At 36.9% G+C, this 130,557-nt stretch overlaps 2 protein-coding genes across 5 annotated transcripts; both read right to left on the bottom strand.

Annotated features, from left to right (window-relative positions):
* Positions 1–20,221: 20,221 nt before the first annotated feature.
* TAF2 (TATA-box binding protein associated factor 2) lies at positions 20,222–101,890 on the bottom strand. 4 transcript variants are annotated; one of them, XM_082858356.1, is made up of 27 exons: positions 101,744–101,890; positions 101,048–101,092; positions 92,375–92,535; positions 84,618–84,736; positions 83,145–83,286; positions 81,690–81,921; positions 80,314–80,498; positions 78,887–79,000; positions 77,190–77,289; positions 75,477–75,562; positions 72,200–72,335; positions 71,038–71,192; positions 70,269–70,383; positions 69,808–69,917; positions 67,876–67,941; positions 65,591–65,843; positions 64,006–64,146; positions 61,305–61,415; positions 57,006–57,199; positions 55,999–56,138; positions 53,092–53,161; positions 46,808–46,917; positions 37,184–37,413; positions 35,714–35,869; positions 35,117–35,222; positions 32,614–32,736; positions 20,222–21,634 (listed from the first exon to the last, which is right to left on the bottom strand). In XM_082858356.1, the coding sequence occupies exons 1-27, from the start codon at positions 101,855–101,857 to the stop codon at positions 21,372–21,374; spliced, it is 3,777 nt and encodes a 1,258-aa protein (XP_082714482.1). In that variant the 5' UTR covers positions 101,858–101,890; the 3' UTR covers positions 20,222–21,371. The 4 variants fall into 4 exon arrangements, with proteins under 4 accessions (XP_082714482.1, XP_082714483.1, XP_082714485.1 ...); XM_082858357.1 differs by having other exon boundaries at positions 101,048–101,101; positions 101,523–101,849; XM_082858359.1 differs by lacking the exon at positions 35,714–35,869 and having other exon boundaries at positions 101,048–101,101; positions 101,523–101,849.
* A 2,345-nt stretch (positions 101,891–104,235) lies between these two features.
* On the bottom strand, positions 104,236–121,025 carry DSCC1 (DNA replication and sister chromatid cohesion 1; the record flags this gene model as incomplete). The annotated part of the gene is made up of 9 exons (XM_082859152.1): positions 104,236–104,598; positions 107,781–107,929; positions 110,315–110,469; positions 110,661–110,713; positions 111,170–111,308; positions 113,381–113,471; positions 115,676–115,810; positions 118,206–118,374; positions 120,847–121,025. 9 exons carry the CDS (start codon positions 121,023–121,025, stop codon positions 104,490–104,492), a joined length of 1,179 nt encoding a protein of 392 aa, XP_082715278.1. The 3' UTR covers positions 104,236–104,489.
* Positions 121,026–130,557: the final 9,532 nt, after the last annotated feature.

Consider the following 130,557-nt stretch of genomic DNA (forward strand, 5'->3'; position numbering starts at 1 on the left):
ACTACTGTATGTAAAATAGATAACTAATAAGAACGTACTGTATATAGCACAGGGAACTCTAGTTCATACTCTGTAATGACCTATATGGGAATGGAATCTAAAAAAGAGTGGATATATGTATAACTGATTCACTTTGATGTACAGCAGAAACTAACAAAACATTGTAAATCAACTATACTCCAATAAAAATTAATTTAAAAAATAAAAATAAGATTTACAGTAAAAAAAAAAAAGAAAGAAAGAAATTCCTGACGGAACCATGCATCACTGGCATGATTTCTTTAAAAATTGTTTTAATATGTTACTTGCTATTTAATAAAGATTAATTTCTGATGTGAAAAGGAAAGTGTGTATGTTTCTGCCTCAAACACGTATTTTTGAAATTTTGCCTCCTTTGAAAATCTCCACCTGACCAAGCTGTCTTTTCCACTATCCCTGCCCACCTCTGCCTGCCTAGTGCCCTCATCTTTGTCACAGGGCACCCTGGCTGCCATCCAACATAATATTTCCCACATTGTATTGAAATTACTTGTTTCTAGGACAACCTGTCCCTTGAGATGAAAATTTCCTTGCAGAGAAGGGACTATTCTATCTCATTTACCTTCATATCTTCATACCTCCAGCACTTAACCTCACTACTTAGCATATAGTAATGATTATATTAAACCTGGTGTTGTAAATACATACCCACCATTTTTTTTTATCACCACCTCATGATGAAGGGTTTAAATTACTCTTGCATTTCCTTTGGAACATATCAGTCAAATATGGAAGTGGAAACTACAATACTAAAGTAATTAATTATAGCACAATCACTGTTTAGCTGACTCAATTAGAATAAAATTCTCAAAAATGGAATTGCTGAAAGGTTTTTAAAGCAAAATCATTCCCAAATAGCAGGCCAATGGCTTTACTTTTAAATACATCTTAACAAAGATCAAATCATAGGAATATACTTTGACAGACAAGGCTTAATTTATCATTATAAAATTCATATTGCATCAAAGGATTTTTTTTTAAATTTGGTTCATTTTTGCATGAAAATGGTTTGAGGTCAGTAATTTCCAGAAGTTTCTCTCCTTGAGATGAAAAGCAAGGTCTGGTGCAAACACACAGCCTAAGCAACCAATTATTCCAACTGGCTGTGTTTCAGCATCAAAAAATAAGTTTGCCTTCTGGGACATAAGTAGATATTAAATCAAATATAAATTTTTCCAGTTTGCAAAGAGAAAAACATGCAACTTAAAGCATTGCAAGCAGGTGCCATTTGCAAGTACTGTAGGAGAATATTTTCATTTCCTCAAATCCCTAACATCCATGATTCTCCCTCCCACTCTTCAACTCTTTGCATGCATACTTGTGAAATTTCCAATTCCAAGTCTCCTCTAACAAAAGCCTCCCACCCTGCATACTACTAACCTTCTTCCTCTCCTACTTTATGATCCCACGTATTGACAAAGCCTTCTCTAGCTCTTCCTTATAATTGTCTTTGCCATCTGACAGGCATGTTTCTCTTATCACCCCTCCTCTTTTAATAATGGCTTTATTGAAATATATTCATATATTTCACCCATTTAAAGAATAAGATTCAATAGTTTTTAGTATATTCAGAATTGTGCAACCAGCATCACCATCAGTTCTGAATATTTTCATCACTACAAAGGAAACCCTGCACCCATTAACAGTGACTCATCTCCCCCACTTCCCAACCCAGCCCTAGACAACCCCTAATCAACTTTCTTTATATATATAGATTTGCCTATTCTGGACATTTAATTTAAATGGCCTCTTTCATTTTGCATGATGTTTTCAATGTTCACAATCCTTTTCATTTCTGGAATCTTGGTAGTAATATCTCCTCTTTATATCTTATTTTAGTCATCTCAGTTTTTTCCCCCTTGGTCAATCTAGCTAAAGACTTGTTAAATTTGTTGATGTTTTCAAAGAACCAACTTTTAATTTTGTTGATTTTCTCTATTGTTTTTCTATTTTCCACTTCATTTATTGATGCTCCAGTCTTTACTATTCCTTCCTTATGCTTGATTTGGGTTTAGAAGGTGATTATTGATATGAGATCTTTCTTCTTTTTTTATGTAGACATTTACAGATATAAAGTTTCCCCTAAGCAATGTTTAGCTGTATCCCATAAGTTTTGGTATGTGAGCCTCCATTTTCATTCATCACACGGTATTTTCTGAATTTTGGTTATTTAGGAGTTTGTTAATTTCCACCTAATTGTGATTTTTCCAAATTTCTTTGTTTACTGATTTCTAATTTTACTTCACTGTGTTCAGAAAACATTGTATGAATTCCATCCCTACAAATTTACAGTGACTGTTTCATGGTTGAACATATGGTCTATCCTGGAAAATGTTCCATGTGCACTTGAGAAGAATATGTATTCTGCTTTTGTTGAGTGGAGTATTCCAAGGATGGCCATTAGATCTAGATGGTTTATAGCATTGTTCAAGTCTTTTTTTTAAATTTTATTTTGCGGTACGCGGGCCTCTCACTGTTGTGGCCTCTCCCGTTGCGGAGCACAGGCTCCATACGCCCAGGCTCAGCGGCCATGGCTCACGGTCCCAGCCACTCCGCGGCATGTGGGATCTTCCCGGACCGGGGCACGAACCCGTGTCCCCTGCATTGGCAGGAGGACTCTCAACCACTGCGCCTCCAGGGAAGCCCCTGTTCAAGTCTTTTATTTACTTCCTGATCTTTTGCCTAGTGGCTCCATGCATTATTGAGAGTGGATATTTACATCTCCAGCTATTACCATTGAATTGTCTGTTTCTCCCTTCAGTTCTCCATTTTTGCTTCATGTATCTTGGAGCTCTGTTGTTAGGTACATATATAGTTATAACTGTTATATCTTCCTGATGGATTAAGCCCTTTATCGTTATAAAATGTCCCTCTCTATCTCTAATAACAGACTTTTGTTTTAAAATCTTTTTTACCTAATATTTGTATAGCCACTCAGCTTTTTAAATTGACTACAGCTTTTTCATCCTTTGCAGGATATATTTTTATCCATCCTTTTACTTTCAACCCATTTCTATCTTTGAACCTAAACTGTGTCTCCTATAGGCAGTATACAGTTGGATCTTGTTTTTTATTTTTTAATCCAGTTTGACATCTCTGCCTTTTGATTGGATTGTTTAATGCATTCACATTTAGTTTTGTTATTGATATAGTTGGATGTACATCTGCCATTTTACTTTGTGTTTTCTATATGTCTCATGTCTTTTTTTTCCTTCTTTATTCCTCCTTTATGGCTTTCTTTTGCATTAAGTGTAACATTTTATTTCCTTTAATTGTTTTCTCTATATTTTTATGAGTTATTTTCTTAGTGGTTGCTCTAGGGTTTACCATATACACCTTAACTTATCAAAACCTAGGTTAGATTTATATTAACTTAATTTCAATGAGATATAGAAACATTACTCTTACACATATCTATTTCCTATTCCCCTTTTTTGTGCTATTGTTGTTATACATATTACATCTCTATATATTACAAAACCAACAATATATTGTTAAAAATGTGGCATAATACAATCTTATGTCTATTAAAGAAATTGAGAAATGAAAGAAAATATTATTTATAGAGTTTGATATAGTAACATTTTTATATACCACTTCTGGTTCTCTTCATTTTTCTCTTGTGGATTCAAATTATGATCTGGTGTCATTTCCTTACTTCAATACAGCTTTATTCTCACCTACTTTCATTGTGCTGTTATGTTAGATGTATTACATTTCTACATGTTTTAAGTCCAACAATTGCTTTTTAGATCAGTTAAGAGGAGAAGGAGGGGAACTATGCATTTATATTGTCTTTTATAATTACACAATTACTTTTACCAGTGTTGTTTTTTCATGAGGGTTTATATTACCATCTGCAGTCACTTGCTTTCAGCCTTAAGAACTCCCTTTATTATTTCTAGTAAGGTGGGTCTGCTAGCAACAAAATCTCTCAGCTTTTATCGAGAACTATCTTTATTTGTGAAATATAGCTTTGGTGAATGTAAGATTACTGGTTGATAGTTTTTCTCTTCAACACTCCAAATATGTCATTCCACTGCCTTCTTGCCTCCATTGTTTCTGAGAAGTCAGATATTAGTCTTAGAGGGATTCCTTTATATGTGATGAGTCCTTTTTCTCCTGCTGCTTTCAGAATTTTCTCTTTGTCTTTGTATTTCAACATTTTTACTGTGATGTGTCTCTTTGTGGATCTCTTTGTGTTTTTCCTGCTTACAATTTATTGAATTTCTGAGATATGTAGATTGACTTTCATCAAATTTGGGGTGTTGTTTCTAGCCATTATTTCTTGTGATGTTATTTTCTGTTCCCTTCTCTCCTCTTCTTCTGGTACTCCCATTATGTGCATGTTTATGCATAAAGGTGTTGCACATTTCTCTGAGGCTCTGTTCATTTTTCTTCATCCTTTTTGTTTTCTGTCCTTTGGATTGCAAAATCTCTATCCATCTAACTTCCACCTCACTGATTCTTTCAAACTTGTTGGTCCCTCTAGTGAATTTTTCATTTCAGTTATACTTTCAACTCCAGAGCTTCCATTTGCTTCTTTTTTATAATTTCTTTCTCTTTATTGATATTCTTTGTTTGATGAGATATTGTCATCATACCTTCACTCATTCCTTAAGTATAGTGTCTTTAGTTCTTTGAATATATTTATAATGGTTGCTCAGAAGGCTTTGTCTATTACATTTGAGATCTAGCCCCTCACAGTTTATATTGACTGCTTTTCTTGTATGTATGGGTCATACTTTCCTGTTTCTTTCCATGTCTTGTCTTTTTTTTTTTTTTTAATGGGACATTTTAGGTAACATATAGCAACAATTCTGGATACTGATTTTTCTCCTCTCCTTCTGGGGCTTCTTGTGTGTGCATGTGCATGCACTTGTTTATTTGTTTAGTGGCTTGGCTATACTGCTTTAATGAAATCTAATTCTCCTTTCCCACCCCCCATAATGTGAAGGCTTGGCATGAACACAGTCATCCTGGGATGACAATGGTTTTAGCAGGGCTCTCTTTGACCTTCTTTTCCTCTGATCTCTCTGTTTAGTTGTCTGTCTCTTTTGTACCACACTTGGCTGTTAGGCTCCACTAATTACATGAGATTGTCCTATTCTTTTTGACAATGCCCTGGGACATAAACTGCTCCTCAGTTTTATCTAATTAAATTCAGGCATGGGTAGTTTGAGGTGAGTCTTTGAGGCTTTTCTTCTCAGATCAGGAAGGCTCTTAGAAGCTGTCTCTTTTCCTGATTCTCTCTAACAAACTATGGTTTAACTTGGTTTAACTTGATGCTATGGTTTAACTTGATGCTCTCAGAGCTACCAGCCTCTCATAATTTCTTACCACCAAGCCTCCATTGTTTTAGAGAATGCCTTTAGGCTTGAACTTCCTCTCACTCTGTTTCAAATAAAGTCAACTCTTTTCAGGGACAGGCTCAGAGCTCTTTGTTCTTATTGGCTGCATCTTCCCCCCTGGGCAAAATCTCTGAACCACTGTTCCAGGTGCTGGACAGTGACTGGCCTGCTTCTCTTGGAGTGACACCTCTGCTTTATGAGCAGAGATCTGGGGAGGGGTAGTAGCCACTGGCCTTCTCAGCTTGCCTCTTCTGGCATGGAATCTTCATCCTATGAGTTAGCTGGGGTGGCAATAATTGGTGCTGCATTATTCTCCTACTGCCATGCTTAGGGTAAGCTTCCACCCTTTACTCTGTGGGGGAGGGAGTGGGGAGCAAAGGTTGGCAGACAGAGGTAGCCAAATTTGTGGATGCACTTACCAGGAACTTAGCCTCTGTGACGTGAAGTTGGATGGGATTAGAAATGTTGTTGGCCTGTTCCTTCTGGTAAAATACTGCATCCCTTGAATGGGAACTGAGGGAATGGGAATTCTGTCTTTTTGGCCACACCTGCCTAGACTAGAGTTTTCTTCAAGCTCAGCTAGTGGGGAGAGAGAGTGAGGGAGAGGGTTATGATTCAAGTGCCACTGATTCTCACTAGTCTTACATATTTGATAGATTTTGCCGAATAAATATTTCTCCATTTGCTACATGCTCCTAGGACAATTTCCAGAGACTTTAAAAAATAATAAATTTATTTATTTATTTTTGGCTGCATTGGATCTTCACTGCTGTGCACGAGCTTTCTCTAGTTGTGGCGAGCTGGGGCTACTCTTTGCTGCAGTGCGCAGGCTTCTCGTTGCGGTGGCTTCTCATTGCGGAGCGTGGGCTCTAGGCGCACGGGCCTCAGTAGTTGTGGCTCGCGGGGTCTAGAGCGCAGGCTCAGTAGTTGTGGCGCACGGGCTTAGTTGCTCCACGGCATGTGGGATCTTCCCAGACCAGGGCTCGAACCCGTGTACCCTGCATTGGCAGGCGGATTCTTAACCACTGTGCCACCAGGGAAGTCCCTCCAGAGACTTTAAATGGTTGTGTTTTTTTTATCATTTTCACCAGCTATGGTTGTTTCACTAAAGAATGGGTCTGTAGATCTCTTCATACCTTTCCAGAAGTTTTAGCCCCTTTTTAAAAATAGAATTCTGTAAGCTAACATTATAATTGTCAGTTTTTGTTGTCATTGTTGTTGACTGTTTCATTTTTAAGTTGTAATGATAATTGCTAGTAAGGTAGATGCTAGTTTTTCCTGATCAAGTTGACTTGACTCCTCTCAAATAAATTTATATGCAAATCTGAAAACAGAAATGGGGAGAGGGAACCAAGTGGGAATGACATTTTATAATTTGTCAAGTTAAGAGTACACTTTTTTTTTCTTTGTAGTGTTAAAAGGCAAATACCAAGACTTAAAGTGAATTTATATTTTACAAAAGAAAGCAAGCATGTAGGAACTGGCTACCAAGCTAAGACTCCCAAGTTTTTATTCTGATCCTATTATATTTGAATGTGGGTAAGTCACCATGAATCCACACTTAAATTTCTGCATCTACTACAGGAGAATCTTGTTTTCAACATGGCTTAATTAATTGGAGCCACTTTTAGCAGGGCACATATAGATTAATAAAAATAATTAATAGTTGTAAAAGCTAACATCTGTTGAGTGCATATACCAGGGCTTTACAAAAATTGTTTTAATTGTATTATTTCAATTAATGCTAACAACATTACTACGAGGCAATTTGGATTATTATTATCCCTTTCTTACAGATAAAGCAACTAAGGCACAGAGAGATTAAGTGATTTACCTAAGGTCACACAGCTCATCAGTCAGTGGTGGAGGCTGGATTTGAACCGAGACAGACTAGTTTCTAGAACTTTTACTGAACTTTTGTACTATACTGATACCAAAAATGTATACAGTAACCTCCTAAGCGTGGTACTTGAGAATTTTCTTAAAGAGAATTATTCATTCACTCATTCAACAAACTTACTGAGCATCTGCTATAGTCATGAAACTAGATTGTTCAGTTAAGCACAGAAACAAAATACTGACCTTGCAGGATAAAAGCTGACTCCTCTCTGAATGGAAAATAACTTCATCAAAATCTAAACCTGAGGATTATGTTGTTAAGCGTTAACAAGGAGCTGTGGTTTGGGGAAAGGTCTTAACACTTTAATGAGCATGTACTACAAGCTAGGCACCATGCTAAGCTAAAATGCTTTATATAAGTAATTTCATTTCATTCCTCCGCAAACCATAAGGTAAGTGGTTAAGAGCTCAGGCTCTAAATTCAGCCTTGTGGGGTCTGAATTCCAGTTCCATCAATGACTAGCTATGTAAAGCAGACAAATTATTCAACATATCTGGGCCTCAGTTTCCTCTGAGATAAGAATGGTACTTCCTGTAGCAGTTAGGAATGCATTCAACTTCAAGCAAAGGACTATATGAATATCATGGCTTAAACAAATAACGGTTTATTCTTCTACATAATTGACAATCTGGAATATGGTGAATGCAGATGTTGGATTAGCTTTTCAACAATGTCAGGGGGCTGGTATCTGTGACTCTTTCAGCCTTTTCTGCAGAAGCACATGATAGCTGCTGCAGTTCCAGACATCATGTCAATGTTTAAGGCAGAAAGAGAGCAGAAGAGGGTATGAGCCATAAGCGTCCTCTTTTTATCAGGAAAGCTGTGACAGAACCCCAGCAGATGGCCAGGGTTCTGTCATATAGGGCCCCTTGAGCTGAAGTGAAGCTTGAAAGGAAAATAAGTAGGAGACACATTTTCACGCACACAAAATTAAGGTTCTGTAAGCAAGAGGACAGAACGAATACGACTGGGTGGGCACCTAACCAGTGTTTTACATCACAGAGGCAAGATTCAAAGGCAGCCTTGTGGACTCCAAAGCCTAAGCAGTAACAATGTAAAGAGTCATTAGGACAACTGGGTAGAGGTCTTTAACCGGTTCCATTGCTCCTGAATTACTTTTTGTACTCTACTTAAGATTCACATTTTTTCCCCCTTATAGACATGCGAAGGCACGCCTCAGCTAGAGCCCCTGCAGGAATAATTGGAAAAAGAAGTGAAGAAGTAGGCAGCTCTTGCGTTAAGTCTTCTGAAACACCAGGCAATCACCTAAGATGCAACAGAAGGACATCTGTTTTAACAACAACAACAAAAAACCCTCTGTATTTAATAGAAAAACTGTCATGAAGCTCGATTGCTTGATTAAGCATGGAAACCAAATACTGACCTTTTAGGATAATAGTTGGCTCCTCCTGGAATGGAAAACAACTGCATGAGAATGAAAACCTGATGTGTGAAGTGTCCCCTCAAAGCAAGATATTCAAAAGATGTTAGAAGTTTTCGCCAGGAAAATAGACATCTCCATTTTTCAGTTAAAAAAAACCCTTACCATTACTAATTAAAACCACAATATTTAGAGAATGATGCCTCCCTACCGCATGAAAGGACTTGGTCCCATATTTGCAAGGTGTAAGGGACATGTGAGGTCTGGTGACCTCATATATAACTCTATGCATATAATGACTATGTACAGAGGTGTCTGGAGAGCAGATTTTTAATCAATGCCAGGACAAGCCTGTATTACATTAATAGAAAATGTAGAACACATGGTTCCAACTCTGTTTGTTCAACCATAAAATGAGCAGAGTATTACTGGCTTTACTTCCTCAGATAGGGTGAAAGAGCAGAAGATAAGTTCCATGGAGACATAAGCTAAGTCTGCATAGCACTGACAGCAGTGGTTACTACACTTGGGGAATTCAAGGATTATCAACTTTGACCTTGCCAAGTAGGAACATTAAAACGACAATCATAACAATCTACCAGCCAGCCAAACAAACCACCTACCACTGTCATCATTTCAGAAAAGGACTTTTTAACACAAACAACTAGGATGGACATACTTATCCTCCAAGTAAAAGGAATGAGTTTTATTAAAATTTCACTCCCTCATCCTATTTTTTTTACTTGATATGCACAGATTAACAGTGAAGAGTCATAGGATCTGTCCTGGCATTGTTCTCTCAGTCCTGGATAGACTTCCTAGACACTGGATTTCAAGGGTAAGAGGGCTCTCTGGTATAGAATTACAGGCAGGGCCCAAGAATTTTAGAAAGTATGCAATTAAAAATCTTCACCAGGAATTTTTAGAGCATATCTGTAATTGGAGAAGAGAACTTGGCAAGGCTTCCCCTACTCCCTTCATGGCCTGCCTTAAAGTACTGAAGGTCCCCAACTTTCAATGGTTCACTCTATGATTTTTTGACTTTATTATGGTGCACAAGTCATATGTGGTCAGTAGAAATCGTACTTCGATTTTTGAATTTTGACCTTTTCTCGGGCTAGTGATATGCAGTATGATACTCTTGTGATACTGGGCAGGAGTAGGGAGCCCCAGCTCAGCCATGTGACCACGAGGGTAAAGAACCCATACATTTACAACCATTCTGGACCCAAACATTCTGTTTTTCACTTTCAGTTCAGTATTTAATAAATTATATGAGCTATTCAATACTTTATTATAAAATAGGCTTGTGTTAAGATGATTTTGCCCAACGGTAGGCTAATGTAAGTGTTCTGAGCATGTTTAAGGTAGGCTGGGCTATGATGTTTTAGTAGGTTACATTCATTTTCTATCTACAATATTTTCAACTTAATGATGGGTTTATTGGGATATAGCCCATAACAAATTGAGGAAGGTCTATCTATATCTCAATAGTTGAAGCTTAGACTCCAGGTTCAAGTTCCTATTACTGCTACTTATGTATTGATTTTAACTCTACTACTAGAACCTAGCCACCTTGAAGGCAGGGGCTTTATATTCTCCATGGAATCTCTCACTCAATGATACTCTCATTCAATGACACCTACTGACTTGGTGTGGGTTTGATGACTGTGGAGTCTGTAAAAGTTCTAAAAACGAATCATAGCAGCTGATGAGCATCACTGGGAGCCGGTCTTGGGAAAAAGATGAGTCTCTCCAAAAAGACAAGAAAAAATAGTTTACAGTCATTTGAAAACTTTCATGTTCACATATCTAACTACAAAACGTCTTAGGCATATGCTCCTAGCATTTGCAGACAGTCTGAAGTGGAAATATAAGTCCTTTTTAGAAAGTTCAAATAAAACCCATCAAGGCTACCCATATTTAAAAATGGAAATAAGGACTCTACAACCTAGATTTCTTACCCAATGTGTAAATTTCCCTACGCATTTACTCTAGAGTGGTAACAGAATAATCACAGGATTTTGGAAACTTTGAGCCAATCTTATCCAGTCTTCTCATTTTTCAAGAAAACTGGCCCCAGTGAGGTTGGGTGATATATTTGAGGGCACAACACTAGATATTCCAGTTGGGACATAGAATCCAGGTTTCCTGTTTTCCAGAACCATGATCTCTCAATATTATTCAGAAGGTGATGAAATCACCTTCTGCTCTCATAGTCAATTCAATACAATCTGAGCCCATGTGAAGTTCCAACAGTGACTTGCAGTGATACTAGATGGTTAAGGGAGAATAAGCATCATAAACAGGATAGTGACATGACCTCTACCCTCAGTGACTCATAATCAAATGGGAAGGACTTCACATAGCCAAGGAACATGTTTTAGGGGTAAAAGTTTATGTTGAGAAATTAAAAAAATTTTTTAACCTTTCTGACCCATCCCGTTTGCCGAGTCCTTTCCTCTCTCTCTACTATATGCATAATAACTAATATGTGCATGTTACATAGAACATCTGATATAGGCAACTAGCTGAAAAAACAAAGCCCTCTAGAGCCTACTCCTCAATGTTTGAAAGTAAGAAAATGAAATAATATATTTTATGCAATTCTCCTTTGTACCAAACCCTGCACATCAGCCTATACACTGGCATACAAACTTGCAGCTATCATGCCAATCAAAATAAGAAAGTCACGTAAGTGAATGCCCATCAGTGTTACTCTAATCAATGTTCCAAACAAATGCCATCATAGTAAAGTACTGAAGGGCACACTAGTACCTAATAAACTATGCAGCACTATATGAGTTATACACACGATGAGAAAGGTGGGAGTGGAAAGACTAGTTCTGAGAGGTGTGATCTTTGAGGATAGGACTGTCTATCTTACTGACACTATGATCACAGTGTAGTGGGCATTCAAAAATACTCATATGCATGAGTGAAAGGAAGGAAGGAAGGACGGATGGAAGGGAGGGAGAGAGGCAGGTTGGTTGATGAGAACATGAAAAACCTATGGGTCAGAGGAGGTATTTTAGTGGAGTCTCAATACAAGGTACAACTTCCTTAGTCAGGAAAGCATTGTATAGGAAAGGGGAAGGTATCCCAGGCAGAGATGTCTCTTGCTCATTTACAGCCGTGCAGGCTGTACACTGCACTACCCTCAAGAGGGCTGTTCACATGGACCCCAGCAACCCTAAGGAGGAGAAAGAACGGAAAGCTTACTGCCGAGTGCTGTTTGTCACCTACATAGATTTACAGTTCATCAGTTACAATGACTCTGGCTGACTAAATTCTTCTTCAGGAAGACAACTGGGGTAGAGGTAGTGGTAGAAATAGGAGACAGTTTTAGAAATGACAGATCTGGGTTAAAATCTTCATGCTTCTTATTGAGCTGTGTAAACTCAGGGCAAGTTCACTGAGGGCAAAATGTGTCTATCTTGTTCATGAATTTATCTCAGTGCTTAGTACGTAGAATGTACTTAACAAATATTGGATGATAAATTTTAATCACATATTATGCATTTAATAATAGTTTCCTCATCCATCTGTCAAATGAGAATACTGCCGCTCATGTCACATGTTACAATGAGTATGAAACAAGAAGATGCACATAAGGTATGTAGCACAGTGCCAGGCTCATGGTAGATGCTTAATGAGTAAGAGCTATTGTTAGAAATTATAAGGCTTTGTTTTGTTTTGTTTTTTATGAATGGAAATTTTTATTCAATTTTAACTAGAGATTTTTCGTAATATTCTCTCCCTTAAGCTGAGAGACAGTAATGAGAGTCTGGAGAAAATACTGATAGCCAGACAGTCCACAACCCGAGCAGCACCCACTCCAGGGGAGGCATTTGAAGATAGGTAAGAAAGTTCTGACTGTTGCAATGACTGGGCCTGTTATCGGGCTGGGACCAGAGTGTTAAATGTCCAGTAACACGTAGGACAGTCCTTCACAAAATACCCCAGCTGCCTAATCGTGCTCCCATTGAGAAGCACAGTGTATTCTCAAGAGATAATTTAGTCTACTAGTTTCATGTCACCTTTCACTTTAAAACACTACGCAGACAACTGTTTGACAAGTATTGGCAAAGCTCAACTACTGAGCCCGCATGCTGCAACTACTGAAGCCGCACACCTAGAGCCCGTGTGCTGCAACAAGAGAAGCCACTGCAATGAGAAGCCCGTGCACCGCAACAAAGAGTACCCCCGCTCGTCGCAACTAGAGAAAGCCTGTGGGCAGCAACGAAGACCCAACACAGCCAAAAAAAAAAAAGTATTGGCAAAGGAATTACATTAATCCCAATTTTATTGTCTCATACACATTAAAAAAACAAATATCAGGCCCTATCAATTGTGAAATAAATTCAATTAAAATGTCATATTTTTTTATGATTGCATGGAGGAATTTCTAGTGAAATGGTAAATAAACAGAAAATGTGACACTAAGTTTAATACAAAGAAAGAAACAAGACTCAGACATAGAGAACAAATTGGTCATTATCAGCAGATAGAGGGAAGAGGGGACAGGCAACATAGAGGTAGGGGATTAAGAGGTACAAACTATTATGTATAAAAGTTACAAGGATATATTGTACAACACAGGGAAAATAGCCAATATTCTATAATAACTATAAATGGAGTATAACCTTTAAAAATTGTGAATCACTATATTGTACACCTGTAACATAAAATATTGTACATTAACTATACTTCAATTAAAAAGAAGTTCAAAAAAAATTATCCACCAAAAAAAAAAAAAAGAGTGGTGCTAAAAGAAGAAAATGTGTTTGCAAGAAATGTTAAGAAGAAAGGATTTTTATCTTGCCAAAGAAGCAACCACAATTTTTCTTAAAAGAATCAAAGAAAGCAACTTTGAAGAACTCTTATTTTTATCCTTTTATTTATTGTCTCCTTCTGGCCCTGTATCCCACATAGTAAACATCTGTGTCCTGTTAAGATTTCAGTTCCCCTGCTGAGCAAATCCTGCTGGTCTCAAGCCCTAAGGTTTGCTTATTCTTTTGCAAAGCACAGGCCAGAGGAACAATGATTTAAAAAGCGAGGCACTGAAGAAGGATAAACAGGTCAAAAGTGTAAGGTCAAAGATCTACAGTAGGGACCTTACAAGTAGGGTGCCTATGTACTACAAGGAGCATGCAAGAGATCTAAGAAGACTGTTTAGAACATCTGCTTATATGGATCTATCTACATACAAATGACATTGAGATTCTCACTTGAATCCTGTGTCAGACAATATGTGAGGTATTTCACAACAGCAAGGGGTTGGGGACAGTGGTATCCTCGCTCGTTCCTGTATTTTGACATATTGCAGTTTATATGTGCCCAGTTAAATGGACTTATGGGTTATATCCTCTAGGTTTAACTAAACCAAACACAACAAAGTAGACAACTGTCTTGCAAAGATTCCTATAAAAAAAAAAAAACACACTGGATTGAAGACAATACCAATCATATAAGCACAGACAAACAAATGAAAAAGAGCTACGCCCATGCTTGTTTCATAGCATGAGCTCTTTCAAAGCCACGCTGCAAGATAAAAACATGGTGACCGATCGTGTAAGTCAGTGCTGTCCAATACAACTTACTGCGATGATGGAAATGCTCTTGATGGGTGCTGTCCAACATGGTAGTCACTAACATATGGTTATTGAACAGTTGAAATGCAGCTAGTGCAACTGAGGAACATTTTTATTTTTCAAATATAATTTAAATTTAAATAGCCACACGTGGCTAGTGGCTACTACATGGACAGTGCTAGTGTAAGAGATAACAACTCTTAGGTTTGAGTCCAAATGCTTTCCCTCACAAGGTTTGACTTTTGGCTTAACGTTTCTACGCCTCAATTTCTTTATCATAATCACAACGCCTATCTCATATGGTTGTTGTTAAGATTAAATTAGTTAATGCATAAAAAGTACTTAGACTAGTGCATAGTACATAGAAAGTTTTTTTATTATCTCCTAATCAAATCAGAGAAGAAAAAAATAAATTATTAATTTGAAAGATGGAGGGACAAATACATGTTACTAATGAAACTTGAACAAAGTTTATACTGGGCTTTGAGATATTAAGTAGTTAGTACAAGGCTATCACAAATTGCAAGACATATACAAAAAATTTATTTCATCTTTATCTGATGCTTTCTTGTATACTTTTTTTTTTTTTTTTTAACGGTACGGGGGCCTCTCACTGTTGTGGCCTCTCCCGTTCTGGAGCACAGGCTCCGGACGCGCAGGCTCAGCGGCCATGGCTCACGAGCCCAGCCACTCCGTGGCATGTGGGATCCTCCTGCACCGGGGAACGAACCCTTGTCCCCTGCATCGGCAGGCGGACTCTCAACCACTGCGCCACCAGGGAAGCCCCTCTTGTATACTTTTTATAATGAATATGGTAGATATTAATACAGCTATAAACTATATAATTACTTTAAATGTGAATGATATGAATACACTATTGAAAAGACAAAGCTTGTCAGCATGGATTAAAGAAAAAAACCACCACCCAGACTGAACTGTTATGTATTACTACATACATATAAACAAATGTACGTACATCTGATATATGCACTTAATTTCTTTTTAAACTAATGGAGTGAATAACAAAAATATTTGGAGATCACTGGGCTAAACCAGAGGAAATACATTTATTTTAGCAAAAAAATAAATAAATGTGGTGTGTATAGTCATTCAATTATTGTGCTTAAGTGACATAGATAATTATTAAGTTAAAAAATTAAAAAAATAAGAATGAAATAATGCCATTTGCAGCAACATGGATGGACCTAGAGATTATCATACTAAGTGAAGTGAGCCAGACAGAGAAAGACAAAGATCATATTGTTATGTGGAATGTAAAAAAAAAAAGACACAAATGAACTTATTTCCAGAAAGAGACTCACAGACACAGAAAACAAACTTATGGTTACCAAAGAGGAAAGGGGGGTGGGAAATAAATTAGAAGGCTGGGCTTAACATATACACACTACTATGTATAAAATAGGTAACCAACAAGGACCTACTATAGAGCACAGGGACCTATACTCAACATTTTGTAACAACCTGAAGGGAAAAGAATCTGAAAAAATATATACTTATATATATGTATAACTGAATTGCTGTGCTGTGTACACCTGAAATTTATACAATATTGTAAATCAACTATACTTCAATAAAAATTTTTTTTAATAAAAAATAAAAAATATAGACCACTGTTTGCCAAGAAACTTTAAAAGTCACAGTACTCCACCAGTGTGATAAACAAAGAAGGATCTCAATAATTAGGTTTTGTTTTATTAAACAGTAAGGATATTTTTAAGTAAAGCCTGATTATTCAATGACAATAAATTTTCTAGAATAGTTGGTTGAGAAATCCCTATTTTGGTGATAAAATAGTCAAAACAGTATAAATATCAGGGTAACACTGAAAATCATACCTATGGAATAGAATTTTCCAAAATTCTAACAGGAAAAAGGTCCACAGTCCAGTAAGTTTGGGAAAATGTTGTGTTAAACATGTTTCTTTACTACAAGAATTCTTGGAACTGAGACTCAGAATCAGAAAGTCCTCATTTTCTTACAGCATCTTAATTGGAAACTTTAAAATTCTTTTTTTTTTTAAAGCTTCTCAGCCCTTTCTTCTCTTCTTTAGAAAAAATTATTTTTTTAATATTTCTCCTCCTAAGTTTCACAATTTTCTACCTTCGGGTCTTATCCTTTGACCTCTCTTCAAATATTCCTCCATTAAGTACATACATTTTCTTCTAAAATCATGAGGTGAGGAAAATGAATTTTTATATCTCTTCATGAAGTAAATAAGGTTACAGAAATGATCAAAATACACTCATAGCTTAGAAGGATTACAACTGCATTAGTAAATTTTCCCTCTTAGCAAGTATTCCTATCTATCCTTCATCCGGTTACCCCTATTGTTAGCATTCTACGTTACCACCAAACATTGGTCAAAGCTAAGAAATCATCATTGGTACATTAACAAAACTCCAGAATGTATTTAGATTTCACTAGCTTTTTCACTAATGTCCTTTTTCTGTTGCAGGATCCAATCCAGGAAAACCCATTATACTCTTGTCATACCTCCTTAGTCTTCTCTGATCTGTGACAGTCTCTCACATAATTGTTTTTCAGAACTCCAATCGTTCTGAGGAATAATAATCAGGTATTTTGTTGTGTGTCCCTCAGTTTGGGTTTGTCTGATTTTTTTCCCTCACGATTAGACTGGGTAGACTAGGATTGTGGGCTTTTATACCCACAGAGAAGTATATCTATAGAGGTACCCTTCTCATCACATCAGAACATGATGTGGACATGACTTATCACTGGTGATGTTTACCATGATCACTTGGTTAAGGCAGTGTCCTAACACCTTTCTTTGCTGTAAAGCTACTATTGTCCCCTTTCCATACTCTATTCTTTAGAAGTGAGTCAGTAAGTCCAGTCCAGTCCTCAAGCACTTGGGGCTTGGGCTGGAGCACATTTGACATGAAGAGTTGCATTTATTTACAGTAAGTTGGAAACAGAAGAAATGAGTCAGGAGAAGAGGATGGGAAAACTAAGAAGCTTTCCAGCTATTTACCAGACAAGGATTTCAATAATTTTTATCAAAATGTCTTTTTAAGGAGTTTACAAGGCTTGTGTAGTAAAGTAGCTTTTCCATTTCCTCCTTAAGAATCATCCAAAAGAAATAAGAACATGAAACAAAAATTGTAAACTTCGACTTCTAAGAAATTAGAAATGCAAACCCACAACACATGAGGAAGGGCTATCAAATGCAGAGTGAAGATGTTGAGGAAAGATGCCCATCCCTGCAGCTCTCAGGCAAACTTAGCAAGAAAAAGAAGTCAGACAAAAGAAGAAATCGGAAAATGAAATGCACAAACCTTAGAAAAGAGGTAATAAAATTACCCATCATTTCGGCTTCCCTGGTGGCGCAGTGGTTGAGAGTCCGCCTGCCGAGGCAGGGGACACGGGTTCATGCCCTGGTCCGGGAAGATCCCACATGCCGCGGAGTGGCTGGGCCCGTGAGCCATGGCCGCTGAGCCTGTGCATCCGGAGCCTGTGCTCTGCAACGGGAGAGGCCACAACAGTGAGAGGCCCGTGTACCGTAAAAAATAAATAAAAATTACCCATCATTTATAGATGTGATTATTTTCAAGTAAAACCCAAGAAACGCATTTAAAATATTGAGAATTTAGTAACGTGGCTGTGATGGTTAATTTTACATGTCAACTTGACTAGGTCAAGAGATGTGGGAATAGCTGGTTAAACATCATTTCTGGTTGTGTCTGGAGGGTGTTTCAGGAAGAGATTAGCATTTGAATTGCTGGACTAAGTAAAGCAGAAGGCCCTTCCCGACGTGGGTGAGCAATCGTCCAATCGCTGAGGGCCTGAACAGAACAAAAAGGTGGAGGAAGGTTAAATCCCTTCTCTGCCTGACTGTATGAAGGCTGGGACGCTGATCTTCCTCTGCCCTCGCAGTCTTGGTTCTTAGGCCTTCAGACTGGACTGGACTCTACACTGCGGACTCTGTTGCTCTCAGGCCTTTGGACTACACCACTAGCTTTCCTGGGTCTCTAGCTTGCAGGTAACAGATTGTAGAACTTCTCAGCCTCCATAATCATCTGAGTCAATACTTTTTAACAAATATATATTACGTTTCTCTGGAATTGATGAATACAGTAACAAAAGCACAAAATTAGCATAAAGGACTATATAACCTTATAATGAAAAGACATCATTTATAGAATACTAAATGAAAAAAAAATAAGCTACTTTATAAAAGAAATATTATATTAATAGTTATACTGACATCCCTAATAAGAATAATCAACACCAAGATATTAATTCTAAGTTAACTCCTGACTTAACACACAGCCAATATCAACCTACAGATACAATTTCAGGGAAAGGCTAGAAAGATTGATTCTAATATTAATATAGAAAGATAAATCCACAAAAAATGGCAAAATAACAGGAGTGGAAAATCAATTAGTGGAAGCCAGGGGTTGGGTGTTGGGGGAGTTGACTACAAAAGAGCAACATGAGGGAGTTTTGGAGTGATGGACTGTGCTGGTTGGATACACAAGTTCAAGAATTTGCCAAAATCCAGAGAAATGTACATCACAAAGAATAAGTTCTACTGTATATGAATAAGTGTGCCAGAAAAAGAATATAACCCACAAGAATAGTCAAAAAGTTCTGTAAGAGAAAAGTAACGAGGAGAAACTAGCTCTACCATATCAAAACATACCACAGTGCTAAAATAATCTAAACAGTGTGGTGCTGGCAGATGAGTAGGCAGATCCATGAAACCGACGACAAAGTCCAGAAATGAACCCAAATATATAAGGGAATTTAGTATAGAACACTTGCAGTCAAGAGAGAAAAGATGGAGTTTTAAACACATTAGGTAGCATCTTGGAAGGAAAAAAACGTTGGATCCTACCTTCTATCAAAATAAATTCCAGATGGATTCTAGTTAGATAAAGGATATAAATCTGAAACATAAAACTTTAAAACCAATAGAAAAAAAATGGCAGAATTATTTTACAATCATGGAATAAGAAAAACCTTTGTTGGTATGACACAAAATGTGGTAGTCAGAAATGACTATTAAAAAAACTACATAAAACTATACAAAAATTAAAAATTTCTGCAAGTATCATTTGTTAAAAAAATGCATACACTGTATAGATATAGGTATAGACTAGATCTAAACATGTAATACTGGCAACAGTGACTACCTCTGGGGGAGGAGACTGAGAAAACTAACACTAGAGCTTGTATTACTTATGTGTAGTTATCTACAAAAATATGAATATTTTTCGTTGTTTACTTCTATGCATCAACTTAAATAACTGAAAGCTCCCCATAAAAAAATGTTCCTCGTACGAAACATCCAATATAAATATCCAATTTAGAAATACCATGCATACCATACAGTTCCTAGTACAATGCTTGATATACAAGAGGTGCTTAAATTATGTAGGTAGCTATTACTCATCACTGTCTTCAGACAATACATAATTATTTTGAAATTTATCCTTACTATTTTCAAAGTTGAGAATTCTATAGATGGTATCACTAAACACTGTAATAAAAAATATTCCTTTTTCCAGAAATAATTTCAGTTGGCCAACACTCAGTTAATGGGAATATTTAAACAACTGCCATTTAGGCTCTTCAATGTCTGATCACACACCCTTTGCACTTACACTCTTGGCCAACTGCACTGCTTTACAATTCCTGACTATGTCCTTGCTTTCCTCCATACTTTTGAAAATACTGTTTCTTCTGCTGAGAGAATTTTACCCCATCTGCCTACTGAAATCACTCTTCCTAACAGGGCCAGCTCAAATCCTGCTTATCCACAAAGCTCTCCTCAAACTTTGTGAACAGGTGTATTACATACACACACAAAGAGAAAGGCAACAAAAGATATAAGAAAATACAAAGGCAGAATGATCAATTTAAAAAGTTATTTATTAAACAAGTATATTCAAAAGTCCAACTTTACTGGATCCCTTTGAAACATCTATTCTGGGAAGAAGTATTTTGTCCAACTTTCTAATGATAAGGGAAATGATAAAAATAGAACAGGTATGAATAACATTTTAAAACAAACAAACAATAAAGCACATGGTAAATTTAGAAATAAAAATAAAAACACACAAACATACAAACTATTGAAGTATGAAAGCAAAACATTTCGTATGTTTTTAAATGCTTCTGGTATACTCACATGAGAGCCAAACTGTCTGTGTCCAAGTTAATAAACAGTATACAAACACCTTTTTAAGGTACCATACTTAGAGAAATAATTTTAGAATATGTATTGGGCATTTAAATTGTCCACATTTGGCAAACATATTCTACATATGAATGTATTCACTCATACTTAGTGAAAAAAGGAACTTAAAATTTAAACATCTTGATTTGAGAACTGTGGATTTGATAGTTCTGTTAAATTCCAACATCATAATCACCAAATGTGCTATCAAAAAAGTGATTCAAATTTCTTTTTAAAGCTGCTTCTGAAAATTCCAGTATTTTAGAGCAAAAGAAAACATCATGTATTCTTGCTTATGAATTCTGATGCTTAGTTCCTATGGTTAACACGCAAAAAAATATGTAATAGAGAAGATTCCTATAGAAAAGCCTCTGTCTTTCAGTAGTTCCAAATGGTGTTATACAATATTTCACTGGAAATAGTGGTTTTACCACAGATTTGGCTGTAGCTTCTGTTTAAAACATAACTTTGCCCCATAACATCCATCAAAGGCTTTAAAACATAATTGACTTTGGCAGTACACATGGAGATCATGATGTGAATGGGGACTGCCAGTGGATATAAGGGCCTTATAAAAGGGTTTGCTGTGTGTGTGTGTGTGTGTGTGTGTGTGTGTGTGTGTGTGTGTGTGTGTGTGTGTGTGTGTGTGTGTGTGTGTATTTTAAGGAGGAAACAGGATGAAATGGTTTATTCAGAATTATAAAACACATTTTCCTAATTAGATTTCAATTGTATAAATAATGTAAATCAAATGTTTAGAACTTGAATCTCTATGGGAGGCAACTATTTTTTTTTCCTTTTATCATTCTTTATAGCTGACAAAGCTTTAGTTACATATATTCTTCTGAACACTGAGGAAAAGGTCTCCTTTGTCCCCTTCTCAGTCTGAAAGAGAAGGAGAACGAATAGACCTGCCACTGGCGGGGCTGGAAAAAGTGAAAGGCTCCTTGTCCTTTTCTTTGCTATCATGCTTATGCTTGTGCTTATGCTTATGTTTGTGCTTCTTCTTCTTTTTCTTGTGCTCATGGTGATGGTGGTGATGGTGGTCGCTGTGTTTGGAGGACGTAGATTCTTTAGTAAATACTGAGAGTGGAGCTGCTGCAACTGGATGCATACTCATCTCCAAAGGTGATTGTTCTTTACCTTCAAGATTAAAAACACCCAAATGAATTCCTGTTAATAACAAGGAAAGTGAAATGAAAGTAAGAGGGAGTTGGTGACAGTACAGAAAAGACAATGGATTCCCAAGCGTTTATATCACTTCCATGAAAAAAATCAGGAATGGGAGAAGTATCCAAGTAAGACATCCAATTAGTTACACAAAGGTAAGTTTTCAGCATTGTGAGCAGGAAGTGAGTATTTCAATTCCTTGTAGTCTATACAGATTATGATATATACCAGTGTGTTATCCAACCATCTTCTAAAAATTAATATTCAATATTTTAAAGTACTATGAAGTGACAATGACTAGATGTGTGTGTTAGAGATTAAGACTGACATTGGTCAATGAAAACATAGCTCCTTAACCACAGTTCTGCTCTATGGTATTCGGGTGGGGGGGAGATTAGCACTACAGGCATAGTTCGCTTCATTGCACTTTGCAGATACTGCGCTTCTTACAAATGAAGGTTTGTGGCAACCCTGCCTCGAGCAAATCTATTGGAACCATTTTGCCACCAGCATTTGCTCACCTCTAGTCACTCTGTCACATTTTGGTAATTTTTGCAATATTTCAAAATACTTCCACCAGCAAAAAGATTATGACTTGCTGAAGGTTCAGATGATGGTTAGCATTTTTAAACTGAGGTATGTACATTTTTTTAGACACAACACTATTGCACACTTAGTAGACTACAGTATAGTATAAATATAACTTAGATGCAATGTCAAACCAAAAACTTCAGCATGTATTTTATCTCACCTAGAAATGGATCAAATGTCTTTGAAGGTTCTTTCCATTTCCAATGTTCTATCAGCCTAGGAATCTATAATAGTGAGTAGTTCTCAGACTCTAGTGTACGGGAATTTCTTGCTTCCTCCATACCCTACAATTCTTGGGCCATACCCAGAGAATTCTCTCTCTGTATTACTCTAGGTTAATGACACTGCTTTACATGCAGCCAAGTAGGAAAAAAACTTAATCATCTCAGGTGCCCTCCCTTCCAGATCTAGCTGCTTACCAAATCTTGTTTATTCTTACTTACAAGAATCTCTTTAATCTGCCTCTCTATCCCGCCTGCAACTGTACTAATTCAGACCACCTCATCTCATTTGGATCACAGTACTAGTCTCCTATGAACTGGTTTCTTTGCCTGAAGTGTCTTACACTTGAATCCACACTTTACATAGCTTCACAGCAGCGGTACTCTAACAGGGGCAACTTTTCTCCCCAGGGGTTGTTTGACAATGTCTGGAGACGTTTTTGTTGTCACGATTAGGGTGGGATGGGGGGAGGAAGTGTTAGCCTGACTGTGCGTAGAGGCTAGAGATGCTGCCAAACATTCAAAACACAGGACAGCCTCCTAGAGCAAAGAATTCTCATGGCCAAAAATGTCAACAGTTTTGAAGTTCAGAGGCCCTGCTGCATAGTTATCTTCCTAAAAACAAAGCTATCATGATTACTTGTTTAAAAACTCAGGTAGTTCTACTGGCAGAACAAAATCCTTAGACTTCAGTGCAGCAATTTCTGAAAAAAATATATTCTTTATTCAGAGTAGTCAAAAAACCAAGCTTTTCACTAAAATGGACTTTAATGCAGTAGTTTCTTTCCTTTTTAAAACGTAAATTCTCAGTGCTGATTTTGATCCAATCCGGCCCCAAGCCATGTTTTTACCAAAACAAGCATCACCATAGAAGTTTTCTAAAAATCACTTTCACCACTAATTTTAAGGATAGTTTACAATCTCTCTTGAATTTATCTTATCTTCCACTATTCCTTTCTATATATTCCAGACTAGCCCTTTCGTAACTCTGTGTATTTGTAAATGCTATTCCTATGCTTGGAACGCCCTTCCCTTATTTCTTTTCTGACTTGCACATTCATTTACAAATATCAGGAACTACACGGGAACTGGAAAAACAGGGATAAACTGGACAGATCTCAGTTCTCCTGGAGCTTACAAAGTAGCAAAGAAGAACGAAATTGAATAAGTACTCCCGATTAATAAAAAGACAAAACACAGAGTGAAACATGAGCACAACAGGAGACTTAAATTAGTGGGGCAGTGGGAATCAAAGACAAACTTCTCCAAGGAAGTTATGTTTAAACTGTAACCTAAAGGAGGAGAAAGAAAAGAAAAAAACATTTTAGGTTCTTATTAATTTAAAACAGCTTAAATGTCATTTTTGAGGGAAGTTTTCCCCAAACTGCCCCAAAAAATTAGTTCCCACAACATAATACAGACGAGGAAATTAAGACACAGAGAAATTAAGTGACTTGCCCAAGGTGGTACTGGCAAATCTGAGCTACGAAACCGAAGAGCCTGGACTCCAGAGTCTGTGCCCGCGGCCACTCTGCTCATCTGCACATGGCGTGGTGCACACTGTCGCACATCTTTTTATCTTGGGGTCTCTTTCATTAGACTCATAGCTCCTTGAGGATAGGGCATCATCTCTGTATCCCAGTGTATTGCACAGCATCTAGCATCCTCATACCTCCACCTCCCCAAAACTTGCTAAATGAATAAATGAATATAACAGAATTATGCAACTGTTGTGTTTCTTTTTAAATAGGATGTCAGGTGAACTTAGTCAAACTAAATGCATTCTGAAGGTCACTGATTTTGAAGGGAGAGGAATAAAGTAGAGAAACTATTATAGACCATTCATTAAACTGGTATGGACTACTGTACCTTCTTTGTGTCGGGCACTGTTCCAATATTTTAGAACAAGCTAATGTGTTACAGTTCCTGTTCGCAAGAATTATTCACATTTTACTACCGCAAAATTACATTTTTTTTTTTTTTTTTTTTTGCGGTACGCAGGCCTCTCACTGTTGTGGCCTCTCCCGTTGCGGAGCACAGACTCCGGACGCGCAGGCTCAGCGGCCATGGCTCACGGGCCCAGCCGCTCCGCGGCATGTTGGATCCTCCCGGACCGGGGCACGAACCCGTGTCCCCTGCATCGGCAGGCGGACTCTCAACCACTGCGCCACCAGCAAAGCCCCAAATTACATTTTTTATATTCATGATTTTTTGGTAAAGCTAACACTAACAGTAATGTAAAAAAAAAGGGGGGGGGCTTCTCTGGTGGCGCAGTGGTTGAGAGTCCGCCTGCCGATGCAGGGGACACGGGTTCGTGCCCCGGTCCGGGAGGATCCAACATGCCGCGGAGCGGCTGGGCCCGTGAGCCATGGCCGCTGAGCCTGCGCGTCCGGAGTCTGTGCTCCGCAACGGGAGAGGCCACAACAGTGAGAGGCCCGCGTACGGCAAAAAAAAAAAAAAAGAGAGAGAGAGAGAGAGCTTATATATATAAGCTAGTTTGGGGACTCTATCTTTTGCAATAATTGGTGCCCAGATATTCTTCAGAAAAAGAAAAAATTTGAGAGATATCTGATTTATAGTTAAGTTAAATATGCCACTATATAATTTTAATTTATATTTTAAATGAACTATATATTCTCGATTCTATAAACATGGGAATATAGGTCCCTACCTAACAGAGTATAGCCAAGTGACAAGAAGGAGTAATAGAGCTTCATAAACAAATTCCTTTAACTCCTATCTCATTATTTAGTCAGTCTACATCAAGAGACTTTGCAGCTTTCCAATTGGCTGTCTGCACTACTGGGAGTCTGAGGTCCTTTTCTGCACTGAGAGAAGTTTCATCATCTAATCCTAAACACCTACTTGGACTGCAGAAAAGCCAACGATTATACTAGAAACTGTACTTCCCAGTAGAGGCAACTGCCAAGTATACAACTGAGTGTACTCTTTTCCAAGGAATACTAATAGCCACTTCAAAAGTAAATTCCATCTCTTGTCTAGCAATCTTACACTTTGCATTCAAGATATACTGATTAGAATTCTTGCATTTCTCTTGATTTGTATGAAGTCTATTAAGAAGACAATGGATTAGCTAGATCCAAGGATAAAGGTGTTAGAAACCAGGACTCCTAGGACAAATGGCTGATTCCAGGTCTGGCTAGAATATTTACAAGATGAGCCTGAAACACCTGGTATAATAATAGAAAGGAAGTTTAAAGCCTTCTCAAGAACTCAAGAGTCAAGAGTTCTCACCAATCGAAGCTGGGAAAATCTGAATATTGATAATATTCTGTAATTGATAATTGATAATTGATAATATTCTGTAATGGACTAGAACTAATTGATCACCATTGGAAGATGCTAGCCAAATTATTATTTTGAAAATTATTAAATACATAGAGAGAATCAAGTCTTTATCTTTCTTTTGCTATATGATCTATACCAATGGCTAACAGCAGGTGAGGGGCAAGTTAGCTTTATAGAAATAATCAGCTTATAATAAAAACAGAAAGATGAATTAGAATATCACCATCTTGTAACCCTTAATGAATTAATGGATCCAGGCCTTGAACACCTTAGTCGCTAACCTCACAAAAAATCAACCAGACATTGTATGCTTCCAGATGGAAGAACACACTACCATCTATAACCCTGAATCCAATTAAGTTTCTAGATATAATTACAAATTTAAAGGAAATACAGAGGACTCTAACATGTTAATTACACCACAGGTATACAATTAGCAAAATACAGACTTGAAAACTAGAGATCAAAACCCTGGAGTTTATAACACTGTAAAGGGGAAAAAACAATGGACTGGAAACTTTTAATTTTAAAAGATGTAAAGGATATATCAGCCAACTGCAATGTGTAGACCCTATGTGGACAGTGATCCAAACAAATAAATTGTTAAAAATTAAAATAATGGCATTTATGATTCAACTGAAATGTAAACAGTGACTGTATATTTAATGATATGAAAAAGTCATTTATTTTTGAAAGTACAAGAATATTATTGTGGTTATGACTTTTTAAAGTCCTTATCTTTTAGAGATACACACAAAATTACCTATGCATAAAATGATATGTGGGATTTGTTTCAAAATAATTCAGAAAGGTGGAAATGGGAAAGGGTATAGATAAAAAACAAAGCTGACCATGAGCTGATTGATCATTTCTGCATCTGAGTAATGGATACATGGGGGTTCATTATACTAGTCTGACTACTTCACAGTTTTCTATAATAAAAGTGTTTTTTAAAAAGGAGAAGTTAAGGCAAATTGGCACTATTCGTGAAAATGTTAAATGCTCATATTTTTTAAATTAGAAAGTTCATTTCTAGAAACATATCCCACAAACGTGCTCATGCATAAGTGCAAAGAAATATATACAGAAATATTCATTAGAATAGTGTTTCTAACAACAGAACATCTAATAAAACCTAATGTTACCCTAGCATCACCACTAACCTTTAGCTCGTAAGTTTTCATTTATTATAGACAATATATATTTTTTATTTGTTTAATTTCTTTCCTGAATAATTTTTACCAGGTCTAATTCAAGGTGATAAGAAAGTACAATTTCCCTCTCATGTGGACCTGTATAACAGTAAGATTTGGGACACATACGAGCTTACTTTCACACTAGCATAATGAGGTCAACTATAGAATCTCTATTGAGAAAAATGCATACATTACCATCCCTGTGACACAATGCATAATCCCACATATCATTTTAGGGGTTTACAAGATGCCTGGGAACTTGAGGCCCACCCAAGGTTAGGTGCCACTCATTTTAAGGCTAATGAAAGCCCTTTTATAATTAAACCGCTTTGCTGTACACCTGAAACTAACACCGTAAATCAACTAAACTCCAATATAAAACAAAATTTTAAAAAAATTAAAAATAAAACTAATGAAAGCACTTTTAGTGACACAAAATATATGTCTCTATTGCAGATAGGAGATATACCAAGAAAAGGAGATAAAAATAATTCACAATATTATGATTTGCCTATTTCATGTTACAGGGAAAGAAAAAAACATGTTCAGTTTTGTTGTTCTATCTAACATAAAATCTTTCCTAGAGACCTACTGAATTCACTATGGATAAGGGTTAGCTGCAGTCAATTTAACAAATGCAAAACAAACAGAAAGGGGTACTTAATACACACCTAAGGTAGAAGCTTTCGGGCCCATCTGATAAAAGTGCTGGTAACAGTGAGTAACCTGCTAATTCTATTAAATTTATCGCACTAGGTATACATTTAAATTTAACACAAAACCTGCAGTTTCTATTAGGAAATGTGTGAAGTCTGTTCTTCAGTTTCTTTAGATCAAAAAAGTAAAGTGTAGAATTATATCATTATAATTTAAAGAAAAATATCAAAGTCTTTTTCATATTAGACTTTCAAAAGAAAGAACTCTAGCTTTTTTTTTTTTTAAACGGATTTCTATACCAGAATAGTGCTTTTCTGACTTAGGCAAGAATTTGTCACATAGTACAGCAGCCCTGGCTAGGCAACTGCAGCAACTCTTCTTTTCTTCCCTACAGAAACCACCAGGGACTTCCCTCCGCTCCTCATCACTGCAATCCCCGCAGCAACCTGGGAGACAGACCAGCGGCCTCAGGCGCTGCAGCGGTGGGAGAGGAGAGGACGTGGTATGCTCAACCCATCACACCATGCGACCCATGCAGCCCTTTCCCCGGATTCCCTTCCTTAACTCAGGAGAAGGAGAAAGTTAAGCAATGAAGGAAAACATCCCTGCCGCTTCTCCTTTCTTACCCCAAATGGCTTAACCTACCAAACACATATCATCCCTACCCTAAAATATGCCCCTCACTATCATATGCAAGGAAAGAGAAAACTGGTGGGGTGTTAGAAAGTAAACCACGACCTATCCTCTACTTAACAGTGTCCACCCCTTCCAGATGATGTCTACAACACATTCCAGTTCTCAACTGGCATCTGGCACGCTGGCTCTGAAGCAGCCATCTCGGACTTCATCTCAGCACATGAAAAAAAACACCAGGGGTCTCAAACTCAAAAGCCTTCAACCTAAGTAGACAGCATAAATGAGTAAGCAGACTACCGGGTGCAAACACAGAAGGAATCAATGGAATGGAAAGCACATCCCTGCCTAAGAGGGCCTCTCAGTTAACTCTTTTTCAAGAGAAGCTGGAACTCCAAATCTTTATTTGCAGTCTCTTCATTTTTAGTCAACTACTTCAAAAATGTTTGTAAGAATTCTATAGCCAAATAAAAGATGCCTCAGTTGGATAAGCTTCAATAAGGCCCCTCAAACCCCCCTGTTAACTTTAATCTAGAATCCCTAGAGATTTAAGAGAGATCACAGCTTCCCTTACCACTATTCTGTGCCTCTTCTCCAGAACCCCCAACTCTCAACCCTAGGCCAAGGTAGCTACCACAGTAGGAGATCCCAGCTTCTGTTCCTGTTTTACTGCCAACTTTACCTGGGTTAGGTTAAAGTTGTGCTTCCAACAGCCCAAAATATAGAGCTCTTAGTACCCTTTCTCTTAGAAATACTGTGACACACAGTGGTTAGGTTTGATACTTCTATTCTTCAGTATAAGTTAAAAAGGGTTTTTGTTGGCTAGTTCAGGAAAGCTACTTATCAAATATAACAATATGTCTACGGGAAAACTGTTTTTAGAATTCCAAAATAAATACATGTATAAATAAACTTTTGGAACACTACCATTGGTAAAACAAATGTTTTCTAAATTCTAATAATGACACTGTTGAATTTTAAGACTTGCTCAGTGGTCGTAGGGTACTGGACAGAATAATTACATTTAAGGGAAATTACAAAGGCACATTAAAGAATATATTCAAAATTAAGTTTTACAGATCAGTCTATATAATATACTGGTATACAATTTACTTCGTGACATAAAAGGGCCCTACACTGAAGCAACCAAAGCTAAAATGTTAATGTTTTCCTATTCCCTACCACTACCCCTTTATCTCCTCTCTAGTCTTCCCATAAGATGCCATGAGAAATATAAGACTGTAAAGAGATTCCAAAAAAAGTAAAAATGTAATTTTTAAAGCAATATGAAACAAAGGCACACTGGTGGGCACAAAAAGGTGTTAAGATTTGTTTCTATTCATATGTTAGCATGCCACATCACTAGGATAAACCAAACAAACATACTCAGAATTTTTACTGGAACAAGAATTTATCTGACTGCTGGAATTTAGACAGAATTTATTTTTTTTAAAGGCATGGAAGATAGGCAGAAGCATCACTCTCAAACTATATCAAGAGGTTTGATATGCCCTACGCTTCATAATTTTAAAAGATGTAGAAAACTTTTCGTCTCTGAAAAAGTTTTAATAAGTATAATGATAATAAAGCAAATTTACACCAAATCCCAAAGCAAAAACAGAGAATACAAAATCGGCAAGGGCCGAGAAATGTCAAAATTCACTTATTAAAGTTAAATGCTAAAGTCTCCAGCTGACTTCTTTCTGAAATATATTTTGTGAGAATCTGTTACAATAAATGCATAAAACACACAAAGAGATACAAGCAACCAACAGTCTGGGGTCTCAATACCAAAATATTTTGAGGTGTTGCTTTTGTTCAGTCTCCTACTAATCACAGCTGATCCCTAAGCTCCTCAAATCATTAAACAGTTACTCTTTTGTTTATATGATAAAAACATGGTTTATATAAACAAAATCCATCAGTTGGAATTTTAAAGCCTGACTAATGACTTCTGGAAGAAGTATTCTTTAAAAATGATTTTGCTTATGTATCTTGTTTTTCACTCCCTGTCCCTCCAAAACTTGAAAACTGAATCTTTGTTCATCAGCATCACAAGTTTACTCTTTATTTGGATTATAGTTTTCTAAGCAAAAGAAGAACAGGGTAAGTAGAAGACAATGTACAATAGTAAAACAGGTAATAGCCACATCTGAACTGAATTATCTTTCATAAACTTAAGTCCAATTAGTATGAAATAAATTTAAAAGACAAAATATGTTAGTTTTCTAGGTATATATAGCATCAAGTCTTCATGATTGACCATGAATGACCAATTGTAAACCTGTCAGGGGGAGGCTGAGAGGGAAGTAAGTAGTTGATTTTTATATTTTATAAAAGTATGAAGCTTTAGATTTCACACTTGCTACTGAGGCTGACATTTTCATATTACAGTATTCTTAGAAAAAGCACTGCAAGAAAAGATCAAAATGTTAATATAATGAGTATCTTTAAATGGCATTAAATACGGGATGCTTTTTTTCTCTCCTTTCTACTTTTCTGTTATTTCAAAGTTTTATACAATAGGAGTATATTACTTTTGAAATAGCAAAACGCCTAATTTAAAAGTCTTTAAGCCAAAGCAATATTAAGAAAGAAAAACGAAGCTGGAGGAATCAGGCTCTGTGACTTCAGGCCACACTTCAAAGCTATAGTCATCAAAACAGTATGGTACTGACACAAAAACAGAAACATAGACCAATGGAACAGGACAGAAAGCCCAGAAACAAACCCATGCACCTATGGTCAATTAATCTATGACAAATGAGGAAAGAATACGCAATGGAGAAAAGACAGTCTCTTCAATAAATGGTGCTGGAAAAACTGGACAGCTACATGTAAAAGAATGAAATCAGAACATTCTCTAACACCATATACAAAAATAAACTCAAAATGGATTAAAGACCTAAATGTAAGACTGGATACTATAAAACTCCTAGAAGAAAACATAGGCAGAACACTCTTTGATATAAATTGTAGCAATATCTTTTTGGATCTGTCTCCTAGAGTAATGGAAATAAGAACAAAAACAAACAAATGGGACCTAATGAAACTTAAAAGCTTTTGCACAGCAAAGGAAACCATAAACAAAATGAAAAGACAACCTACAGAATGGGAGAAAATATTTGCAAACTATGAGACTGACAAGGGATTAAGTTCCAAAATACACAAACAGCTCATACAGCTCAATATCAAAAACGTAAACAACCCAATCAAAAAATGGGCAGAAGATCTAAATAGACACTTCCCCCAAGAAACATACAGATGGCCAACAGGCACATGAAAAGATGCTTAACATCACTAATTATTAGAGAAATGTAAATCAAAACTACAATGAGGTATCACTTCACTCCAGTCAGAATGGCCATCATCAAAAAGTCTACAAATAATAAATGCTGGAGGGTGTGGAGAAAAAGGAACCCTCCTACACTGCTGATAAGAATGTAAATTGGTGCAGCCACTAAGGAATACACTATGAACATTCCTTAGAAAACTAAAAATATCAAGTTACCATATGATCCAGCCATCCCACTCCTGGGCCTTTATCCAGAGAAAAACATAATTCAAAAAGATACATGCACTCCAATGTTCATAGTGGCACTATTTAAATACAATAGCCAAGACATGGAAGCAACCTAAATGACCAGCGACAGATGAATGGATAAAGAAGGTGTAGTGTATATATACAATGAAATACTGTATATATTCATCCATAAAAAAGAATGAAATGATGCCATTTGCAGCAACATGGATGGACCTAGAGATTATCATACTAAGTGAAGGAGACCAGACAAAGAAAGACAAATATCATACGATATTTGTTTATATGTGGAATCTAAAAAAAAAAAACAAATTAACTTACTTACAAAACAGAAATAGACCCACAAAGAAAACAAACTTACAGTTACCAAAGGGGAAAAGGGGGGAAGGCATAAATTAGGAGTTTGGGATTAACATATACACACTATAATACATAAAATAGATAACCGGCAAGGACCTACTGTATAGCACAGGGAACTATACTCAATATTTTGTAATAACCTATAAAGGAAAAGGATCTGAAAAAGAATATATATACACATATGTATAACTGAATCACTGTGTTGTAATATCAGAAACTAACACATTGTAAATCAACTATACTTCAGTAAAAAATAATAATATATGTAGCTTACATTTGAAAAAAAAGTCTTTATGTCAGATAATATAGAGTCAATGTGTTACAAGAAAAGCAAGTCCTGAGATCTGTCGTTTTTAATGTATTCTTTAAGTTGATAAAGAAACTTTATGAAGTTAATAGATTCGTTCTTGAGCAAAACAACAGCAATGATAATAATAATTTCACCTGTTCCCTTTCGTGCAAGTTCCATATTCCACTGGGGTTTTGTGATGGGTGTGCCATCAGAACCTGATGAGTGCTGGGGGATTAAAGCAGATCGGGAGCTGGCTGGCCGGTATTTAGAGAGCCCTAAAATGCCAAAGAAGAGCGAAAACAGGGATTTATTTCTTTGTTTCCCCAAAGAAGGAAACAGTCTGAAGGTTTTTATAAATTAACCTTAAAGCCAGAATCAGTTCAACAGTAAAATTCCAATAATAAAAAGAATACTACTTTTTTAAAGTACTGAAGATCCCCCATTTGATTTACTTCTTTGTCATGGTTCCAATATACTTAAGTCTGAGAAAAATACACATTCAAGAAAGACAGTATACCTGACTGGACTGCTGAACATCTAAATTGGAGTCTACATTCTGGGGCAGAACCATGTCATGTTTTTTATTATTTATGTGGAACTTTGCATATAGTAAAGCATGCCTGCTCCCCCCAAAACTTATTAATAAATTCTATTATAATATTTACTCAACAAATAGATCAAAATAATTTAGGGATTACAGAAGATATTTAAAACAGGAACATTTTAATGGTATAACGTGAACAGCACTGTAGTATCAGGAGACCCAGGTTCTAATTCCAAATTATCCACAAATTAGATATACAGTCCAGGTAAGACATTTATTTTTTTGTGCCTCAATTTCATTTGTCACATGGAAAAGTTCAAGGATTTGGGTCTAGCACTGAGTTGGCTATTACTTGGGTGTGTCGTTTAGGGTAAATCATTTAATATCTCTCTGCTTAAATTTCCTTGTCTGTAAAATTGACAGAATAGATAAATAACTGTTAAGACCTCTTACAAGTATAAAAGCCAAAGAATTCACGACCTGTCAGTTTTCAAAGATAATTAGGTTCATATTCTACCTGATGCCAGTTTTCTACTAGCTCATCCTAGATTACTAGATAGTAAAAAGTACCTTAGGTCTCACAAATAAAATTAAACAAAAAGCCAAACAAACAAAAAGCAGACCAAGGTAGGTAAGGGAGACTTGCACAAATACAGCATGTTAAAAAAAAAAAAACAAACCTCATTCAAATGTAAAGATCATAAAATATAACCACAAGCAGCATGAAGTATAAATAGGATTTTCCAGTAAAAAGAAACAGGAACAGGACCTCCCCCGCAAAAAAGGAAAATAGTCATATTCATAATAAAAGAAATGCATTATAAACTTAATGATCATTTTATAGTTAATAAATATCTTTTAAGTTATTACATTGACAATAAAATAGTACCATGAGATACAAAAATGATAAATATTAATGAATTACACCTATGGATCAAGATGGATGAATTTGGGCAGCAAAAGGTTGAGTGAAGAAGACCAAGTCATACTGAGCATCATACCATTTTCATATAATTCAAAAACTAAGGGCAAGTAAATATATAGATCATATATATATGTGGTATACTGTAAAGAAAAGCAAAAGAATGATTAAAAAAAAGAAAAAAATTCAAGACAGTATTTATTTACTTGTAATGCAAAGACAGGTTAACAGAATCAGGGAAGAAGCATAAAGGGAATGGCCACGGCATGGAGTATAATATACATGTTAAGGTGGGTGGCAGGTTCACCAATATTTGTTTTATTACTGTATTTCACAACTTACATGCAAGTTACATCAAAGCTTTATTCCTGAAAATTTAAAAACGCTGATGACATGAACTAGGTATAATCTCTTCAAAGGGCATTATGGCAATAATATCAAGAGCTATGAAAATCTTCTAAAGATAAGTATCTTACAATAAAGCTAAAAAATCACCAAAAATATATTTTGGGGAATTTATCCTAAGAGCATAATTTGACAAAAACAAAACCTTTTGTATGAAGATATTCAGAGAGAATTATTTGCAAAAAATTAAAATTGGAAACAAATGCCTGCCCACAGGGAAATAATAAGGTAAATTCAAGTGTATCAACTCAATACCGCCTCAGGTAACATTTTCAAAAGAAATGATTATGATGTTTGAGAGATGCATGCAAAAATCTATGATATGATATAATATTATGTGGAACAGGCAGTCAAGAAGAGAAAGTAGTTGTGTTACAGGCTGCATTTACTGTAGTCAAGAAGTTTTGTATATAATTATGGTTACATTATTTATAAAAAAACAAATTTAGTATTTTATTTTGAGGTTAAGCCTACTACAAAAAACAAAACAAAAAAAAGAAATGAAAGCTATTGGAAGGAATCTGATGCATGGATTTTTGAAAAAACAAATCTAGAAGTAAGCCGAATATTTAAAAAGGACCATAATAAAGTAAAAATCAAATGAAATACTTTGAAAAACTCTATTCCTTTGCTGACATGTGTTATAATCTGATACAATCTAGTATTTTATACTGGCTACTTCTAAACTTTATAGTTGTTCTCTTCAAAATAAAGCAACACACCTTAAAATAGTGATATCGCGTGAACTTTCTCCATCAACCCGAGTGAATGCAATATATCTTACCTGGAGTTGACGGCCTTTCAAGCATGTTTAAATGATGGGAAATGAATGCCTGGCTATCATGAACAGTATCCATATCAATCTCCTCCTCATCTTGAGAGCTTGAAAACTAAAACACACACATACAAAACAAAGGAGCAAAAGAGCCATTATATCACTTTATGTTTGGATTTTTGCTCTTAAGAAAGGTAGCAGAAAGGCCACAGGATATACCCCCAAAAAATCTTAAAAGGAAAAGTAGTTTTTTTCTCAAAAAGTATTAAGAGAAAGAAAAGATTATTTGGTTCAGCCTCCAAAAGAAGCTGATTGGAAATTACAGGAAATATAATAGCAACTAAAATCTGTTCCTATGTTGTGGGAAGAAATAGTGAGCTGTGGTAGATTGTGCACACACAGTTCCTCCTCCAAACAGAGAAGAAGTATGTGATAATAGAAGTTTAACAATCAGTTGGAATGTCTTAGATGGACATTTGAGTTCTTTTATGGTTCAGTCTGTCCCAACTGTTCCTGCTAAGGAAAAACCATTGCAAGTATTCAAAAAGATTTACAAGAAGGTGAATATCCTACACTGTTAATACAGGTTTAACCTGTATTTCTTACTCTGATTTTGAGTTTGACTTTACTGCTATCCTCATTCTTCTCCAGTATTTGACCAGGTTCTAGTGGGGACCCCAGTGGTGTATCAGCCTTCCTCTTCACTCCCTGCTGATGAGCTGATATATTACATGATGCTTCCTTGGCAAGGTGATCATCTTCCTGTGGCAATATTCAAGATCAAAATTAGATTTCTGAAGACAAGTAGCTCATGTTATAGCTGAAAACTAATACCTATAGCAACCATGCAGATTAGAGCATGCCCAGTGCCTAAAAGTAATCAGCAATGGGCTTAAAATAAATCTCACCTTTTCCTATCTGCTGGTCTTTTTGGGGGGGAGAAGGGAGACAGTAAAGTGAACTTTTAAAGCTTTCCCCAAAGCATATATCTTTTGGTGTCATTTTCTTCTTTTATCCTAAAGACTCCAAGTATGAAAGTGGATAACTTAATATACATGGGCAAGAATTATAAACATATTCATTTCCACTGGTTTCTAAATATTCAGATATAAAAGAGCTCTTTAATGAGACTCTTTTTTTTTCTATTAAAAGATGTGTCTTACTTCTTCATAACCCAAACTCTAGGATATATTTTAAATTTATAACAAATAAGTATGGTTATATTTCAGAAAATCTAGGTGGATAAGTACTTTTAAATGACTATTACTAACTAGCATAAAGAGAAATTTGAGTTTTAAAGTGTCAAAACACCAGCAGGGAATTGCCAGGCAAGTAATCTGGTCTAAATATTGGTGAAAAATGAAGCTTCAAGTACTGGGGACATTTTGTCATCAATAAGAAAATCATTTCTGGAAAACTTTCTTTAAATTACAGTAAAATAATTGATATGACCCTAAAGGTCTTTCTACAAAAAGTTTGGTAATTTCATAATGCATAGTTGGAAATAAAAGCTTTTCTAAAAGCACACATACACATATATGTAAATTTAAAAATATAATGCATACTCTCCTCCCAAAATCAGCAGATTACGCTTTTACCTGACCATTCATTGTTATTTATTTGATTCAATAAGCATTTTCCAGGCACCCTTCATATGTTTAGAATTGTGCTACTATGCAAAGTAGCAAAAAAAAAAAGTCAAGGCCCTGGGTTCAAACAGCTTGCCATTACAATATATGGACAAGATAGGTTAATATGTAATAGGTTAAATATTCATTTCAGTATTCTACTACTCAAAGTAGAAATTCTATGCTCAAGTACAAAAAAATCATTGTCATCACAAAAAAAGGAGTAAATGGACTAGCAGCACATCATTTGTTATGTGCAGCTCTGTATCAATAGCTGTCAGTAGCACTTTATAAATTGTGAGTGCTAAACTAATGTCAGCTAGCAGTTTTCTAAATGGCACAAGAAGCTGTTAGTGGCTTTAAAATTCACCAGTTCAAAAGAAACAATTCTCTTCTTCAGAGCTCTACATAATAAAACTACACCTTCTATAACACATGTGATTCTTACAGGGTTCTGAAATCCAACTAGCTGTGTGTGACTACTTGGATTAACCGCAGCTTCTTGGTTGCCTGCTATGGCCTCTGGAATTATGGTTGGATTCAAGACAGCTTTTTTCTCTTTCAGATTAAGGACCAAGCCAAGTTCTGGCAAGGGTAAGCAGGAAGGTCTACTGAGGCCAAACAGTGTGAAGTACAAGTCCACAGCACCACACCGTAACCGCCAGTCATGTGAAGTACCTAGGAAGTAAATAACAGTAATAATAAAAAGTCAACATACACGTTTATCCATACATTTTTCAAATGCTCCAGAACCTGTACAGAGGGAAGGGATGAGAGGGTTATGATACCTAAAGGAGCCACCTATTGACCTAGGCCCCAATGGCAAACCCTCCACTCTAAAGACGCTTCTTATAACACGGGAACCTACACTGCTACAGAAACAATAAATGTTCAAATGCAATCATGAATCTTACAACTGGAAATATTTTATTCTTTCATTCTTCCTACAAAATAAAATCAGACACCTAGCATAAATCTAATATTCCCAAAACAGTGTTTTTTCTGGCTCTAAATCCTCCTTTTATTTATTTTTTTTTGCTATACACGGGCCTCTCACTGTGTGGCCTCTCTCGTTGCGGAGCACAGGCTCCGGACGCGCAGGCTCAGCGGCCGTGGCTCACGGGCCCAACCGCTCCACGGCATGTGGGATCTTCCCGGACCGGGGCACGAACCTGCGTCCCCTACATCGGCAGGCGGACTCTCAACCACTGTGCCGCCAGGGAAGCCCTAAATCCTCCTTTTAGTTCCTCCTCCTTGGTAACTGCTCCACATTCATTCATTCTGTTTATCTTGTCTGATTTTCTTCTTGAATAGCTTGTTAGGAAGACAGCACACCAAGAGCCTTCATGAACCCTACCACTGGAAACAAACTCTCCTAACCCTCAAATTTATTACTTTCAGGTTTTAAATACAGTAAGAAACCCTACAACTATTTGAAATAACACAATTCTAAACTTTGACTTATTTTAGAGAAGTAAACTATTTTGCTAAACACCTTCATATTTGTGTTGTTTTAGTAGGTATTTATTTTAAAAAACCAAAAAACAAAAATAAGCAAATCCCAGAGATGGCAACAGGTCATAAAACATGTATTAACCAGAAGAAAACTGCATCTGTAGAAATTCAGTTTAAAGTAGAGACACTTTCCAAGTTCTCTGATGAGTCTCAGTGTCTTCATCTCCAAAATAAGGGTTTTGGTCTCAGATTATACCTTACCCTATAGCAATAAAAGACCAGAGCACAGTGACATCAGAACTCTTCCTCACTTGCCTTCTTTTCCCCAGTGGAACACGCCAGGTAGATGCTGCCACCAAACAGAACTGTCAAGGTGAAATTATCATCTAGGTTTAGATAATTTCTATGGTTTCTAGGCAGAATCTAAAATGACCTAGAGAATTTAAAACATGTGAGAATAAGAAATATTCTTCTGGATAAGAAAAATAAACCATATAAATACTTAATTTTGGCCAAGAAATGTGGTTTCAAACAGGTACCATAATGTTTTAAAAAGGAGAAACAAAAAGGAAAGAAGTTGCTACAGCAAACTTTAGACAGCATAAATATTAAGCTTTGTGGTTTTCAACAACAAATATTAGAATAAGTAAATACATTGTAAGCAAGTACGATTTTGATAAGATTTACTCTGACAGATAGGTAACTATTATATTAACTATGTGCAAAGAACATCCACATGGATTTATAATTTTAATTTACAGAGTTCTTACTATATACTACACACTTGCTTGGCAATATGCATGCCATTAAACAGCTATCAATCCTATTTGAGACATCTTCAGTTTTGCTACTGTGTGATAAGGGAACAGATACATAACACTGCTGAAAGCAAGAGAAAGAGGCAGGAGCTCGAGAAGTATGAGTTTTTATATCATAAAAACTACAGAGAAACCAGAAATCGGAAGAACAGTACAGAGTGAAAGTAAGGATTTTATACTGGAAATCCATTTCCTTCTCTGGAATATCCATATTTGGATACTTTAATGGACTGACATTGCCTAGTTTTTTGTAGGCACTCATTATTCTTCTCAAAGAATTTTACATATGTAAATGTTCCACAAAGGATAGGTATCAGATTCCTGGGCCTTTTATTACAAAGGCTGGAGGGGCTCAACCCTCTCAGGAAAGGGAGGGAATCCGGCCAGAGCAGCTAGCCCTGTATCTATCTATTTATTCATGGCTATAGCAAGAAAAGAAGTGAATCTCAGGCACTTTATCAGTAAAGAAGCTAGAATGGCTTAGGGTGCATTTACACTGGAATAAAACTTAACCTTGAAGAGCAGTATTGCCCAATTATGTCCACTGCAAATAATGATCCTGGAATCTTTATACAATGTAGATGACATTGAAACAAGTCAGGCAACTGAGTATGAATTACTAAAAGTTTCTTAAAAAATTAATTTTAAAAAGCAAGTAGATAATGTATATTTTGATGAGCTAGGGTGTTGTTTTGTTTTTTGAAAGTCAGCTAAGGATGGTTAGGCAGCACAGTGAATGAAAGCTGCTAAAAGCACTGAACCTCTAGAATATGGTTTTTGTTACTTTTTATTTCTATGTGGGCTTTTTGGTTTTGGATTTGTAAAGGGTTTGGTAGACCTTCAATTTGTAGGGAGGAATGAGCATTATTCTTCTGTTCCTGGGGGAAGTCCTTGATTAAATGTTTTTTTCCCACAAAAAACTGACTTATAAATATTACAATTTAAGGCTGATAAGAGGGAGCTAAAAAAATAAGCAGCGCTTCTGTTAAAATTATAAGACAGAAAAAAAATGAGAACATCATGTTTCAAAATCATGGCATAACATCTTAAAATGGTTGTCACTTTATAGTGGAATACAGTCGGAAAAAACACTTCTGCTTACTTACTAGTCAGCTCTGTGATTTTGGGCAATTCAGCTGCCCAGGCCATAAAATGAGAACAATTAACTTAATCTTTAAGGTCCTCTCAGGTCTAAAATTCCATGATTCCAAATCAACCAATTCTATGAGAAATAAGCCCTGGAAGAGCTCCTGATTTCTACCCTCAGTGATAGCATTCTGAAGACCCTTCTTTAATCCTCTAGCTACCCTCCCAACACAATCACTTATATGGCAAGGAATGCCCATATATATGGAAAAACAAGTCATTATTTTTTCCTCTCAGGTAAAAATGCTGTCCATTCTGGTCTCATTAGCAGTTATACTTTGGGACAAGCCCTGCTTACCTGAATCAGAAGAACAATGCTCAGTGCTGATGTTCTCTATTCAAATCAGAAAGTATCTAAAGACAAATCCTCCAAATAACAAATCTGATCTTAAAAAGGATCATCACTTCATTTTCTGAAGTAATTGATGTTAAAGCTGATCAAGCCAAAAAGCTGCTAAGAAGAAAGCTCACTTTAAAAGCCACCATTTTCAGGACATTTTTCTTTTTCTGGCTGCGCCCTGTGGCTTGTGGGATCCTAGTTCCCCAACCAGGGATCAAACCCGTGCCCCCTGCAGTGGAAGTGCAGAGTCCTAAGCATTGGACTGCCCGGGAATTCCCCAGGACATTTTTCAATAAACCCAGCACTCCTTACTGATGACAGAAGCTTAAAAATTTGTACAGCTAGGCCACACAAGTATGACTGCCATATGGTAGTTCTGTCCTGATCTTTCTGTCTATCTTACACTAAAGTAAAAAAACACAGCAAATTTCATATATATTCATGTGTGCATTTACATATATAATTTCTGACAAAAAAAAGAATTACGTCTAATAAAAATGTTTTAATTTTCTTCCACCATTCCTATTTCTAAGAGGAAGGGTTTGGGGGAGAGAGAAACAGAGGGGCGGAACTTTGAAATCTGATGTTAATATCAAAATTGTTTATTTTCTTATTCCGAAACCTGGCAAATCCTACCGAACTGAATTTTAAGTAGTCCTTCATTCTACCCTCTAGAGCACAGCCGTAAACTTTCAAACATTAAAAGTTCTGATGTAAATAAACAGCCTTCAATGTTCTGAATAATTACATAAATGTTTTTATGTCATTCTTACAGTGAAGTGCCAAACAATGAAGAGCAGCTTGTGAGTAAGGGCTAAAATTTCCTTCATGATGATATAGTATCTCTTCAATGAATGCTTATTATCTTAAGGGGGAAAAAAAGCATTGTTAAGCAGGCAAGACCAGAGAAAGTAGTTACATTTTAAAAATATAGTATTTTAGACATTGTGGGCCTTTTGGTCTCTGTTCAATTACTCAGCTGTGATGCTGTAGTGTAAAAGTTGCCATAGACAATACGTAAGCAAATGAGCAGGACTGTGTTCCAATAAAATTTTATTGGTGGATGCTGACATTTTAATTTCATAAAACTTTCAGGTGTCATGAGACACTATTAACATTTTCTCCAATCATTTAAAAATGTAAAAGCCATTCTTAACTTATGGGCTGTACAAAAACAGACGGTGGGTCAGATCTGGCCCTAGAGCCACTGTTAGCTGACCTCTGCTCTAGATGACATATATACTTTGAAATCTGTAGAAATGAATTAGTACAAGTACATAAAAATTTACAACTGAAATTTACTGATGAACATGCTAATGAATAACATATTGATGGGACATCACCATGCAGCATTAATTTACTGCACACAGTTCCAAACACTTATCTGGCTGTCAGTTTACATGTAACTCTGTCAATATCAGCGCCAGTGGAGAATTTATTCTCAAACTGAAAATTTATTAAACATGATTTAAGGTCTACAGTATTACAAAAAATGTAGTCTAGTCCAGTGGCCATTTCTATAGAATAAGACACAGTTACAAATAAATACTGGAATTGCTGTAATAAATTTATTTGCCATGGAAAAATGATGTGTAATTATTTTAAACAAATTACTATATTATAATTAGTTAACATTTTTTATTACTGTGATTACAATTTTGTATTTTATGTTCAGTAATTTGATTTGTGAATTTTATAAAGAATGACTTTACACCTGTTGCAGTTGTTATAACTGGGAAATAAACACTATACTGACTTAAAAAAAAAAAGCACCAATAAAAATTTCTGATTCTTAGGTTTTTATTTTTTAAATGAATTTTTTAAATTACTGTCATGTTGAGCTATAATCCAGTACTTTACCTAAAAGCTACAAAAAGTAGGATCTCATATATTTTGAATTTTGAAACATTTTTCTTTGGGAAAGGAAAACGATTTCTTTCAGTGTGCAAAAAAATACATACAGCTAACAGAAGTCAGACAGGTCATAATTCCACCTGCTCCTCGCTGCCTACAGGATAAAACACAAATTCCTGAGGCCCTTTGCTTTTGGATCCTAATCTATCTTTCCAGATTAACACTCACTATTTTCCAAATATCCTTTCAGAACTCAAAGGTTTTACATATACTTAATTCTCTTACCTAAAATGTCTTTCTCCTGATAAACTCTTTTCCATTCCTCAAGAGCTGGCTCAAATATCACCACTCCATGAATAGTCCAGCATTCCAGGCAGGGCTCACGGTTCTGTTCTTCAGGTTACCAGGGTATTTTGCTCTTCTCTTTATTTTAGCAACTACCTGTTGTATTATGGTCTATCTGTTCCTATGTCTCTCTTTCCATTATACTAAGTTAATGGAAAAGGCATCTTTGTATGCAAAAACATAGCACAGGGGCTTCCCTGGTGGCACAGTGGTTGGAAGTCCGCCTGCCGATGCGGGGGATGCGGGTTCGTGCCCCGGTCTGGGAAGATCCCACATGCCGCGGAGCGGCTGGGCCCATGAGCCATGGCCGCTGAGCCTGCGCGTCCGGAACCTGTGCTCCGCAACGGGAGAGGCCACAGCAGTGAGAGGCCCGCGTACCGCACAAAAAAACAAAAAACATAGCACAATGGCAAACAGGAGGTGCTCAAGAAATAACTGATGAATAAATTAATACTTGAAACCCTTAAAAAGAATTGCCCCTGGACAATGTAATATTTTTAACTAAAAATAAAACTATTTAAGATTCTTAAGCAACGAGGGATGAAGACTATATAATGTGAAAGATGTTTCTCTTTAAAAATGTGTTACTTTCTGTGGAGGATTATTACTTTAAAAGCTGTATGGGAACTATAAGGACATTTTTGGGGACAACTGAGGAAACCTGAATATGGGATATATATGATAATGGTATTGTGTAGATGCAGGAGAATGTCCTTATTCTTAGGAATATATGCTTAGTATTTTGGGAAAAGTATCATGAGGCAACTTATTTTCAAATGATTCAGAAAAAGAGGGTTTGTAACATATACACAGAGAGTGAAAAGAGAGAAAGTAAATATGGTAAAATGTTAACAACTAGTTAACAGAGCTGAAAATATTCAATATATGGTTATTCTTTATACCATTTTTTAAATTTTTCTAAGCTTTGAAAATTTTAGAAACAAAATGGTGGGGAGAAAATGTTATATGGGAAAATTAAACCAGTGAATGAGTTAAGATATCTAATATGAGTATGCACGTGTACATACATCTATAGTTGTGTGTGTGTGTGTGTGTGTGTGTGTGTGTGTGTGTGTGTGTGTGTATTTTCACAGCAAAAACTGTTAGGAAGATACTTGAGTAGCGCCCAAAACTCAAGGATAAGTGGAGCTACCACACAGCAGGCAGAGTGCAGATACCAGGCAGTCCTGGCATCTTGAGAGTAGAAGTCTGAGAACACTCCTTCTGGCACAGAGCCATTAAAATCCCCCCGGTACATTTCTAAAAAGAGTATTACTAATAGTCATTGAATGATATATCAATTTTTTAAAAAGCACAAATGTGATTTCTTAGTTCATCTTACTTTCAAACTAATTTCAATTTTCTAAATCCTGTTTCTATGTATCCTACTGCAATTAATCTCTTATTGAAAAGTTTCTGAAACCAGCTAAGCAAAGAAACTTTGATTCCTCAGGAGTACCTGATGACCATCTCATAAGATGATCCTTCCTTAACTGCCATGATACGTCTCCATATATTTCAAATGAGTTCAAAAATTTTATAACTAAGCAAAGTCAACACCTTTCAAATCCACCTTGGAACAGGACAAAAATAAATGAATTAAATATAATTAAATCCCTATCGCCCACAATTTATTTGTTCTCCATATGTAAATCAAGATAATGCTTATCTCAAGTGACGTGATAACCCAGGAACCCCAATAAAGAGTAAGGGGCAGGCAGAGTTCCAAAGGATTTAGGGACTTAGATGATGCTCTAGCTCCTTTTGTTACAAGTGAGTTCTCATTAACATTTCTTAAAACAGTAACTGTTAAGAAGATAATATAGCAATGTGAAAAATTCTCATGATAAAATGCAATTTAAAAACTTCACTACAACTATGTCCATACACATATACACAAAAAGCAATTTTTTTCCCTAAAGACCAAATACACTCAAATCTGAACAGTGGAGATATAATGAAATTATATGGTATTTTCCTTTTATGTTATTTTGTGCAGACAAACTCTGCAACATGATACTACTTATTATTGGAAAAAAAAACTTTAAAGGAATTTCTTAGATCAGATTCATTTATGTATCCCAGAGGCCCAGGCTTGGAAGGGAAATGGGCAACCTTCTAATCAATCTTCCCTAATGCCCAATGTTCTCCAAAAACATTAAAAAGAAAAACAAAACCAAAAAACCCTCCCAATTATTTGTGCCACTCCCACTGCTCATATTGCTCCCAGTTATTTATCTGAAGAACCAAGCAAAAAACTGCTTATGACCATGGCCTCACTGATCTGTTCTGTTTAGATTATTGGCACAGAGAATTCCAAACTGAAGCAGTAACTGTACTTTATACTGAACACTATCAAAAATAAATACTAAACATCAATCAGACCTTGAGTTTGTATAACCACAATCTTCCAATGGGCTTCAAATGTTTTACAGAGATTATCTCATTAATCTTAAACACACATTTATTTTGTCCATGAAATCTTCCCTAGAAGGCGATATGAGAATTCTTTGTACTTCATTATGCCTTCCTCAAAGTTGTAATCCATCACAACCATGGAATCATGCATTCTTACTAAGAATATATTCAACACAGTACAGTTTGTGCCACATATTAACTGCTGAATGATCCTTTACAAGTTTGTGAACTTGTGTGCTCATCCCCTGGATCTAAATGACAGTAATCACAACATTCTTTAAGGTAACCACCAGTAGCAAAATATAAAACATGTAAACAGTAGCACTTATTCTTCTAGGTATTAGGGAAAATATGAGAATAATAATTTGGCAATATCGACATAAACTGGATTATGTGTTGTTTTCTGAATATTTTGAGGACAAGGGCCATTCTATTTTCAATTTTATTAAATTTCAATGAAATATCTACTATGGTGCCTTTACTTGGGGTTATTGGACTATGACTATGAAACTGAGGGACAGAAGTTATACAACCACAACATCTCAGTGATAGTAAATTAAATAATTTTTGAAAAAGAATCAGAAGTTGGTATTTAGTTGTGATTCAGTGAAGCAGTCACTAATAAGATAGGCAGGGCAAGTTATTTTCCAATATTCTAGAAAGAAGGTAAAGTGACATATTTATTAGAACGAATACCCACTACTCCCTCACCGTCTATCTGTAACAACTTGTCTTTAAGCAAAACACTTTTCAGCCTAGCTTTTGATTGAATTTTAAATCAAAACCAGTGAATTTTAAATCAAAACCAGTATTACAATTTCAATATATCAGAGACATAAGGCAAATTTTTTTTACATATATACTACAGTTAGAAGTCAATAGGAAAAGACCAATAATTCAATTAAATAAAAATGGCAAAGAATATGAATGACTTACATGAAAGGAACTACAAATAGCTGACATATATGAGAAGTATAATGATATCATTACTATGTTAGTACAACAACATTTTTGAGCACATAATATGAACTAGTTACTGTGCTTTACAAATATGAACTCATTTAATTTTCAGTTTGCAGAAGTAGGTACCATCATCACCTGCATTTTAAAAATGAAAAACGATAGGCTTAGACAAGTCACATTGAGAGTAAGTCACCCAGCTGAGACTTAACCCTCAGCAAACTAGCTCCAGAGCTCATGCTTGGGAGCACTAACCGCCTCTTGACTTCACTTAAATAATGGAAATTAAAACTGTGATGAGATACCATGATCTCCAAGGTGCAGAACAGTAACAATATGCACTGCTCTGGAAAGGATACACAAGAAATTGGTTACCTCTGGGAAAGGCCACTAGGAGGCTAGGGAAAAGAGGTGAGAAGCCATTTTTTCAACCCTCTGTAACCTTCTGAAATAAAAATAATAATATTTGCAAATTCATGTCTACAGCTCTTTAAACATTTGGGACACTTTCCCATAAATTAATATTTTTGTTTCCTCAACCACGCTGTGGGGCAAAGTGAGTGTCTATGTCCTTAGCAAATATAATCACAGCCACTACTGTGAAGGTAAGTATTCTCCTTAAAAAAAAAAAAAAAAAAAAGGACAAATTAACCACAGTTCTTTAGTATGGATAACCTGTTATAAAATGAAAATACCCCAATAACAAAAAAAATTTTTAAAGCCATTGCTGTCTTACCAGAATTCATAAGTTTCCAAAGTTGATCTACCAAAGCTTCATTGCATAAGGGAGACTCCGTGTTCTTAGTAAATGGTGGGTTCCTAGTTAACATGTTTAGAATCTTATGTCTGAAAGATAAAGAAAAATTAAATTTTTCCTAACCATTAAATAAAAACTTTTGAAAATTATCTGCAGTTCCTCCTTCCTATTTTATCGTCTCTCTTCTGAGATCTAGCTTTGCGTTTTAGTTCCATTTCAAAAGACATTATGTTGCATTCTAAACATTTACTATTGTTTTTTTACTAAAAAACTCTGGTGGATTTGTTCTCTCTAAAAGTGCCTTAGGGTACAATGACGTCTTCTAAAACCTGACTCTATATATTCCTAACCAACATTTCCTATCCCACTTCTAAAATGAACATTTTACTCTTCTTAGAAAAGTTTACAAAAAAGACTGGTTAGTAAATATAAAAATCTTAAAATGAGGCAAAAAAAAAATCACATGTAGGCCAAGAAGTCTACATTTGAGACAATATAAACTTTATTATTATAGTAACTTTGCAAAGCATAAAAATGTGCAGCACTATTTTAAATATGGAGATTGCAAAAAAGTTTCCTCAAAATAAGCGGAAGCTTAAGAGAGTCAATTAAGAAAAGTATCCTCACAGAGGATAGGAGTTAAACCCCACTATTGGAAGTTTTTATCTTACATGAAAGGCTACCCAAACACATTATGGAGTCTTCTGAAAAATAGGACAATGTGACCAATACAAAATTTGAAAAACAAATGCCCAATGCTACGAGCAGGAGACACCATAAAAAAAGAATAAAGAAAGAAAAGGAGAAGCAAGGAAGCCACGGCAGTAGTCTAGCATTCAGGATAAAAGCCAGGTCTAGGACTAGGTCTGAGAAATTCAAGATCTCAGAATAATGGAAGGCTTGGGTATAACTAAGGAAGAAAGAAACTTAGGTCATTATATTTGTTGAGGTTAGCAAGACCTTAAAGAAGTTGAACCTGGGAAATTTTTACGTTTAGTGGCAAGAGATCAAATTGGATTTGTACTTGAAAAAAAGATGGGAGGAAAGTAGAACTGCAAGGCTGTAGTTTAAGTCACTTAACCCCTTTTGGCTTCAATATCTTGTCTGTAAAACTGAACGATGTGACTTTTCACTGTTAACATACTTTTGTGATTTGACATTTTAAGACTGAAGACTATTGAAAGGCTACGAGAACCAAACGTGAAATGTGGTTATAGATGCAATTTATACATAGGTAATACGAAAGGGGATACATACCTTATGGATCCATATGGTACGAAAGGGGATACATACCATATGGATCCATATGGTTCCATATGGATCCATATGGTACGAAAGGGGATACATACCATATGGATCCATATTTTCATATCTTTATGAGTAAAGATATTTTCATATCTTTATGAGCGATTTCTGTTTGTAAGAATAGATCGGTATTACAGGTAAATAACACCGTTTAAAACGTGGATGGATTTTGCTTTAGAAGATGTTAATGTTAATACTTTTAATTTGCATGAAGAAGAAAAGTTAAGTTTCTATCCGGCTGCTTCCCCAATTACCCCAAATACCGTAGGGCCCAACAAATAAAACTTCATGGTATTTACTCAGATCATTACAAACTCTTTACAGCCATGCCAATGAATTGTAAATGGTACTCTGGGGATAGCTCTGAAATTATAATTAAAAGAGCAATAATGATTATTATGTGTACTACTTTTAGTAAATTAAGCATTTTTTCAAAAGTTATTTTTCTTTAAAGTTTAGATGATAGAAGAAAGGCTTTCACAAGGAAGTATTTATAACTGACTAAACACTCAACGCAATACTCAGAGGAGATAAAGTTTAAGGGCAGAAAATGAGAATCTTATGCTTAATTTTTAAGAGATTAAACAAAATTCATAATAAGCATACACTTCAGATATACGAAACAGACCTGAAGCAAATGCTGAGAAAATCATGGGTTTATGCCATGTTCATGGTAGCAAAAACAACACATTATTTCCCTAAACAACTGACAAATTTCTTGGTGGACTAGTCCAATCCCATTGCCAATCACTATCTATAAGAAATGCAGTCAAATCGAAACCAGAAAAATGTTCAAAATCTCTCTGGAGAAAAGGCATTCAGTGTAAGTGTGTCCCTTGAGGAAATGATATATTGTGATCATATATGCATGCTTGATTCCAACATGAGAAGATAATTCCATGTCATCTTTAAAATAATCCTACCCAAATCTAAAGTAAATATATTTAATAAGTTCTTCTTATTAATGTAAAAAGTAATATACATGCATAGAAATGACCAGAAAGGAATAATCCAAAATGTTAAGAATTATTGCTCTGGTTGAAATAATTATACGCTATTTTTAAGTTGTCTTCTTAATGTGAGTTTATATTTTTGCAAATCTGAATGAGCATTTTAAGTTATTCCCATTGAAAGGAAACTGTAATTTTCAAAAATGTAAATTTGTTTTAAAAACAATGCACCAAAGCACACTTACTTAAATTCTTAAGATATCCTAATAAAGAACTGATTTACAATCTGAAAATCTTTATTTATTTATTTTTGGCTGCATTGGGTCTTTGTTGCTGCGCACAGGTTTTCTCTATTTGTGGTGAGCAGGGTCTACTCTTCGTTGCAGTGCAAGGGATTCTCATTGCAGTGGCTCCTCTTGTTGTGGAGCATGGGCTCTAGAGCTCAGGCTCAGTAGTTGTGGCGCACGGGCTTAGTTGCTCCGCGGCATGTGGGATCTTCCCGGACCAGGGCTCGAACCCGTGTCTCTCGCATCGGCAGACGGATTCTTAACCACTGGCTACCAGGGAAGTCCTGAAAATCTTCTATTGAGAGAAGACTATACAAGGAAAGCCAACAACCCTATTATTACATTTAAAACATCAAACCCAAATAAAAGACCAAGAACTTTCCCAAACATTTAAAAATAATTAAACAGCTTAAGGTTTTTTTCTACATACAGTTGTCACTACAGAGATAAAATCACTTTTCTTTAACATATGAATTAAGTTAAACATATATACGATTAGAGGGGGAAAAATTATATTCAACCACTTGTTTAACATGTATTTAATTACCTATATGCAAAGCATCATGCTATGTGCCAGACATACAGTGGCAAAAGGAGACAAGGTCCCTGTCTTTTTAAAACTTATACTCTCATGGGGGAGACAGCAGTAACAAAAAAAATCAAACTATAATAATACACATACATAGGAACTATGTATGTACTTGAGTAAAGGAACAACTGTAGGATTTTATGGGCAATTATGACTTGAGGGACCTGACCTAGTGCAGGTAGTCAAGAAAGTATCCTTGTAGAAATGGTGTTCAAATTTAGCTTTAAAGCATACAGGAGTAATTACAAGTAACTAATTTCTTTCCTCTAAATTTTAAGGTTTCAGCCCCCAAATTCTTCAGAGCTTTATCTAACTCTAAAAAAATCAGCAATTGTGATATACGTAATAATACAGAAATTTTTTAAATCAACAGCTAAAAAAAATTTCTTATTAATGACCATCTTACTATTAGGAGTTTAAAAATCAACCAAAAGCCATAAAAATAAAACGCTTTTTTGGGGGCAGGAGAGACGAATGTCACTGATTTTAAGACAGACAGAAACAGAAACGTTTACCTACCTTTAAGATTAAGAATTCTATCCAATTAACACAGCAGAATATAGCAGTTCTATATGATGGCTACTCAACGAGTTTAAGAAAAAGTAACAGAACAGACTGGTGGTTGCCAGAAGCAGGAGCTGGGTGGTGGTGAAATGGGTGAATGGGGTCAAAGGGTACAAACTTCCAAGTTATAAGATAAATAAGTCATGGGGAGGTAATATATAGCATGGTGACTATGGTTAGTAATAATGTGTTGCATATTTGAAAGTTGCTAAGAGAATAGATCTCAGAAGTTCTTATCAAAAGAAAATAATCTGTAACTATGTATGGTAATGGATGTTAACCAGACTTATAGTGGTGATCATTTTCTAAAACATAGAAATATGGAATCAATATGCTACACACCTGAAACTAATATGTCAATTATACCTCAATATAAATAGATAGGAAGGGAGGAAGGAAAAGAAAAGGTAATGATGGGGACAAAGAGAAAAGGACAGAGTTCCTATTCAAAGCATAAAAAATAGAGAAAAAAAAAAAAAACCCCACAAAAATAGAGACAGATATCCCAAGACACCAAATAATACACACATACAATAACTGTTGATGTGGTAATAACACTCCTATCCTGTGACCATTCACTGCCATTAAAGACTTTCTTTAAGATGTGTTGAACTTTTTTTAACTATAACTATGGGCTAGATGACATTAAGTAAAGCCTAAGAGGTTCCCTATTCGTGATATAAATGAATCACATCACTTATGAAGTAAACACATCAAATATAATCATGAAATATATCTTTATACAGATTTTCAGTTTAGAATGTAAATAACAGTGCTCTTAAAATTTGAATGACATTAACAGCTCCACATTTCAAAAGCAATCATTTAGACTGTACAGTATATAATTTAGAAACATAACTACAAGTATTATATAATATTATAATCTGCTGAAAATGATCCTCAAAACACAATTTTAAGATCTCAGAAATATATGCCTTGGGGCTTCCCTGGTGACGCAGTAGTTAAGAATCTGTCTGCCAATGCAGGGGACGCGGGTTCGAGCCCTGGTCCGGAAAGATCCCACATGCCACGGAGCAACTAACCCTGTGCGCCACAACTATTGAGCCTGCGCTCTAGAGCCCGTGAGTCACAACTACTGAGCCCACGCACCACAACTACAGAAGCCCACGTGCCTAGAGCCTGTGTTCCACAGCAAGAAGCCTGTGCACCACAGGGAAGAGTAGCCCTTGCTCGCCTCAACTACAGAAAGCCCGTGCATAACAACAAAGACCCAATGCAGCCAAAAATAAGTTAAAAGTAAATTAATTAAAAAAAAAGAAATATGTGCCTTGATGTTAGTTCTTGATGTGAATTGAAAACATAAATGAATACATGATAAGCTTTATTTATACTGTATTTATACTTTCTGTCCCTACTTGTCATCAGCAGCATCTTATTATAAACTTTCAAATGCATGAGCTCTGGCAGATAAAGAGATGAGGCTGGTTTCCTGCCTATTCTCTTTTATATGAATATTTACTTCAGAATGGGCGATTATGAGATTTTTGTCCATGTCAACCTTACCCCTGGTACACATCAATACAAGGACAAATTATTTAAAATACAATTCAGATCACAAATCAAGAACTATGAAATACAAAGAGAAGAACTTTGTACAAAGAATATTTATTTAATAAGCATCATTTAAAACACTTGAAATATAGATTTCAGTTAGCTGAAATCCCTTACATGGATTCTTCATGCTCAGATGCATTTCAGTGAAGTTAAAAGGCAGAGTTTAAAAAAAAAAAAAGGCAGAGTTTATTTGTATGCTTTTTTAGATGAAAAATATCTGCCAACTGATGTGTAAAGTTGAAGAAGACAATGTCTCTAGGTCTGTGTTCTTATTTCTAGTTGGAATAGCTAAAATCTAAATTATCTTCCAGCTTTCAAATTTCATTTTATGAGACTGAATTATTACAACATGTGAACACAAATTTGAGTCTACTAGGTGTAAAGAAAGGACGGCAGAAATGGTAAAAATTTTAATACTGCACGAATACCCTATAAATATCCTACTTTGCAAAAGAAAGCAGCAGAAATGAAAGAAATGAAGAAGAAAATACAAAAATGAAAATAGTTACCACGTCAGGACCAGGATTTTCTTTTATTATCCCTTGTTTTCTAAATTTTTAACAATGTCATATTACATTTTAAAATCCTAAGTCCGTTTATTAAAAATTAAGATTCTATATAAGATAGAAAGGAACAAATGGGATACATCAAAACACTGCTTTTATTTACTTTTAAAATAGATTAAATCAATCGATACAGAGGTTTTAGGATAAGGGCTTTCTTCCTCCATGTGCACTAAAAACGGATACACAAGCTTTTCTTTAAGTTACAGTAGAAATCACATGTAAAATTCAGGGAATTACCCTTAGTAACAATGTATTTTTAAAAATGTCTTTCCAAAGGCTATAAAAAGGACATGAGTAAATGGATAACATATTCCTATATTTTCAAAAATTATATACATGTTCCATATACATGGAACAAGTATAATGCTCTGAAATTATGTACTTTAGGACTTACAAAAACAAAATATTACAGCATAAAAAAACTAACCTTACATAGGGTACAGGGTCATTCTGAATCATATTAAGTAGCCATTGCAATTCTTCGTAACTCCTGTCCACTGAAAATAAAAATAAAGAAATACTTTTGTTGTTAATTATAACAAATTTAAACAAGTGACAAATAGGGAATTTATACTTAATATTTAGGATTCTGCCTTTAATATTTAGGATTCTGCCTTAGCCGTATTTCCAATCAGAGTTGAAGGATGTAGGTGATTTCTTACATGTTTTAATGCAACAGGCCACTTGGCAAATTTTACAAGTACTGTGCTATATATGTAGCCAAAACATAAAACAGGACCAAGAGTATATTTTCCACTAAGGCGCAAATCAACAGTAAATACAACATAAAACAAATTGTAATTTATTAAGAGCTCTAAATTAGAGATGATTAACTCTAAATGGAAATGTGTTTAAATTGTTTTTCTAGATGCTTAAATCAAATTATAGAGAGGTTCGATACTCAATGGTATCTCAACTATATCATACAGTATGGTAAACTGTTTCTGCCCAAGTGGTTTCTTTCATTTAAGACAAAAGAGCAGCCTTAACTTTTCACTGTAACATAAGAAACAACTGCAAAACTAGTACTATAAATATAAATAACTTTAACAAAATAACTTATTAGCTATTTCCATTTACCTTTTCAAAAAGTATTGCTTTTATGATTTGAAAAGCTTTATTTTTAGAATTTTATTTCTAATATTTTCCACTTTTTCATTTTCTAATGAACTGGATTTATGGTTCACACTTAAACATCTCTCAATTAAATTACACTTATTAATTTAGCATTCTTTTTGGAAATCATAATATTAGCATTCTATTTGATTTCAGGTAGTACTAATTCATGAATTCTTCATATTATATGATTTATGTGAGTGAACAGCATTCATATAACTTGGCTGGGAATAATGGCATATTTGGTAGACCTCAAGATTTCCATATTTCACAAATTGGTAAAAGGCAAAATAAAACTGAAAACTGACATAAGATTACATTTTTTTTCTTGCCAAGAAATACGTGAAAAAACGTTCTTATTTTAACCAGCACTTTTTAAAAGAAAGACTACTTTAACCCTCAACAAAAAGGAAGAACAAATGACAGTCCTTTCTGAACTTGGGCCAACACATATAACACACACACTATATTGTTCTTACTCTTTTATAACGTCTTTCTAGAAGCAGTATTTCTATTGAAATTTACAAAAAATTATAAGGATTTGAGTATATTTTCCTCTACTTAACATGAGAAACTTAACCAGTATCTACTAAAGAATTTCCCTCACCCATTCCTCTCTTTCTACATTCAGATGAGAATGTTATCATAACTTCTTTATTCTTCCCATATATTAGTATAATCTGGAATTTTAGATTAATTTACATAGTTCTTTTACTGACATGTTATTTTTTAAGAATTTCTTTGAAATTTGCATTAAATTTTACAACCGTGTTAACAAATATTTAAGCTTAGCTCTTTATTTTATAGGCATAGTTGCTTGTCACTGGGCCTTTCATATCACACTTTCATCAATCTTGAGTTATTATTTTGATTCCTTTACAGGTCAGCTGAAAATTATCTTTCAGAATTTTGTTTTTTAAAATGTTACATAGGAAATGTACTTCTAAGTCTTCAAGGCTATAGGAACAACAACTTGGCAAAGTAGAAAATCTTAGGTCATAATTTTCCCTAAGCATTATGTTAGCCTGTGTTCACTGTCTTTTGAACTCTTCTTATTCTGAAGAAGTTACAGGCCACAGTATTTTTTCACCTGGTACAATAACTGGGTTCTGATATTCCTAGGAACTTACACATTTTTTTCCTTAACCTTAAAATTTTAAATTTCATCAGACTGTTGCTTAGGTCAGTCTCATTTACACTCTTTCAAAGTATTCTATTATTTCTGGGATTATTGCTTTTCTTCCACCTGCTCTATTCTTTATGACAATTTTTTTTTTTTTTTTTTTTTTTGCAGTACTAGGGCCTCTCACTGTTGTGGAGCACAGGCTCCGGACGTGCAGGCTCAGCGGCCATGGCTCACGGGCCCAGCCGCCCCGCGGCATGTGGGATCTTCCTGGACCGGGGCACAAACCTGTGTCCCCTGCATCGGCAGGCGGACTCTCAACCACTGTGCCACCAGGGAAGCCCGTTATGACAATTTTTAAAAATATTTTCATCTCCTTAACTTTCTTCTCTGTATTTCTGAAAATGTTTTGAATATGTAGTGTTCTCTTATTCATATTTTTCCTTATGTTTTTTTTCAACTTCACAAAGCCTTGCCTAATCCCCCTCCTGAAGTTCCTACTTGTATCTCTTGCTCTACTTTCACAGATAACAGTTTTGACAGGTACAAAATGTTTTCTTTTTTTTTTTTTTTTTGCGGTACGAGGGCCTCTCACTGCCATGGCCTCCCTCATTGCAGAGCACAGGCTCCGGACGCGCAGGCCCAGCGGCCATGGCTCACAGGCCCAGCCACTCCACAGCATGTGGGATCCTCCCGGACCGGGGCACGAACCTGTGTCCCCTGCATCGGCAGGCGGACTCCCAACCACTGCGCCACCAGGGAAGCCCCAAAATGTTTTCTTGAAACCTTATGTAATTAGAAATTTCTCCCCAACCTTCTATTTCTTAAAATAACATGTAATTAAAGCTATAAAATGATACACTAACTTTTCAGAAAGACCAAAGATATCTATCTATAACTCTTTTCTTTTCCCTCATTTACTAATTTTTATATGAATTCTACATTTACCAAAAACTCTCAATCAGTGAGTCAAGAATTTAAAATCAAAATATCTGTATTGTACATAATATGAAAACCCTAATAACTAAATAGTAAATGGTAAACAATTCTTTCTATTGATAAAATGATTATGGGCATATATTTCTAAAGCATTACCTTTAGTATAGTCAACAACTGCTTCCAAAGCTGCTATCCTGATGTCCACAAAGTGGCCATATTCTGCGTAAGATTTAAAAAGAGCTGGATCACTTGGCACATGGCCATTCTTCTGAAGCACTCGTATGGCTCTCAAACAACTAGGAAAATGTATTTATAGTTAAATACTCTTTTAAACTTGTTTCCAAGGCATTAGAAATTAATCCGTAACAGTAAGCTGAAAAATGAATGTAATTTGAATCCACTTTTTAATTTTTTAACATTCAATTTTTGCAATGACAATAAAAAACCCTATTAAAAGAAAACTAATTTCAAAACTTTGGAAATTCAGTTGCAGGTATTTTAACTGGAACACACTTCAGAAAAATGTATTTAGCATAAAACATAACTTAAATAAAGTATTCTCTCCAAAAGTTTTAGTAATACATATATAGTTTATTCACTAGTATATATGGAAAGTTGAAACTGTTCATAATGTTGAATGGGTAAATCAACTTTTTTTTAGCGAACTCCTCATGAAATAGACAGAACTTGTCGATAGTCATACATACAAAGTTGACATAAGCCGTAAAAGAAGCCTAACAATAAACTAATAATATAATATAATAATATTATATTATAATTATTATATAACTATTATAATTATACAATAATAAACAATAAACTATAATAGAGTTTAAATTATATCCAATGGGATAAAAGATTATGCAGACATCAAATACAATGCTTATGAAGAATTTCTGATGACATGAGAAAGTGTTTATGATATAAGCAGAATATAAAAACTATATATACAATATGGCAAATAATTTAAAATTTATATAGTTACCAGAGGAAAAAATTTAGAAGGCCATTCTCCAAAATAGCAATAATTTATCCATGGGTGGTAGAATCATATAGGATTTTCTTTTACTTTACTATATTTCCCAATTCTCTATGCAAATAAATTTCTCTTATAATTATGAAAGCAAATAACTTTAAGAACCAAATACGAAGAATCATCATACCTGACAGTGATGGTGTGTCTATAACTCGGAAGAAGTTTTTCCATATTCAAAAACCTAGTGATTTCTTCAAGAATGAGTCGCACATCCGGATTTAAATTATCCAAAGTTCGAACTTCATTATTCACACTGACTGCAGGCGTAACAGAGTTGGCAAGGGCATCAATCATTTCTGCACGATAATAGTTATCTGAAAACTAAGCCAAAAAATAATTACGAGAAGACAACAGAATTTACATGTCTATTCAAAAGTTAATAAAATAAAATATGATAACTTAAAAACATAATTCATCTGAAAACATAAGCAAGTTTTCAGGTTAGTATTCAATTCCGTCCTTTGTATAGAGTCACACAGTGGAAAAAAGAGTGAAAGAGGTCTACTAATTAGAAATACATTACTTTACTTGACAAATGTTTACTACATGTAAGACACTCTCATAGTAATCTAGCCAGATTCCTCTAAAAGGAAGACCACAGTCCACAAATCCTGCTGGTAATACAGAGCTTCAAATCAGCTATTTCAGTGCTCTATTCTCAACTAAAACATCCAACCAAGGGTCACCAGATAGTTGAAGAAAGCATTAACATAAAGAGAGACCAGAACAAAGTGGGAAAAGTGACTTGGAGGAAATAAGAGTATACAAGGAAAAGAAAACCAGTAGAGGGAAAAAAATTCAAAAGTGACCATTAATATTGTCTGAGAAGTAACCAATGATATCCCTTCCAACAGGATAATACATTTTTTAAAAAAAGAAATATGCAGAGAATCAGAATAAAAATTAAATTGGAATATAAAATTGAAAAAAACTCCAAAAATTTTGAGCAAAAAAAAAAAAAAAAAAGATAAAAAATAGGAAAGAAAGCACAAGGAAGTTGGAAGGCTGGTGTAGAACACATGACATACAAATAATAGGAGTTCTAGCAAGAGAAGCAGAGAAAAGGGAGGAAATCATCCAAAAAAACAAATAAAAATTCCTAAATCCATATCCCAGTCAATTCCCAGAGAAGCAATTTATTGAAAGCAATCTGGGTGTGGTTTGATTTAAACTCAGCAACTCAGATGCTCTAGCCTAGAAATCTGAACATGGAGCAAGCAAATTAATTACTTCTATCAGCAGTGTTGGGATTATGCTGTGGCAAAACAAACTGCTAGGAGACAAAGGAAGAAGACCTGGCCCCTTCTGACTTCCACCATGGAGCCAGAACCTCCAACTGACACACATAATGGCACAGTCCCTAAACATTCCTATGTTCGAATACCAGGTAGGAAAAAAAACAAGGCACATAAAAACAAACAAAACCAAAGAAAAAATACTCCACAAGTATTCACCATGGACGAGTTTTGTTTTCAAACTGTTCTAATGATTAAAAAAATTTATCTCTATAACTTCAGTCAACCTTTCTCTACGGTTTCTAAGTTTTGTTTCACACTCAGAAAGGCCATTTGCATTCAGAGATCATTTAAATAATGTTCATAGGTTTTCTCCAAGTATTTTTATAGTTTCATTGTTACCTCTGATAACTACTTTGCTAACAAAGCAAAAGACCATTTACTTAACCATTGTTTCTGAACTAAGTATTCAGAGCACAGAATAAATTCAGAAATTAAAAATGAGACAGGGATGTGGATGAAGTACAAAAACCAAAATATTTAACATTTACCCCTCAGACCATATCCAATTCTCACAGACACTATACTCCTAATCGAACAGGCTAGATTATCTGATCACCCCAAAGTCAAGTGAAGAATAAATAATTTGTGAAACACAACTGGGGGGGTGTGTGGGCATTTAGTACATACAGCAAAACTTCCCACAAAAAAAAAACAACTGAAGGCATCAACGTCAACATACTGCAGCAAAGGCTGACTGAAGTTTTTAGCAATGATCGTTTGGTATCAGGAATAGTTCAACCCATGTTCTGCATACTTATTTAAGAAGACAAATTTCATAAATGTATATATGATTTATTAGAAATATGTTAGAAATTCATGTGTATATATAAAAGATTTTCATATAAAATGACTAATAACCAGGCTTGAAAGGGATTTAATTTTAGTCTTCTTGAAAACTAAGTTATCTAGAATATTGAATTTAACGCTCCTGCCCAATTCATGAGATGTTAAAATTTTAAAAAATATCTCCCCACCCCCAAATCCCAACTTCTTTTTGGCATTTAATGTTCTGTATTTCTAATTTAATCTTAATCCCAGAAAAATCTTTCATTTCTTCTCATGCACTTTATATAGTGAACCTTTTTTAAAAAATATGCTTAACCAAAGCCCTCAGAGACAAATCATTAGTGGTTGGAAGTGAAGTACTTTAAAAACAAACATAAGAAAATCAATGAACTATTCTTAGGCACCATCCAATCACATCTTTTCTTCCAGTTTTAATCCATTAATCTGCAAATCTTTAAATAACAAGAAAATCTTTTTCTCTCAACAATAATTTTTAAGTTTTGACATCAGACAAATCTAGGTTTTGCTCCTGGCCCTACCGCACATATGACCTTGAGTAAATCTGTTAGCTTTTATTAGCTTCTATCTCCTCAAATGGAAACTGAGATAATTATAGTGTCTATCTCAGAGGTCTGATGAAGATCATATTAATCAAGTTTTGGTACAGGTCATGGAACATACAAAAAACTAGCTATTATTACTGTTGTTATTATTTGCATTTATTCTGTCCTTAATATCTTCAGGGATTAAGATGTATGCTAGTCTTAATTGAAGACAATTATATCTTCAAAAAAAGAAATTCACGCGTAGGTGAAGAAAGCAATACTATAAGTGAAAGTCAAAACAAACCAGCAGATTAGGAAGGAAAGAATCTTACAAAATCTTTTTTAACAATATTCAAAAATGGAAAGAAAGTGTATCAGCTATAATGCATTCTTTAAAGAACTAATTTTTTTAAGGACTCTCAAATCATTTGAATGTTACTCTACTGACTTAAAGAGGAAAATTTTGCCTTCTTGATTTTTCACTATAAATCACCATTTGTAAATAAAACACTTGTGACTTTTTAAAATTTAATTAATTAATTAATTAATTAATTTTTGGCTGCGTTGGCTCTTCGTTGCTGCGCATGGGCTTTCTCTAGTTGCGGCAAGTGGGGGCTAATCTTCGTCATGGTGAGTGGGCTTCTCACTGCACTGGCTTCTCTTGTCATGGAGCATGGGCTCTAGGCACGCAGGCTCAGTAGCTGTAGCTCGCGGGCTCTAGAGCGCAGGCTCAGTAGTTGTGGTGCACAGGCTTAGTTGCTCTGCGGCGTGTGGGATCTTCCTGGACAAGGGCTTGAACCCATGTCCCCTGCACTGGCAGGGAGATTCTTAACTACTGCGCCACCAGGGAGGTCCACTTGTGACTTTTTTTTTTTACTGTTGTAATGTTTTATTAAACTTCTCATGAATTCAACTTATCCTACAAGTTACATGTGTCATTATATGTGCTGTTCCTTCTGCTCGGAGTAACCTTCCTAGACTGGCCCTACTCCGACTGGGAAAATCCTATTGTTTATGACTCAGTTCGAGGGTCACATCTTATGTACAAAACTTCCCTGAGTGTCTCTCTATACCCTTGGAAGAAGGCACTACTTCCTCCGAATCTCCCTAGAAATTTGTGTATACATACCTCCACTTTAGCAGTTATGAATAACCTGTTTACCTATCTGATTTCCCCATTAGGCTGAATCCTTGAGGCCCCAGAATCAGACTGTGATATGCAGCAGTTCTTCAATAGACGTTTAATTTAAATGAAATTCCAGACGGCAACTACCACGCATTCTTTCTATGTAACGTGGTATACCGCCTAGCATAGCATATATTCTCAAAAACACTTGCTGATGGTTAGAATGATAACAAGTAAGGTGAAATAACTTTTGAAGCATGGCATTCAATAGCAATTTACTAAATAAATGAATAAAACACACATAATGGTAAAAAAGAAAAAAGCCAAATTCATCAATGAACAAGTTATCCCAAGAGGAACTGTTTTCTGGGTATCACTTGATAAAAGAAAAAAGGAATAAAAATAAAATTGAGCTGTCAGACGTCACCAAAACAAAAGTTAGCTGAGTTCCCAAAATTTGATGTACTTCTATCTCCACGTTATAACAGCATACGGAACATTTAAAAACCAAGTAATCTTGGTTTTCATGTACTGATGATAATAAATCATGTTTGTATATTTCTTTCTCTATAAATTTCAAGTACAATGGACACAACAATGATTTCACAGTCTAAATATTTCTTTAAAAACAAAATATCACTGGCTACTTTTATAATACTAAGGTATCTTACCTTATTTTTTCTGTTGTCATTGTACTTGATTAAGTCTAAAATAAATGTTAAGACTTCTTTGGGACAAAGGTTATGAACATCTCTCAATAAAGCCATCGCAACTGGCATAGTCTACAAAAAAAAAATTTTGTTTAATTTTCATTACTACAATTCAATGAAGTATATGCTGAAACAGGGTTACTCTGGGGCTGACACAGGTATCTGGATGGACTCCAACCCCCACCGATTCCTACCCCTCCCACTGGGAACATGTCTCAAACATGCTAACAAAGGAACTGAGTAGGAAACCAAGGGGAAAGCTGCATAACTGGATACACTCTGTAGCCCGTTTGTCAGAAAAGGTATGTGTAATGTAAATTCAGTTCTGTGTTTTACAAGGGACAAGGTATGGGCTTTAACATTAGATAAGACCATTGTTCAACTTCTACACCACTGCCTATTAAGATGGATTATTATAGCTAGTTGCTTACTGGGCAGGAGTCTAGTTTCCTCACAACCATTTTCAGGATTAATGGATACAGTGGCTGGAGGCATGTGGCAGGCAGACAGTAGAGTTCAATCACCAGTCTGAGAAGATACTGATTCTCCAGTACCACTGCCCCATTCTTAGCCTAAGGAAAAATGGTAAATTATCTAAAATCCAGCTTAACTTTCTCCTCTCCAAATTTTCACAGGCAACTTTTCTAAGGAAGTAGAAGCCTGACTCACAGTGGTAACCTCTACCAGTAAAACCAAGCTATTCAAACTCGAGGCAGAACTATAGACAAATAGACATCACAGTCCCCAGTACACAGAGAGATTTGGACTACCCCGTCTTCTGATTCAAAATAACTATTCCCTCTAAGCTGGGGGACAGAAAGTAGCAGGACTCCTTTGCTTGCTTGAAGGACCAGAAGCAAGAGGACGGTCAGTGCTACAATAGTTACTATTAATGCTGTAAGAACTGAGGGAAAGTTTTTTTTCCATAGAAATAGGACTTAAATTTGATTTAAGCACTAATCCTCTCTCTCTCTTTTCTGCCACTAGAAGTATTATGTGAAAGGTGAACTAGTCTAAAAGCACTGCTTTTCCAATTTTTTTGACTGTAACCCACAGTAAGAAATACATTTACATCCCAACCTCACACACACACACACACGTCATGTATACAAAGTAAAAAATAAAACAAAAAAAACCTTACACCTACCCTTATTTCATGTGTCGCATTCTGATACTGCCTATTGTTTTCTTTTATTTAAAAAAAAAAACTTCCAAATTGATTTCATGACCCCCCTCATTAATGGATCACAACTCCCAATCTGAATATTGATCTCAGGTATATGGAAGTACAATGGCATAATGAAGGGGACACATTCGGTAGTCAAAAAAATTAACTTGCTTTCAGACCATACATTAGTGAAATGGCAATAGAGAGCTGAGCAACATGTTCAAGTACTATGAAATGCTCGGTTCTTTAAAATAACAGGATGCCTCAGACTTCTTTGATCACACCAATATTGGCTTTTCCCAAACCCGATCTCCTGAATCTGTTCTGCTGATGAAATTCACTATCAATATGTCATGACTTCCACTCTCAGCATGTGGCTGGGTAATTCTTTTCACATTTCTCTCCATCACATACAAATCTCACCTTGCTTAACATTCCCCTCAACATCTATCATTTCATTTACTTTTAATCTGCTTTCTACCTGCCTCAGAAAAAGGAATGTTCTTATCTTTTCTAAAATTAACCTCACAACTATGTCCCCACCCACTACTAGTAACTTCAGAATTTGCTCTATCTTATGTTTTTTATATTTACTTGCTCCCAAGAGATGAATATTTCATCTCTGCTTCTCCACTGGTTCCTTTCTCTGTGCCAAACATGCTTCAAGCTTTTTCTCCCTCTATACAAAACAAAACCTGAAATGTCCTTTCTCAGCCTTGCTTTATCCTCAACCTGTCACCTTTCTCACACTCTTCAACACCAAATCATGAAAGAATAGGCTTCATTAGTTTTTTTCTACTTCAACTTTACTCCTCCTTCTAGTTAATCTAGTTAATCTAATCTGGGCCTTCATTACTAACTTACTCAAAATATTTTACAAATGATTTCCAAATTGCCCAAATGCTGACCACCCTGCCATTCCCACATCACTTCCTAAAACAGTGGCTCTATCACACCACCACTTTCTAAATTACCATTTGTAAAAAACTTGCTATTTAATAAGAATATAGTACGAAACACTTCACATGCTTGATATTATTTAATTTTAAAAAAAGATAAATTTACAGTTGAGTAAACTGAGGCTTAGAGAGTTAAGAAACTTGTCCTCTTGCAAACTGCTAGTGAGCAGCAGACCTGGGACTGAAACTAGAGCTGTGTGCTGTATTGTCTCTGACTCAGAAATGCTGTCCACATCCTACAAGGATGGCCATCAGAAGGACCCACCCATACCTCCATCCCCCATGTAACCAACCAAAAGGTCAAATTATCCATTTCTACTTACTTTAGTATTAATATGGACAGTGACTTACTCGCACACAGTTCATAAAATCAATGAACAACTGAAACTTTGGAAAACATTTTAGGAGCAAAAAGAGAACACAGACAAAATCATTTATAAGAAAGTAAATAATATTTGAAGACTCCCCAGGTTAAAATGAGATATACAGATATTGGCAAAAAACAATCATAAGAAAACTAGAAGGGAGACTGTACCTTCTGTAGAAAGTAACTTTGAAAGCTCATAAAGTTGTTTGTTTTCACAATGTTTGGACAAGTTTTACAACAAAACATCCTAGTGAAGAGTGACTTCATGGCTGGTGGTCCTGTCCATGTGCTCACCATTGAATTTGCAATCTGCAAGTAATTAGAAAATGAAGTAATTTGACCACCATGGAAAACATATTTTTAAATAAATAAAATAGCTTTCTAAAAGTTATCAATACAATCGGATTCATTTTTAACAATTTCAGTTCTTAGAAATTTAATACATTTTAGCTTCTCATGATCATTTCCAAGAAAATGTATATAAATACATTTATATATTTATAAATATATATAAACTCTACCTCCCCTAAAATTCTTATGTACACTTGTAACTGTTTTCAACAAGTTAGTTTCTAAACTGGAGCACTCTTCTTATGTTTTAAGAAAACTTGTTTGCAAAGACTTTATTCTGAGTAAGTTTTGTCCATTTAGGCAGATGCAGTTCTAAAGTTTTAAATTTATCAGATAGAAACATCACCATGGATTTTAAATAAGGCTTTTAAATCTAAAAGGCTTTTAAATTTAAAAATAAGCAAGTACAGTGCTACCACCTAAGTCTGTAAGAACACTTTACAAAAAAATCCACATCTTGCTATTGATACTTTTAGTGTATATAAAAATCATGTCTGAAAAGAATGAAATTATAATTAACTTCAAATAAGTCTATAATTTTACAGATCTGCTAAGAATTTTGCATGTGAGAATCACGAAGAACTTTATAGGAGCAATGAAATTACATCCTTAGCAGATGATTATCAAAGAAAATCACATTTTCCCTCATATATCTGAGTAGATGTAGGAATCAAAGTGCTCACTAGTTACCATTAGAGATAAAACAAATCTAAACCATTACGATCTGTTGAAATGCTGGACAAGTGGATTTAGCAGGGAGGAAGGCAAGAGAGTTACTATATGGGAATGAACCTAGTACCAATATGCTTTTTAAATACCTGGAACCCAGTATTTCTGGCCAAATATTTGTCTGCATTTTCTGGCTTTCATTTGTTCTACCTTCAGGGGTTTTTTTTGTATCTAAAGAAAAATATGTAGTTTTCTTAATAAATTAACTTTTCTATTACGTTAAATAATAGAACCTATCATTTTAAATTCCATATCCCTAATATTGATTACTAAGCTCAAACCAACAAGAAATCACCACCACAGTGGGATAATTAAGATGAACTGATTTCATGTACTACAATATAAAATATCACTCAAACCAAGGAATTTCTTACATTCTTTGCTTTAACAATTCTTTGGTCGGCAATCCAGTAAAATGGGAAAATTCTCTTTGGTTTTAAACTCTCAGTTTCAGTTTAACAACTATAAAATTTTAGTGCATTATTTATTTTCAGGTCAAAACGTGTTTCTTCAAATCAGCCTTGTTAAAAGCATTTGGCAAAAGCTTTCAAGAGACCAACCACCAAGTAAAATTAAAGACTACGGTGAATTTTAATTCACCTTTAGAGATAATTTTGTTTTTTTAAAATACGCATCAGCCATCTTGTTTTCTTTCTACTGTACATAATCTCACCTTTGCAAGGCAGAAGCAAGCTGACATTCTCACGCGGTAGAAACACTGCTCCTGTTCTAATATGTCAGTTAGGGCAAGCCGAGATGCTGGAGTGGGGAACTTTTCCAAGGCCAAAATGGACTCTTGCTGTGCCACAACATCCCTCTCATAGCGGAGCTGATACTGCCACATAAAATCTGCTTGCTCAAATTCTACTTTCCTCAATACCGACATGTCTGGGTCTATCCTTATCCACAGCAAAGGAGAATCAGCACTGAAAGAAAATATAATTTTCTTTTTTATTTATTTTTTCAATTTCATATATTTATAAAAAACAGCATTTATTAACCAGATTCCCTTCTCCATGCAGTTTTACTGCGTTCATGTTTTTAAAGATCACGTTGACAATTTTCTCATTATGTTTAATATGAATTTGAAGTTTCTCACAATGTCTATCTATATGGATCCTTTTTTTTATAAATTTATTTATATATTTGTTTTTTTTTTTGGCTGTGTTGGGTCTTCGGTGCTGCACGTGGGCTTTCTCTAGTTGCAGCAAGCGGGGGCTACTCTTCGTTACGGTGTGCAGGCTTCTCTTATCACGGTGGCTTCTCTTGTTGCAGAGCGCGGGCTCTAGGTGCAGGCTTCAGTAGTTGTGGCTCGCGGGCTCTAGAGCTCAGGCTCAGTAGTTGTGGCGCACGGGCTTAGTTGCTCCACGGCATGTGGGATCTTCCTAGACCAGGGCTCGAACCCGTGTCCCTGCATTGGCAGGCGGATTCTTAACCACTGCGCTACCAGGGTAGCCCTATATTGATCTTGTTGAAACAAAAAAATCCATCTGAAAATATTAATTTGGGGATTTTGATTAGTGATTGTATGATGTGAAAAGGGGAAATTGGACCAAATTTCTTCATTTTACTTCCTAAAGTCTAATACTTGCCAATGGCTATAAATGCCACTCTTTATGAGACATCAATCTGTAACTAAAATAAACATTTCTTTTTTTTCTTAATTAACTAATTTATTTATTTGGCTGCATCCAGTCTTAGCTGTGGCACACGGGATCTTCGTTGCGGCATGCGGGATCTTTACTTGCGGCATGCAAACTCTTAGTTGCAGCATGCGAACTCTTAGTTGTGGCATGTGGGATCTAGTTCTCTGACCAGGGATCGAACCCAGGCCTCCAGCATTGGAAGTGCAGAGTCTTAGCCACTGGACCACCAGGGAAGTCCCAGATAAACTTATTTCTTATTAATTTATTAAATTAATTTGTTTAGCTGACTTATTTTTTAAAAAATGCTAGACTCATGATCATTTTTATCAAACAAAGTTCTGAAATCATAGTTCAGAGGTATAGCATAAATTTATCCTCATGTACCTCTCAAAGTAACAAGAACAGTTTTAAAAATCTAGTCTAGAGACTTCCCTGGTGGTCCAGTGGTTAAGACTCCACATTTCCACTGCACAGGGCTCGGGTTTGATCCCTGGTTGGGGAACTAAGATTTCTCATGCCGCCTGGGGCGTGGCCAAAAAAGAGAAAAGCAACCAGCCTAAAAATCTAGTCTAACACTCTTATCAAAGAACACCACCTGAAATATAAACTCAATTCAACAAATACTACTGGGTACTTACTACAGGCAAGGACTTAATATGGAAAGATTATATAAACTGTGTAATAAATAGAAGTGATATTTGGTAACCAAGTTAGTAAATAATTACAGATGTTTTATAAAAACTACACAGGCACAATATGGATGGGCGAAATAAACTCTGAGCTACATTATATTTAAAAATAAAATGCCTGTCAATCAATAAATATTACCACAAAATTTTTACAATGATATTTAAATTGTTTTTTGCAAACATAGCAAGTCTCAAAGTGCCCTGGGGCTTTGTCCAAAGACAAAGAAAACCAATAACATCTGAGAACTCACTGGAAATGCAAACTATCACGACCCACTAGTGAAGAGCTGGGTCAGAAACTGAATTTTAAGAAGATTCCCCAAGTGACTTACACGCACTTCAGTTTGAGAAGCAATGCTCTAGAGGCCACGAGGGAAGCAAGAAAACTAATTCAAGGCTACTTCCTCTGAATTTCACCTGGGCCAGGCTAGATTCACTTTTCTCTCTTTGATTAATTATAATTTTATGTTAAAATTTGTTTTCAACATAAGGTTTTTATTGCCTTCTAAAAGTATTAAATGTACTAATTTCAGGACATTTACATACTTTTAGATGTAAATATATTACAAGACAAATGAGAATGCAGAAAATGTTATATCCTTAAACTTAAGTAACTAACTTACTCCATTGCAGAAAGATCCATGTCAACTTCTTCTCCATTCATCAGTGGAATTTTTTTCTTCTTATTCCTACATTTAAGGAAAAGTAAGTCTGAAAATTGTGACATTTCCAATTCTGAAAACAGATAAAGAGCAGCTGAAGTTCAAATTAAGAATTTCACATAGTGTTGAAAGATATCCTAAGGAGGAAGAGATAGAAAATGTAATGGAATTTAAACACCACAAAACCTGTCTATTTTGAAACTGAAGGGAATGAAGTAAATGATATTAAAATGTCTTCCTGATCAAAGCTTAACAAAAATCAGAAATATACAACTAAATGTTAACTTAAAACACATATATATTCCCCAAAACTGGTACCTGGAAGTTTTATACAGAAAGATAAGAGATCTACCAAATAAGGAAATCCTTTATAAAAAAACGAAAAAATAACCAGGCCTGAAATGAGACATGAATAATTCTGAACATGTTATGTACATGCAAGGTGCTGTCCTATATGAAATAAAGCAAGTGGTAAACCACAAAACATCTTAACAGTACTAATTAATATGTATAATTAATTAATATGCACAAGATTTAAGATAAGCCAAAACAAAAGCAACTGCTTCCATGCAAATTACTCCTGAATCATAAAATCTACTGGACACTACACTAAATGCATGGTCACATGAGGACAAAATAGGAAAAGAGAGCACAGTCTTTTTATGTTCCTCACACCAAAGGATACATAAATGATGTGCTATTACTACAGAGAAAACAAAACAAAGGAAATATTATGAAAAGGGTAGCAATCAGATGTTCTCAATTTCAAAGGTGCACAGGACAAAAAGAAGAAGAATTTCACTTTGAACTGAGAAAGAATTTTCACAGAGAATGATTACAGAGATTTCAGAATCAAGTTCTCTAAACGCCTTCAAAATCAACTGACATTCTTGTCTGTGTGAGATAACCTAAGTATAGTCATAAGTATAAGACTTCTGTCCCTGAAATTTTGATATTACTACACATTCCTTTCACTATTCAGAGCATAGGCTAATAGCTGAATTAAAAAACAAAAAAAGTGGTAAAAAAAATTTATATTAAACAAAAGATGAACCATTGGACATTTTTTAAGTAAACTGGTAACGTGCCTTTGAAAGACATCAAGAATGTTCTTTCAGGGCATGGTGATACAGAGAAAAGGGAGAGTAAAGGAGACGTAGTAAAGAAGATGCAGGGGCTTTTCGTGACATATGTATTCAGCTACTCTCCTTATAGTCAATGACCATTTCCCCAATATTTTCTATAGACATTAATCAAATGAGACTAATAAGAATGAACCTAAGAGATTTGTCTTGAAGTTTTCCTGGCTCCAAAAACTCGAACTTCCATTCCACTTCCCCCTGTCCCTACAAAATAAGGATTCCCAAACCTAAATTTTAAAATTAATTATTTAATTCTAAGGATACAAATGTTGTCAAGAACAGAAAGCAAATAAAGAATGTTTGGGGACTTCCCTGGTGGCACAGCGGTTAAGAATCTGCCTGCCAATGCAGGGGACACGGGTTTAAGCCCTGGTCCGGGAAGATCCCACATGCCGCAGAGCAACTAAGCCCGTGCACCACAACTATTGAGCCTGTGCTCTAGAGCCCACAAGCCACAACTTCTGAGCCCGTGTGCTACAACTAATGAAGCCTGCACACCTAGAGTCCACGCTCCGCCACAAGAGAAGCCACTGCAATGAGAAGCCCGCGCACAGCAACGAAGACCCAACGCAGCCAAAAATTAATAAATTAAAAAAAAAAAAAGAACGTTTGGTAATACTAACTTGAAGTAAAAGGGGGGGAAAATACTAGATAACATGTTCTCTACTTAAAAATTAGGTATACATTAGGGTTTTTATTTTGGCATTTTAATCTGTGAGACTGAAGTTTATAGTTATGATCCAATGCCTACCTTCTGCTTTTGGAATGGCAGGGTATATCATGTTTAAGACTGTTTTCTTCAATTTGCAATGTATGATTGAAGGATCCATCTAACTCCTGTACTGTCACTTTAAGTGGTCCCTTTAAAAAGAAACATACTGTTCAAAGATAGTACTAGAAAAAAAACCAATGTGTGTTCTTATGTGTACAGGTATATATATCAAGATATAATATAACACTATACAAGACCTCCATGTGGAGACACAGAAAGGCAGCTGGTACCAGAGCTGGGGATAATTGGGAGAATTTGTTTCCTCCAAGATCTGTATCAGCAACCCTCTTCTCCCTTCCCTGACGGTGTTTTCTCAATTTCATTCTTTGCAAACAAAATCTCACTATGAAACTTCCAACCAGCTCCCCAACCATAAACCCTTCCTTTATTTAAACTGGCGAGAAAGCAGTGCAGGAGGCCATTTTGGAAAAAAACCTTACCACATATTTCTGAGTTCCAGGAGATGTATAATCTTGTTTTATTTCCAATTCCAAGACATTTCGTTTTCTATTAAAGGCAAAACTTCCATAAAATTTTACCACTCCGCTCTGGTCTCTGAAGAATTGTAAAGGAATTTTTGCATACTAAAATAAATACGTACTAAACAAAATAAATTATTCATTAGGGTAGTAATAATTTTCAAATGCATTCCCCTCGGTTCAAAGCTAAAGAGCGTACTCCACTCTAAACCAGGTGGCAAAGTATTCAAAATTCTTGTGAAAAATGTTTCCCCAGATTTAAAAAGAAATTCTGAAACATTAAGAAATTAGTTTTTTTGAAAGAAGCAAAACCACTCTACTGGGTTATTAATATAGTGCCTTGAAATGAAAAAAATGTAACAATTGAAAAGTTCCAAGATACCACTCAAATTGTGCCAACCTCTAACCACTTCTAGAAGTCACCAGACCACTGCATCTTACAAGTAATCCTACAGGCCTGTCTGGTGGATTATTTACCTCCCTCACCATCAAACCTATTGCTATACTCACACACTAAAAGGTACTTTAAAATTATGCCGAATTTTACAAATACAGATGTGTATGTATGTGTGTCTCAATACTTAGTAGGCACCTTAGAGGAAATGATTTACAGTTCCTGGTTATTTCTACTATTACTTACCTCCTTTCATCCCGCAAAGCCCTTTTCTTCCTCCTTCCCCTTATACACATAACCTTCCCTCCTTTGCTGAACTGCTATTGAAAAGGATACACCCACTGCTTTATTAAAGGCTGGATGTCTTTGCCAGAGACATTCGAGATGGATTTCAAAAATCCAGATGTGGAAACCAACATCTGACTCCACATATGTGACTGGAACTTCTGAGATGAAGCAGTACTAGCCAAACTTAGCAGTTTATTGAAAACCTGCAAGAATCAAAGTATCATTTAGTTTGTATAAGATAATATACATTGCTTGCAATTCTGTACTATTCCCACTTTGCATTATAACTTTATTACAGACAATTACAGAAGACAATTTCACATTTACTTCATTGATTGTTTTAATTAAAGACTATTAGCAGTGGAAGCATGAAAAGATTTAAACAGCCAGACTATAAAATCATTCTTCCTCTAAATATAATTGAATTTTAATGACATCCTGGCCAGACAATGAATACTGTGTTTTTAAGAGCTATAATACTATACAACACCTATAACATATTGTGCTACGAGCTTTACATAGGAACTATACGTTCTTTAAGAAGTTGAGAACACTCATTTGCATTTATACCACTCTAAGAAGTGAACCGGCTCTTTACAGACCACATCTCATTTAATATTTCTGTTCTTTAAAGGCAAGATAAAGGACAGAAGGATTCAAGAAACTTAACTTTAAGGCAAATTTAAAATGCTTTTTAAAAAAAGATTACTAAAAAGTTATTTTCCACTTACCTCTAAGAATATTATCAATGGAAAAAGAATAGCTGAACATTTATAATACAACTGGCTTTCTATTACCTCAACTAGTACATATCAACTATTTCCGCCAAAACTTGCTTAAGACATATGGCAGAATTTAGCGATAGCAAAAATAACCATCTTTTAGATAAATGTGCTTTTTTCTATTGAAAATATTTGTAAATGGCACTTCATCCTTAATATTCTAAATAATGCCAAACACAAAATCATAGCATAAACAGGTTTTACTTTTAACCTCACATTTTAGTTTTATCTTCATAAAAATCCTGCATTAAGTGGGTCAAGTATTCATACCCACTCTACATCTGAGGAAACACAAACAAAAAGAACAGGTTACTTACTGGGCAAACGGCTACTTGGATGCCCTGACTCCTATTCTACAGAATAGTATTCAGATTATATACATATAGAACAGATCTTTCTTTACAATTGTTAAGTTCTTTAATACTTACTTGTAACATAAATTCCATACTGATCCTGTTTTCAATCAATCTCATCACAAGGTGAGCTTTACACTGAAACATAGTGTAGTATTCCCAGGAAAGCGTATGTGGATGCTTTATGGAAAAGTGTAGATGGGATGCTGGACTAAAAAAATAAACAGATTTGTTTAATATAACAAATTTGAATTAAATAAACAATAAAGTTCATAGCTACATCAAGACAATAAATCAAAAAGCTCATGGGAATACCTTAGCAGTTTCCTTAATATGAGAGCAACGAAGACTAGGAAACATCTAAAAATAACTTAACTAGACATAAAGGAAAATCTGAATGAACAAAAACACATGCCAACCTCCTGGCAGGAAGACACAATAGTGTAAATATTTCAATGCTTTCCAAATTCATCCATACAATCAATGCAATTCCAATCAACAGCCCCAGGTTAAAGCATATACAAAAAACATTCAAGATGGATTACATATCTTAAACAAAAACAACTATAAAAGTACTAGAAGAAAATAAAGGAAAAAAATTTCTTTCATAATTTTGGGGTGGGAAAAATCTTCACAAGGAAAAATATAAAATCCAGAGGACATAGAGACCAGACTATGTAAAAATTAAAAATTCTGACATGAGATCATCAGTAAATTAAAAGATAGGTACAGTCTGTAGAAAATATTTACAACATACATGAACATTTAAGGTGTTTATACTTTATTATTTCAAATAATGCTACAGTGATTATCTTTTCATACATGTGCAGTATTTCTGTATGGCAAATATCTAGGAGAATAATTTCTATATGATAACATACTCAGAAGTTGAATTGCTGAATCTAAAAATTACCCATTTTAAAATTCTGATTGGTACTAACAAATTACCCTTGAAAATCAGTGTACCAAATTATACTCTCACAATCAATGTGTAAGAATAGTCATTACACTTCCTTAAAAAAGCATGGCATACTGAAATATAGAATTTTGTAATTTGATATTTGAAAAATTACTTTTTTTTTTTTTTTTTTTTTGCAGTACACGGGCCTCTCACTGTTGTGGCCTCTCCCGTTGTGGAGCACAGGCTCCAGACGCACAGGCTCAGCGGCCATGGCTCAAGGGCCCAGCCGCTCCGCGGCATGTGGGATCTTCCCAGACTGGGGCACGAATCTGTGTCCCCTGCATCGGCAGGCGGACTCTCAACCACTGCACCACCAGGGAAGCCCGAAAAATTACTTTTATACTCCACTATTACTTCTGGGCTTATGGACAGCAATATGAAAAAGGTTAAATAAATTCCAAGGTATAATGGAATACTATATAGCATATAAATAGAACAAAGTAAATTCACATACAGTCACACAGAATGCTTGCCAAAATACAGATACGGTTAATTTTTTAAAAAAAGAGAAGTACACAGTAACACGCATGACTAAATTGTATTTTGTAACTGCCATATACACATAAATAAAGACCAGAAAAAAAAAGAGGTCTGGAATATACCAAATTTATAATCAGGTTATCTCCAAGGAGAGGAAGTGATGGGAGTGAGAAGTGGTAAGAGGGCTAAAAAAGATCTTTTACTTTTTACTCCACATGCTTCTGAACTGTCTTGTTTTGAATCTCTTCAAAGAGCATGCGTTCATGTGTTGCTTTTATACATAAATTTTGAAAATCAAACATACAAAAGGAACTAAATAAATGGACAGAACAAAGGTAAAAGCATTTAGTGTAAATAATTATTTACACACAATGGGAATGCTCTAATTATATGCTGGGAAACTGCCATATAGCAGGCAGTCAAGAGAAGAAAGTGAAAGGAACTAACATTTTAATGAGTGCATACTATGTATAAAGCTTTACCTCAAGTAATCCTGGCAACCAACATGGTTAAGATGGATAATCGTTGTTTTACACGTTAAAACGCACACACTCACAAAGGTTATACAATTTTCTAGGCTCACAAAAATCAGTAACTACAAAAATCCAAGTCTGTCTAACTCCAAATTCCTATGCCTTGCTACTGACCTAATCTTGTCTCAGTGACCATACTTCCACCAAAGAAAAGACTACTGATTATACAACTTGCAGTTTCTTAACCTTTGTTGTACTTTTAGACACTTGGGTAGTCTGGTTAATCCTACGGACCACAGAAAAAACTGCTTTTAAATGTGCACGATAAAATACACAGGTTTACAAAGGAAACCAATTATAATGAAATACAGTTATCAAAATATTTTTTAAAACTATGACATTACCAACATATGTGCTAGTTTATTAATGCATTAAATAACAAGACCTAGCAGTGGTCTACTGTACTAATTTTAAGGTAATGAGTGCAAAGAATATTTCAAGATACTTGCTAACAATTAAAATGTGACAAGAAAACATCCACGATTTCTACTGTTGACAAAGTCACAGCACTGTCTGTTACCTACAGTCATAATTAAAAGAAATATAAAATTTCAGTTAATGGTGAGTAAAAAATACAGAAAAACTTTCCCATCCAATTCAATCCATATTCCCTTAGGGAATTAATGGACCCTAGAACAAATAAGAATCCCTGCTAGTACCATTATGTTGTTATAAGTGGTTGTCTCAGTGACTTGCTAAAAAATAGAAAGGGAAAGAAAAGAAGGAAAGTGAGAAAATGGGAAATAAAAGGAAAGGGGGGGGGGCTTCCCTGGTGGCGCAGTGGTTGAGTCCGCCTGCCGATGCAGGGGACACGGGTTTGTGCCCCGGTCCGGGAAGATCCCACATGCCGCGGAGCGGCTGGGCCCGTGAGCCATGGCCGCTGAGCCTGCGCGTCCGGAGCCTGTGCTCCGCAACGGGAGAGGCCACAACAGTAAGAGGCCCGTGTACCGCCAAAAAAAAAAAAAAAAAAAAAAAAAAGAAAAGGAAAGAGTAAATAAGTGTCTAGGTAGCTGACCATTCAGATAAACAGGTATAGGTAGGATGTGTTGATGCTGAAATCATCTACTTAGCCTTTTCTATTATTTTTAAACATTTATGAGAATAGTACAATATATTAGCATTAGGAAATTAACATGAAAAAAGAAAAAAGCTTTATTATTTTTAGTCTTTTTTTAATGCTTAAATCCATTTACAGTCATCACATGCAATAGTAATGAAAGGAGTAATTAGAATACTACCGATGTCTATGGGCTCAGTATTATTACAGACCATTATTAACACTTCTTTGGCCTGTGTGGGCCTCGATACACATACAAGTGATCCTAAAAGACTAATCCCATAAAACAAGGTTTGTAGTATCTCTGAACAATAAACATACTTATCCTTCTCTTTTCCTCCACCAAATATGGGATGTAATAAAACTCCACCAGTTTTTAGTTCATACGCCACTATTTTGTCCAGCTCCTTAAAAAGACATAAAAATAGGGGTCAGTGAAAATTATTTTACATATCAAATTTTAGAATTCAACTGTGGTTTCCAATTTCCTGGAATCAGAATGTAAATTTCTGAAAATAAATGAAATGTATTTGAAGGGTAGTTTATGTTATAAACAAAGCAGACTACACAACTGGCCGAATAATAGAGCCAAAAAACCTTCTCTACTTTGTGACTTTAGGGCTGGCCAGTAGCCTGGCAAGTTTTCCTAATGGCTCTCCCCAACCTCTCTGACCTGTTCTCCAAGTTTATGTCTTCCTTCTCTGTATTTTGCTTCTGGTGGAGGATTTAAGCAAGTAAAAACAAATAGGGATAAAATTATGACAGGATCTATAATTTTAAAACTTCTCTAGTTTTCTTTAATATGACAGATCAAAATGAAAAAATAAAAGTTTAAGTGGAAAAAGACAACACAACTGTGCTGGAAATTCATGACTAGTTTAGGTAACATACAAGCAGTACAGAGAAGTGGGAAAAATCATAATGAAGTGGTTAAAAGCCGGGTTTGAATCCTGGCTCTACTACTTACTAGCTGTGTAACTTTAGCCAAATAACTTAACCTCTCTGTGCCTCAGTTTCCTTATCTGTAAAATGCAAATAATAAGAGTAGTTAGGAGGATTAAGATAGTTACTATTTATAAAATGTTTGTAACAGTGCCTGAAACACTTTAAGTTTTCGAAATTAAAAATGGACTCTTCAGTTCTAGATGTATGAATCTTTCATAGTTCTCGATATTTGAAATCTTTTGCAATTACTTTTTGGCTACTTAAGTTTAGGTTTAGATGGTGAAGGTATATAAAATGAGAAAAGGAGGATAGAGGGGGTCTATTTAATGAGGCTATTAAAGGCTGAAATTTTTCCCCCTGAGAGGTGAGAAGACAAACATGATATGATTAAAATGTATATGATGGGCTAGGCAAAATACAACTAACTGACTTTCTCTTTTTGGCCAAATCTTTAAATAATGGGAAAAGATGTGAAAATGACAGAGAACATAAATACACTGAAGGACTAGCCAACATACAATAAGTACTTATTATGACGTAGGCACTATGCACATTACACGTATAACGTCTCACAATCCCTGTCCATACTAGTAGTAGCAGTAGATACTACTAGTAGTAGTAGATACTACTACTACTTACTCTCCTTATACAAAAGACGCTTGGAAAGATTAAGCAAAATCATAAATAAAGCTTGTGAATGTATGAAGCAAAATGAGAAGCAAACTGACTCCAGAATCTAGGTTCTCAGCCTAAACAAATTTAGAAAGCACAAAATTACATTAAAAATGACTACTATGAGGAGCTGGAATATATCTAACAACTAACTTGATGTTTAAGGAGCTTAAATATTCTCGTCCTTAGCAAAAAAGTCTTTGGAGGCCAACACTGACAATGGAAAGCAGATAAAATAGACCATTAGTCTTTTTCTGTAAAATGATTCTCATTTTGCTGGAAAAACTCAAGGACTTTCAAATGACAGTTAAGTATTTTATAGTTACTAAAAAATAAAGGACACATGACTTGAAAATCTGGAGAACACTAACATCTCTTATTGACTTCTAAGTGGAAAATGGATCTAGTTGCTTTTACCTCTTTAATCCAATGGCGATATTCATTAACACCAAAAGTTTTTTTCATCCAGAGACCATAAATATAGCCTGAAATTCCCTTCAATACCCATTCATCAGACCTAAGCAAAAAGTCAAATAATAATACATTATTTTATATATTTTTAATATAAATAAAATATAATAAATTTTATTATTTTAATAATAAAAATTCTTCAGATATTTTTGGCCAAAGGCCAAAGAGGGTAACAGAACAAGCATTAGCATGTACTTCTCTGCCTTCTTAAAGAAAATGAAAGTTATCAAACCATTTGGTTTTCCCACTTCCTCTGACTGAATTCTGCCTATCCATTCATTGTACCTTCTTCACATCTGGCATCAACTTAATTATAAGACCACTTTATACTCTTGGTTCAAGGTACCTATGTTTGTGCTTTGCTCTGGCAGTGCTGCTTCCCTTATACCCAAGTCTGCCCATACTGTCTGCCTCTAAGGAAAGAGGTGCCCATAGCCAGGACCATACTGCTCAATTCTTTCTCTTTTTTTTTTGATTGATTGATTTGATTGATTGATTTATGGCTGCGTTGGGTCTTCGTTGCTGTGCGCGGGCTTTCTCTAGTTGCAGCGACCGAGGGCTACTCTTCATTGCAGTGCCTGGGCTTCTCACTGTGGTGGCTTCTCTTGCTGCAGAGCACGGGCTCTAGGCACGCAGGCTTCAGCAGTTGTGGCTTGCGGGCTCTAGAGCGCAGGCTCAGAAGTTGTTGCGCACGGGCTCAGCTTCTCTGCAGCATGTGGGATCTTCCCGGAACAGGGCTCAAACCCGGGTCCCCTGCATTGGCAGGCGGATCCTTAACCACTGTGCCACCAGGGAAGCCCCAATACTGCTCAATTCTTAAAAGTCCACATTCTTTTATTACCAATCCCATGCATAATTATCAGTGAGATTCTAAGACCTCAAGTTTAATTACTTATTTTTTAGTTTCTTAAGTGGAAAGGCAATGACACCTTTCATTCATTTATTCGTATGTTTATCCATTCATTCATTCGTTCATTAAAACATTTTGTCTATCATGTTCCAGATACTATCCTTTAATGAAACTATGTCTTAGGAAAATTACAAATCAAGAGGCCTTACCCTCCACCCTTTCCCCTCCAGAAAGAAAGAAAAAGACACCAAGACTTACATACTATATATTATAATCATAAGTTATAGTCTTAAGGGAATTTTGTCTATTTCTTCAAATTCACCTCAAGTTTAAAAAAGAAAATAAAGTGTTGTATTTCTCACATCTTTCAAGTAAATTAGTACAAATCTAGGAACTAACAGGAAAATCCCTATAGCATCATCACTATTGTAGAGGACCATTATTTTACCTTAAGTATTACCAATTGCACTGAATACTGACATCAGAATTCTAACTATAGTTCTCTGTACACTGAAGTCCTTGTATCTACAGTATTTATTTAGTTCTTTAAGAAACTGATGTTATCAAAATTCTTACCTTATTGCATATTACAAAATTAACTCTATTGATATACTGAGGACACGGCCAAAAATTTAGGATGAAATTTATACTGATTACTTTTCTTTAAATATATATAATAGTGTCTGTTAATTATCTGCAGTTAGGACAAAGTTCAACTTACACTGCAGGAAAAGAAAATAAAAATAAACTTTCCTGATTCTTCTCAGTAATTGTAAACTTTGAAATTACTCACCAAGACATTCTGGATATGAAACATCCAAAAAACTGCTGGGCCAAGGACTGGGCTAAACACCTTCTAGTCAAAGGTGTCTCATCTATAATCATGGCACTGTGTAACAGATTTGTGCTGGAATTTAAAAGAAGAGACAGCTCATTATAACCAAGAAATAAATAATTATTCAATCAAAATAAAATAATCACACTTTTAAAATAACAGAATTCAATTAACACATAAAAGAGAAAAACCAGAATACTGTCCCCAACAGCTTTTACAATTTTAGTTGAAATTCATAATCTTAATAACTTTTGTTTAAAGCAAGGACTGTAATGTTTCCCACTTATTTCCATGAAAAATATAAATACCCTTTTAGGAGGGTAGGGGGTTGTAGCATCAATCAGAAACTGATATGTTAAGCAGAGACTAATCTTTTTATGAAGGGTTCTTCTAATTTCAAAAATCTTTTCCTAATAATACTTTAATGTTTTGTGCTATATTATTTACTTTCAAATGCACTGACCCATCAGATTGTCTAAACAACTCGGAAGAATGCAAGAACACTATTATTATGTCCATTTTACAGAAGAGAAAATAGACCCCCCCAAAAAAATGACTGACCCTGAGACATATAACTTCTAAATTTGGCACTTTTCAAGGAATGAAAGAAGGGAGGGAGGTAAAGAGGGTAAAAGAAAAAAGAAATAAAACTTTCTTTTTTTTTTTTTTGCATACAAATTTCTGATGATATCAATAAATTTTTAAATAGTGCTAGGACAAAAACCTCACTAGATACCCATATAGTAACTTGCATCATTTTTGTTTTTAATGCATAAGCCAAAAAGAGACTAAAACACATATGTAAAAAATTAGTATCAGTTAATTCTGGATAAAGATACTATGAATCTTTTGGGTTATTTTGAAATGTTCCTCTTTATGCTTTTCTACATTTTTCAATTTTGAAAACACTGGATTTTCTACAAAGCCAACCATAACTAAATTGAAGGGAAAAGGTTCAAACTGCATCTTAAAATTGATCACAGGGGCTTCCCTGGTGGTGCAGTGGTTAAGGATCTGCCTGCCAATGCAGGGGACCCGGGTTCAAGCCCTGGTCTGGGAAGATCCTACATGTCGCGGAGCAACTAAGCCTGTGTGCCACAACTACTGAGCCTACGCTCTAGAGCCCGCGAGCCACAACTACTGAAGCCCGTGCACCTAGAGCCCGTGCTCTGCAACAAGAGAAGCCACCACAATGAGAAGCCTGCACACCACAACGAAGAGTAGCCTCCGCTCCCACAACTAGAGAAAGCCCGCGCACAGCAACAAAGACCCAACGCAGCCAAAAATAAATAAATTAATAAATAATTTTAAAAATTGATCACAAAATAAATAACCTATCTTCACATCATTAACCTAATTTAGGCCTTTTGAATTTGGATACAAACCTAAAAATGCTCATGGAAGCATAAGCAGCCACTTCAACATAAGCCTCATCGATGAATACAGTCTTAAAACAAGAATATGGGTATCGACATGTAAGAATTTCTTCATAAAATTCAAAAACTTCATGAAGATACGACGTGGTATGTTTAAGCAATGGAAGAAGCTGAGGTAAACAAAAATGAGTAACCTAAAAATAAAAAGCAGGGAACAAGATCATTAAATAAAAGAGTTAACTGAAATCTTAAATTTCCTAAATATCTCAGTTATAAACGAAGCTGCATATAAATCCCTCCCCCCCACCTTTTTTTTTTTTAACAAATCCATGGCACTGAGAGAAAATACTGGTATGAAATTAGTGACTATTTACTATGCTTACAAAATATTCATTACACTTAAGACTTAAATTCATGATGGATTATAAGTCTGAAATGCTTAGATCCAATGAAAATAATAACTTTGGTTCCAAATTAAAGTTTCTTTTGCATATGCATACAAAACAATCTAAATTTCCAAGGTTTATTGTAAACCTGCCTTTGATTCATAAATATCTAACCTAGTGAATACTGCACATCATAGTACTATCTTAAATAATTAACAGTCATTATACTATCTTCAGTACATATAAAAAACAATATGAAAACTGCAGGGAAGCTTACTGGTAGTGAGGAGATAAGAAATATCAGCAACAGAAATAATTACATCTTACATTACATCCCACTTTGGACACAGACACTCAAATATCACATACTGTCTCACTGTCTCTTATGATTCTGTGCCAAATGAACAACATCAATAATGACATATCACTCTGACTAGAATGACTCAGCAAGGTTTCATGAAGACTACATTTGTGCTAATCTTTATGAATTGAACAAAAGTTTCATAGGTAAGGAGAGGAGGAAAAGAGGACATCCCAAACAGTCAAAGACGGGAAAAAATATGGTCTGGTCAGAAAAAAATCTAAGTAAACTATATTGAATATAACAACCATAAATAGAAAAGTAATGAGGAAAAAGCTAGAAAGGAATATTAGGGTCAAATTCTAGAAGCTCTTGAAAGCCATGCTAAAGAAATTTGATTACTGCAGGATATGGAGGCAAGGAAAGTTTTTAATATACAATAAAAAAACTATTCTTCTGACAACATTATAAAAGAACAGATTAGAGACTACCATAAGTGAACGGTGAGCATTTATTTAACATTAGTGGTCAGGGCCCAAACTGCATGTCATTATATATTTCAGATAAAGAAACCTTTTCTCTCTAGTGATAGTTCTAACAGTTGAAAGAAGAATTAAGAAAAACTTAGTATTTAATTAATATTCTTCTGATTAGGCATGAAAGAGTGGGAGGGAAAGAAGCAAGAAGCTATGATTTACCTCATGCATATATGGATCTACAAGTATTTCAAAAGGTCCAATGGCCAAGGAGATATTTGACGCAGCTGTTGGAATGGTAAGCATGTAATGGAAGGTTTTCTTCCTCATATCATGGGTATACACTGTCTCCACCAAATCTCCATTGGAAACAGCCACCATTGCAGCATCCACTGTAAATTCTAATTTCCACGTACATAATTCAGAGTATGAATCAACACATGGGAACCAAAATCTAGAAAAAAGATCAACAGTGCAGAAAACATGTTGAAAGTATAACCTACATTGTTTCTGCCACATATAAGTTATTTTAACATTTACAGAACATGCACAAGAAGAAACTTTAGCTATTTGCCCACTGATGTTTTTTACTGAGCAACCTGAAAGAATGTGATTAAAGATAAAGTTCTGTCTCCAAATATTATTGGCAATATTAATAAAATATATCATGTAGTACCTCCAGTTTAAACCCTGAAAAGAGGTAAGCAATTCTTAGTTTCCAATTTTTTAATTAAAAATAATTTTTACTTGTATATTCATAGTCAATTTTTACGTAGCATTCATTTTTGGAAACTAAAAATGCTTACAAAAAAGTTTTTAAAAGTACAATATTCAGAATCTATTCCATAATGTCAGGAAACTGCTTTTCTGGAGTATGTGATGCATTGCATAAATTCAAACAGTGCTGGTAAAGCCAGACATAAAATTTCTATTCAATGTTCTATTCAGATCAGGTTTTACTATGTGCCAGGGTCTGTATTTGTTACTGAAACACAGAGAAACATAAGACATCATCCCTGGCTTGGAGGAGTTAATAATCTGAGGAGACTACACATAACATAATATTTCAATAACATGGTTAACTGCAGAACTATGAGAATGAACTACAATTACATGCAACAATAAAGGTACATCTCACTACCACAATGTTACACAAGAAAGGCAGATATAAAGAGCATAAGGCATATGCTTCCATTTAATAAAGTTCAAAGATAGGTGTAATCAATCTACAGTATTTTAGATATCAGGATGGTGGTTGCCCTAGGGCAGGAGGCTATCAGGTGGGCAAGAGTGAATGGAGGTGGGTAGAAGGGGTACTCTGCGATGCTGGTAATGTTAATGTTCTTTTTCTTGATGTGAGTGTGAATTACACGAGTTTGTTCACTTGTGAAAATGTATTGAGCTTTCTATTTACAATTCGTGTAATTTTCTGTATGTTTTACTTCAATACGAAAGTCTAAAAAATGAAAGAATTGAGACAACTTTAGAACAGTAGACTTGAAAAGGAAAGGAGGGAAGACAGGATTGAAGAGGAACAAGATTCAGAAGAGGTTCAAGTAGTTGGGGATCAAGCTCATACTTCTCATTTTACACTAAATACATGTATTGCATATTCATAGAAAAAAATGCAATTGAAAAAATGAAATCAACTGAAATACGTAAGAATTAGTAATCTACCTTGTGGAATTTTGATACCCACAAGAGAAAACATGAGCACCTCTCTCTGCCATACTTCCCTCTACACTGGGTACCACAAAATGAAGACCTCCTTTTGGCTGATCCAAAGAAAAATTGATGTGTATCTTTAGCACCTTTAATTCTGCAACAAATAAATACATACATACATTGATATATAAAAATATAATTAGGTAACAGTGGTCGATATAATAAGGGCAAAGACTTGCACTGAACATAAAGTGGGAATCAACGGCTGAGCTTTACATAAAAGATCACACTACTGAACCTAGTTTAGGCTTTTACCATCTCTTTGCCTATAAGGAACTCAACAGTCTGCTCCCACTGGTGTTCTTACCTCCACTCAATTCTAGTCACTGCTACTTGTGTTCTCCCAAAATACTGGTCAGACCACATCCCCCTCTCAACATTTCTGACAATGCTATACTGCCTAAAGAAAAGAGTTTAAAACTACCACATAGCTAAGGCCTTCCAGATCCAATTCAAAACTTACTTTTCAAGTTTGTTCTCTTAGTACATTCTCACACAGATTGTTAACCCTACTTGTGACTTTAAGGAGTACGGAGTGGGGTAGGAGGGAAGGACTACCCGAAAATTTACATCATGCAGCATTATTTGCTATGCTTGATTTCTAAGTAATAAATACGTGTGGCTTCCGTAAGATTAAAGAAAGATGTTCCTTTTAATTTCCCTCAAAACATTAAACCATATGGACTTTCTCCAACCCGTGAACATGTAGCGATGACCTTCCACGCCTGCACCCTAAACTAGGCAACCCCCCTGCAAGGTAAACCCCTCCCCCCACCATATACACATACAAACTATCCAAAAAGAGCAAAAACAAAACAAAGTCTTTTACCTCCTTATCTTGATTAATTTTATAAAGCAAAATAAAGGTAGGCAGAAGGTTATGTATGATAATTATAATGGCTGTAACTTTATACAAGGAAATAAAGAAGATTCAGAAATAATAAGACAAAGTAAAAGTATGCAGAGTGGGTGTTAGCAGCCCTACATTCTAGCCTTGGCTCTACTACTAATTAGTGACATCCAGCAGGTCACTTACTCTCTTTAAACCTCAGATTAATCTTCCATAAAAGGAAAGAATTGAATCAGATGACATTTTAGGATCCTTCCTTTTATAAAATGCTATAATTCTAAACTGAGTTAATACTGTGTGGGTTCTCAAATCTTGACAAATTGTTCCAACCATCTAATTTTTGTTTTATAACTTTCGCTTTAAAAGCAACAGTGAAATGAGTTGCTTTTTGTCATAGCCCTTGATTGCTATTTTCCTGTTAGCCAATTATCTTTAAGGAAAAAAAGAGCTTCCAACTCCTGTATATTTCAACTGATTAATTTATAATTTAGGTACCATTAATTTTCATGAAAAGTTTCTAGTCACTGAATCCAACATGATTTTACTGTATACTCAACATGTTCTTGGTATTTTACCATCAACGTGCTTCCATAATTCTGATGGAACCTTAATGCAAAGTTCTCCATTTCCTGCATCAGGATCCACAGCACTAACCGCAGCTGCGTAAGCATTGGAAAAATAATTGAGATTTCTCCTGGGGGAAAAAAAAAAGAGAAAGCCAGCTTTAACAATAAGCCATATATTTCAGCAAGCATTTTCTTAAATACTTGGCACCATTTGTTTGTAACCATTATATCATCTTACATAAGATGATAAGAAGAGCATTCTCATAGGAATGCTCTTTAGCCAAGTAACTGTTGCTCTATTTCCCAAGACTAAAACTATTAAACTATAAATGCGGGCTTCCCTGGTGGCACAGTGGTTGAGAGTCCGCCTACCAATGCAGGGGACACGGGTTCGTGCCCCGGTCCGGGAAGATCCCACATGCCGCGGAGCGGCTGGGCCCATGAGCCATGGCCGCTGAGCCTGCACGCCCAGAGCCTGTGCTCCGCAACGGGAGAGACCACAACAGTGAGATGCCCACATACTGCAAAAAAAGAAAAGAAAAACAAAAAAAAAAACAAAAAAAAAACTATAAATGCAATGGCATATATAGTCTACTTGCCAATGCTATGTGATCATTATGACTATCACATCCTTCATTAATTTTAGAATGCCAAAGCCACTACACTTTCCTAATACAAATGTAAAGAATATACGTAGAATTGAAAAAATAATTATTCTTTATCAATCTGGCAAAAATTTGAATGGATTCAACAAGCTTTATAATCTGATAGAAATTAAGGTGTTTAAAACAAATCAGAATGGGAATTAATTCCTCAAAATTTAATACTGCTCCCCTCCACTCCCCAGTACATGACAATGTAACCTTAATGAAGGAGAGGAACTTTCGGATGGTTCACTGTTATATCCCCTAAATGCCAGGGGACACTCAAAAAATATTTGTTCAATAAGTACTTGGCCTTATTTCCTACTGAATGAAAACAATACACAGAAGCCTTATGAAAATATGAAAATACTGTTCTCATCTGATTTTCTAATTTTATTCCATAAAAATAACTCATATATATATATATATATGTATATACATACACACACATATCGCATTTCCTCACTGAAATCAGTTAAAGTAATATGGAAGAAGTGGAAGAAAGAAAAAAGACAAGGAATGGCAAGAGCGAGAAAACAATATTAGACACAATACTGTGAGCCATATTCTTGCTGTGCACCTTTATGTCTATCATCTTGCCATTAGATAACTCCATAAAGTCAAGTCAGTGATATTTCACTAGCTTAATAAATTTTTAACCTAGTTAAAAAACAAGTTTCATATACTCTACAGAGTAATTATAGGGAAAATAAAAGAGGAAAAGCCATGAAAGAAAACATTAAACTTACACACTCTCAATATGATGGAGGCCATTCCTCCCCCATCTCCAACTCTCTCCTAACTAGTAAGGATGTAATATTAACTATGACTTTTAACAACTACAAAACACAAGGTTCTAAAAGTAGTTAAGCAGACTTCTCAATAATTTTAACACTTTCTTTCTCTTAGATAAATATGTAAAATAAAGGTATTAAAAACTCCAGGACCACAATAAAAAAACAAATGACTGTTTTTTCACATACCATCTTTTTTTTTTTTTAATTATCATACAGTAAAAGTAACTTTTTTCCTTTGGTATATAATTCTATAAATTTTAACATGTGCAACCATCACCACAATCAGGATATAGAACAGTTCTGCCATCCACAAAGCCCCTTGTGCAATGCCCTGTGTCAAATAAATGGAATCATACAGAATGCAACCTTTTGAGGCTGGCTTATCTCACTCAGTATGTCTTTGAAATTCATCTAAGGTGTTACATGTATCTATTGTTTGTCCCTTTTTATAATGAATAGTATTACATTGAATAGACTGTACCACAGATTGTTTATTCATTCGTCCACTGAAAGACATCTGGGTTGCTTCCAGCTTTTGGCTATCAGGAATAAAGCTGCTACAAATAACTGTGTAACAGTTTTTATGTGAATTTAATGTTCATTTCTGTAGTACAAACACCCAAGAGTGGGACTGCTGAGTCATATGGTAAACATAAGTTTAGCTTTATAAGAATCTGCTAAACTGTTTTCCAGAATAGCTATACCATTCTGCATTCTCATCAGCAATATATGAACATGCCAGTTGCTCTGCATCCTTACCAGTACTTAGTTAACATACTATCTAATTTTAAAAACTACTTTGTACATTTACAGGTTGCAATTTCTTTTCAGTAAGGTTTCAAAAACATGAAATCTGAAAGGTAGCTGAAGAACTTGTAATATCCCCCAGTTATCTGTGAAATTCAAAAATAAAAAAATCTTTGTTACACAAAAGGCCAAATTTAAACATTACATATTAAACCACTCATTTTTTTTTAATGGAAAATTATTCTCAATCTCCTTATTTCCTGAGAAAAGGTAAAGTGGTCCAAATAAAATGGTGAGTCATTATAAATGGAATCTATTGGAAAGTCAGTTATGAGGAACAATCTTCTCATGGCTTGGATTTCAGTGTTTCCTTTCATAATATGAATCAAAAATGTTTCCTTTCATAATAACCTAATAAAAGCCAAAAATTACAAGACAAGATTATAAATGTTTTCAATTTTCAGAATAATAATGATTGCAAAATATTAATATGCCCCTGCCCTATAACCACCACCCATTCTTCCTTAAGGAAACAAAGCTTAAAGATGAGTAATGTTGTAGGGGATACTTAAAAACTAGTAAATTAAGGTATTCAAAAGAATTTTCTCCAAGAACCTATTATAGACATCTATATTAAATTAAAATAATCTGTTAATTCTTTATCAGATAAAGAACGTGTGCTTCTTAAAACTGTGTGTGCAGATTTTGCAAAACTTAAGATTTAATTATTTGTAAACTTTTTCTCCATTTAAAAACATTTCATGGAAGCACAATATACGTCAGAAATATATATATACACTCTAAGTATACAGTTCGATGAATTTTCACAAAACCAAAGTAACCAGCATGCAGAGCAAGAACAGAACTTTACCAGCCTCCCAGAAGCCCTCTTGTAATCACTAACCTAGCCCTGCTTCCTACCACCAAGGGTAACCTATTATTCTGACATCTAATGAGATAGATTAACAACTTAATACACATTCTTTTGTGTCTGACTTGTTTTATTCAACATTAAGTTTGTGAAATCCATCCATATCATTGCATCTAGCTGTTGGTCATTCAGTCTCATTACTTTTAGAATTCCAACAGTGTAAGAATATACCACAATCTACCATTCTACCATTGATGGGTTTTCAGGTAATTTACAGTTTTGACTATTACAAATGCTGCTGTGAACAGTTCTGCACTTTTTTCTTGGTGAACATATTGGATATACACGTAGGAGTGAGACCACCAATCATAGACTATGTATACTTTCGATCTCAATTTACATTTCTATTAGCTGTGTTTGAGAGTTCTGCTCTATATCCTTGTCACACTCAGTTTTTTCTTCTTATAATTCACATACAGAATAAAATAAATAAATAAATAAGTAAAAACCAACAGAAAAATCCATTTTCCAGAAATGGAACCAATATCAAAATTAATAAAAATGACTTTTCAAAAATAATTGAAACAACATTTGATAATGATGCCATGAAATAAGGTTGCTTAGAGAAAATTCTACCTTAACAAGTTTTTCTATGAAAAAGCCTATGGTATTTCACTGATAACAAGCTCAAAGGTGAATCAATTACTTTAAAGTAGCTATTTGTGAAAAGCTAATGAATTTCAAGCCACTAGAAACAATGAGTATAGATAAGAACAAAATGGCTTTACTGCTATGCATGTGTGATTACAAGTCCAAATAAGAAGAACCCTATCTAGTTCTAGGGTTACCACATTCAAGAAAACACAATGCCAAACCAGAGAGTATTCAGAGCAGGGCAAAGAGAAAGGTTAACAAATTTGGAAAGAGTTTTAAATGAGGAATAGTTGAAAGTATTGAGATACTACAGACTGGAAAAGAAAACTTACAGGAAAACAATTTTTAACTAGCATAAGTTTGTGAACATTATAGCAAAACAGACTGTGGCTCGATGTAATAAAGAACTTCCTAGCATTCAGAAATGAAAGGGGTGCTTTAAAATATAATAAGCTCTCCTGAGCTGGACATATTCAAGCAGAAGGTAGAATAATATAGGAAAAATTCCTGCTGAAGTTTTGACTAAACAAACCCCAAAGTTCTTCCAATTATGACAACTCAATTCCAAGCAATACTACTAAAACAACTGCCAGTGAGGCACTGTGGGCTGAGTTAAAATGTAAAACTAGTATCCATATTACTTAATCATAATCAAAAAAGGAATCAACCACTTCTACCATATGATATCAGTAAAATAACATTTAAAATCCCTTTGTAGACGTCTGTATTAAAATAAAGGACCTAGAAAATCTTTTTCTAAAAGAAGCAATTTAAAAAATCAATTCTAATCACTCTAAAAATTGCTCCAATCACTCAAAGTTACTTCATTTATATCTTAAGTTAGCTTCATTTCTACTGCCACTCCTTAATGGAAATGAAGACAGGAGACAGGAATTAAACTGATTCTTGAAACTCAGGAAAGTGGAGACTTTTCAAGTAAAATAAAAAAGGTCTTCTCAAAGCAGCAAAGCCTATCCAGGGAAGGAAAAGAAACAAGGAGGAAAGATATGTCAGCCACTGTAGGCTACTCATGCACAGAAACAGTCTCTCTGGTAAAATCTACATTTACTTTATTCTAAGAAGAGAGAACTATAGCAAAAAAAAAAAAAAAAAGAAAAACAGAAAAACCACCAAAGAGACATAGCTTCTATGGAGGCAAACTATACCTACAATATGTAAGATTCAAACAGAAAATATATTTAGAGAAACTTCAAGTGCTTAAATTATTTTCCTGGCAGACAATAAGCTAGACAGAGAGACAGAGACATGGAGAGAAAGAGAAGCCTTATAGATGTTACATAACCAACAGGTATTTTATTTGCTAGTACAGGTAATTTAACAACTCAGCTAACGTTTAGTTGGATCAAATAGGTAGAAATGCCTCTTAGTCCCTTATCTTAATGTTTCCCTTCCTTACATTCCCCCTGCAGTTTAAAGGTGCTGAATCTCAACCAAGGTAAGCACACTCTTGCCATTAAAAATAGGAAGGCCTGGCACCTTAACTTTAAAACAAATAAGGAGAGAATGTGATGAAGTAGCATATTACTTCTTTGAATGTTAGGACATTCTTGTACATATTCAAGACCAAATTTAACCACTGAGTTTTAAGTTTAACTTTCAAATCAAATCTGCTACATTTAATTTGTTTCAGCTTTAGCAGAAATTTTACTGCTTCATTAGAGAAAGAAAGTTACTTTAGAAACAAGAAAAGTAACAGAAGTATCTAGGGACATGCTAAAGACCTTAACTATCTGCCTTTGCCAAAGTTCTCTTTAAAAATAAATAACATCATTCACACGAGATACCTTTCACATCTAACTGCTAAGCAGCATTTCTTCTGAATAACTGGTAGGTTTCTGTCTTTTGCCTTACAAATCTTATAAACAATAGTGTTTCCCTCTTTCGTATGGCAACCAGAAATATCAAAACCAAATCTACAGTTTTCCTCTAGTAACTTAACAGTGTGGTACCCACCATCCTACACTTTTTTACCCTTTGTACTAATTTCATTAGCTACTTTAAAAAACTGTTGTCTAATAAAATTCTAAAACCACTCTCAAATCCTCTTTTGAACAAGTCAGAGAATAAACAAACACCGGCAAAAATAACTGTCATCTCTCTTAAAAAGTAATCAGGATTCTAGAGCCAGGCAGAAAATACTAAGTGACCGTGGCTAAGAGAGCTCTGGTGCTACCTGAAAAGTTTAAATATATTCTATTGTTCCCAATTTCCTAACCTAACCTTCGACACTATTCTCCTTTATGACTTCCTTTTCTTTCTTTATAATACTAAAAGTGATGAGGTATCTTCCCTATCACTAGAGAAAAGTTTTAGGGGATATCATCACCTCAAAATTAACATAGCAAAGCTTGCTTTCTCAACAGATTTGAAGTCCACTGTTGCTGTCATTGCACTGTCACAGATCATCTTCTTTGAGACCTGAGCGGCAACAACTGGTAAAGCAGCTGTGCAAACACTGTTTTGTGACTGGCAGATGGAGAAGCTTCTTACCCTGTCATCAATGCAGAGTTCTAGGCTCGACAGGGTGGCTATTTTGGCCTCTGGCAAGGTAATGGCTCCCCTACCTGCTCTTTTACACATGACTTTTCCATCCATTAGTGGTACATACTTACTGCTCCAAAGGCAAATGATTGCTTTTTTCTGGGGGAAAGAGGATGCAGATGATTTTGTAATAAGTCTTTTCATGTCAGTTCCACAAGTGTGGCTGTAAAAGCATGTAATTTCAACCACTCACCTTTATAGAATGGGAAGTCACATGAGCAATTCAGAGACTCCCTGAATTTTCCCAATACCGTTTTCTCTTCTGAGTTTCAAAGATTTTAAACCAATGATTATTGGGATGATAAATATGTCTATTGATAAGTGTCCTTTCTCAACCCTCCCAATCCCTTAAAGCAGTGGCTCCTGCTCAAGCTTTACCTTTTATCAGAATCACCTGGCAGGCTAGTTGAAACACAAATTGCAAGACCCTATCCCCAGTTTCTGAACCAGTAGGTGTGGGGTACTGCTTGGAAATCTGCATTTCTAACAAGTTCCCAGGTGATGCTGATGCTGCTTGTCTAGGTGTTACACTTTGAGAACTGCTGCCATAGTCAAATATTATACATACAGACTAGTTAAAATATCACCTTGACTAAACAGAGTTTACAGTTTGGGGCATTCTAACCCAAAATACTAAGAATCACAGAAATGATATAATGCAATGCTATCAAAACGGAAAAAATAAGTGCCTCCAAATGTACTTGACAGTATTTAAATCAGTACAAATCTTCCCAGGGCACAATCAAGTGAAATGCTAAAAAGAGCCATAAAAGAATAATAAGTAATCCTATTTTCCTAAGGAAATAATTCGAAGTAAAAGAAAAAAAAATCTAGAAAATAATCATGTAATCCACAGTATACTGAATAAATGGAATATTACCTGACCATAAAAACAATAAAAAAACGAAGCCTATCATATTATACGTGGAAAGGTGAAAACAAAGTATTTAAATGAAAAATGCAGAACATAAAGCTGATCACAAAGATATAAGTTTACTGATAAAAATCAGAAGTAGCCTCAACAGATGCAATATTTAAGGTGAAGGAATGAGATATTTCAGACTATTTTTATATGATATTCGAAAGCTGTCAAATATTTTATAGAATATTTTAAAGTAGTTTCTGATCTACAGATTACAGTATCATCTAATTCACTGAAGATTACATTAATATCTATGAAACTAATATTTTTTTAAAACTTTAAAAGTAGAAAAATGGCTAAGAAAATGTATTTAAAGTTCTCTGATAGTACTTCTTTAAAACTGCAGTCTGAAGAAAGGAAACTTAATAACTTACTATGTTCGCCAGAGCTAGTAAAATTTTTTGAACCAAATGTGTGTAGTGGTAGAAGCAACAGAAATTATAATTAGAAAAAATAAATTGGGAACCAAAATCTAATAATAATCTAAGAAAAATCTGTTGAAAAAAATTAATCCAATCAATGAAAAAAAAAACTGTTAGAAATATCGACTTTTAAAGTATGTAACTTACTGTTTTGATTCATTGTGACAAACTTCCAAGGTTGGATCATTATAAATAAAAGCAGCTTCTAAATCGTTGATCCTTACTCGGTATATTCTACACTGTTTGCTGTTCAACTTGATTCTATTTAAGTTTGCAACTGTGGGAAATATAGTCAGTTCCACAAATCCCTGTAAAGATAAAGAATAATAATTTCATTAAAATGAACACAGGTATGTTTCAGAACATATTTCTTTGATTTCTACTTCTTATACACATACTACAATCCAGAGACAGAATCCCAAATTGCTACACACATACAATCTCTCCAAGGATCCTCACTTCAAGTATGTCTGTCCTAGTGACTGAATGGGTCTGAATTATGTTACTTTATCATCCTGGTGGTTCACATTCACTATCAGTGAAAAGTAGACCATCTGCTAGAAAATAAAATAAAAGGACTACTCACAAATATAAGAATTTATAGACAGACTGGAATCCAAACAGAGAGGAAGGAAAAAAAAAAAACAACAGAGCAAAAAGAGAATCAAAACCACTTCAGTGAGTAAAAGAACAAGGCCCCTCAAAATAGGGTAAAAAACCATACCACCAAAGCTAACAAGTATGAGCCTCTGCTCATGGGAGGTAAATCAGGATGTGAGGTGGCAAGAGTTACAAGAAACATTTAGGCAAGTAGGGAAAAATCTACTGCCACCTCCAAGAGCAGCAGACACTTCACAGCGCCGCATGATTTCCTACCAAGCAGTCCCAAGGCCATATACAGTTCTACCACCTTAGCTGTGTGGCAAGCCATCTATCTGAAGCAGGTACATAAGACATGAGAGACAGCTATATATACCGACTGTCCACCACCCTCTTGCATTGAATCAAATGGGAAAGATGGACCATTGAAACAATGAATGTATGTCCAGTGAGTTTAATATTCTGGGTTGGAAACATAAAATATGGAGGACATGAAATAGTAACATTTCAGGGGCTGCAACAGGAATATCTAAGATGAAATTCAGGCAATAACCGTACAGAAGTAGATTATAACAACTGCAATGGCTACTATTTAATGAGCCCTACTATATGCCAGACATTACACTACTTTCATATGTTCTAATCCCATTAACAACTTTAAGAGACAAGTACTACTTTATACTTTTTACAGATTAAGAGTTAAGAAAATCATACCAAAAAAAAAAAGAAAAAAAAAAGAAAATCATACCATTAATAAGTGGAGAACTGAGATTCAAACCCACATCTAAATGATCCCAACTGATTCCCATTATGCCATAATGTCTCTCAGTACAATGCTTTTAAATAACATGCAAGAACATAAGAATATTTTTTAGAGAACATTCAGCCCAACTGCTCAAAAGCCTATTGATTCTACAGCCCTTTTTCCCCCAATTCCCAAATAAGAGAGTCATACATCCTTAAATTAGACCATCTGGACAGATTTATGTGGAAGCAAATAAGAACAGAAAAAAGCAGAAGCAAAAATACTGCTGATGAAGTCTCTGAGTTGAAAGGTGTTAAACTGTGAGCAACTGTATGAAGATCCAAATTCCCTTAATTAGCATACCAGCAATCCAATGACCAATCTACATAAATGAGCTAGGATCAGCTGAAAGACAGCAAGGAGAACCAAGATAATGTCAAAAGTGAACTAGAAAAGATTATGTAAAGTGCTGTCATGAAGTGGTTACAGGAGTGAGGCATAAGAATAGGCTTTTGCTTTCTAAACTAAGTTTAACAATAATAAAACAGTGAACGGAGTATACTTCATGAAGATAGGGAAAGCCCAGTCTCCTTGAATCATCAGGTCTCTGACACCACCTACAGCCCTAACCTACACCTGCCTGCAACATACAGACCCACTGACTGGCCTCCAATCCCTGTCAACCTTGGCTACTAGCATAACTGCAAGCCACCACGTCACCTAACCTCTCACTTACTCTCTCTTCTTGCTCCTGCTCTCTCCCCACCACCTGACAGCGGACCATCCTCCTAGAGTCCCTACCCCATTTGAAGTAACTCCCCTGTGCTATTCAGCCCTTTCAAAAACTCCTCTACCTGTCAGCCTTAGATGAAACATCTCTTGAATCCCCTTTGAAAAGAAGCTACTTATTCTTTCACTCACTATAAATTAGAAGAAGGGAAAACAGGAAACCTCCTACTTTCCACTATTTCTAGATCATTTATAGGCTTTTATACAGCATATGCTATAAGAGCAAGGGCAGAATAGTGTCACTGTCTTCTTGAGGTAGACTGCCCACATTCAAGTCCAGCTCCACTACTAAGTATATGATCTTGAGCTAAGTTACTCTAACTCTCTGTACCTCAGTTTCCTCATCTGTAAAACAAGAATATTGACACTACCTACCTATTGGTGTTGTTATAATTGAGCAATTTAATACAAGGAATGCACTTAAAATCATAGCTGGCATCAGTAAATATTTTTATTATTGTCCTTTTCTACTTCTTTTCCTATGTGTTCAAGCCATACAGGTACACCATCCTCTGTTCCTTTCATTAATGTTGCCCAAACTCCCCAATACTCATTGAAGGTTCATTCTTTACCTTTCTAACCCATCTCAGCCATCACTCTACATGACATGAATGCAGATATAGCTGATCCATGCAGTATCACTGCTTCAAAGTTCCTTGATTTCAATTCCTACAATCTTCACTGCCATTCCAAGATAGCAATCAAGACCACACTCTGAAAGACACCTCATCACTCCTCAGGACTGCTCTGATGTTGACATTTTAAACTGGAACGTCCACAATGCCCGTACTTCTCTGCCAGTCCTCCTGTTCAACCACATGAAATTCTCCTGTCCCTTGGCCTCCTCCAGTTTCTCACTACAATCCTCCCTGGTATTTTTAGCGCTACATTCTTCCTCATCCACCCAAGATCCTTAACTTGAACCACTCAACTGCCAACTATCAATTCTCTTGCCCTTCTGCTGCACATACCTATCTTTCCCTCCTGTTTAGGAATGATCCTTCCACTACTGCACTAGAGGCCATCCTCTGTAGTATTCTCAGAAATCCTGCTCTATTAATTACCCTCTCCTATAATTACAATCTCTCCTCTTTATAGGACTTTTTTCCATGCCTACAAACATGTTCGACTCTCACTTATCTTTCTTTTAAAATCTTGACATTTATGTCACCTCAAATAAATTAATTTTTGCCCTTTTCCTGGGATTACCATATCTTGGTTCTGAACTGACACTAATCCCTGGAGTCCCAAAACATTACAGTAGTCCACTAGTCAGACTGGAAGTCTTTGGGGTCTTTTTTGTTTGTTTGTTTGTTTATTTTTGCCTGTGCAGTGCGGCTTGTGGGATCTTAGTTCCCCAACCAGGGACTGAACCCGGGCCCTTGGCAGTGAAAGCGTGAAGTCCTAACCACTGGACTGCCAGGGTATTCCCCAGACTGGCGGCCTTTGGAGGTCAAGTAATAAAGGGGTTCCCACGTCTAACGCAGAGTAGGACTGGAGATTATCTCCCCAGTCCAGAACATACAGTATACATTTTAGTAATTGGCAAATCCCCATATTCATTCTCTGACCTCACTCTCTGAGTGAAGACTACAGTGGAAGGACTAAGTGGACACCACTGGAACACCCATCCCCCTTCTCCAAGGTAGTAAATCAATGCAACTAGACATCTTTGGGGAATTGCAGAGATTAGTGCCACCACAGAGACTTGAATGATGCCTACTACGTCTTCATTTAACTCAATTATTTGGCGAGTGCAAAAGTCAAGTAGGTTTTCGAGAATGATAGTGATTTATCGCAAACTTGCCAATCACAACCATGTTTGCAGATGCAGTACTTTGACCGCAGCAAATCAACACAGTTCTTGGTAGCTAATATTGCGACTAATTATCAGGCAAATTTTTTTCCCCCAATTCCTATCAGAAAAAAAAAAAAAATCAATCAGAAGCAGGTTGTCTTCCAGATGTCAGAAACCCCTCACTGTCATCTAGTAACTAATAACTCTATCAACTCTCCTGCTCAGTCAAGACATAGTCCAAAAGTCCCCTGATAGCCCAGAGGACAGGACAGCCCAGAGAATTACACTGGCATGTTATATTGACAACATTATGCTATCTGGACCTGGTAAGAAAGGAAGAGTAAGTTCTCTAAATGCCTTAGTAGAAAACACGTGGATAGCAGAGGCTGCGAGTTAAATCCCATGAAAGTTCAGGGGCCTGTCACAGCAATAAAGCTTCTAAGGTTCCAGTGGTCTGAGGCACATAAAAATAAACCTTCTAAAGTGAAAGACAAGTTGCTTCACTTTGCACTGCCCACCAAGAGGGGGGAAAAAAGGAGGCACAAAAATTGGTAGGCTTCTTTGGATCCTGAAAGCAATATACACATTTAGGCATACTACTTACTAAGCAACCTATAAGGCTATCAGCTTTGAGAGGGGTCCAGAGCAAGGAAGGGTTCTGCAGTAGGTCCAGGCTGTGGTTCAAGCTGCCCTGCCACTTGGGCATTATGACTCAGCATATCCAACGGTATTGGGAACGTCCACAGCAGACAAAGATACTTTACTGACTCTGGCTTTCTTCAACAGAATGACAGTACACCATCATTCCTGGGGTTTCAGAGGAAACCCAAGACTTCTTCTGCCAACAACTGTTTTCCATTTGCAAAGCAACTACTGGTTTGCTACAAGACCCTGCAGTAGAGACTGCACACATGATCACGGGACTCCCCAAAATTTCATGTAATTTTTGTTACCTAAAATGGCCATTACGAACTCAGTATGTGCAGTAGCTTTCCATTTTTAAATGGAAACAACACCTCTGGACCAGGCCCAAGCAAGTTCACAGGCACAAAGAGCAAACAGCATGAGCAGGTGACTCAGAATCCAACGGGACTTGTTCCCATTGCATCTCCACCACTCCCTCAATCCATACCCATGGCCTCATGGAGAGGTCCCCATGCTCACTTAAAAGAATAGGACAAAGCACAAGCCTGAATTATGAATAAGTCTGCACAGCATGCCAGCGCAGTTGGAAGTGGATGGTAGCTACCATCAGAACCCACTGAAGTGTGGTCCTGAAAGACAACGGAAGAAAAGCCTACTGTGGGCAGAACGTTGAATACAACTGACTGTACACTGTTTATAGAAGTAGAGATGACCTGAAGTATACATCTACACTGATCCATGGCAACTGCTGGGTTAGCCAGCTGGTTAGGAATATGGAAAGAACAAGACAAGAAAACTGAAAACAAGAGAACGGTGGGAGAAGTAAATGTAAAAATGAATTTCTCAGAGTAGCTATAATATGAAAATATTTATATCATCACATGAATGACCAACAGAGGCATCCTCAGAGACTGCAGAGGGAGCCCTCAAAAATCAACTGGCAAGATTATCTATCCAGTAGATGTCCAGACTCTTTCCCTAGCCACCCTGCTCAATATACAAAGTGGTCATTGGGGCAAGACCCCAAGGCTATGCATGAACCCAGCAACAAGGTCTTCCCCCAACGAAGCTTGATCTGGCTACCACCAGTGCTGAGTGCTCACCTCCCAACAGCAGAGGGTCAAAATGAGCTTCTAATACGGGACCTTCCCAGGAAGGATCAGTTAGTCACTCAGTAGTAAAATGACTACATTAGACAGCTGGTATCATGGAGGGAGACAGTAATTTGTCCTTATATAAAAATAGACACATATTCTAGATTTTCCTTCCCTATAATATACGTGCAAAAAGCCATACATGTCAACATGCTATCCCATACATGCCTCCATGTGTATAGAAAAGTGTGGCAGTGGGCTCTTACACACAAAATTTACTCGTTTTACCTTTTGTCCTATCATCCAGAGCAGCTGACACGATCAACTACTGAAGGCTCAGTTACAGCACCAATTGAGACCTCCAACAGGATGCCATCTTAAACTAGTGGACAATATATCAGGTCATCTCTTCATAGCCAAAATAGATCTGGGAACCAAGGGACAAAAGTTGGAGTGACTATGTTCACCATTCCTTCAAAAAGCCACTGAACAATTTTTGCTTCTTGTCTTCATGACCTCAGGGTCAGTATGTTTGGAGGTCTTAGTAGCTAAGGGAGGAATGCATCCACCTGGGCACAGAGTCATGGTTCTATTAAACTGGAAGCTGAGACTTGACCACTTTGGGCTCCTCATGCCTGAACTAACAGGCAGAGAAAGGGGTCACTGTACTGGCTGGAATGACTAGCAGCAGCTGAGATTCTACTACACAATAAAAGCAAGAATTCCATCTGCAATCCAGGGGATTCACTGGAATGCCTCTTAGGTCCACTTGACCAACAGTCCTAACCAATGGAAAACTGCAACAACTCAATGAAGTCAAAACAAGCAAGGATGTAGATCCTACAGGAATGAACGTCTAGGGCAGACCAAAAGAAATGCTGTCAAAAGGGAAGAGAAAAATGAATGGGTGGAGGAATAAGGAAGCTGTGTATATCAACCCTGACCTTGACACCAGCTAAAGAAAGCAGAGGCTGTAGCAATTAATTTTCACATCCTTTCAACCACTTTTCTTCTACTGTCTTATATGAAAGATATTGGTGATAGCTAATATCTTAGATGGGAATAATGCTGAACTGCCATTTCTTCACACCAATAGATTAGTCCAGGGATCAGCAAACTTTTTCTTAAAGGGCCAGATAGTAAACAGACATAACGGGCCACACAGTTTCTGTCGCAGCTATTCCACTTTGCCATTGTAGCTCCAAAGCAACCATAGACAGTGTATAAATAAGTGGCTGTGGCTGTGATCAAATAAAACTTGACTCACAAAAACAGGAAATTAGCTAATGACAACGCCTACAATAGCTGATAGGGCTTCATTAAGTTGGGAACACTTTCGTCATAACAAAAAACAGGAGAGGATGATCTGGGGCAAAAGGGGTAGACTGTTCTAGATATTCTCCTTTTGCCCCTCCTAATCTGCCCTCTCTGCTTTACTCTGCACCCCAGGAGTAGCATTAACTAGGCACTAGCCCTCTGGCTGCCTGTTGGGGTGATCAACTGGGAGGCACAAAGAGAAAACTGAAAGCAGAAAATCGAGCTCCGTATATTTATTCCCCCAGGATCCTCCCTGCCAGGCTGAAGGAGGCAGTAGCCCCACTCTTCTATCAAAGACCATAGCTCCTGTAAGCTAAGTCTTTCCTACAGGTACAGTAGGTTCTTGTAACCTCTCTCTTCCTTTGTTCTTTCAGGTTTAGAAGTGATAACTATTTGTCATTGCTAACCTAGGGTGCTCCTCCAACTTTTGTTGGTTTCTCTTAACCCTAAGTAGTCCCTTCATTACTTCCCTCAATTAATCTGTAGAATGTGCCTTCTGGGACCCTAGCCCATAGGCCATCTAACCAATCTTTCCAACGGGAGATGTAAAAATCATCTACAACTCCTTTCTAGCATTCCTAGTTAAGAGTCATCTGCAATTCCTTTCTGCCTATCATTGTGCCAGGGGTAGAGGATGTGGAAAGGGGAATGTCTGATTAAAAATGGCTCAATCACTTGCTATCTTCATGCCCTTAAGAAATTTACTTATCCTCCATTCTTTCAGCTGCTTTACTTATAAAAATAAGGATGAAAATAGTATCCATCTAAAAAAAAAAATAGCATCTACCTCATGGGGTTACTGTGAAGATTAAGTGAGGTCATACACACAAAACCTTAGAAGATGGTCTTACATGTAGTATGTATATAATAAATGTTCACTATCAGTCAATCATGTCAACTCTATTTCTATGCCATTTTACTAATGATACCTCCATTCAGGGCTAAATCATTTCTACCCTAGATTATTACAGTAACCTTTTAACGAGACTCTTTAATCCTCATAACTTCCATACCCAGTTCACACAACCCAACATACCTAAAGTATCCTTCCATGAAGTATAAGGTAAATAATCATATGTAAGGGATTTTGAAAGAGAAGTTCCTTAAATGAGGATATGGGACTTAATAAACCTTTAAGGATCCTTATAAATCTAAGATTCTGTGATTCTAATGAAAAGGTTACATTTTTAAACAGCTCATCTTAAGTAAACAAGTTTGAGAGGGAAGTTGATGTCCTCACTCAAAGAAAACCGGCTCTCACTGAGATTTTGATCTAGTTAATACAGATCTCCCTGAAAGAATAAATTATTTGGGTTATCAAGGACTTTTCCTAGAACAGATATATCAACAATCCATACATCTAAACTGGGGCGGGGCGGGCAGTTTACTAGGTTTTAAACACCTTATCTAGAGCTTCAGTGTAAAGCACTTCCACCTCAACAAGGTCAGCCGAGAATCAGAAAACACAAGTGGCCTCTTAACAGCCAAGTTAAAAAGTCAGTGCACGTACCAACCTGAACGTTTTTCATAGAAAAAATCTCGCTGTGGACTTATTCTTCTTTCATACGCGATTCTAAAATGTTTGGTAATACGGACTTTCATATTCCGCAACAGATTAAAAGAAATAAAACTTTAATCAGGAAACAGGAAGAAAAAGAAAAGAGAGAACTGAGGTGGCAGCCAATACAGCACAGCCATGGCCCTTGGAGTCATATAGACTTCTGAGTTCTAATTATTACCTATTCTCGAAACACAGTTACCTGAACAGAAAAGTTTCTAAGTACTGTAAAGGATGGACTGTTATTGCTTATAACCGCTGAGGATATACTTACCACAACAGATTTTCTCTGGAAGTTTATGTTGTTGATGCAGACGACCTGATGAGTTGTACATTAAAGAATAAAGAAAATATTTCAGTTATTAAATAATGCGTAACTCTATCCAAGTACAAACAAGAACTGTGTTCTAGGCAGCTCAGAATCACACTTATCTTTCATGCTAAAACCCTACAAATTAGGGTAACTTGCTCATTTTAAATTTAGCAACAGCCACGAAAATAAATTTCTTTGGGCAAAAATGCAACTTAGTACTTTAAGAAAAAGGTTTATTAACCTGCAAGCAGCAGTAGATCTGCTGAATCACACTGTCATTCAAACCATTTTCGCCCTACAAACACCATTCCCATCACCGTGAGTGGCTGCCAGTTTCCCACTAGGCCTCCCAGGCCCACGAAATCAGTTTCAAGCAATCACAAAATATAATTAATGAAAACCAAACGTAGAAGAAAGGGAGATGAAAAAATACTTATAATTTATAGGGCCTTGGGCTTTCAAAGCCCTTGTCTCCTTTCTTCCTGTTCATTCTGGCGGGCTCTAAACCAGTCGGCGGCATGAAGGGACCCAGCGGAGCTCGGCTTCCCGGCTTTCCGAGGGGCGGCGGGGCATTACCGGTCTCCGGCACCTGACACTCCCCGCTCCCCCGCGCACCCAACAGTCACACCCCGCGGCCGGGGCTCCCTCGGCACCCACTCCCGGCCCTGCCCGATCTGCCGCCGCCAACGCCTCCAACTCTCTCCCGCGATTCGGCTCCGTCAGCTGTCTCCGCCGAGCTTCTGTCACGGAGATGCTCCTCACACCAAGCATCGACGGCGCCAGCCAGCCGACATCTTGCCGGTCACCTCTGACCTGCGACGTCAGCGGAAGTGGGGCAGCCGTGAGGGCAGGAGTCGGAAGTTACGTGTAAGTGGGCGGGGCTTGCCCGAGCGCCGGAGTTTTTGTTTTCGTCTATTCGTATACGGACGGTGGGTGAGAACTGTTAAAATTTCGGAAAGCGGCCAGAGATATTTTGTGGGTGAGGCGAACACAGCGAGAAGGAAAAAAGGAAACACTAAATTTTAGAGGACTAAAGATCTAGCGCAAACATATTGAACAGTATGGGGAAAAGGTTTTCGAAGAGCCAGGGGCTGGCGACTAGGAACCCGGGAAATAGGAAAGCAGGAGAGGTGTGCCTCTGGTCCGCTGTGTGAAAAAACACCATAAACTCACTGGAGCTCAGTGATTTAGGCTGTAAAATACGTGATTAGACCTCAAGGAGTCTAAATCGAATTCCGGAGTCCTCACTAGGCACTGCTGCCTCAGTGTTTATTGAGAAAAACGTAAAATTAGTGGATTATATAGATGCAGAATTTATTGAAAAACCGGACAAATATTTTAAAGCCATCGTATTTGCATTTGATGCATGAGAATAAAAATTGTAAATTCCAATAAGTTAAATCTTGGTTAATTGTGGATTATGCGGTTAGAAAAAAATTAACTTCGGACCAGATTTAACCTTGGCCTACCCCTTCCAACTGTCTTGGTGACAAGTTCATTAGCTAAGTTAAAATTTGAACTTTGGTCTAAACGAAAACACGCTAGGAAAGTAAAGATGTAAAGGAACTTTATCAAGCATTCCAAAACCAGCCAGAGATTACTTGTAGTTTTCAAGTATTACCTGTGTCAGTATCCTTTATTATAGAATTATAAACTACTGTTAGCATTCTTCATTTAGGATTCGTATTGAAATGGGTCTTCTTGAATTATAAACTTTAACACCATTTGCCATGGAAGATGGGGGGGGGGGATATTTAGGGCGATAGATGCAATTGGTTTAAAGAGAGGTCACTGGATTAAGGAAAGAATGGGAGACAAAGAAGCAGAGAGGGAGTACGCCAACTTTCATCCCAGAGTGCATATCTGAGGTGGGAAGTAGATGGGCCCCTGGGCTGGACACCTGGTGTCTGTCAAGTGAAGTAAAATTGAAGCTTTGTTTTCCCCCCTATACGCCAAGGATAAAGCTAGTGGCAGAAGCTGACCTCTGCTGATGTAAAGAGATGAGGTGACCACTTCTGAGGTCAAGAAAATTTCCCTGACTGCACAGGCACAGGAAGGCTTCTTGGAGTTCAAGAAAGAGAGAGGTGCCACCTATGATACATGTGGACACATCCCCACAAGCCTCTGCGGTGGAATCCACCTTAGCAAAAAGTTGGGCACGCATGTTAGGGAGTGTCCTAGGACAGGTTAGATGTGGGAAAAGAAACAATTGGCCAAAGGTAAAGACCCAGAAAAACTGTCTTATGTAAGTGATTTAAATCACCTCTTTCCTGCGCTCCTCAGTAGGGAGGACACCCACACCCTATCTCTCTGAGTGTGTATTTATGCCTTGCTTCTGTCTTAAACAATCTGTTTCTCTGTGTGCTCTCCCACTTGCGCCATGTCTCTAATAATAAACTTTGTACCTGTTTTTACAGTTTTTGCCTTCTAGAAACATTCTTGCTTTCAAACTGGGCAAGAGCCAGGGGAACTTTGCTTCTCGCCTCTAGCCCCTGGTGGACTAGTGGCTAGGATCCCTGGTTTTCATCCAGGTACCCAGGTTCAATTCCTGGGCAGGGAACTAAAATCTCTCTTTAGAACCGCTCACTGCTGTCTCTCTGAAATCATATCTACATCAGCCAGGTGAACAGGAGCAGCTGTCAAGCCAATTTCATCAATATAAACAACTAATTTAGATAAATGATATAGCATCATGTGACCTCCTGTTTGGGTAGAAAGTCAAAAGCAGAGGGGAACTGACTTGAGAAATGACATTTAAGTGAATAAATAATTCTCTTCTAGGAAACTATTTAGCTCTCTGAAAACTTTTAAATGTATTAATAATTAGAATGTCAAATCCTAATTAAAGAAATGCAATTTTAAATATAAAAAAAGCAAAACTGTTATTCTATAAATAAACCCACAAAGACTACTAAGAGACACTAAATATAGGAAATAACACTTTCTTTTGTCGTTGTTTTCACTGTGTACATAATACAAATATAACCTGAAAGATATAAAATACCCTATTATGTTTAAGGAAAAAAAGAGCAGTAGTTTTTAAATGCTTAAGATGAGGAGAAAAATGCCTCAAAAGGGCTTCCCTGGTGGCGCAGTGGTTGAGAGTCCACCTGCCGATGCAGGGGACAGGGGTTCGTGCCCTGGTCCGGGAAGATCCCACATGCCACGGAGCGGCTGGGCCCGTGAGCCATGGCCGCTGAGCCTGCGCGTCCAGAGCCTGTGCTCCGCAATGGGAGAGGCCACAACAGTGAGAGGCCCGCGTACTGCCAAAAAAAAAAAAAAAAAAAAAAGCCTCAAAGAATTAGGTTTTTAGAAGTCTGGAACACAAATACATAAAAAGTTTTCTTATAACCAGCAACTTTACAAAGCAACTTTAGTCGCAAAGACAAGACTGTTGTTCTTTTTAAGAAATGGGTCTTCTTGAGTTATAAACTTTAACACCGTTTTGAATCGAAGATCGAGAATATTTAGTGAGTAATGCACCAATGGTTTGCTTCTCTCCACACAAATCTCTGTGGGAACAGTAAAAAAAATTAATCAACATCATAAATATTCTAGGGAACATAACACAATTTTCATAGCACTAGCTATTTATATCTCTCTCCCCCAAATCCATCTTTCCAACAAACATATAAGGGTGTGTATTTGTGGGAGAGATAGGGTAGGGAGAGATTATTAAGCCATAACTGAACCAGGTACATCACATGCACGTATGATCTCCAACCTGCACGGTAAGAGTAATGTATTATTTAACCCCACGTTAGATATAAGGAAACTGAGGTTCAGGTGGTAAAGGATGGAGCCAAGTTTTGCAGCCAGCTCTGTAGGTCTCCAAAGTCTGGGTTTTTTCCATTATATCACACAGGCTTCCAAATCAGACATAAAAGCAATGTGATACAGTGGGGTCTAGACTCAGAGAACCTGGATACCCGGTTACCTGTGTGAGCTTATCTAGGTTACCTACCCTACCTGAATTTTAGCTTCCTCTTCTGTACCTCAAAGGATAGAAGACTTTGACTGGAACATCATGAGGGAAGGGAAGATATGGGAGGACGTGAGCTGGAGAAGGGATCAAGGGAAGATCACACAGGGCCTTGAAGAACATGAGAGGGAGTTGTAATTTAATTGTACATATAATGGGAAGCCAGTGGAGGGTTTTATTTCATAGAAAAGCATAATGTGATCTAAGTTTTAAATAATGGAGGCAATGAGTTGATGATTATGGAAGCTAGGTAGTAAGTACATGGAGTCCGGTTCCTTATATTTTACTGTTACTTTTGAATGTTTAAAATTTTCCAGAAGTTTAAAAGGAGGGAGAGGAGAAGGGAGCAAAAACTAAACTAGGGAGACCAATCAGAGGCAGGTATGAGATGATCCATCAGGATTTGCTCAAAGTTTGAAACGGGGCAAGAGAAGAAAAGACAAGGAAGATTTCTAGACATTTTGCTTGGGTAACTGGATTAATGGTAGTGCTGGTAGCTGAGATGAGGGTGATGGGGTTAGGACAGGGGGAATCAACAGTTCCATTATGAGCATGTTTGAAATTCCTATTAGATATCCAAGCAGAAATTTAGATTAGGTAACTAGATGTAAGAATCTGGAGCTCAGGAAAAAGGTCAAGTATGAAGATAAAATTAGGAAGTCACTGGGCTTACATGAGGGCACCAAAAGAAAAAATACAAAATGAAGAGAAGATAGCCAATAATAGAATGCTAGAGCACTCCGACATTTAAAGAATGGGAAAACAAGGAGAAGGCTGGTGTGTTTCAAGCAGGAAGTGGTCCACTGCGTCAAATAGTGTTAAGAGGCCAAGTAAACAAGGACAATTGACCACTGAATGTAAAAAAGATAAGATGCCATTGGGTTAAGGATCTGTCATTGGGTTAAGGAAAGAATGGGAGACAAAGAAGCAGAGAGTGAGTACACAAACTTTTAAAGGGAGCTTTCTTGTGAAGGAGAGCAGAGGACGTGGGGTACCGTAGACTGTTTTTTTTTTTTTAAGATGAATAGTACTACAGAATACTGTTCATAGTGATACATGTGCTGCTGGCCATAATCCAGTTGGTGGGAGACGCTGATAACACAACACGGGAAGGGACAACTAGAGGATCCTTTTAATAAGGCCAGAGGGGATGGATCTAGTGCAGAAGGAGGGTTGGCCTTAGGAGCAAGGACAGTTCATGCATCACACAGGATGGACGGCAGAGCAAGTGTGTGCCCACACAGGAGGCCGGCAGACTAGGCCATGGGAAAGGAGGTAGTTGTCTTGTCTTGCCTGCTTCTGTTTTCTCAAGAAATATGGCCGTGGGCTTCCCTGGTGGTAGAGTGGTTAAGAATCTGCCTGCCAATGCAGGGGACACAGGTTCAAGCTCTGGTCTAGGAAGATCCCACATGCCGCGAAGCAACTAAGCTGTGTGCCACAACTACTGAGCCTGCGTTCTAGAGCGCGAGCCACAACTACTGAGACCATGCGCCACAACTACTAAAGCCCGCGTGCCTATAGCCCGTGCTCTGCAACTGCAACAAGGGAAGACACCGCAATGAGAAGCCCGCGCACTGCAATGAAGAGGAGACCCTGATCGCCTCAACTAGAGAAAGCCCATGCACGGCAATGAAGACCCAATGCAGCCAAAAAAGAAAATACGGTCATAAGCTGAGGATGAAGAGGAAAACGGGGTATTGCTGCTATGAAAAAAGAAAAAAAGATGTAAAGTAAGTTCCAGTGGTTGAAAAGTTTCATGAGGAAATGGTGCCTTGCCAGGGGCCCTGCTAATTACCACTTAAGTTTTTAAGTGAGACTAGCAAGCCACACTGTGTCATTTCTCTCCAGGAAATTTCAGCTGCCCTGGTGCAGGTACAGAGTAAACAGAAAGTTGGGTTTAATCTTTGCAGATTTTTGCCAATGAGGTATGACAAGACACAGAGATAGGGTGCAAGGAGTAGAGCAGGTACAGTAAGAGTTAGAAAGACTGACCCTGGAAAGCAAGCCAGGGAAAGAGAAGAAAGAGACCCTGAGAGGTGGGAGATGCAGTGAGGAAGTGGTAGTGTTTATTAGTGGCTTTGAGATTGGTTCTACAAGCAGTGGCTTCAGGGCTAACTTGTTCTTCCACAGTCTGGCTTCTACCAGAATGTTAAAGTAAGGGAGTGGGAAAGAAAGAAGGTGGCCATCAGAGAGGGGTGCTTGCCTTAGAGTCATAGGAGGGTATACAGTTGACTGTCCCTCTATGAGCTGCAGTTTGAAAGGAGAAGAGCAACGAAGTGATTCTAGAAGTAGTAAGGAAGAGAGATGACATATACCCCACCTCCCAGATCAGCAGTTGTGAAGAATGATAGAGAAGACAGCCACCACTGGAGAAAGTTTGGAAGGAAGCAGTGTCTTCCAGGAATACTCAAAAAAAAAAAAAATTCTGATAATCTAAAACCCTATGCCACTCATCATAAGAAGAACAGTCAAAATCCACTTGTGGGCTTCCCTGGTGGCGCAGTGGTTGACAGTCTGCCTGCCGATGCAGGGGACACAGGTTCGTGCCCCGGTCTGGGAGGATCCCACATGCTGCGGAGCGGCTGAGCCCGTGAGCCGTGGCCGCTGAGCCTGCGCATCCGGAGTCTGTGCTCTGCAGCGGGAGGGGCCACATCGGTGAGAGGCCCGCGTACCGTAAAAAAAAAAAAAATCAATTTGTAAGAAATTACTTACTCAATATATGGAGCAATATCTTCTTCTGTCCACTTCTCCCTCAGAGAGAAGAGACTATTAAAACGTTCCTGATTATCCTCAGGCAAATCATCTACTTTCAGCAAAAATATGATTTCTGGTCTTGAGTGTCTATCCACCAAGGCTAAACCCTGTAAGAAATGAGAAAAAGGACAGTTCAAGTAATGGTCTGATGTTTAAAAATGACTAATTTACCTTACGTTTAGCTTTGCCCAAGGTATTTAAAACATCATCCACATGAAACTTACACAAACTACCCAGAAACTTACAATAGCCTTTTTCATAAAAGAGCTCCTCTAAGCAGTGACTTACTTGTAATCTGGCTATTACTACCACCAATTTCTTGAGATGGCTCTAGTTCTAAAGGTCACTGATGACCTGTCGTTGCCAAATCCAGTGGGCCCTTTTCTTGGATTCATCTCTCTAGACCCGTTTATTTTGTTAGTGTTGATCACTCCTTCTTCTAAGCCTTTAAGCCTGCATCACAATCTCATTATTTTTCTCCTAACTTGATGTTGTAGTTCCCTGGCCCCCTACTCCATCCCACTACTTGTTTCACCGTCACTGTCCTAGGTAACCTCTCTAAACCCGTGACTTCAACCACCACTTACTTACAAATATTACAGTCATCAGCAAGTATCTTCAACTCAAATCCCTCTTCCAAGCACCAGACCTCTATATCCAAACCTATATATGCACTCATTGTGTTTGTCATCCAAACCTGTTCTCATCCTGCTAATCCTAGGAAACCAAGGCATCATCCTAGATTCCATTATTCAAACCCCACATGTAAGTGGTCACTAAATCATATAGATTTTAAGGCCTTAACATTTCTCTATCCTTTCCCCATCACCTATTTCTTTGGCCAATACTCTCTTAGTTAGGAGTAAAGTGTTGGAAACCTAAATTTTTCATAATCTAGCCAACCTTCCATCAATCCATCCTCATTACTGTCACAGTGTTCTTTCCAAAAGGCAAAACTCATCAGGTAGCATTTCTAACTGATGCCACTCAATGGCCCCAAAGAGCTTTCTAGATAGAGTTGAAATTCCTTAGCACAGTCCATAGTGTCCTTCACCAACTCACCAGCACCCTTCTCTCCAGTCATGCATCCCTACTGTGTGTCCCAATTTTTATCCCTCCATGCTCTCCTGGAACCTTGTCTCTGCCCTTCCGTCTAGAGTAACACATGATCCTTTCATACTCGGCAGCTAGAACATTCATTCCTTCAGAAAATCATCCCTGATTGACCAGTCAGATGGATAAGCCCCTTCATTTGCTCCCATAACACCTTGTGCATGCTTTTCCCATGGCACAGATCACTCTACATTGTCAGAAGAGATATATACGTGTAACGTGCACCCCCACTGCCGGACCCCAGGCTGAGGACCTAGATGGCACCTTGCGTGACGTTTTCTGCTCAGCATCTAGCAAGGTGTTTAGACATAAAAGGAACTCTGTAAATACTGAGCAAATACTTTCACTTATTTAATAAATTCTCATTGAGCATATACTACATGCCAGGCAGTATGCTATATATTGGCAAGCAACAGTGAAAAAAATTCTATTAAAGTGGAGAGCAGGGAACCACATAGTGAAACATTTTTCTGAAGCTAAGTGAGAGTACCATGAAGGAGAAATCCGGGCTGCCATGCAGAGTAAAACAGGAAGTATTTTTTTTAGAGTAAAGGAAGGCCTCCTTGATGAAGTGACTCAAAGATGTGTAGGAGGTGGCCAGGTGAAACTGGGGAGAAGTTTATTCTAGAACAAAAAGCTTTGTGTAAAAGTCCTAAGGTAGGAAAGAGCTTGATGATCTTAAAAATATGAAAGAAGGCTGGTATGCAGTAGACAGGAGAAAAAGTATCAAGAGATGAAGCTTACAGGGGATGGTACGAAGAGCCTTGTAGACCAAGATTTTACATATTTTATTGTAAAATATTATTTTATATTATAATACTCTGGATTTTATATCTTAAATGCAATGGGAAATCATTAAAGTGATTTAAGCAAGAAGTTCATCTAATCTGATGGACATTTTTGAAAGATCATTTTAGTAGCACCGCAGAGAACGGATTGGAGGTGGGCAGTTAAAAGTACAGAAGGCCCGCTTCGGGATGCTATTGTGAGCCAAACATGATAGTTTCAGCTAAGACAATGCTGATGGAAATGGAGAGAAAAGGAACAAAATGAGATACACCAGGTGGGAACCAGGATAAACTGTAAATGGGCCTGAGTGATCTCACTGAGTTGACAAATGTTCTAAAACTAGACTGTGGTGGCTGGTAACTCATTAAATTTACTACAAATCACCCTTTTCAAAAGGGTGAACTGTGATATGTAAATTACACTTCAATAAAGTGGGATTTGGGGTTTTTTTTTAAGGATTTTTGTGATGTAGAATGCACTCCTAATGGGGGGCTAGGAAAATAAACAGGCTCCAAATTCAGTTCCAATACAGGCTTCATTTCACCTAGTAACCTGCTGAGTTATGGAGGTAATCACCATCGCTACCTTACCTTAAGCTGATCGAGCCTAGTTATCACTCCTTCAGGAACACTCTGTTGCCACACTTCTTGAAACTCAGCGAGATTGAATTTCACTGCATTCTGAAGTAGCATTTCTGCTGTAGCTCTGCAGATTTTATCTGCGCTCAATTCAAAATAAACTTCACCTAAGGAAAACGTATCAAAGAGAGTTTCATATGGTCCTCTGACAATTAATTATACTACTCATTTTTATACACAACTCATCTCCCATCACCCTATGGAGTTCTTATTTTTAACAGGAAGACACTTGAAAAAGGCATACCAATTTTAACACATAAGAGCTAAAATAGCCATTAAAATACTTTCCCAATCTTACCTTCCTCTGTATATCTCTTTCCATAACATTTAAGACAGTGTCCGATCATTTCCCTGAAAAATTTTAAACACTTATTTGAAAAGTTTTTCACATATTTATACATTATCTTTTAAACACCATTGCTAACTAGAAACTAAGATATAAATTTGAAATAACTAAAGGATTTTGGTTGCCAAGTATAAAACTTTACATTAGAAATTAACTAAAATACACTGGACAGTTACTATATACCAGGTCCCATGCTAAATATTTTTACACAAATTATATGAGCATTCCTTTATTATAAAATAGCTTAAATTATTCCTTTATATTTTTTATGGCAGAGAAAAAAAGATACACATTTATTCACCCCAATGACCAAAACTCCCAAGTCCTTCTTGGTTGTATATTCTTTAGATTTCTATAAGATATCAAAATATAAATAGTCTATGCCCTGGGTTTAGTCCTACCCTGAAAATAATTTTCTTCCCCTTAAGGAAATCTGGAAGGACAATGAATAACATACTTACTCTGTCTCTAATGGTCCAAGTTCCTGAAGGCATGTATTCAAGGGAACTTTACTAAAAGACCAAGATTCAGAATCCACAAGCTGGGTTATGTGATTCAGAAGTTTCATCTCATAATCAAATTCAAGAATCCTCCAATAACCTACAAATTCCAAAAGTTATATTTACCAAAGGACATTTTAAACAAATGAATTGGCTGATAGACCGATAAAGCAGCAGTAAACTCTTGCCCACTGCAAAAGAGACATGAAAAGCCTTAGCTTTCTTTATAAACAATGCTTCTGTTTATGCTTGTCTCCTGATCATTACAAATTGTGTCTTATGGGAGATCAGATGGTTTTTAAAGAGTACTTTTCATATGACTAACATTTTTATTTTTTTTCAAGTGCTTTAATACTCAATTATCTCACAATAATCTTGTCGTTCTAAATGGAAATGTGGAAACCTGTAGCTGGTACAGTCATTTCATCAGAACATCATACAAATGAGGTGAAGGTCATAGGTTGGATATCCCACACAGTGATCTCTGCTATGGGGCACTGCCATGGTTACAACCCTCATCTCAGCGATCTTGGAGAGGTGTTCTCATGCTCATAAAGAAGTCGAGCTCATTTAAGAGATAACAGACTCAGAAGTACAATGTGGACCAGCGGCAAAAGCTGAGCCTCAAGACACATTTCCCTATTCCTGTGAAAGGCTATGAAATGCCATCTTATAACCAAAGGCACTACCACCACCCCTGGAGAAACAAATCACATACACACCCACCAATTCAAGTACACTCACACCAAGGGAGATGTTCCTATTCTTACTCTGAAAAAATAAAGGCAATGTTAAAAAATGTAATGCGTGATGTAAAACTGAAAAAGAAAACTAGGAAAAAATAATCTTTGCATCCCCCCACACACATACCCCCCAAAATGTTATCCATTCCCATGCAATAAGTGAATAATACAGAAGGCTGCATTAAGCCCATTGGTTCTTTTTTTTTTTAACCTTAACATTCATGGTACCCCCTATACTACCATAGTAATTAGCAGCAGGCATCCACAATTAGAAACTTTATGCCCGATGATTAGGACCAAATGTGTCTCAAGGAACCACAACAAAGAGCTAAGTGTTTCCAGTTAGTTATGAAGTCATCTGCAGCTGCTTCACTCAGCAGAATTCACCACATTTGAGAGTTACAGTCTCGCAAAAGCTAATCTTGCTTAAAAGATTTAGGAGTGCATCCACCAAACCATGCCAATTTCCTCCTTTCCAACACATGGGTGCAGAATTAAGCTGCTTCTCTGGGCAAGCTTAAGAGGGCTGAAAAAGGGCTTCCCTTGTGGCGCAGTGGTTGAGAGTCCGCCTGCCGATGCAGGGGACACGGGTTCGTGCCCTGGTCCGGGAAGATCCCACGTGCTGCGGAGCGGCTGGGCCCATGAGCCATGGCCACTGGGCCTGTGCATCCAGAGCCTGTGCTCCGCAACCAGAGAGGCCACAACAGTGAGAGGCCCGCGTACCACAAAAAAAAAAAAAAGAGGGCTGATAAATGCACACAAACATCTACTCAAGTATTACTGCAGGCCCAGATGCCAGAAAAAAAAATAGCTCCTACTCTACCACTCCAGACCAGGAGATAATCAAAATACAAGGTAGTACTGGGCTTCTCCGTCAACCCCTGAGACCAGCACATACCACTACAACTTTTATACAGGTTTCTTACATAAACTACTTAACACATTTAAAAGTATGTTGAGTTATCACGAGAAGAAACACATCTTCCAAGCAATTTGGAAATACAGTGAGTTAATTCTGAACCAGGAGTTGAAGTACCTGGGTTTTATGCCTTATCCTGTCACTAACTCAACATGGAACCCTGGACAGGTCCGTTTCCCTTCCTAGGCCTTAGTTTCCCTCACCTATTGAAAACAATGAAGGGATTAGACTACCTGATATCTAAGACCTTTCCTGATCTAATATGGTTCTTCTATTACCACTCAGTCCAAAGAAAAAGGCCTGTAAGGAGTAGAAAAAGTCACTGGTCAGAGACTGTAAAGGTGATCACACGTAGTCTCTACCCCACACCCCAAAATAAAATATCATCTCTGAGCCCAAAAGAAGGTTAAATAAATAGCATGGAACAGCAATAAACAGGTGGAGATGTCCAAAAATGTCTCTCATATGATGCCCAATTCCATCATTATTAATAATAGTAAGTCATGCTACCTCCAATCTCACAGGCATTTAAAACTTGTAACTGGGCCATTATTTCTTCCTCACTTGCCTGAATTTGATCAAGCAAATCTTCAGTTGTATACTGAAACAAGAAAACAGGAAAAAAAAAAAGCAAGCATTTTAAGGCCAAAGAATTTTTTTAGACTTATTGAATAAATACATAGAAGAGATTAAGGCAAGGTACCCTAGTTTAATTTCTTTTATTAATCTGTAATGATTACTACATAAAAACAGTGGATTCTTAGAAGAAAACAGAGGATAACTCTTTGTGATGTTGGATGTGGCAATGGTTTTAGATATGATGCCAAAAACACAAGCAACAAAAGAAAAGACAGATAATGTGGACTTCATCAAAATGAAAACTTGTGTATTTCAAAACATCATCAACACAAAAGGACAAATACTGTATGATTCCACTTACATGGGAGATTTGGCATAGACAAATTCACAGAGACATGAAGTGGAATAGTGGTTGCCGGAGGGTGAGAGGCAGGGGAAACTGGGGAGTTAGTGTTTAATAGGTACAGAGTTTCAGGTTGGGAAGATGAAAATTTTCTGTAGATGGATACTGGTGATGGTTGCAGAGCAATGTGAGTGTATGTAATGCCACAGAGCTGTACAGGTCAAAACGGTTAAAGTGGTAAATTTTATGTTCTGTTTATTTACCTCAATTTTAAAAAATCAAGAAAAGACGACTCATAAAATAGGAGAAAATATTTGCATATCATGTATCTGTCAAGGAGCTTGTATTTAGATTATATAAAGAACTCTCCTACAATTTAGTAATAAATAGATAAATAACCCAATTAAAAATTGGGCAAAGGGGTTTCTGTATAGGCATTCTCCAAAGATACAGAAATAGTCAACAAGCACATGAAAAGATGCTCGACATCATGAGTCATTAGGGAAATGCACATCAAAACCACAGTGATACCACTTCAAACCCATTAGGATGGATACAGAAAAGACAGATAGAAACAATTGTCATCTAGGATGTGGAGAAACTGGAACCCTCACACAATGGAAATGTCAAATAGTGCAGCCACTGTGGAAAACAGTCCAGGAGTTCCCCAAAAGGTTATACAGGGTTAGCACAGGGCCCATCAGTTTCACTCTTAGGTATGTATGTATGTATGTGTGTGTGTGTGTGTATATATATATATAGAGAGAGAGAGAGAGCCAAGAATAATGAAAACATAGGTTCCCTAGAAACTTGTACATGAACGTTCACAACAGTGTTATCCATAATTATCAAATAATCAATAATATTCAAAAAGTAGAAACTACCCAAATGTCCATCAACTGATGAATGGATGAACAAACTATGGTATATCCATAAGATGGGGTACTATTCAGCAATAAAAAGGAATGAACTACTGATGCATGCTACAACATGAACGAACCTTGAAAACAGCATGCTAAGTCAAAGAAGCCTGTTGGAAAAGGCCACTTATTGATTCTATTCATATGAAAGGTCCAGAAGAGGCAAATCAATAGAGGCAGAAAGTAGATTAGTGGCTGCCTAGGGTTGAGGTGGGAGAGAGAAGGAGGGAAAGGTAGGATTAGAAATTAACAGCTAAGGGGTACAGGGTTTCTTTTGGGGGTGGTGAAAATATTCTAAACTTCATTGTTGTGATGATTGCACAACTCTGTTAATGTACTAAAAACCGTTGAATTATATAGTTTAAAATGAATAGATTGCTTGGTATATGAATTATATCTCAATAAAGCTGTTACAAAGAAAAAAATTCAATCAGTCAGTCAAACTTCTAATACAAATATGGTCTTCAGAATACCAGGAGAGTTCTATAACTTTGAATTACATTTAAAACTTAATTTTTTACCTGGTTTATAAATATTTTTCCATACTTCCAGGAATTAGTCCATTCTGACTTTCCATTTTCATAATGTCTTTTCTCAAGAGTCCCTAATTATAACTTTTAATTAAATAAATTATCTTAACCTCTAAAAAACTATTACTTCTTAGTTAGGAACATGAGAAGCTTTCAGCTACATAAATGTCACCATGATATCTAGGACTTGCTTTAAAATACTCCAGAAAAAGACAAAAAACAAAAAAGGTGGAAGGCAGCAGGTGGACAGAATAAATGAGATTGACAAAATATTGACAGATGTTCAAGAGAGTGATGAATATATGGAGATCTTTCTGTTTTGGGGTATGTTTGAAATTTTCATAATATGAACTTGAAAAAAAAGTCAGCATTAAGTGTCTCTACAGCTCTATTTTTTAAATTCCAAATTAAAAAATGAAAATACTAGTCTTACTTTTGAGTGATTTGAATCCTTTTCTTTTTGACTGTCAGGTCCTTCATAGGTATTTTCCATCAAAAGTTTCTTTAGCTTCTTTAATTTAGGTCTACATCTTCTTAATTCCCAGTAATTATTAGAAAAACCAAAGATCTAGAAATTACAAATACATCATAATCATTTAGGGGCCATTCTAAAAGAAATCTTCATATAAAATTTCAACCAACCCATCTGCCCTCCACAAGAAGCAAGAAAAGGGAGCCAAAGTATTCTTTCTGTTGAGAAGGCCCCCGTCCAGCCATCTCAAGCAGATGGATGGGATCTTCAGGTAACATCTTTTCAATCCCCAGTTAAGAAGAGACTGCCAACATAGTGAGAATGGATAATTAAGCTCCATATCTCAAGTATACGCTGGAAACTAGAGTATGCCCAGAAAAGAATGACCAGGATGCTGAGAATTCTGCAAGCCAGGTAGAAACACAGAAGAAGAATATCTTTAGGCTGACAAACAGAAAATAAAGAAAAAGCATTATCACTCTCTTCAAACAATGAATATATGATAAAGGGAAGGGGGAGAACCCTTGTTCTGTGTTGCTCATTATGTTAAGGAAGAAAGACTCCTATTCAATACAAGAACTTCCCACTAGTTAGAACTGCAACTAATTCCTTATGGACTTGTGAAACAGTGAGAGGCTTATCACTTAAAGAAATCCAGGTGACAGTGGCTAAATGATGGATAAATATTTCTTATCTCTCTCTGTATCTCCAGGATTTGCCCAATGTCTAGCACTTAGTAGGTGCCCAATAACTGTTTCACATGAAAGAAGGGAAAAAGGCAGAAATGGATTGTCTCCTTCCAGCTCTAACATGCAAGGTCAGGGAATGCATCTACTCTAAAACTAGTAGAAGCCTTGATTGACAAGACAAGGCCCAGAGCCTAACGGAGATGCTGCTGAATCTGAGAAAAGTTTAAGGACCAAAACACAAAGATTGATTTCATCCACAGTTCACAAATGGGCAGCCTGCTGGCTGTATCCAACGCAGATGTTGGTGTGTATTTTTGTGTTGGGGAAAAAGGGAGGTTTAGTATAGAGTTTTCATTAGTTGCCAACATCGAAAAATAAGATGTTGCCCCCCAAAATCTAAATTTTAAGCTTCACTTGGACAAAGGAAATCAGAAGATCTGGCAATGCTGGGCCTGCTTTCCCACAAGGCCAAGAAGTGCCCATGCACTTACTTGGGGCTTGTGTGCTGCAATCTGCCATAGACCCCCCATTCCCTATTACTCCTGAGACTGGGTATCCACTCCCATTTATCAACACCAGTCTGCTTTGCTCACGTGCATTCCTTACCCAGCCTTTTTAGGCATCTAAAGTGTAACCACAGGTTTAAACACTCTGGTTAGTAGAGCTTTGTTAAGTTTTACTCAGTCGCAGAACACAGAATTCCCATAAGAGCTCAAAGATACTCACAGGTATAGTTATACCCTCCCAAAACACCTACAAAACCCTACAAAAAACAAAATACAATATTTACTGGCAGCTCTTCTGTTCTGGCAACATATATGAATCACTGAAATGCCCCAGTATTTACCCTTATTTCTATTCCAATTCTGTTTTTAGGAAGTAGCTGGCCTAAAGTTTAACAGATTTAAGGGCTGTGCTTTGATTGTATATATGTAACAATTTAGCCAGGATGGAAACTTTGGTTTGGTATCTGCCAACAGATACCAAACTGTTGCCAACTGCCAACAGCAGTCTCCAAAATAATTAAAAATTTGTTTTACATGGTTATGAATAGTAATTAACTAAACTAATTTCAAAGGTGCAAAACACACTTCCCTCAGAAACAAATTTCTTCATTTCTCTACCTCATCTAATGCACTAGTTATGGTTTGAGGGAGTCCTTTCAAAACCTATCCATGGTAAAACTTTTTTTTTTTTTTTTGCTGTACGCAGGCCTCTCACTGCTGTGGCCTCTCCCGCTGCGGAGTACAGGCTCCGGACGTGCAGGCTCAGCGGCCATGGCTCACAGGCCCAGCCGCTCCACGGCATGTGGGATCCTCCCGGACCGGGGCACGAACCCGTGTCCCCTGCATTGGCAGGCGGACTCTCAACCACTGCGCCACCAGGGAAGCCCCATGGTAAAACTTTTTAAATGAATCACCTAATAGCAGATTTTCTATATTACAGAAAATGGTCAGCTTATCTGGGACTTAAAAATCAGGTTGGGATAAGAAAGACAACTTTACGTGACTCTGAACAAACAAAAATAATGCTGAGAAATTTCAAATTTCATTAGGGAACTTTTCAGATTCTCTATGATTGTACATTTCACACCTCAAGTTTGTTTGTTTGTTTGTTTGGGCCATGCTGTGCGGCATGCAGGATCTTAGTTCCCCCAACCAGGGATCCAACCCTTGGCCCCTGTATTGGGAGCACGGAATTTTAACCACTGGTCCGCCAGGGAAGTCCCACACGTCGAGTTTTTAATTAAACGCAAGATTGGCACATGTGTTGTCATTCTCACATAATTCAGGAGACAGTACCTCAGTGTGAATAATGTTACAATGTGTCTCTTCCATCTTCATCTGGTCTGGAGTTTTACAACCAGGAATAAAAAGCAACATATTGGAAGTGTCTGCTATTTTCAAGTCATATGTTTTGTCTTTACTGCACAGAACGGCCTTCTCATCCTTATCACCACGAATCACAAGACTGCAGGAAAGTGGGAAAAGGAAATACTTGGTTTACTGAGACACCAATGGACATCTTCATTATAAACAGTTCCAAAATCGCCTAGGCTTCTAGAATTTAAAGCTAAGTCTTAAGGCTGTGTCTGGCCCCTGCTCTCACAGCCCTCCCATGAGCTCCACAGAGCAAGGCCTGGGCCAATTGAGACCCAGAGGGGCAGCCGGTGCCCTCACTAAGGAAAACTAATTCCACATGGGCAAAAAAGATCCAAGGAGGCCAAGAGGCCAAATGTTACCACGTGGCATGTTTGTGCAAACTGCTGGGAAAAGCTTCCAAAAGCTTCAGTCAAGATTTCACAACTTTCTAAAATTACTGAAGCAATACTTCTCAAACTTACGCGTAGGCACGTTAGGGAACCTTGTTAAAAAGCAGGTCAGGATGCAGTATGCCTGGGATGGGACCTACGACTCTGCATTACTAATAAGCTCCCAGATGATGACCATGCTGCTGGTCCTGGTACCCACCCAAGAGTTGTCCTTGTTTTGGCCTGAGTATCCCCTAACAATCAAAGGAGCACCAGCTGGCCTAATCGTCACCTATGCTGCAAAGAAATCGGGACCCTGAGAAAAGAAAGCTGCAATGTTGAATGAAAAATATGAAAATGGTATGTTTACAAACTAGACTAAATGATGTCTCTGACAAAGGGTCACAGGTGGAAAAAAGCAAGAAGAAGGAAGAGTGGAAGGACAAAAGTGAGGAGGTGGAAGAAGAAAAATGATAAAGATAATGGAGATGACAAAAAAGGAGCTGATTCTAGTAGTTTTCCTTGTCTATAAAGTATTTAAACCTCCTGTACACAATTCATTTCTTTTAAATAAATAATAAAAAACCTGAAATAGAAGACTGAAAAAATATTTTTAAAACCAATCCTTTGGGGCTTCCCTGGTGGCACAATGGTTGAGAGTCCGCCTGCCAATGCAGGGGACACGGGTTCGTACCCCGGTCCAGGAAGATCCCACATGCCACGGAGCGGCTGGGCCCGTGAGCAATGGCCGCTGGGCCTGCGCGTCCGGAGCCTGTGCTCCGCAACGGGAGAGGCCGCAACAGTGAGAGGCCCACGTACCGCAAAAAAAAAAAAAAACTAATCCTTAAGTGAAAATAAAAGGTTTTTTTAAAGCTTCTTGGTGCTAACAACATTTAACAGTCCCAAGTACCTACTCTTAACATTTATTTCCACGTGGCACTATCCCTGCTTTCAAATATTTCGTTTAAAACAACTACCCCTTCCCTCTACAAAAAAAAAAAAAATTAAAACACACATTTTCATTCTGGTTTTTGTCAGCTAGATAACTATAACTGGACAAAGAAGGTCCTCGCACCTTAAGTCTTTTCTCAAATTCCTGCCAACTCAGCTGGGATGAAAACCCATGAGTGACGTTCTCCTTCAGTTCCCTTAAAGATACGTTATTGCTAGCATCTGAAGACTGGCCAGTTAACTATTAACACGGCTAGATGAGTAAAGTAGGCAAAGTGAAAGCCTGAAGGATTCAATTAAAAAAACAGAAAAGAGAACAAACGATACCAAATAAAATACAGGTGTGGGAGGAACAACAGAGCGGAACAGAATTAAACCAGAGCCCCTAACCCCTCATTTCCCTCATTTCCAGGGACTGCACAAAGTTGAGAGAACGGACTTCTCCTGTTTTTGCTTTGTTTTGTTTTGTTTTGTTTTTGCGGTACGCGGGCCTCTCACTGCCGTGGCCTCCCCCGTTGCAGAGCACAAGCTCCGGACGCGCAGGCCCAGCGGCCATGGCTCACGGGCCCAGCCACTCCACGGCATGTGGGATCCTCCCGGACGGGGAACGAACCCGCGTCCCCTGCATCGGCAGGCGGACTCTCAACCACTGCGCCACCAGGGAAGCCCTCCTCTGTTTTTCAACCCATGGTCTTGCAGCAAATGTGTAGCTGACCTAGAATTAGAAAATGGCTTCCGATCCCCACTGAGTGACCCCAAGCAAGTCTGTTTTTTTGAGGGCCTTCCACAATTACCAAGTCTGTAAAAACAGCTTTACACTATTCCCCCCCAAGTCCTATCTACTGAGTAAAATACATATAAGTAGCAGGCAAGAGGGACTCCATAAATACTGGATATTACCATTGGACTTTAAGATAGAATGGCAAAGCGTTCTGTGCAGTGCCTGGCCTCACTGTTAACATCTCCAAAACTTCCCCGAGGTTCTATTTCCGGACTTGTTTCCGCTGACAGAGGCCTCCAAGACCAGCCGGACTAGTCCAGCTAACTGGACGGATTAAAAGTGGCGCGGACTCCTCGGGGAAAGGCAGCCAGCTGGGGATCAGGTCACCAACCTGCTGCGAGGGACCTGGTCAAATCAGTGCACCTCTCTGGCCCAGTTTCCCCATCCTATGTTTCCCCGCAGGAAAATCAGAAGGTGGATGGCACGAGGCTGGAGTCGGCAGGTCCCGGCACCGGCTCACCTGTGTCCTGCCTCAAGCTGCTGGCACAGCGCGGGCTCCAACTCGAGCAGGCAGAAGTCGCCGGCGGCTGCGCTGGCCCCGGGGCCGAAGGCCAGGCAGTGCACGGTGGGCAGCAGCTCGGCCGCGTTCAGCTTGGCGATCTGCAGGGTCGCGTCCACCTCGTCGCGGGTCCTCCTCATCGCTGCGCGGGGTCGGGGGGGTCCCGCGGTGCGCGAAGGGCAGCAGGTTTAAGACAGCAGAACAAAGCTCCCCGGGCGGCCGCGACCCGGCGAAACAAGAAATAGAACAGTGCTTGTTTTAAAAGCGCGCCTAGGCGGCTGGGGGCGTGTTTCCGGGGCGGAGCGTGCCGCGGGGGCGTCCCCGAGAGAGTCCGACAGCTTCCCGGACTCGTGCTCCGCCGAGGACTGCCGGGTCACCCCAGGCCGAGCAGCGGCTGCTGGAAGGAAACCCGGCCTCCGCGGGGAGCTCTCGGCGGAAGCTGGCGGGAGCTGAGCTGCGACCCCGCGGGGCGCCACGTGGAACCTTCCTCCACCGCTTCCGCTGCCCTCCTCCCCGCCCTGTTTCCTGCCAATGCCCCCATTTCCTCGCCATCAAAATAGTCGCGTCTTCCGCCAGTGGCAGGTCTTGCAGTAAGCACTTTGCATGCATAATTTCATGAATCCTTCACCACAGCCCTGTGAAGTGGACCCTTTTAAATACCGTTCTGCAAATGAGGAAGCAAACTCCTTACCCCAGGTGGCACAGCCAGGAGGTACTAAAGTCTGATTCCAGTCTCGTCTATTATGGCTCGAAAAATACCGTACCGAGTTTGTGCAAACACCTTGGGCCGGGAGTGAGGTCCTGGTAGAATTGAACAGGACATCTCACTTCTTTGGGTCTGGGGACCACTCATTATATCTGGGAATCTATGGCTCGGACTAGATCCATCCATTCGTTGAGTACCTAGTCTGGGCTGGGTGGCAGGTGAGGGGCTGAGACCCCGTGTCAAGAGGAAAGCACCTTCCTGAGGTAGGCAAGGCCCTGCAGAGTCCTGGGGAGACAAACTCACCACTACACGATGTGTAAAGTGCTCCCTCGGCTTTCTCTAAGGTGTCTTCTAGTACATCAAGATAAGATCTTCTACCAAACCTAGATCTTAGGCTGTGCTGAATGTAGCATTTTTCCCGAGCAGATCTACACAGGCTCGCATACACAGTATGCAAATTTAGATCTAATATAAATATTTGACTGCTTCTCTTTTTTTTCTATTTATTGAACATTTTTGGTTTTGTTGCTTCTTATTTTTTCACTGTCCCTCATTAAACTGATTTTGTTTGTTTGATTTTTTTTCCCTCTGGCGATTTGGAAGGTCTATATCCCACCTCATCTACTACTGCTTCCCTCTTCCTCTTCAAGGCTTCCTCCTAACATCAGGCACACAGGCTTACAATAAGATCTTTCGGTGCCTCCCACCATTTGGGCCTCTGTTTGTCTGGCATGTTCTTCTCTTGCTGAGCACGTGTCTTTTATTTATTTTACTTTTTTTCCATGTGGCTTGTGGGATGTTAGTTCCCTGACCAAGGACTGAACCCGGGCCCTCACAGTGAAAGCACAGAGTCCTTGCTGAGCACTGTCTGACAGAACTTCCTGAGATGTTGGAAATATTCTATATCTGCACAGTCCAATTTGGTAGCTACTAACCACAGGTGGCTTTTGACTGCTTGGAATGTGGATAATGTGAATGAGGAACTGCATTTTATTTTATTTTTAATACATATTTATGTATTTATTTGGCTGCCCTGGGTCTTAGTTGTGACATGCAGGATCTTTGTTGTGGCATGCAGGATCTTTGTTGCGGCATGCAGGATCTTTAGTTGCGGCATGCAGGCCCTTAGTTGCAGCATGCATGTGGGATCTAGTTCCCCGACCAGGGATCGAACCCAGGCCCCCTGCATTGGGAGCTCAGAGTGTTACCAACTGGACCACCAGGGAAGTCCCTGAATTTTAAATTCTACTTAATTTAGTTAATTTAAATTTAAATAATCACAGGTGGCTAGTGGCTACTACACTGGATCATTCAACTCTGGGTCAATAGTCACTTCTCAGAAATCTTTCTCTGACCTCCCTGATCAGGTCAAGCCTGTCAAATATATATCTCATGCCAAAAGTACATCTCATGCCTAGATTTTAAGTAAGTTGTAAATTTACATTTGTGTAATTACTTAATGTGGGGGTTTTTTGTTTGTTTGGTTGGTTGGGTTTTTTTTCTCTAAGACTGTAAGCTATAAACTTCACTAGGATATGTTTTCAGTCATCATTAAGCAGAGTGCCCAGCACATAATGGACCTTCATATATATTTGCTGAACAGTTGAATGAGTGAATAAATGAATGAGTTGTGACAATGTTTACCTCTAAGGAGGGGAGTGCAGGGGGACATCAAAAAGGATTTCTGGTTTTTCTTTACTGTATAAATTTTAACACTGAGAGCATATACATGCATTAAACATGTGTAATAAAATATATTTAAAATATTTTTCCTCAGTATTACAAAACCTGACATATGGAGACTTTCCTGGCAGTCCAGTGGTTAAGACTCTGCACTTCCACTGCAGGGGGCACGGGTTCAATCCCTGGGCAGGGAACTGAGATACTGAATGCCTCATGGTGTGGCAAACAAACAAAAAAAACCCTGACATACAGACAAATAACTTAAATGGACAGGTAATAAATCATACATGAGTGAGGAAGGGAGGGAAAAGGGAGAAAAAGAGTTCCTGGCACAGATTGAAGGGAGACAAGTGTAGAAGGAGACTAGTAAGATCTTAAATGGTTGATGAGGGTGGCTGGGCTTGAGAAATAATTTTTGAGATTGAAAGGACAACAGTGGCTACTTGATTAGACATGGAGAGTAAGAGAGGGAAAAGAATGAAGGATGAATTCTAGATTCCTGCATGAGCAACTGCATCCCCTCATTTACAACATATTGTAGGAAGGCTAGGAATAGGTTTGGAGTCAGATGAGTTCTGGATTTGATACTTGAGATTGAGTTGCTATGAGAATATACATGTGAGGATCTAGAACTTGGAGTTTGAAAAACTCCATAGTTTTTCATAGTGAGCTGATTACACATCCTATGACTCTCTTCCTCACACTATCTTTAAAAACCATTTCCTGAAAAGCCGTCAGGGAGTTTGGTCATTTGAGCATGAGCTGCCTGTTCTCCTCGTTTAGCCCCATGTTGAGCACCTTGCAATAAAGCTGTACTTTTGATGAAAACTCGGCCTCTGCGCACTGGTGCCAAATAGAATCTCAGAGACAGAGTTTTGGGTGAGGTAGAAAAGAATAGCATTATTGCTTTGCCAGGCAAAGGGGGACACAGTGGGCTCGTGCCCTGAAAAACTGCATGCCCCAACCTGGGAGGATTTGGTGAGGAGTTTTATAGCAGTGGCTCTAGGGCGGGGTTGCTGATAAGGATCAGGGTGTGTGCAGGGCCTGCACTCCTTTAATTTGGCCTCAGTTGTTCTCCTGATGAGCTTCTCGAGGATATCAAACTGTGGCCTTCTCTGGAATGAAGAATGCTAACATCTTCCATTTGTTGGGGGTTTTAGTTCTGTAAAAGAGCTCAAAGATATTGTTGTGTGTATTCCCTTGAAGGGGAGCCAGGACCCTGCCCCAAAGCCGCACTATTGTTTCTTGGCTTTCCTCCCTTGTCTCTGCATCCCTTCCCTTCCCTGATTAGCAACTGTTTGAAAGGCTTCTGTGCCCAGGAGTCCCACAGGGTCCTGCTTGGTTTCACTTTTCTTCACCACAACCTGGTGTCAGTAGATTGGCTTTGCTGCACATCAGGCAAGCAGACCCAAGTTTGGTGTGGTAACAAGATCACCCAGCAAGAGTGTTATGTACAACTAAAAACTGGACTAAAGATGAAATCTCACCAAACAGTGGAGGTGGAAGCCTTGAAAGAAATACCTCCCTGGAGGAAAGAATTGCACATGGTAGGAAAAACAGAATAGTGTCTTGGAAACCACATTACCTTGTATTTACTTAAAATCACTTCAGGTAAGGAAGTGCTGATTCACAGCAAGATTTATTTCATTCTGTGGGAAATACAGTAGTTTAGATTTTAACTTCATATCCTTTATTAATTAAACTTTTTAGGCTTTGCTTGTAGAACAGGATTTTCCCCACTAGATGGTGGTAGTGTTTCATGTTTCACAGAGTAGCCTGCTTTGCCGTTTCGTTCTCCATTGCCTTAGAAAAGAGAAGACATATCTATTAAATATTTACTGAGTCAAGCACTCAGGTGTGTATCCTGTATACATTATCTTCTGCAGTCCTTGCAATAACGTAAGTCAGATCACAGCATTCCTCTGTTCAAAATCCACCAAAGGATTCTGATCACTTTCAGAATAAATTCTGACAACTTAAAGAAAAATACACAATGAAAGAGTTGTGAATTTCAGTTTTATTCAGGATCTTAATGAGAACTAGAGCCTGGGAGACAACCACACAACTTTGAAGAGGTAGGGGAAAAACCAGTTTATACACGATTTTTGGCTAGGAAATACGTGCAGTCAATCATACCTCTTGGTAAAAGATGACTGCTGATATCTCTAGTTAATGATTTTACTGCTTTTCTGTGTATGGGAAGATGCAATAATCTAGCATCATTGAAATTCTTACTGAGATATGCATCTATCTAAGGGCCTGCTCATCCAAAGCATAGAATGCCTCATCTTGTTTTTCATCCTGAATTCCTTTCAGGGTGCACCGGCGGTGGTCAATGGCAGTGGGTTATGACTTTACCCTTATAGAGCTGGGTGGTGAGCAATGCTCTTTGTCTTATTGATCTTAATTTTTCTGTGTCCACAGCCTCAAAGTCCTTATCAAGGCCCATAAGACATTATACAATCTTCATCCCCTCCCCACCCCCTCACCCAGGTGCCCCTGCTATTCCCTTAATTTACAGGAGGCACTGCTGCCTCAGGACTCCTTTGTTTTTAAATCAACTTTATTGAGATACGATTTAAGTAAAATAAATCGCATGCATTTAAATCGTACAATTTAAGGATTCAACTAATTTATACACTGGTGACACCACCACCACAATCAAAATGCAGAACATTCTCTGTACCCCCAAAAGTTTCCTTATGCCCACTGGAAAAAGGAGAAGGAATATTCATGAAATATTAACTTCTATTTACTTGGGGTTTGCTTTACTCTTCTTTTTCTAGGTTCTTATCATTGATTTTAGACTTTCTTTTTTCTAATATAAACAGTTAAAAATGTGTTTATAAATTTTTCTCAAAGCTCTGCTTTAGCTGTATCACACAAATTTTGAAAAGTTATCTTTCATTATCACAGTTTGAAATATTTTCTAATTTTCTTTGTGCTTACTTCTTTGACCCACGAATTGTTTAGGAGTAGACTGTACTTCCAGATATTTGTGATTTCCTAGATATTTATTAATTTTTAACTTAATGTCATTATGGTATGGCTTATACATGGAGAACATACTCCATACGATTTCAGTTATTTTAATTTTATTGAGACTTGTTTTGTGACCTAGCACCTGGTCTTTCCTAGTGAAATTGCCACTTTTTTATTTGGGGTTTTTCCTCACCTTTTTTAATCTTTCCTTCATTTTCTTCCCTCCTGTGTATTACTTGAATTTTTAAAAAAGAATGTCATTATAATTTATCAATTGATCTTTTAGCCCTTTCTCTTTGCAATTTTTTAGTAATTATCATAGGGATTAAAATATACATCCTTGAAAAAGGAACCCTCCTACACTGTTGGTGGGAATGTAAGTTGGTGCAGCCGCTGTGGAAATCAATATGGAGGTTCCTTAAAAAACTAAAAATAGACTTACCATATGATCCAGCAATCCCACTCTTGGGCATATATCTGGAGAAAAGCATAATTCAAAAAGATAAATGCACCCCAATGTTCATAGCAGCATTATTTATAATTGCCAAGACTTGGAAGCAACCTAAGCATCCATCAACAGATGAATGAATAAAGAAGATATGGTGTATATATACAATGAAATATTACTCCACAATTTAAAAAGTTTACAAATGAGCTTATTTACAAAACAGAAACAGACGCATAGACATAGAAAACAAACTTATTATTACCAAAAGGGAAGTAGGGGGAGGGATAAATTAGGAGTTTGGGATTAGCAGATACAAAGTACAATATATATCCAGAGAAAACTCTAATTCAAAATGATACATGCACCCAAATGTTCATAGCAGCACTATTTACAATAGCCAAGACATGGAAGCAACCATGGGTAAAGAAGACATGGTGTATATATATATACAATGGAATACTACTCAGCCATAAGAAAGAATGAAATAATGCCATTTGCAGCAACATGGATGGACCTAGAGATTATCATACTAAGTGAAGTAAGTCAGATAGAGAAAGACAAATATCATATGATATCACTTATATGTGGAATCTAAAAGGTGTTACAGGGAATTCCCTGGTTGCTCAGTGGTTAGGACTCTGCGCTCTCACTGCTGAGGGCCCGGGTTAGATCCCTGGTTGGGGAACTGAGATCCCACAAGCTGCATGGCACAGCCAAAAACCCAAAAGTGATACAAATGAATTTGTTTACAAAAAAGAAACATCACAAACAGAGAATAAGAATTTATGGTTACCAAAGGGGAATTGGGGGAGGGATAAATTAGGAGTTTGGGATTAGCAGACACAAATTACTGGTACTATACACAAAATAGATAAACAACAAGGTCCTACTGTATAGCACAGGGAGCTATATTCAATATCTTGTAACAAACTATAATGGAAAAGAATAGGAAAAAGAATATACACATGTATAACTGAATCACTCTGCTGTACACCAGAAACTAACACAATATTGTAAATTAACAATACTTCAACAACAACAAAAAAGAAAGAAACAAAAAAGAAAGAAAGAAAGAAAGAAAAAGTAGCCAACTCACAAGGTTATTTTGAGGAATACTTGTCTAACACATGTATAACCCTTTGAACATGGCCAGTCACAGAGAAAGAGCTCAATAAATATAACATTATTATTCCATTAAAAAATTCTCAATCCCATCTAACTCAATGTCCCCTTTAAAAATAATAGATAGTATGTGATGCTCACTTTATTTTCTTGTCATTAAATTCATAGAGAACATAAGCTTTCTAGGTGCATTATTTAAAAGAAAATCAATATGATGCCCTTATGCTGAAATATAGGGAAGAAATAGAAAAGGAAAATCACATATAACAAAATAATTTTTATTTTAATATTCAAATGACTCTAGTAGAAGGCCTGGTGTGGTCATCAGATATTTATAACTAATGAATAATTTTAGAATAACAGAATTAAGACAATATTTAACTGAATATTGCCATCACTTCTTTTTTATATTTGGTATCTTACAATTTGGCTTAATATATTCCTATGCAAATACACACACAGGCATGCAATATCTAACAAATGCACTGAAAAAGGTGTGTTGTTCTCACGGTACCACACAAATGGTGGGTGAAGCAATGTTATACAATGATGAACCTTTTTTGGTAAAGTTCTGAACAGAACAAAGTACAAATTTTTCTTGATGTACACAATAATTGCATCCATGGACAATTCAAGATTACATTTTTAAAATTTAAAAATATCTTGTGTTTCTATGTAAAACCAAATTAGGTTAAAGCTCAGTTAACTCCAAACAGGTTTTTCTTACACTTGAAGATCCCACAGGACATAGGAAAAACATTCAGGATTTAGGACAATTCATTTCTTCTTTGTGAGGTGTTGTCTCAAGAAAATGAGAATACCTAGTATCCCTAGTCCATGCTCACTAAAAGCCAGGAACACGCCCAATAAGGAGACAAACTACACCCTCCTCCCCAACCCCATCCAAATTTCCCCGAAGCCTTCCTGAGCGTGGCCCTTTTCCTGCAGGAGACCCAGTATCATTTAGTGTCATTGCAAAATGGACCACTAGGTGGTAGCATATACCAAAGAGTAAGTATTTTTGACACTACAGCATTAAGAACTTGGGAGTGAGCAGGGCTGGGACTGGAGGACCTCAAATTTATTTGTAATGTTTTATTTCTATCGCTACAAAAAGGTGACAAAAATATTGAAAATGGGTGCAAGTAATGAACACATGAATACTTAATTTTTCTCTATCTTTACATTTAATTTTTAAAGACAAGTTCCCTTCTTAAATGATCAACAGAAATATCTGGACAGGATGTTGCTAAACCATCAATCTGCTTCCATTCACAAAAGGAGAATAAAAATTATGGCAGCTGGAGATTCCAGATTTCCATTAATGGTTAAGAATAATGTACGTCTTTGAATACTATGAGAATGTGTAGACAAGAGCAACACACCACTTTGGGGAGTGCAAGGAGATAGCACAGAGAAGGTGGGGTTTGAATTGTCTTTAAGATCAGGTGGGAATAATACAGGTATATACGGAGAGGCAATAACAGTGATAGTTAACATGCTATTAAGCTTCGTAGTTAACAGTATTCTTTCACAGGTTTTAATCAAGTTCACCTTCTCACATTGCTGCTCACCCTTTTCCAGAACTATTCAAAGCGTAGTCGGCCAGCTGGTAACCATTACCTGTACTGAGAGACACTGAGACATACAAATATTGAGAGAAATCATTTATAAAGGTTTATAGAAATTTGACAATTTTCTGTCTGTTGACCACAACAATGAAAAATTGGGGCTTGTGCTTTGTACGTTTTTTAAATTTCTTTTTTACTGTATTTTACCAAAGTGTCAGTCTTCAGTGGATTGAAAACACACATAGGCACACACCTGTGCAAGCACACACGCACATACATTTGATCCTTATCTACCAAGAGTTTGAGAAGCACTGGCTCCAGAACACCAAAATGGCCAGAAGGCGTGAAGCAGGTGAGTAGGATGCGCTGGAGGAGAAGCCTCACATTTAATAGTTTCTACCTATGATAAGTGGGCTTATTCGACTTTATTTAATCCTCGCAACAACCCAATGGGATTGGTGGTATGATCCTGACTTTACAAAGAAGGGAAAAAACATAGAAAAGATAATGAACTTTCTCTAATGGAGCCAGGAGTCAAACCAAGATCTGCTGGAATTTTTAGCCCTTTGAAGATCTTGGATTAATTGCCATTTCAGCAGCCTTCTCTCATCTAGCAATACCTATAGATCCCACTTTATTCTGGGGCCAGTTGCTCCAGAGCTCAGAGTCCTGGCATTTATGCTCACATGTCCTCAAGAGTCAGTTCACTAACGTTCCCCTAAGTTAGGAAAAAGGGGCTGTCTTCTAACCCAATGGAACATGGTGTGTCTCATATGTCAAAAGAAAGGTTAAAACAATAATAGCATGCCAATTCCCCATTTCCTGTTCACATCTATACACACACATACACACACACACACACAACCTTCTCATCAAGCATGAAAAATAAATTCTGCACTATCTTTCACTGGAGTAGTGGTATCAGGTATGTTAGTGACTTGATTTTTTTCCCCCTTATGTTAAGGTGCTTTTTTTAATAGTTTTTTTTTTATCATAAACTTGTATGATAAAAGTTTTTGACCTTGAGCTTTTTATCAGAAACTATTAAACAAGAAAGTATTTTACAAAAGAAAACATTTTTCATTTTTATTTTTCAGGTAAAGGAATCTGTCTGAATTCAAACCACACATCACTAGATTTAAAGGGAGAAAAACCAGAAG

The sequence above is a fragment of the Leucopleurus acutus genome (assembly GCF_964270905.1).
Source record: "Leucopleurus acutus genome assembly, chromosome: 17".
Classification (NCBI taxonomy): domain Eukaryota; kingdom Metazoa; phylum Chordata; class Mammalia; order Artiodactyla; family Delphinidae; genus Leucopleurus; species Leucopleurus acutus.

Coding starts and splice junctions, on each gene's coding strand:
- TAF2 (XM_082858356.1), bottom strand. CDS start 101,857: ATGCTTGGTGTGAGGAGCATCTCCGTGACAGAAGCTCGGCGGAGACAG. Junction 101,093..101,743: donor CAGATCGGGCAGGGCCGGGA/GTGGGTGCCGAG, acceptor ACAACTCATCAG/GTCGTCTGCATCAACAACAT. Junction 70,384..71,037: donor CCTTTAATAAAGCAGTGGGT/GTATCCTTTTCA, acceptor ACAATTCTTCAG/AGACCAGAGCGGAGTGGTAA.